General features: G+C 47.3%; 2 protein-coding genes across 4 annotated transcripts in view; one reads left to right on the forward strand and one right to left on the reverse strand.

The window, feature by feature from the left end:
- The first annotated feature begins 54840 nt into the window (after positions 1 to 54840).
- Positions 54841 to 121472, forward strand: SMAD3 (SMAD family member 3). Of its 2 annotated transcripts, none has more exons than XM_041418645.1 (9): positions 54841 to 55282; positions 104333 to 104526; positions 105834 to 105968; positions 106628 to 106702; positions 107460 to 107510; positions 112820 to 113032; positions 115422 to 115559; positions 117816 to 117960; positions 120577 to 121472. In XM_041418645.1, the coding sequence occupies exons 1-9, from the start codon at positions 55077 to 55079 to the stop codon at positions 120698 to 120700; spliced, it is 1281 nt and encodes a 426-aa protein (XP_041274579.1). In that variant the 5' UTR covers positions 54841 to 55076; the 3' UTR covers positions 120701 to 121472. The 2 variants fall into 2 exon arrangements, with proteins under 2 accessions (XP_041274579.1, XP_041274578.1); XM_041418644.1 differs by having other exon boundaries at positions 55011 to 55282; positions 105834 to 105938.
- Positions 121473 to 126564: 5092 nt separating this feature from the next.
- The window catches only part of AAGAB (alpha and gamma adaptin binding protein), an 18627-nt gene continuing 3484 nt past the window's right edge, over positions 126565 to 141707 (reverse strand). Inside the window, exons 2-10 of one of the 2 annotated variants that reach the window (XM_041418932.1) lie at positions 139425 to 139519; positions 138845 to 138941; positions 138093 to 138182; positions 135640 to 135723; positions 130833 to 130915; positions 130336 to 130429; positions 129548 to 129652; positions 129234 to 129283; positions 126565 to 128645 (exon numbers count right to left, since the gene is read on the reverse strand). In XM_041418932.1, the coding sequence (XP_041274866.1) occupies positions 128568 to 128645; positions 129234 to 129283; positions 129548 to 129652; positions 130336 to 130429; positions 130833 to 130915; positions 135640 to 135723; positions 138093 to 138182; positions 138845 to 138878 (618 nt within the window). In that variant the 5' untranslated portion in view covers positions 138879 to 138941; positions 139425 to 139519 and the 3' untranslated portion in view covers positions 126565 to 128567. Of the gene's footprint in view, positions 128646 to 129233; positions 129284 to 129547; positions 129653 to 130335; positions 130430 to 130832; positions 130916 to 135639; positions 135724 to 138092; positions 138183 to 138844; positions 138942 to 139424; positions 139616 to 141707 lie in introns of both variants that reach the window. The other variant, XM_041418931.1, reaches the window with a different exon arrangement.

Below are 141707 nucleotides of genomic sequence, written 5' to 3' on the forward strand. Positions count from 1 at the left end.
GCAGTTTGGGCAGGGCAGGACTTCACACCTGTGGTGGGGAGCTGCTGGGACCATCCCATCCCATGATTTGTATCTCAACAGGGATGAGAGGCTCAGCTCTGGCTGCTGCCAACAGCTTTGGATGTGCTGGGAAGGGGTTGGGTGCCTCTTGTTCCCAGGAAAATCCATTTGCACCTTCTCCTTCAGCCTGGAAATGCAAAGAGAGGCAGTGCTGGGCCAGAAGGGGTTGTTGGGTATTTCTCCATGTCAGGTGGACATTTCTGAGTTGGGCTTGATGATATTAGAGGTTTTCTCCAACCTCAAGGGTTCTCTGAGTCTGTGGGAAGTGCAAAGACTTCTGCCCAAGGGGCTCTGACAGCTTCTCCTGCCTCCTCCTGAGGCAAGGAACCCTTCCCAACCCTCCACGCTGGTACTTTCCAGCTCCAGTCAGCCACAATGTCCTTTGGATCACAAGAAAAGCCTCTTGAAAAGGAAAAATGAGCCACAGGACCAAGGGGGAGATGCCCAGAACCACTTTGAGCAGCCTCAGGGAACTCATTTCATCCCCAAGCAAAGGGGAGCTGGGGATTAGCTTTGTGTCACAGATTGTTCTGAGGGGGGGAAATGGACTAATTAATTGGATTTTCTTTTGGAGAAGGGGTGGTGGTTTGAGAGCCTGATTCCTGCCAGCACATTAATTTCTCCTGGAAATGTGGCTGCAGTTTATCCTGATCATATTCAACTCGAGGCAATGAAAATTCTTCTTGCTATTTGTCTTGGCTTCCCTTGCTGGTACAGCGTCTGCAGAAATCTGTCATGCATGAAATGCTCCCCTCTCCTTCTGACAAGTTATTCCTTCTGCTGGCTAATTTTTCATTAAGAAAAATGCCAGGAACACCAGATACCCCGTCAGGCCTCCGTGAGGGCTGTGCACCCAGATTAAAGGCTGAGGAGTGTGGCTCTGCTGGCATTGCTTTGGATCCATTCTTTTCATGGACTTGTTATTTAAAAATTAAAAAAAAAATTAAAAAGCCTCCCGACCCCTTCCTGCACTCCTCAGCCCCGACAGCTGGAATTCTGCCTCAGTCAAACACAGAGATGGGGTGAAATGTGTGCTTTGTACGAGGCAAAGCTGCTGGCCAGGCCGAGCTGTCACACCCTGTGCTCAGCCAAAATCTGCCTCTGGCTGCTGCTGGTATTTGTGGGTGGGAAATCAGTGGGATTGGGGCACAAAACTGAGGTTCCAGCCAAAACAAAGGGGTTGTGGATAAGGCAGCCTAGAAAAAGTGCATTGATTGCAAATAATTCCCCGCCGAGGAATGTCCTGGGAGCACAAGGGGTGTGGAGCAGGGCACTGCTGCCTTCAGCAGGAGCAGGAGATGCTCAGGAGGTTCAGATGGCTCTGAAGCTTCCATGGGGACATCCCCCAAATCCCTGCAAGAGCTGGTGAGGTCTGAGGACCCACTGAGACGATGGGAATGATTTAGGGATGAGAGGCCTGCAGGATCTGAGGCTGGAAAAACCGCAGTGAGAAAGGTCCGAGGTTTGGGTGGATAAATGGGGATTTTTACAGTGGCCAGCCTGCTGGGGAAATGGCACTGGGTGGGCCTGGAGCAGCAGGGCAGGTCCAGCCCTGGGATGAGCTGGAAAACACTCTCAGGCACAGGATGGGATCCCCGGGGTGGCCTGTGCACAGCCAGCAGCTGGATTAGATGATCCTTGTGGGTTTCTTCATGAAATTCTATGATTCTATGACATTTTATGGTTCTAAGGGTGGTGTTTAGGGTATTTTCATCGTCCTCCTTACCCCTGCCACCCTCTGCTGTGCGTTGTCAGCTTCCTGAGGCACAGGGGAAGCTTTTATAAAGGCATTAAATGGGATTTTAGAACAGAAGTGGGCAGTTAAACAGAGCAGTGTCTGCCAGACAGATCGAGGCTCCTCCAACAAAGCAGCAGTGGGTGAGAAAATCGGTGTCTTGGTACCCAAAATAACAATTTCTGCACGTGCTTTCCAGCACGGAGCAAACTCGGGGGTGCAGCTGCAGAGAGGCTCCCGAAGCAGGGCTGGGATTGGCACAGAGTCATTTCCATGGTAATTAATGGTGGCTGTGCACGAGGAGGAGCCAGGGCTCCCCGGGGACCTCCCTGTCCCAGCACATTCCTGGGGAGCCCTCGGAGAGCAGGGAAGGAAGCGGAGCCCCCAAATAACTTCATTTCCTCAAGGACCTTCCCTGACAGATGGGAGAAAATTGCCATAAAAAACCCGAATCCCAAGACAGGAAAATATAATGAGCTATGGGCAAGGGGAAAAATAAATGCTGAGGGATATTTATGCGGCATGGGGAGCAGGCAGATCAAATCAGAAATTCCAATTAAGCCCATAATTTATTTCAACGGAAATAATAAAATTAGAGATGGGCCCAAGCGGTGAATTTCCGACTGGGATCCCGATCCGAGCGGCCTTTTTGGGATGTTCCACGTCGAGCAATCTCCATCCTGTGGTGATGGGCAGCATGGACCTGCAGGGCCTCCAAAAATCCTGCTAGAACCCATCTGGGGGAAGTAGCAGCAGTCAAAGGGCATCATAAATGGGAGATAGTGGGAGAAAGGAAAATTTAACAAAAAAAATCCCAAGAAGGAAGCCACAAGAGGGAAGGATTCATTGAGAAATAGCATTTAAATCCTGCCCACGTGGGAATTAAAAGCAGGAATTAGCCCTGGGGAATGCCCAGGAGGAAGAAGGGGCAGCTCCCTTTGGCTTGGTTTGGCTCTTGATGTGAGGAATTAAAAGCCTGGCAAAAGCTGCTGGGGATTTATGGGTGGACGAGAGCACAGCGTTTTTAACCCCACTTCAGCAGGATTCCATATTGCAATCCCTTTTTATTAAAAAGCTCTCAGTAGCTGCCCTGAGGTTGCTCCAGGTCTGTGTCACAGTGTGAGCAGTGTCCTGGAGGGTCTGGTGTCACCCAGCCTGCCCTGCCCGTGGCTGGATGTGATGGCACCCGCAGCCCCATCCGTGCTGCTGCTGGCATGGCCATCTCAGGGAATACAGGGGAAAAAAAACCTCATTTTTTCCCTGTGAATAACCCAAAAGAGCTTTGTGTTGGTGGCTGCCTGCAGCTCATCATCATCATCATCACCACCAAGGAGGGTGCCTGTGGTTTCTCTCTGCCTGGCTCGGTGTTACGATGCTCTCTGGGATCCTCATCCCATGGCCATGAACTCCATGCGTGGAGCACTTGGGATGGAAGGATCCACCCAGGGGTCCCTGAAGCACCTCCAGCAGCACCCACAGCTTTTGTGCAGGTCACCCCAGCCCCCTGGGGCTGTCCCAGCTGCTCACAGCTCCTCAGGACACCTCTGTTAGCATTTCAGCCATCCTTCCAGCACCAGTGAGTCACCTTTTCCACCCCCTCTTATTTCACCCCCTCTTTCAGCCAGGACATTTTGCAGCCTAGGGTTGTCGTGATTAGAAATGTGAGTTTTCAGTGTTCCTCCCTCCCTCTGCCCCCTTCAAACCCTCCATTTACAAAAAGTATTTTAAACACAAAGATCAAAATTACACACTGGCTTAAATGTGTCACTTTTTGGCACGGCCACCTCCTTTCTCAGCCAAGACTTGCAACTGACTTTTGCTCCTCTATTTTATTGATTTCTTTCTTTTTTCTTTTTCTTTTCTTTTTTTTTTTTCTTTTTTCTTTCCACAAGCCCAAATAGCCACTTAGCAAAAATAGATTTAACCCCCTAAGCAGCTGCTCCATCTTCTTCCTCGGGGTTTGTGATAACCCAGAGGATTTCCCAGACCATGGTGGAGCCCACTGAAGCTTCTCAGCTTCTCCAAGTTGTCTCAGATCCCTCAGTCTGGGGTGAAAGCAGCTCCACATGAGGTGTCCTGGCTTTTCCCAGTTGCAAATATTGGTTTCTTAAGTAGAAAGGTCTGAATCTTCATGAAATAGGGGCTAATTTATAATCCTGCATCTCATTTCCAAGGAGCTCTGAGTTGTAGCCTTTAGTGCATTGTGTAATTAAAAGGGGGATTGTGACAAATGCAAATAGCAGCTGGAAAAAAAAATAAACAACCAAAAAAAGAGCATGAAACAGTATTTTGTATATCTTTGTTCAAGGCTCTTGGAACAGGCAGATCCCACCAGACAGATGGGATTGAGGTGCTGAGGTTGGGGATGGAGTGGGCTCAGTGATATCCTGCACACAGAATATTTTGTCTCCTGGCACATGGAGTGTAAAACACAGCCCTGGTGTGTAGCTCAGGGGTTTTCCAGGCTGAATTTAGAACTCTCAGGTAATCAAGACACAGCCACATTCACTGAGAATTAACTAAAATGGGGAAGTGCATCCTTGGTGGAGCTCAGGCAGCAGAGGCTGGAGCAGCAGAACAGAGGGGACAGCCCGGGGCTCCTGCCTTGCTCTCTGGGAGGCTGCAGGGCACAGTTTGGGAATGCCACACACCTGGAGGAGTCCTTGCCCTGCAAACCAGGGAGCAAAGCCCCTCTTCCCCATCCCTGCTGTTCCTGCTTCCCAGGAGCACAACAGGCCTGATCCAGCCTGGATTTCCACTGAGCAACAGATGGAACCATAAGATCAATATATAGTCCAAATAATTAAGAATCATGTTTTTAATTGAGCCTTTTCAACAAGCATTTCCAATGCTCCCTAAATCAGCTGCGTGGCTGTTGATGTGGGGAACAGTTGGGATAGATTTTGGGTTGTGGCTGCAAAGAGACTGACCCAAACAATTCCAAAGAGTGCCTTGAGCTTGGGAAAGGTTTTTGGCAGCTCCAGGGGGTCCCCACAAACCATCACTGTCTGATATCCAAGAGATGAACCTGGGAAGGAAAGTAAAGCCCAGCTGATTCTATCCTTCTGAAGGTTTTGGGCTTTTTCCTTCCAAGTTCTGTGGTTCTGGAGGAATCAAGTGGTTTTAAACTCTTGTAACTGTTGTGTGAGTCCAGCATTGTGGTATTTGGGGAAACTGAGGCACAGGGCTCCTGTGGGACAGGCTGAGGGAGGGGAGCAGGAACACTGAGCTCTCCTTGCCCCTTTTTCCCTTTGCTCAGTAGGACTAAAACCCTTCCCAAAAGCAGCATTGTCCCCCAAGGGCTCCAGCAGAGAACGAGCCCAGCAGCCTGGTGGGATCACCTGGATGTTCCTTTGCATCCAGTGTGAAAATCATCCTATTTGGCTGTTCTTTTAGGGATTCAACCACAGCAACTGGCTGAAGATCAAACCTGAAAAAGAGGTGCCTTGGAAGCTGTCCTGTCTCCTGCTGCCCATCCCCAGGCACACAGAGGGATGCTCAGATGGGCAGAATCCTCGTGTGCCTCTGGGAAGGGGCACAGTGGGTGGAAAAGATGCTTTTTTTGGGAAAAGTGGGGAAAGTGTGCGCTCCTGGGCAGGGAGTGTTGCACCTCAGCAGCCTTTGGCACGGTGCTGTGCCAGCGTGGAGCTCCTGTGTGTTAAAGGAATTTGGGAGAACATCCCAGAATCAGGGAATGCTTTGGGTGGAAGGGACCTTTCCAGGTGATCCAGTCCCAGTGCAGTGGGCTGGGACACCCCAGCTTCCCCCAGCCCTGGGTGGACCTTGAGACCAGGCAGAGCTGCTCAGCAGTGCTGCAGGAAATGCCTTTGGAATTGCAGGGGAGATGGAGTCACACCCCCCCTGTATTCCAAGTTTTTGGCCATTTGGTGTCATCTCTTGTTCCATGGGGTTTCACCACCTTAGCGAGGTGATTTGGGGTTGTTTCCATTTGTTAGTGCCATTTTGGGAGGTTATTTGTTCATCCTCTGCTTGCAGCAGGACTTGAAGGCACATCCAGGTGTGTCCAAGAGCCAGAGGAGCCTGGTCTGACGCCACAGGAACCTCCAGGTCCCTCAAGGAGCACACCCAAAGGGTCTCAGCCCCGGATGCAAGCCCTGCCCCTCAGCAGCAGCTCCTGGCTGGGGGATGGAGCTGTGCCCTGGATCCAGGGGAACAGCCCCACTCCTCCATGCCCAGCCCCTCCCAGACCAGGGCAGCGCTTCCTCCCCGCCTTCATTTCCACCAAACTCAGCCACATCATTCAAACAACCTCGTGTTTGTGCAGGTAATGATGATCTAGGCTCATTTATGCAAGATTATCCTTTTATCACATTTCCAGACTCATTTATGAGGCTCATGTTTTCCCCCCAAGGGCATCATCAAGTGAGTTAAGTTGTACTATTTGCCTCCCGCAGTGAACTGGCAGGAGCCTACTTCATTGACTGATGAGGGCTGCTGCCTTTGCCAAATAGGGGCTGTGTGATGGATATTTTACTTGTGAATATTAGAGCTGGAAATTAGCATGTTTATTGAGGTAGAATGTGTTTGTTTACATTCTGCTACCCATGGTATTACCTTTTATGACCTGAGTTATTTAGCTGAGGAGAAGCAGAAGCGCTCCCTATCTGGGGGGGAGGGGAGAGGGGGGATAAAAAAAATAGATTAATGAGCTACTAGATATCAAATTATGCTTTAAGTGAGTGACAGAGAGGCCTTGCTGGGAGCTGCCCCGTTCCTGTCACCTGGGCTGGAGAACAGAGGGGTGAGAGGGAGAGCCTTGGCTCAGTTTTACTTGGTTTTGCCTACGGAGAAAGGAGCTTTGCAGGGAGGAAACCACCCAGGGCCTCTTGGAGAGCCCTTGGTGGGGATGTGGGTGGCAAGAGCTCAGGGTCTCAATCCTCACCCTGCAGCACCTCCCTTTCCAGGCTCCTTCCCCATCCCATTGCCCTGATTCCATGGGCAGAGCCTGGTCAGCCCATTTCAGAGCAGAGATGCTGTCTCCAGCCAGGGAAACGCAGTGGATCTTACAGAAAGTGACCCTTTGTGTCAAATCTCCCCAAAATGTCATTCCCTCCCTACTTTAGGTGGCAGTGGCACATTCATTGTGTGAATTGCAGAGCTGGTGTCCCAGCCCACAGTCGGCAGGGTCTGGAAAGTGACACATTCCCAGCTGTACAGAATGGAAGCTGTGAAGTGCTCACACACCAAGTGCTCGGGAATGCAGAAATATTCACATATTCAGAAATGCCTGCCTGGTCAGGGAATCTGCCTGGGCTGGCTGTGGGACTGGGCACCCTGCTCCTGGGTTTGTGGAGTTCCAGCCTGTCCTGAGCCTGTGTCAGGATTTAATTTGGTTTGCAAAGGTTCCTGCCAAGCTCTCTGACTTGGAGCAGCCTGCAGACAAAACGTGGTTTATATCAAGTCAAAGAAATGCTCTCTTGTGTCTTTCAGCAAAATTCAGCTCTAATTTGTGTGGCCTTTAAAGATCCTTTGTCACATGTGAGCAGAAGAGAAAGGAATTAATGTTGTGTCAGACAGAGAGCAAGGAGAAGGTGTCAGTGAAGGGCAAAGCTCCTCCTGTGCCCCTCATCAGCTGTGAGGGACAATCAGGGACTGGAAATCCTCCCAAGTCCCACCAGCCCTTCCCTGCTCTGTGGGATGGGAGCTCCCACCCATCCCTGCTCCCCTGCACAGCGTGCTGCTGGCCCTGGAGGGCTGGCAGGTGACACTGGCAGTGCCACCACTGCTGTGCCAGAGGATCAGCCCTGAGAGCAGTGGCAGCACCCCCAGCCCCTCTGCCCACCCTGCTGTGCCCCCCACGCTTCCTCAGTGCCACGTGGCTCTCCAGGGTGACACAGAGACAAACACAACTTCACTCTCACAATAACTGGCAATAAAAATTATGATTGCCAATATCTGGGAGGCACTTGTGAGTCGTGAGATGAAGAGAATTAACAGCTTGAAAAATTGGTGGCCCTGGCAGAAAGCAGAGCTGTAAACGTTGGGATTATTTCCCCCGTGCCATGGTTGTCAGCAGGGGATGGTGCAAGTGGGATGTGCTGTGGCTCCCACAAGGAATCATTTCCCCTCTCCCTCTTCCTCATGGGTGCTGGAGTTGTTGGAGTGTTTCACATGTGGCAAATGCAGCTGTGCACAGATCTGAGGGTGTGTAAATCAGCTGTCCCTGGTCAGGTCCAGGGGCATCCCCAGGGCACTGGTGTGTGACACCAGCCACAAAGGCATTTTTACACTTGGTTTATCCTGAGTCTGTGCCTCTTCCTGCTCCCCTAAAGAGCTCTCAGTGTTCCTTTGTCCATGTTCTTCCTCTCCTCATCCTGCTCTTGGCCTTCAAACTCCCATGATGTCATAAATTCTTGGGGCTAATTGTGCGTTCTGCAGGAAATATTCAAAGGCAACACTTTGCCCAATGGGCTAAAATACATTTGCATGAAGTGCTCATTGAGCAATTATGAATAACCTACAAGTTTTAAAAACAGCCTCTTTGTGGCTAATTTGAATGTTTGCTGCAAAGTGCAGCATTTGCTGAATTAATGAGTCATTACAGATATTTCACTGAGCTCTGGTGGCACTGCCTGCTGCTGCAGGAAGGGCTTTTTATTCTTTCACTGCACCTGTACCATTCCAGCGACATGCAATGCTTAATTTCTGCAAATTACTCCTACTAGAGCAATATGAAATACAACTAACTTGGGGGAAGGAGAGGTATACTTTAATTAAATCATCTTGCAATTAGTCCTTGAGTGATGAGGTGAAGGTGCTTTATCTGTGCAGTGGCACCAAACCACTGAGGAGATGCACACAGAGGGAATTCCAGAATTTACAGTGGCCTTCCAGTGCCTCAGGAGAGCTGGAGAGGGATTTGGGACAAGGGATGTAGGGACAGGACACAGGGAATGGCTTCCACTGCCAGAGGGCAGGGATGGATGGGATACTGGGAAGGAATTCCTCCTTGTGAGGGGGCTGAGGGGTGGGCTGGAATTCCCAGAGCAGCTGGGGCTGCCCCTGGATCCCTGGCAGTGCCCAAGGCCAGGCTGGATGGTCTTGGAGCACCCTGGGACAGTGAAAGGTGTCCCTGCCTGTGGAAGGAGTGGGGCTGGATGAACTTTAAGGTCCCTTCCAACTCCAACATTCCATGATTTTATGATTTCATAATCAGATGAGTTGTTCAACAATTGGACATTTCCTAAAAACCTCCGAACAGCTCTTTGCTGCTGGCTTGGGACCACCCCTATTTACAGCATTCAGACTGACCCCATGAAAATTTCTATTTCCTGGAAGTGCATTGGGCCCTGATTCTGTAGAGTAACACACTGAGAAATTAAAATATGCCACCAGACAGATGTTTTGTGATGAGGAGGATGCACAATATTGAGTGTAGATACTGGATTTGGTCCTTTGGGGTCTTCCCAGCTGTGGGACTCTGGCTCTGCTCCTCTTTTGCACTTTTGGGGATTTTTTTTGTACTCAGGGAAACGTCAGCCCCTCACACCAGTGTGGGTGTGATGGTCCCCCTTGTCCCTTGCATGGTGACACACAGAAGTCAGAGATCCACCCCAAACCCCTCCTAGGTAGGAGAGAGATTTCCCCACTCATTTCCCTTGGGATTTTCTGCTGGAGGAGGAGATGAATGGCTGAGTGCTTCTGAAGGCACAACTCCCCCAGCAGCATTTAACAGGATGTAAAATTTTCCTTGTGATTTATTATCCCCGGTGTTTTAGACAGACAAAATATGCTGGCAGTCTGTCCTGGCTGACACTGCAAACCTTGTCTGGAGCACAGAGCCCTCCACAAGAGAGGAACATCTCGTGTTTGGAGACATCCAGGAGTCCCTTGGGAAGTCTCTGGGAACTCCTCTGTTGACAGATTCTGTCCCAAATTGAAGAGCAAATGTTAAACAAAGACATGTGCAGGACAAATCTGTCCTTCAATCACTGCTGTCTAGGTATAAAAAAGAAACTTATTTTTTAAAAAGCCCCAAGTGCAGTTTAGCAGCAGAATTTGGGATGAAATCGTCAAAGGCAAGGAAATTCAGCAGCAATTCCTCCCTTTCCTCTCAGCCACCTGAGCAGTGCAAGAAGCAGTGGGATGGAACACAGGGATGTGCACAGGGGTAGTTTCATGCCAAGTGCCATTTCTTGAAGTTTAGAAAACTGTGTTTATAATAATAGAACTTCAGGTTCTGATAAGCAGCAGGTTCACAAACACCCAGGATGCAGACAGCACAAAGCCTGAATTTAGATTTTGGGCTTGTCTTAGGTTGCTTAACAGCCTCAGTGTTACTTAAATGTAGGTGTTTAGTGTGTGGGTGCACGCTCCTGTGTGTGTGTGTGTGTGTGTGTGTGTGTGTGCATTAATAGCAATTTGTGATAGATGCCTCTGGGGCCCACACATTCAATAAGGAAAAAAGGAGTTTTTATGGGAGATAACATAACTGTTTGCAATTTGGCTATTCATTGTATCTTTGGCATTTTATGTACTGCATTAGCTGAGGCAATTTCATGCATATGGATATAATGCATTAAGTAGGAGCATTTAAATATAGTGAAACTAATTTTATGATGATTAGTTGAAGGAAAACATTGCATTGGTATCATCTATACAGGAGCCAATTTGCATGAAAATGCCCAAAGTTGCTATGCCAACATTTTCTGTGTTGCCGGTCGGGGTCGTCTCTGTGTCAAGACTTTGTATTAAAAATCGGTCTCCAGTGCCCGTGTCTTTTAATTCATTGCAAGCTGTAGGCCATTTGCTCACAAAGCGCTTGCAGTAAAACAAATGAATAGCTAAAATACTCATTTGCATGATTCCCATTTGAAAACGATTCCCCTGAAATTAAGGAAGCGTGTGACTCGGTTGCGAAGATGGATGGGCAGATGAGCCGTGCAATTAATATTTTTCGGCGTTCTCTTTTAAAGCCCTCCTAAGACTGCGAGCAGCACATGCTGCCTCCCAGACAAATTGGGTCCCGCAACAGTTCCAGGGCTGCCATGGCAGCAGCTTGTTCCCACTCTCTCCCCTTTATTGTCTCACTTACATTATGCAGTAATTAAAACTATTTACCATTCCTACTTATCTGCCATCTGCTGCCATCCAAGTTTCCTCTCCTTTATAAAGCCATCTTCCAGGAGAGGAGCGGAGTCAAGGGCAGCGAGGGGGAGGGAGGAGATGCTCCTGCTTTTATTAATAGGTAGCAGAGCAGGACGAGGTGGAGTGCTGTAAACAACTGGGTACTTCCACGGAGAGTGTCATTTTGTGGCATTTACATCTGGCCACCGTGACGGGAGGAGTTTTTCCCTGGTGCAGACGCAGGGGGACGGATGCTGCTCTGCTTTCACACCAGGACGGTGCTGAGGGCTCACTGAGCCCTCAGCCACAGCGGGAGGAGCGAATGAAGGGTCTGCTGTGGGTTGGAATGGACGCTGCTCTCGCAGCAGAACCACTAATCTTGGCACACAAGCCGTATGAAGAACGACTGAGGGAGCTGGGGTTGTTTAGCCTTCCACGAATCTTGGAACACAAGCCATATGAAGAACGACTGAGGGAGCTGGGGTTGTTTAGCCTGGAGAAAAGGAGACTCAGAGGTGACCTTGTCACTCCCTTCAGCTTCCTGAAGGGTGGCTGTGCTGAGCTGGGGGTCAGACTCTTTCTCCGGGCAGCAACAGACAGAACAAGAGGACACAGCCTCAAGCTGCACCAAGGGAGATAGAGGCTAGACTTAAGGAGGAAGTTTTTCACAGAAAGAGTGGTCAAATACTGGAATCATCTGCCCGGGGAGGTGGTGGAGTCACCATCCCTGGATGTGTTTAAAAAGAGACTGGATGTGGCACTTGGTGCCATGATCTAGTTGAGGTGTTAGAACATGGGTTGGACTCGATGATCTTAAAGGTCTCTTCCAACCTAGAAATCCTGTGATTCTGAATGGGAGGGAGCTGGCATTGCTGGATGCAATCCTGCAGCCAGGCTGGATCCGCAGCAGGAGCAGCACTCAAGGTATCGGAGATGGAAACGTCCAGAGACCTCCAGGGCTCAGGGAAAATACAGATCTCAGGGCCTGAAGTGCTTAAATCACCGCTGGGGTGGGGACAGGAGTGATGACAGCCAGGTAAACGGAGAGCCGGCAGATTTAGGGAGGGCAGGAGTGGCCAGCAGGGCTCTTTCCCAGCCGAATGGGCCAATAAAACAGCTCCCGGGGTGCCGCCGGTAATAAAAAGTGAAGAAGCCGGCAATTACTGCCGCCCTCGTTGCGTAATTCATGCTCCAGATTATTTACCATGACTCTAAAATTTAAAAAAATCCAGTAGGCTTAATTGCCTTTTTCTGCCGTGGGGATGCCAGCGAGGGAGGGTGACACAAAAGCCAGGGACCAGCACGTCTGGAGCTCTGGGTCTGGTCGGGGCAGTCGGGAACAGCTCTCAAAACCACCGAACTTTGCTAAAAAATGCTAAAAAGCACTTTTCAGTTGTATATTCTCCTCTCTTCCAGCTCTGGCAGGCTGAGTTAGAGCTCACAAAGCCAGCCATGGCACACAGGACTCTGGCTGAGTTGGGTTTTTTCTTAGAAAGCCGTGGCAGTTCCATGAGTTTTCCATCGTTCGACTGCAATTGATTTTCTCAGTGCTCTTTTTTTTTTATATATATATATAAACATTCAGGTCTGGATTTCAACTCTTTTTCGTGGCAGTCTCTGTTTTTGTCACCATCTCCTGGTCTGAGGAAAACATCAAGGGAAAGAAGGAGGAGAAAATGTATTGTTCTGGGTTTGGGTTCTTCACCATCGGGGCTGTTGGTGTGAAGCATTATCCAAGAGACTCTGCCAGAAATAGTCCCAAATCTACAAAAATATGCATCAGGGAGAAAATGCTGCACTGGTGTTCCAAACAATGCTGGCAAATACTGCTGGGGTGGCTCGTTCAGTGCTCCAGAGATTCCCTCCTGCCCACAAATCTGGAAGGATTTAGGGGTTAGGTGAGAACCAGCACCCAGTTTTTCAGCACTTGCTGGGGATTTCTCAAAAGCTGGATGCTCAGTCGTTTCCCAAGCCATTAAATTCCTTTGTTACCGGGCAAATACTTTTCATTCCTTGCCGAGTACAGTAGAGGGGGCATTGTTGCAGCGGATTATTTACAGACACCCGGCTGAAACCTAAAAACACGGGGCTCTTTCTGGTCCTTTTTTGGTGGCCACACTGGGGTGTCCCCTTGGAACCCCGGGAGATTGGAGCACCTCAGGCACATCCCAGTTCATCCCAGCAGGACGGGACCACCCTGCTCTCCCCATTGCTCCTGAACCTCATCCAGATATGGCTGAGATCCACAGGAGGATGGAATTTGGCCCCACAACAGTGTAATTTGCTTTTTGTTTGGTTTTGGGCTCCTCCTCACAGCCGTGGTGAGGTTGGGCTGCTAAAGGTTGAGTGAAACCTCTGGAAATCTTAAATATCCCCTTCATCAAAAGTCAAAAAACTGGCTGAGTTTTCTTTATGCCATCCAGCATCCCCATCCCTTTCAGTAAATGATTTTGCATCACAACCCCACAAAAAAGAAAAAAAATTACCATAGAGATCCCATTTAAGGCAAGGGGGAAAAAATAATGTAAAAGGAAATATTTTAGGTAGGAGTCGAACAGCAAATGCTTTTTGGTCTCTGTGGGGAGTAATGATCCACAACAAGGACACAATTCTATATGCATGTAATATTATCACATGCTTCAAAAAGCTTTTAAATCACATAAATGCAGTTATGGACCATTGTACAAAATAAACATTCCACTTGTGTTTAGGCTGTTTTTAGTTCTTTGATCTAAAGTGATGCTTGCAGATTTTATTGCTTTGTAAATTAAAGCAGCTTTGATTTGATTGAACTAAATTAATAAGGCTTCTGCCTTGTTGCAAGATAACAACTACAGTATATTTTGGCTGCACTGCACGTAAGGAAACTGCAGTCTGTAACAATTCCACTGAAGCTTTGTGGAGGATTTCAATACCTATTTTAATTAAAACAAAAGCCACTAATGTGTTCCTTAAAGAGGGAAAAAAAAAAAACTTAGAAGTCCTTTTAAATCTATTTTAATATGTCTTAAGGACTAGAAGATAAATGGCAGGAGAGCTGGGCTCTGACAAGGGACTTTTTCTCTGCCTTTTGAATTTGCTTCTTACACATCTGAGGCATGGCTCCTTTAGGATGATAAATCATGGAATCCTGGAGTGGATTGGGTTGGGAGGGACCTTAAAGCCCATCCCATTCCACCCCTGCCATGGCAGGGACACCTCCCACTATCCCAGGCTGCTCCAAGCCCCAATGTCCAGCCTGGCCTGGGACACTCCAGCAGGACTCTGTGGGCTCTGACCATGTAGGGATGGTCCCCAGCCCACTTTAACCAATGTGCTGTGACATTTTCCAGCTAATTTCTCCTCTGTGGGGCTTTCCAGCACAGTTACCATCTTTAAGTTATGCTGGAGAGGCTCCTGTAACTCACAGGAAGGTTTGGGACATGGACATTCCTGCTTCAAACCATTGGATCATTTTAAGGAAGCTCTTCACTGCCTATAGTTCTCCTTGGGATTTTCCCCCCCTTGGGAAGTTTGAAACCAGAACTGCTTCTTGCTCAATTTCATTTCCAAAAAAAAAAAAAAAAAGGCCTTCAACAAAAGCTGCTCTTTGAAATCTCTAACAATAAAAAAAAAAAAAAAGGCAGTGCCAAAAAGACAGAGCTGCCACATCCTGACCACAGGGGCACCGTGGGAGGAGTGGAGAACAATTTCCAGCTGGGAAAAACTGAGAGCAAAGGGACTGTGCCACTCCATTGGTGGGCATCCCTACATGCCCCATCCCTGGAAGTGTCCAAAGCCAGGTTGGACACTTGGGCTTGGAGCAACTTGGGATAGTGGAAGGTGTTCCTTTAATATCCTTTCCAACTAAACCTTTCTGGGATTCTGAGATTCTGGGATCTGGTGGGGTTCCCAGACACAACTGCAGCTGGGAGGGCTCAATCCTCAGCTCTCCCTGCACATCTCCAGCGATCTGGGGTGGAAACAGCCAAAGAAAGTGTAAAAGCTCCCTCAAAATCTGTGTGGCCCCATTCCTGCAGCCCCTGGTTCAATACTGCCACATAAGGCACAGTGTTTCCTCGTGGGCTCCATCAATTTTATCCCAAAAACTCAGACCCAATCTCCCCTCCTTCACCATGTGGGTGGATCTGCCCCACAAAGCAGTGCTGGGATGCTTCCCAGTGTTTTTCTAACTACTTTGGAGGGAGAGATTTGCTGGCCCAACCTTTGCATGGGCAGGTGACCCCTGGTCCTGATGCTGAGCCCCTGCTCAGCATCTCCTGACATACCTCTGTCTCTGCTGTGAGCTCAGTAATGGGATGAAAAAAATCCCCCCAGGCTCATCTCCCCCAGCAGCAGCCCCAGCTCCCCATCCTTCCCCTCCTTCTTACTCTTTTCATAAATAATTTTAATATAGTCCAGAGTGGCTCAAAACAGGAAACTCTGCTGTTTTAGTTTGGTCTGGAGTCAATTTTCCTAATCCCTGCGGTGGAGTTGCTAAGTTACCCTATCCCAGGGCCCTCGCTGCTGTTTTCATGTGGAAAAAAAAAAATAATAATCATAAAAAAAAATAAATCTGTTCTTCACTAAAGCTGCAGAGTTTGGGAAAGCTGCGGCTCGTTACCGCGCCAAGGGCCGGGCACAAGGAGCCTTTGCAGAGCTGCCCTGCAGAAATCCCCTTTGAAACCCGGCCCTGGAAAAGCAAAGTCCTCGGCGGCTTGGTGAGGTCAGGAGGGTCAGACACGAGATGAAATGAAAGACAAACAGTGGCCGTGGAAAGCTTTCCCTGCCATCTCCTCGGGCGTAATGAGCCCTGGCTGCGCGCTTGGACAGAGGCCAAACATTCATTTACCACAAATCTTCTGTAAATGATTACATTACCTTACATTAGTTTCTGTAGTACCCCCAACTGTTCCTTCCAAAGCAAGTTAAGCAGAAGGAAAGCTGCCACTTCCCTGTAATTATTCTCCCTTGGCCACTGGGCCACGCTCCTCTCGTGCCTCCTGCCCGGAGGTGTGGGACAGAGGGGGACAAATCTGCCTTCCTGCAGTGGCCTCTTGGACACTGCTGCCTCGGATGAGGGAACAGTGATTCCCAGCGTGGGATGGAGAGGGTGCAGAGCAGGGATGCTGCTGGAGGTGCAGAACCTCCCCAGAATTGCAGCTGGGAACAGGAGCAGGTCATAATCATGGAATGGTTTGGGTGGGAAGGGACCTTAAAGCTCATCTCGTTCCGAGCCCTGCCAAGGGCAGGGACACCTTGCCCTAGAGCAGGATGCTCAGAGTTGCTTCAGACCAGCAGTGATGGGTTTTCCTTTTGCTCCCAGGGTCTCCTTGGTGGCTGGAGGTCCCTGGGGTTGAAGTTTAGACCTCAGCAGCACGACCAGGCTCACAGTGAGGGAGGCCATGGCATCCCTACTGCACTCCAGGCAGGGAAAAAGGCTCAGAGAACTCTTTGGCTTGTGAGCTCCAAGTGTGGTGTCATCCCAAATCTGGAAGTTTTAGAGAAACCTCATCTCTCCCTAAGCAATTCCTCTTTTCTCCCACTCCACCTCCTCCTTTCCCTACAGCAAAACCACTTGGCACATCCCCTCCTCTCTCCACAGTGACTCCCCCAGCTCCCTCCTCTGCTGGACCCGTTTGTCCAGGCTGTGTTTGCCTTCTGGGGCTCCTCTCTCCAGTCCAGCCATGTGCCTGTGAGTGATGAAAGAGCAACTGGGCCTTCAGCCGGGTGCAAACTCACGCTCTGCTGGTGTGAACTACTTTTCCTTGATGGGATTGACAACCACACGGTGATTTCTCCCCTCTCCACTCCTCCTCACATGACAGATTCCTGTGGCTTGCAGTACAGGGCCAGTTTATTTATTTTCTCCCAGCCCTACATGTGCAGCCCATGTTGCAGAGAGGCAGAGTGATCCCTATCCTGACAGTTTTCCATCTCTCCAAGGCACAGGAAATAGCATTGCTTCGCCTGCCAGGGCTGGAGTTACACTGGAGGCTGGGGCTGGGGGTGGTTTGGTGCTCAAAAAACCCTTGGGAAGATGCTTTGAGATGAGCAGCAAACTAAAAATAATCCCTGGGAGTCAATTCTTTCTTAAATTAAGCCAGGGAGCACCGGAGCTTTGTGTCATTCCCAGGTGTGCTCCCCTCCCTGTGTCCTCCCTCCCTTCTTCCAGCCTTTTCCCCAGGCCTTCTGCTAATCTGCCATTTGTTATTGATTTTATTTAAGCTGCAGCAGTTTGTTATTATTATTAATTCCAGGCACATTTTTAACAGCACTAATAGGCTGGAAGAGAGAAGAGCTCTGGTTTGCACACCCCTTCTCTCTGGAGGTGATTTAAGCCCATCCATCTCCCCAGCACAGAAAAAAAAAAATGGGAAAGGGAGCTAAGGGCTGTTAATGGTGGGTTTAAAGTGCTGAAGTGTGAGTGTGAGGGGGTGGGAGGTGACACCAGGAGGTGTTTAATTATCATCCTGCAGCATCACAGGTGATACGGGAATCGAGCTTCTGCTGCCTTATGGGAACCCAGGAGAGCAGTGCTGATCCTGCAGTTCCTCCCCATTAGACAGACAGCCCAAACAGCCAGATATGGGCTCAAAATGTTGTAATTTGGCCACACATTGTCAGCTTGCTCTGGAGCTTGTCCTTGTGCTGAAATCCAGAGGTTCATCCGGGGGAGGAGGGCTGGAGGGAGCTGCTGCTGCTCCTCCTCACATCCGTGATCTTGCAGCTGATGTTTGCTGCTCACACCGTGGGAGGACTTTCCCAGGAAGGGAAAATGCCTTCATTAAGGTGAATTTTGGAGTAAATAACTCCTGGATTATGCTTGGCAAGCACCGCCTTGCTTGGAGACACCGAGCACCCCCAGAGCTCGAGGCTGCCCTTGGAATCCTGCAGGGAAGACCTGTGGGATTTTTTGTCGGCATCTCCCCCTTCACCTCCTGGAGTGGAGGAGCCTTTTCCAGGGGTGAGGGAAGGTCACTGCTGTCCTGAGAGGCCTGGTGTGGGCAGGAGCTGCTCCCGGTGCCATCACTGCCATCGGTGCCATCACCCCATCGGTCATCACTGCATTGATGCCATCATTGCCATTGATGCCATCACTGCCATGGTTGCCATCACTGCCATTGATGTCATCACTCCATCAATGCCATCACTCCATCACTGCCATCAGTGCCATCACTTGCCATCACTGCCATCAGTGCCATCACTGCCATCGATGGCATCACTCCATCAGTGCCATCACTCCATCACTGCCATCGGTGCCATCACTGCCATCAGTGCCATCACTCCAGCAGTGCCATCACTGCCATTGGTGCCATCATTCCATCAATGCCATCACTCCATCAATGCCATGACTCCATTGATGCCATCACTGCCATTGATGCCAACACTCCATCTATGCCATCACTCCACTGATGCCACCACTCCATCGATGCCATCGTTCTGTCACCTCTGGGCACACGGCTCTGCTGTCGCTCTGGGCCTGCAGGAGATGAAAGCAATCAGAATAACAGTGGGACACAAGCCATGTGCAGGAAAAATCCCAATTCTGAGGCATCACAAAGGGGCCCTGGCTTGATCTGAAGTTGCTGCTTGCAGGAAGTTTGCCTTTTGTTTGATCTATTTTGCGCATCCCTATTAAATAACTAATTATTTAACATCTTTTAGAGCTTTGCTATATATTACAGCAGGCAGGACACAAATGGCTGCTTTTAATAATATAAAAGCCCATTAGCTTCATTTACTGTTAATGTTAAAATAAACATGAGGCAATTTAGATATACTATTCCAATTTCACGGAAACTTTGATGTTTTTCTTCTCCACTCACATAATTAAGGGAAAAAACTACTAATGATATTAAGTTTGTACAGTGTTAATGACAGAAACAAGCTGCAGTAGAAATTGCAGCCATTAATATGGAAAAATAAAATATTTAACACAGGAGATAAATGAAAGCAATTTTAATAAAGTAAAATGAAGAAAATTAATTTTAGAAACTTTCAGCATTCTTAAAACGCTCTCAGTTTGTGACACGTTTGTGTGGTTTTCTGCTGGGATTATTTATGATTATTTTTAACACCTACCTGTTTTCTTTTTTTCTCTTCCTATTGTTTTCTCTGAAGGTGGAATTCTGCCCTGATTTACACCCCATAGCCTGGCAGCAGCTAAAGGTGAGCTCATCCCTCGGAGATGCTTTATCACAACCTATTTTTTGGGGGGAATCAGGAGCCCTTCAGGCATTTCAAACCCCCAAATGCCATCTGGGGATGCAGGGTGGCGCTGCCTCATGGGGATGGGGCTCATCCAGGTGGCACCAGCATGGATATACAGCATTCCAAGGGAATGTGTGGCAGGGTTGGTGGCTCTGGAGGGTTGGGGTTGGGAACAAGGTGCTGTGGGGGTTGAAGGCTGAGCCTCAGGGGCACAGAGAGCAGCTACAGGGGCTCTGCTGCAGAAGGATCTGGGCTGAGACCACCACAGTGTGGAAATCTGAGTCCTGGGAGCAACCTGGAGCTTGGCCAGAAACCAAAGGGGTTCTGTGGTCAGGCAGGAATAACCTGTGGGGTGCAGCAGCCAGCACCAGCCTGTGCTCCCACTCCCATGGGCTCTGCTGCCACGGAGACCAGAGCAGTGAGGAGCATCCCTCTGTTCCCCATCAGACCTGCTTCCCACTGAGGGAAGGCTCAGCCCCAAGCAGAGAAGCTCTTGCTGCATGGCTCAGCCACTCAGGCCTCATCATCCCACTCATTTTGGAGCCCCTAAAGTGACTCCATTCCCAAGAACAGTCCATTCCCACATTTCCAAACTTTGGAGGGAGGACAATTGGCACCCACATACATTTCAGCCTCTCTGCTGCCTCTTCCACACCATCAGCTCCATCACTAACATGTGGCAGCCTTTGCCAGCAACCCGTTTTTAGCAACAGCTCGGTGATTTTTTCTTTTTATTCTGATGCATTTATTTACAGGAAATGATTAATTAAAGGAATTCTTTTCATTGCCATTAATAGTTTTGCAGACAACCCGACGAGATAATCATCACATGCTGGTAATCTCTTGCCATCAATTATCCCCACGCTGCTGCTGTCAGTGGATCACAGCCCCTACCTGGTGGGAGTCACTGCTGGTGCCACCGAGGCATTTTCCAGAAATGCAGGACTGGGGAGGATGGGAAACAGCTTCCAGACAGGCTCTGAGATTGATATGCAAGCCAAAGGGAAATGCATTAAACTATTTAACTGCCTGGAAATCCAGCCTAATGAACATCCAAAGGTATCTTATTACTAGTTCACTGTAGCTTGCCTTTATTTATTTGTTAGCATTTAAATTTTGTTCCAATTAGTTCTTGTGTTGGGAACTCTCTTGCTGCAGGGGTGGGACCTGCTGAAGACCCTCAAATCTGTGTTTTTGCTCAAGTGGGAGTGGGAAGGGACGGGGATGAGGGATGGCAGACAGGGAACACGCAGGTCGAGGATGGTGGCAGCACTGACAGGGACCTGGCCTTGTGGCATTTGGGTGGCCCTGGATGAGCTCTCCTGTCCTGCTTCCCCAGGCCACCACTTCCCCACCCAGGGCCCATCACTGGCTGAGCCCGGGCTCATCACCACCTCCACTCCCCGTTCCCAAACCATGGAATCCTGAAATGGTTTGGGTTGGAAAGGACCTTAAAAATCATCACATCTCACCCCCTGCCGTGGGCAGAGCCACTTTCCACTGTCCCAGGGTGCTCCAAGCTCTGTCCAGCCTGGCCTTGGACACTTCCAGGGATCCAGGGGCAGCCACAGCTTCTCTGGGCACCCTGTGCCAGGGCCTGCCCCTGTCACAGGGAAGGATTTCTTCCCAAAATCTAATCAAAACCTACCCTCTGGCAATGTTAACCCACTGCCCCTTGTCCTGTCACTCGAGTTCCTAATGAATTTTCCCTCTCCAGCTTCCCTGTAGCCCCTTCAGATTCTGGAAGGAGCTGTGGGGTCTCCACAAAACCTTCCTTTCTCCAGGTTGAGCAGCCCTCAGTGTCCCAGCCTGTCTCCATAAGGAGGTGCTCCAGTGCCCTCATCCACCCCATGGCCTCCTCTGGAAGTGCTCCAACTTTTCCACATCCATCATTTTTTGGCAGCACCAGAAGTCAGCACTGTTTTGCTGGTGCTTCCCAGCCTGCCTGTTGGATTTTAGGAAAAACTCCAAAACCTTCCTCCCAGTGTGTGTCCCCAGTGAGGTGTGGGGGACACTGGGGAGCTGTGGTGGCCTCCTGCTATCCCTGGGAAGAGCCAGGCACCCAGTGAGCAGAGATTTTGGGAAACTGGACCAATGTGCTCAGCAACGCCTGAGCTTCTCAAACATGCCAGAAGGACATTAAATGGAATGTATTCAGTGCTAAGAATTATGGTATCTTTAGAACCTAAACTGTATAATTAAATTATAACATCTGAGATTGGAATTGCTTTCTCACTTGTAGGGGAAAAAATAAGACATTTTAATAACATGTCATAAGTTTTACAGTTATTGGATTTTCAAATTGTTTACAAAAGCAATATTGTTCAATTGCATTGTTGTTTTGTTGGGGTTTTTTTCTTAAGTCTTTTGATAAAAAGAATAAACTAACAATAATGTTCCCAGGAGGTAGAACAAAATTGCATTTCACTTTTGTTATTTGTTTAATTATCCATTTAGCCAGTCAGTATATAAAACTCATTTTCAGCAGATTCCTCCTCAAAGTCTCTGGCTCCAGCTGTAACTGCAAAGAGCTTTCAACTTTTATTTAACATTAATAACCCAAGGAAATCCCGGTGTTCAGGTACTGCAGCACCTTGCCTGCCATTCCAGGGACATGGCTAGGAGAGAACATCAGGCTGGTAATTCCCAGTTTTTAGGATTGAAGGGGAACACTGGCTCACAATGTCCTGTTTATTTTCAATAGGAAACCACAGGGGACTCCTAAAAACCAACAGTCCCTGGTGATTTTGCAAATCTTGAGCAGTTTCAGGGGGTTGTGACCTCTCATTCTAAGCCTGCTGGGATTCTTTTCCTGGCTGTTTCTCCCTGTTTATAGGAGGAGACCTTGCTCCAGAAGAGGCATTCTCCAGGCCATGACCTGGCTGAGGTTCACATTTGAAAGATGATTTGTGTTGGGACAGGACCTGCTCCCATGGCAGGTATCCCATGGTTGTGTCTTGGTTTCAAAGAAATTTAATTAATTAATATAATCAGTAGCTTTCTGCCTCTATCAAAATGTCTGTATTTCTATAAAACCATCAGTTTTAGCAGCCTTTAAACCCATTATTTGCTTGGCAAGGAGAAGCTGGGCATAGCTGGAATCCCACCAAGGCTCTCAGTGGTTCATCTGTGTAGATGCTCAGGTTGAAGCTGTTCCTGTTCATGGCAGGGGGTTGTGATCTGTGATCAACAGATCACCTTGAAAGGTCCCTTCCAAACCAAACCACCCTGTGATTCTGTGATTTATAATTCTGTGATTTATGATTCTGTGATTTTATGATTCTATGATTTTCATTACACTGTTTCTATGATTAGCAAGCACTGCACAATATTTCCATCAGTGTTTTCTCTCTTCTTTCAGTATCTCCTTCCAGAGGCTGATTCCTGCCGTGTTTGAAGCACAATTGCTGATATTCAGGATCATCTTCCAGCCTCTCCCGACAGCAGGGAGCTATTTTCAGGCAGCAGCAGGATCCCACCCATTCCTGGGAGCTTCACAGGACACCCCAGTGATAATACCTTGTTTTTTGGGATTTATGGCCACATAACTCCCTCCAGAGCAGCACCTGAGCTGGAGACTGTGGGAAAGCAAAAACAAAGAGGTGTAAAATGGAGCCACCTTCTTTCCCAGCCTGCATCCATGGGATGAGGCAAAAGAAGGATCTATTCCATCCCTCTGGATGAGCAGCCTGCTCCTCCTGCCAGCACATATTGGCTGTTAAATGCTTACCCAGCACCGGGAGGGGGGTTATTAGGAGCACTGAATTCCTTTGATAAGTTCCCAGGTCATAAAGATGTTTGACTCCTCATTTGCACGTTCCTCTTGGAATGGATCAAAGCGGAAAAGCCAGAGGGTAAAAATCGATAGGGGAGAAGGGTATGTGGGAAGACGTATGGATAGAGCTGGGCAGGGGCAGGGCAATCAGTTACTGTGCTAATTGATGGCAGGATGATAACTCAGAATTGATCAGAGGCTGCCTGAGCTGATACAACTCAGTGGCACCAGAATCCTGCTCTGGAGATCTCTCAGAGGGATGCTGGGATCAGCTGCACCGTTCTCAGCTGCAGGGGTTTATTGACAGGGAAAAGCAAAATGAGCCTGGTTTGGCTCTGGGTTTGATTCCTCAAAAAGCAGGATTCTGCCAATCGCTGCTCCTGCTATTCCAGCAGATTTCCACTGCTATGTTGCACAGCTTGGATCCAGGGGCTGTTGGTGTATCCATGTATCAGCCACCTTCTCCTCCACTGAGGGTTTAGAGCAACCTCTGTCTCCCACCAGAGCAGCACAGGACATCAGGGATAAATAATTCACCCTCCTGACACCCTTGTGGGCTGGGATCTGTCCAAAAGAGAGAGGAGACTGAGGCACAGGAACAGTGAAATACCCGAGTCTCATCCAGAGGACAGAGGAGAGCTGGTTGCTCCTGAACCTCACTCCGAGAGGAGATCAGGAGATCAGCTGTGCACCAAAGCTGTTCCCATTTTTTGCAAAGTGTTCCCAGCACTGCTGCTGTGGGATGAGTCAGGAATCCTCCCGCCCCAGGGTGCCCTGGATAGCACAGGTTTGAGCTTCCCAGTGAGTATTTCTGGATGAAACAGAGCTTGAACACCAGAGGGAAGCCTACAGACCCCTTTTCTTGGAAGGTATGCAATCAGATAAACCAGATCCAGTCCTCCTGCTTGTGCCCTCCAGGCAGGAATTCCTGTTTTCCATGGGACAAACTGTGCTCCAATTCCCCTCCCGTGCATTTCCTTGAAACAAATCATACTTTGGGGATAATTTCTGGAAGATCTGCCCTGAAGCTGGATGGGAGGAAGGTCAAAGCCACCTCCATTGCAAAGCTCCAGCAGCGACCCCACAACAGGAACATCAGTCCCAGATGACTTCCAGCACTGGGAATTCTGAAGACCAGGTAAGAAAAAAAAGAGTTTAAACAAGGATCAGCCCTGGGGCAATGGGGTGGCAGGTGACCAGGCAAGTTCCTTCCAGTCCTGTGCCCTTTTCTTGGCCACAGGGAGCTGCCCAGAAAGGGGTTCTGCTGGTGCCAGGTACTTTGGGCTTTTCACTGCCCTGCAGCCAAGAAAAGGAAAGGAAAACCAAATTTCTTTGTAACAGCTGTGTTTCCTTAACAAACAACTGTTCCCTTAAAACATCCAGGATGACAAGTTGACAGTAATGAAGTAACATCTGTCCAATCAGTGCACTTTTTGGCAGCTCTGGAGCCTCTGAGTGAACGTTCCCTAATGTTCACCAGACACTCGCAGCACCTGCTCTGCACCCCCAGCCTCTTAGGCTGCCTCCAAATGCAGAACAGATGTGAGGGCTGAGATAAAAAGCTTCCCCAAACAATCTATCAGCCTAATAGCATTGATCACATAAAACTATCCTGGAACATCACTTGTTTTGCTGCAGGCACCTTCCACCTTTCCTGGGCATCAGCCCTGCTGTTAATCCTTGCAGGGGAGCCAGGAGGGAGGGTTGGGGCTCTCAGGACCTGGCAGGGTCCACAGTACTGTTGTGGACTATTATTATTGTTGTTGTTGTTATTGTTGTTTTGGGGTGTCCTCTGCAGAGCCACGAGTTTGTCTCAATGATTCTTGTGGGTCTCTTCCAACTCAGGATAATCCATGATGCTGTTGATAGTGCTGGGAATGCAGCACTTAGGGGGGGATATGAATTCCCACAAGGCTCTGCTGGGAGCAATAGTGGGACAGAAAGACCATCCATGGATGCATCAGCTGCAGGGCAGCTCTGGCCCTGCCCATGGCTGGGAAAACACAAAGCAAGGGCACATCAAGAGAGGTGTTTTCCATGGGGGCACAGGGATGCTGTTGGCATTGCATATGGCACTGGGGACACCTGGCATATCCAGTGCAGCTCGTTCGTGGCAAACGAGCAGGGAAGGGCAGCTTGGGCAGCTGTGAAATTCATCTTCTAAGGGGCAGCTTGTGCTGGCTGTGAAATCCACCTTCTGAGGGGCCATTTGTTCTGTCTGACCCAGTGCAGGGAAGAGCGGGGCTGGAAGGATGTGATCTGTGGATCTGGAAGGATACCAGGAGATGTTGATGTCTCTGCATCACCCCCTGCTCCCTGCTGCTATAGACAATTATAAAATCACAGACTTGTTTGAGTTTAAGGCTCCTTAGAGCTCATCTCATCCCAAGCCTGGGCAAGTGGGCAAGGGCATTGAAGGGCACTTCAGGGCTGTTTATTTTCTCTCAAATTAGCTCAGGCCCAGCTGCAGCTCGGGGGTCAGCAGCTCCCGGCCCTGGAAGGTGCTGCCATCGCTGGTTTTTGCTGTTCATTTCTCAGCAGCCTCTTTCATCCCCTTGGCTCGGTGTGCTGAGAGGGTCCCTGGGCTGCCCTCCCTCATGGAGACAAATTTCTGGGCCTGTGCAGTGACAACAGGAGCAGCCACTCTCCTTCCTCTGGCTTTGGCTTGGCAGGCCTTGTCACGCAGCCGGGAGGAGTTGGGAGCGCCTGGGAAAGCGGGGAGCAGCAGATCTGCCTTTTGTGTTTGGGGGGAAAGCAGGAAAAGGAGGAAAAATAAGCGCTGGCAGGGCCGGGAGCGGGGCCGAGCCGAGCCCGGCTGCGCTGCGGGCCCGCGGCCACGGGAGGGCGCGCGGAGCCCGGGAACGGCGCGGGCGGGCCGGGCCGTGAGGGAGCCTCGAGAGAGAGGGCTCGGGCCGTGAGGGAGCGGCCGAAGGAGGGCTCGGGCCGTGAGGGAGCCTCGAGAGAGGGCTCGGGCCGTGAGGGAGCGGCCGAAGGAGGGCTCGGGCCCTGAGGGAGCGGCTGAGGGAGGCCCCTTCACAGGGTCCTGGGGGTTTTGACATTGCCCTGTCTGCTGCACGAGCTGCGTTTGGAGCAGTTAAACCATCAAATGTTACTTTGGAAGGAGGCTGAAGCCCATCCAGTGCCACCCCCTGCCATGGCCGGGGACACCTTCCACCATCCCAGGCTGCTCCGAAGCCCCAGTGTCCAGCCTGGCCTTGGACACTTCCAGGGATCCACAGGCAGCCACAGCTGCTCTGGGAATTCCAGCCCAGGCCCTCCCTGCTCTCCCAGCCAGGAAATCCTTCCCAATATACATCTAAATCTCTCCTTTCCCAGTGGGAACCTATTCCCTGTGTGCTGGGGAGGAATCCCTTTTGGACAAGGGATTCCCTTGGTCTCTTGGCCCAAATCCCTTTCCAGCTCTCCTGGAAGGCACTGGAAGAGGCTCTAAAGGTTCCCTTGATACTTCTCTGCTGGCTCCTGTCTTCCTGCTCACAGTTTCTTGTACCAAAGGTAAGTTATTTAAACCTGGGCCACTTGTAAAATGAAGTAAATTAATTGATAAGCTAGAGCATTAATGGGTACACCTGTCTTTTAAAACTCATGGGAGTTCACTGATCTATTCCAGCTCAGAGCACACATGTGGACATACTGTGGTATCTTTTGAGCTGGAAGGAAATTTGATCTCAAAGTTAAATATCCTGCCTGAGCTTCTGGGACGGGGATTGCCCTCACAAGCTGGCAGCAGAGCATGGCAGGCCCTGCCATGATTCCAGCTACTATGGGGACAAAGCCCTGGATTTGCTGTCCCATTAACACAAATGAATTAGCAGAGGTGGAAGGTGAAAGGTCTGTCTGCAGGCTTGCCTGGAGTCAAATAGAGGGGTCTCAGCTCATTTTGCATGAAGTGCAGCCAACTATAGCCTCAGCATCAAGGCTCAGGGCCATTGAGTTTATGTACATTGATTTCACACCTTCACTCATTTGCCTTCCCTCTCTCCAGCCCTTTCCTGCAGATAAATTTAAGGCCCAGCAGAGAAGGAACATCCTTAGCTGTAAAAATCAACTGTGGCAAATTCGCGATAAAAGTCAATCTTCCGTGCACCTTGGTTTTACTGGGTGTTGTAAGAGATTAGACATCTATTTTATCCAGCTGGATTTTCACCCTGGGCACGCTGAGTTTTCCACAGGATGGATCAAACAGGGGGAGGTTGCTGTGCTTCGCTCTCCTGAAGCCCAGTCCCACCAGCAGCACTCCAGATCCCTGGAAATACAGACCCTTAGAAAAGGATGCTGGGCAGGGATTTCTGTGTTTCTTTTTTAGGCTGCAATTAGAAAACAGTTGTAATTGGAATAATTTTATTTTTAGGAAAACCAATTGGCTGTGCAGGCACATTTAGCTGAAGTGGATGTTGCAGCAGTGAGGGGAGCACCTCACCCCCCATTTCTGGTGCTGTTTCTGGAGCTGTGGCCCTTTTTCTTTCGGGGGTTCTCCACAGCAAACATCATCTTGCAGCTCCTTTACGCTTTCTTCCTGCCTTATGCTGCAACCTGAAACAAGTCATTGCCTTCAACCCAGGAAAAAATCAAATCTGTATTGTTTCCTGCATCCTCTCCAGTCCCCATTCTCTTTTCCCACTCTAGTACAGTTACCCAGTTTATAAATTTGACAAATGCGTGTCAGGGCACTTCAGACATCAACCCTGAGCTGGTTTTATCAGCAGCAGTGAGATCCTGGGCACGTTTGCAAGAAGCATCTCTGAGCTGTGGGTCCAGAAGTGGGAACTGTGGACATGAGCTGGGCTCATCCTTAGGGAAAATCCTTCCCTGTCCCTCGAGGGACCCAGTTCTCCTGCTTGGCTTTGCCAAGTATTTATCCCACTGGAGGAGTGCAGCCCCAGCTGTGAGGCGTGAGCTGGATGAGGCATCTCCTTCCAGGCTTTGTTTGGACGAAGCAGCGCTGCTCCCAGCTGCAGTGTTTGATCTTTTCCAGCACTGAGGAGATAAGAGCAGGGTCCTCACGGAGCTGGGAAATCCTCCCTGCTCTGCAGAGTGAGGCAAATGCTCTGTGCTGCACTGGGACCCTCAAGGGAGGGGGTGCTTTTCTTACAGTCCCATAAATCACAGCTCCAAGACTGCTCTGTCAGATGGGAAAAGCAGGGAAGGGTTGGTGGAGCAGTTTTTAACCCTGGATCACCTGGAGAGCTGGGAGTGTGCCCTGGAGTGGCAGAGGTGGGGCTGTGTGTGTCGGTGTGGGAGCTGCACTGCTCTGCCCTGCTCCTTCATTTGTAGTTGGCAGTTAAGAACACAGCAGGTCAAGGAAAATGTCTACAGTCATCACACCTTCCCCTAGAATAAGTCTTCTCCCTTTCTAAGTAGAACAGGAGAAGAAAGAGGGGGAAGAGGTGACTTAGGGGAGGAGGGATATTCTGGAGTAAGGAATGCCCAGGTTGGCACCACTGTGAGCCCCACAGAGAATTGTGGTGGAGCATCATCCTCATTCATGACCATCAGCACTGGGGGTGACCATAGGAAAACAGTGACCAAAATTCCTGCAGACATCATGGCCTTTGCTATGTGTATCCCACAAAAATGTGCTTTCATCCCAGAATAATGGGGGAGAAAGTCTGTGGTTTCATCCCTGGCGTCTACAAAAGGGATAAAAAGCCCCTTATCTCTCATAGCCATAAATGGCTGCTTTTCTTAGGCAGGGCTTTGGGAGCAGGGTGACCTGGTTAGGGGTGATTCATGCAGCCAGGGCAGCAGGAATTCCTCCTGAAAGGTGTTCTTCCCTCAATCTGCTTTTTGCCGTGTGAGTAACAGGGAACCTCAGCTCTCTGTTATTAATATGCCATCAGACCATATGTTCTCAGCCTCAGCCCATATGTATTTTTGAAAAGAACCACCTGTGAGTAATTCTGCCTCCTCAGAGGAGTGAGTAAAATCTGCTTCGGTGTGTGTGTGCTGTGTAGGGAAGGAGGACTCTAGGTTTTTAGGGAATTTGTAGGAATTTTGCTGTTTTGGGCCCGCCCTGCTGCGGCTCGGGGGTTACCTGGTCCCTGTGCCATCAGCTGTGCCACCTCACCGCTGCACAAAGCAGCCCTGAGGAAGAGCTGTCGTTGTTTTCAGGGAATGGACAGTTCTGCTCGTCTCAGGTTATTTGAACAGCTGCCCCGCGCGGTGCAGGCGGAGCTGGGATTTCAGCGCTGCCGGTGACTCACCTCCGCTGCCAAGGACAAAGCACAGAGCCAGCGGGGATGCCAAGGGTGAGAGGAGAGGCTGCCCTGCTCAGGGGTGCTGCCAGTGCTCAGTTGCCCCAGACAGGCAGAGCTGTGTGCCTGACCCTGGCCACAGGCTCCTTTTTATTTACCTCTGTTTTTAAAGGATTTCTGATGGACCGAGGCTCTTTGCAGAGCTCTTAGAACCTCTCACCCACTGCAGCCCTAAAGAATACCCCAAACACAGCTGTGACTCTCCCATTTTCTGAGGGTTAAATCCCTGTCTGGGCTGCTGGGGATGGCTGCACTCCCAGCTGAGGCAGAAGGACAGACCCATGGAGAGGGGCAGCTGCCCTTTGGAAAGAGACTTCACCTCTTTGGTTTCAGGGAAGCCAAGGCATTATTGCAGCAGTGACCACGGGCCAGTGAAAGTCTGGAAGTAGCTATTGTTTGCAGATGCAGGAGAAAATGTTTGCTAAACACGTAATGAATCAGTGTTTTAAGGGATTGAAACCACATGCCTGTGTGGCTGATGTGTGGATTTCTTCATGGTAAAATGTTAATGAAAAACTTTTGAGCAAGCCAGTTCCAGTAAGCCATATAGCCTGAGACTGTGTGATGCTGGGAATGTAGGAGAGAGGAGCAGATTTTTTTAAAAAATGCTGTGAATACAACAGAGGAGTTGTTTCCCATCCCTTTCATGCCCTGCCCGTGCTCTCCTCACTCCCCTGGCACACGCGTGGCAAAGCACAGGATAATTCCCGTCCCTTGCATGGCACTGCAAGAGGGAAAAGAGGGAAGAGTGCGCCTGGTGGAAACCCGGCACCTTGGATCACTCCCCTCCGTCTGAGCAGGCTGGCTGGAACTCACAGCGGCTTTTTTCCCTTGCAGACGGAAAATATTCCTCAGTGGAGCCCCAGTATTTGAGTGACACAACAATAATATTCCCTCTGAGCGTGTGGGGCAGCCAGGTGAGAGAGGCTTTGCTGGCACCGCTGGAGATGCGCTGACGCCGGCTCCTGGCCCCGGCTGGAGGCTTCGAAGCACACGATGCTTTCCAAGTGGGATTGCACCTGGAGATTTGCACCTTCTCCAGCCTGGAAGGAGCAGCCAGAATGACAGTGCCTTGCTGAGGCTGTGCTGCAGCCAGTGCCCAGGTATTTTCCACCACAGTTTGGTTTTGAAGGGTTAAAATTGCCCAAGAGTTACACCCCAGCTTTTATCAGGGCTGCAAATTTGGGTTTAGGAGGGAAACCAAGCTTTTGGGCAAGTTGTTGGATTTTGATGCTCACTGCATCCAGTCAGTGGAGCCATTCAGAAACATCAGCTCCCCATGGCTTGGCAGAGAGCAGCCCCAGATCTGCTCCCAGCACACAGTCCCAGCTCAAAGGGACAGGGAGGTCACTGGTCCTGCAGGGACAGCAGCATCGCCAGCAGGCACTGAGCTCCCAGCAACGCACCAAGTGCCAGTTTGGGCAGGAATAATGCAAATTGCTGCTTCCCTGTGTCATCCAGTGCACTCAGCAAAATCATAGAATGGTTAAAGTTTGGAAAAGACCTCCAAGATCAAAAAGTTCAACCAAGTCCTTCAGCATATGTTTAACACTAAGTTCTACTCAAGATTCAGTTAAGCACAATTGCTCGTTTTAGTGCATCAGTGTGGCTCAGGCACTAAATGCAGTTGCTGTATGTGCCATTCCCTTTTAGCCTGCTTTCCTCTCTATCATTTGGGCAGCTAATGCTTGCTCAACCCCACTCTGCTCCAGCTGCAAAGTTTCACTCCTGCATTTTAGAGAAATTAGGAAGTTGTATGTTGTGCAAAGTGTGCCATGTGTGGCGTGAGAGTTTCATTCATTCATTTGTTTAGGAGAAAGAAAGGGAAAAGCAAAAGGGCCCAGTGCAACTAAGAAAACAGAAATTGGGAAATAAAATTTGAGTGAGGATCATTTCAGGCCCACTGGGGTTATGCATCATGTGTCAGGGTCTGGAAGGGAAATGGGTTTATCAGATCCTTTGCCTTTTGTACAGATAAAGAAAATATTTCCTTACAGAAGAACACCATAAAGTCTGGCACCAAAAGTCTGTCTTGGCTTGGTGGCAAGAGTACAGTGTGGGGGTTTGGTCCATAAATGTGGTGAAAATCCATATTCCCAAGCAGAGAAGCTGTGCAAGGCAAAGTTTCCAGAGCAGACCTGACCTTTGTTTATGAATCACTTAAATCATACATTTAATGTAATGCAGAAGGATTAACCCACCACAGATTTTTTGAAAGGAAGCTTTAGAAAGATCACTCTCATACATTGTGGGTTTTTTTAGAGCAATGCTTCAATTTAATCTATGTGGAAGCTATTGTTTAAGCTGTTAAATTCCATAGGATTTCTCACGGGATTGAGGATGAGTGAGAGGTAGACAGACAGCTGATGACCAACACTGACTATTCCAGCTGCTGTTTTCTCTTTTAGGCCTCTCTTTAGTAGGGGCAATCTTAAATGTCACGCCTCGACCAAGGAACAGAGATACTTCCAGGTGCCCTTTCCTGGTGATCTCATGTCTGCACCAGGGAGACCTTAATTACAAATCCTAGGAACAGCAAGGGGGGTGCATCCCACCACCCCTGCAGCAGGGCTCTGCTCTGCTCCCTCTCTGCTCCCTCCCCAGCCTGTTTACTGCAGCCTCCCAGCACCAGCGGTCGGAGCAAAGGGAGGAGCGGGGTTTTGGCTTTAGGGCTCAGCACCAAAAATAAAACTCTCTGCTGAAAGCCAGGCAGAGCTGGGAACCTTGAGAAAGGCTCCCGCCCAAGCAGCCAGACGGGCTTCCTCGGGTGGAAAATTAGAGATGGGCACTGAGCAGGCGTGGGCGGAGGGGCGCTGGTGAGGGACTCACAGAAACCAAGGCTGCCCTGACACAGACACGGCCGGGGCTCCAATAGCCTGTGCCCTGCTCTGGGGTAAGCACCAGCAGGCTGGGGGGCTGGCCAAGCCCAGGGGGGAGCCCTGGAGGCAGCGTGTGGGTGCTTACGGGGCTGTGTGCTGCTGGGCAGGCCCTGGCACAGGGTGCCCAGAGAAGCTGTGGCTGCCCCTGGATCCCTGGCAGTGTGCAAGGTTGGATGGGGCTTGGAGCACCCTGGGATAGTGGAAGGTGTCCCTGCCCGTGGCAGGGAGTGGAAAAGGATGGGCTTTAAGGTCCTTCCAGCCCAAACTGTTCTGGGATCCAATGATCTCCCACAGCCTCAGGCAGTGCAGTGTGTAGCCCATCTAGGGCCAACTTCTTTCCTTCAAATACGCTACTGATATTCACCCATATTGTTTTGATTTTGGCAGCTGGCCTTTGCCACCTCTGCTTGGAAGTGGTGCCACAAGACCATTTTGTGTCAGCAGCTTCCCAGGTGACACCAGGTGTGTGTCTCTGCTCAGATGTGCCCCCAGGACTCTGCCCCTCCATCTGTCTCTTCTGATGGACCAAGAAATACACACAGCTTTTGTAAGCCCACAGAGTGACTCTCCAAATTCATATTTGCAGAAAGACATTAATGTTCACGTGTGGTGTCAGAACAAGATAAGTGTCTGTGCAATTAAGAAACAGCTGTTGCTGGCAGCTTGCCCCAACCAGTCTCAACAAGGAGCAAGACAGGTAGCCTGGTTTTATCAGACTCTGGAATCCCTTTCCAACCACCCCGGTGTGTTCCCAGCAAGACAATATATTAGCCTGTAGGAATGGCCCCTTGGTTTGGGGCCAAAACACGAGACGAAGTTGTTCTGAGGCAGAATGCGCTGTGGCGAGGACAGCGTGTTTCCCCAAACAACACCTGGCAGCAGGGATTCAAAACAATGCTGAAATCAGGCCAATCTAAAGATTTGCTGGAGCTGGTAGTGATGCAAAACGAGGACAGGTGTGGCCATATTTCCAAAATTGCCCACGGCCAGTGTTTCAGGAACTTGGCAGCACCTGGCTGGGACAGATTTTCTAAGGAGGTCAGCATCCAAGATGTGGAGCCAGTGTGAAAACCCATCCCAGAATATCCAGCAGAGAAGTGTATACCTTGAGGGTGGCACAAATCTTTCCCCATTGCACCAGGAGCAAGGAGACCTCAGACCCTTCTCCAGCCCCTGGACACAGCCTGGCAGTGCTAACAACCTCTCCTACTCCCAGCCAGAGGTGAGTGAGGAATCTCTTTGGGTTATCCTTGACCCAGCTTGTTGTTTGACAGCAATTCCTGTCATTTCTTGAAAAACACCTGTGCAATTCCTTTTCTTTTTCTCTCCTTACCTTTTCTCTTTTCTTTCACTCTTGATTTTTTCTGCAGTTTGCTTTAATTTCCAAAAAGCTATTTGTGTTGCGGTGTGGAGCATCCCCAGATGATGCTGGGAGCTGCACAGACACCTCTGTCTGTCCTGCTGTCCCTACCCAGGGCTCGGGCAGGGTGGCAGCTCCTCTGAGCCAGAGCAGGATGCCCTGAATGAAGAGATGCCTCCAAACCACCTCTGTCCAGCCTTGGGAGAGGTGGGAGTTGGATCTCAGCTCTTGCCATGGTTCAAATTGGACTCAACCAAACCCAGACACCCATAAATTCTGGGAAAGTCTGGTTCTGAACTCTGTGGCTTGGACTCTTCTTTAATTACAGGTCACTGCTAAAGCTGGTTGGAAAATGTTAAATATGTTCTCTGCAAAAATGGTTGTGTCGTTAAAATTTTTTCACAGATTTTTGTTCCTTGATTCTTGTAACTTTTTATTGAGGGCTCACATACATTTAGCTGTCAGTTTTTCCACTGAGCTTCCGTTTTTCCAACAGAGGAACAGATTAAGTGACAGAAAATCAAAACCCTCCTCATATGCATTTTTGTCCAAAAACTTGGAAAATTCCAACCAAAACAAAGAAGAACTTTAGCCAAGAGCCATTTTTGTCAACGGAGTGCTCTGTGAGAAGCCAAATTGAAACCAGCCCTGGACACAAAGCTAAACTGGCTGCATCCACAAAGTGCTGTGGGAAGGAGTTATCCCCAGTGCTTGCTGCTCCCTAGTCCTGTGCCCAGGGTGTTGTCCTTGCTGAGAAACCCCACTGTGCAGCTGGAGGGGCTGCAGGAATCCCAGGAGGGATTTAACCATGTGGCTGTGGCACTTGGGGACATGGCTCAGTGTCCGTTGGGGGAACAGTTGGACTTGATGGGCTTGGAGGGCTTTTCCAAGCTCAGTGATCCCATGATTCTGCTGTGTTCCCTGCCAGCTCCTCCTGGCCTGTGCCCCTGGCTGGTATCTCCACCTCTTCCCTGTCTTTAGGGCTGGAGAAAGTGCAAGTGGTGCCGTGGGCAGGACAATGATCCAAAGGGACAGGTATGGATGTTCCTGGGAAGTGAAGGGTGTGGAAGGAGAATTTCTGCAGTGCCTCAGTGGAAAAAAAAAAAATTAAAAAAGAAAGCCAAGTGTCTTAAGCAATGGTGCTTCCTGCAGAGCCAAACAACAGTGAGGACAACCACCTTTGGGAATTGGTGATGTAGAAGAGCTCTTCTACCAGAGGAGGAAGCGAGGAAGTGGGAGGAAGCAAGTCAGCAAGACAGGCCAATGCTGCTGAGCAGCCTGGCCCATTGAAGTCTGCATTTTATTATTAGAATCCTTATTATTTGTATTGTGGCAGCATCAAGTGGCCCCAACTGCAAGAGAGGCTCATTGTACGAGGCACTAAACAAACATGGAATAACAGACACTCCCTTCCCCGTGGGATTTGCTGGCAGAGAAGACACAGAGGACCACAGCGGACAGGAAATTGTCATTTTATGGCATTTATTGTGAGTGTAACGGCACCTCTGTGCTAAGGACAGGCTCCCACTACCCTTATTCCCATGGAGAGCCTGATCCAAAACCTGGTGGAGTCAGTGGAAGCGTGGACACAACTCAAACCAACATTTATTTGTGCTCCCTTCCTGCCTGTCTGTCCCCCCAGCTCCTTGCAACAGTTCTGGTTTCCAGTCAGCCCTGGCTGGATACACTGCAGCCTTGAGACGGGAGGGACATGTTCACACTCCTCCTGGAGCTGGCAAATCTAATTTTAGGTTTGTCAGCCTTGGTTAAGTCCTTTTAAAGGCTGACCCAGGAGGGAAAAGCCAACTTGCAGCTGTGCAGAGGCCACGCACAAGGACCACGAGTCTCTGATTTCCCTGGCCTTCAGCTTTGTGAACTGGGGATTACTGCAGCAGCCTTGGAGGGGAAACTTGAGATACATCCAAGGTTGACAGATCTCCCTGGATTAAGGTCACTTGCTTTAAAAATCAATTTTTTTTTCCACATATGTAAGTGTCTGGGACTCACTGTGTGCCTCTCCAAGGAAAGTGGCACAGGGAAGCATATTCTCCAGGGACTCCAATTCTGAAAGACAGTCCTTGTGCTGCCAGATGTGTGATGAAGAATAGTTCCAATTAACTCAATTTTTCATGCTTTTATTTTAGTCAGCTGACTGGGACCAGAAGTCCAGGCCTGGCAGATGATGAGCACTTTGAGATCCATTTGAAACAATGGGAGCTGCAGAAGCAACAGCTCCACACCAGTGGATGGTGCTTAAGGGAGGCATCATTCTCTGCTTCCAAAATCTTACAGTGGGTCACAGCAGCAGATTCCTTACCTTCCCATAATCTGGCTGCTCTTGGACTCACACAGATGAGTGGATATTCCCAATGCTCCTGCTGAGCCTGACAAAAAGTCTCTGCACAACCCAGCTGAAAAATGTAAAATCTAGTGCTCCAACACTGCTCTCTGCACAACAAGTGGGAGTTCTGCCATTTGCCACAGGCAGGATCAGGGCTGTTGTTGATGGAGGTGGAACAGAGCTACCCAGATCTCAAGGAGGAGAAATGAAATGTGCTGTATGAACTCCCACCTGTGTCACTGCTGAGTGAGGACACGTGGGCCTTCAGTCTCATCCGTGTGTGGAACATGTCCAGGGGTCCATTGCCCACTGGTGTCCCCAGAGGGGTGACATGAGAGCAGGCAAACACAGCAGCTTGTGCCCAGGTTTGTGGCAGCTCTGAGAACAGGAAACTCTCCAGACAATTGTTCAGAGAGGTGTAGGCAGGGCACCATTTGCAGGCAGAGACTGACAAGCAAGAAATCTTTTCCAGCCTAAAGTGACCCCAACCTTTTTGTTGTCTGCAAGGTATCTTACCTTGTCTCTGATCTCAACAATGCTTGTTTTTCAGAGAAAAGCTTATTTTGGCACTTAAGCATCAAAATCAAGCACTCAGCAGTCAAGTTCTCAAAAGTGGAAGTGCTACTGAGAAGGAAGGATGCTCCCTGAGCCTGAATGTTCCCATGCCCCTGTGTTACAGTGTTTTTCTCTGCTCTGGCTCTGCAGAGTTTTCCTCCTAGTCTTCTGTCTCTTTCCATGTACCAGCTTGCTCAGTGAACCATTATTCACCCTCTTGCTCTTCCTGGTTGTGCAATGTGAGCCCCTGTGCCTCACTCACTGCTCACCATTCAAATCCTGCTCCAAACACAGAATTATTCATTTCCTTGGGAGTGCTCTTCAGGCACTGATGACAGGCAGTAGCAAATTTTACTCTTCATATTCCCCTGTGAGGTGTGGGGGGTGGCATTTGCTTGGGTTCTGGATGACATTTGAGGCAGAGAGAAATCCTGTTTAAGGGTACTCACCAGCTCTGGGTTTGGACACGATGTGTGAGCAGTGCTGCAGTGCTGCAGCTTCTTAAGTGCCAACTGTCTTCAGATCCCCTCAGAAGCTTGGTGAATGCAGAATGTGTATTTACTGATCATCTGGGAATCTTTTATCCGAGTGACTTGCCTAATTCTGTGCAAAAATTCTGTGGCAGAGGCAAGGATTTTACAGACATTTTTCCAGGTTGGTTTTCAGCTGCATTAACTGGTTCTCTTTCTGATTTCCTGCTTAATTCCCTACATGCTTCCCCTCTCCTGCAGCAAGTGGAACAGGAGCTATCAGGTTATAGCTTCCATCAACTTGTAGCCTTTATTCACCCCTTAATAAGGTCTTTCCTGCATGCTGATAGAAAGTGAGAAGACAAGGACGTGGCAATAAAATTGGTGATAAATGTTTTCGTGGGGGCCACAGTAAACTGACAGATAGGTCATCAGGTCTATGTCTTCTCTGGTTCCTTCCAGAATGGTTTCACTTGAATTAATCTAAATCAAAAGAGTAAATAAAACCTCAAGGCAAACCAGACTATGGCAGGCCTTTGACATGAAAATTTCAGCTCAAGTGATGAAAGTTTGGCAAAGATTTCAGCAAGTCTTGGCATCAGGGCAGAGCTGCAGCACCAACCCTGAGAGCCACGTTTCACTGCTGGAGTGAGTGACCTCATAGCGTTTTGCAACCAAAGAAAGTGAGATGAGACAGTGATATTAAAGGTATTAAATCATTAAATATTGCAGAGGTGGCAATCTTTGGTTCAAAGGCTGGTGGAGATGCTGGAGATAGGGCTGAGCACTACATCCATCAGCTGGAACACTGCTGTGCCTGGGGCTCTTGGCCTCCACAGCGCCGAGATTCCCCAAGAGAAAGCTGGGCTGAGGCTCTGCAGCTCTCCTTTCATTTCTTATGATGGATTTCTGGGTGTGGAAGTAGTTTAGAACTTGAATGGAATCCCTCCCATGTAGCTTTTAGAAATAAACAGGCCTTAAAGGGAAAGCTCTGCTTGGGCAGAAGTGGGGCTGAGTCAGGGACTCGTGGTGTGATCACTGAAGTGAGGGGTAGGAAAGGAAACGTGGAACAAGTTCTGCCTTGGAAAAGGCAATGGGAGTCAGGGAAGAGGGTGTTTTTGGCATGGGGGATGGAGTCATGGCAAGGGGAGCATTCCAGTAAAGAAGGAAACACTGCTCAAGAGATGCTGGTGATGTGCCTTGGCTGTGTGCACCTGCATAAACCAGAGATAAGTTGGGATATAAAACTGGGATGTGATCAGCAGCCAAGGGTTCTCTAGCTTCAGGATTTAAACTCATCACCAAGCCTAAAGCAATGGCTCTCTTTCTAGTGAAAAGTACTAATCACAGAAATCCTTCATCCTGCAGATCCCAAAAAAATGGAATAACCCCTTCAAGGCTCTTCTGTGCTCCCCTCTGGATGGGAAAACACTGCTTGGTTCAGTTGGCATCAGCACAACTCTTCCCTCAGCACATCCATTGGGACAGGTAGGAATAAAATCTATCAGTTCCTTTTAATTGTTGGGAAATAGGGAAATTTTCACCACTGGATATATATTGCTCTTAAACTTTTCCTCTAAAAAGTCTCCTGTTTAGGGAACAGAATAACAGCCATCCCTTATATAATACATTTAAACATCATGGTAAAAGTCCTCCCTGGGGAATTTGACAAAACACTATTCCACCAATGTTATAATGGATGGTTTTCTTCTTTTAAATGCCTCGCCATTAAAGTTTAACAAGCAATACTTACTTTCATTCTAAACTTATTTTTCTCCTTGACAGATTGGATATTTACTTTGGATTTGTTAACATTGCTGGTCATAAAAATGTCTGCTTCAAATAAACTGATAGATACTGTCCTTAGGAAATTGGGCTTTGATGCCTTATTTGATTTCCATGGCAAAGTAAGTTCATATTTCTTTTTTGTAAAAAATGTGGTACTGTACAGAGAAAGTTGAGAACCTCATGCCCCTTTTTATTTGCCTGAAATTTCAGTTTATATAAATTTCAGATTTTATCAATTTTTTTCAGTTTACATCAAATTTCAGTTTATATTATTTTTGTGTAGCTCAGAAAAGTCCTAACTCAGGGCTGGACAAGGGAGCATTTGTGGAATTTCTAATGGAGCTTTGACTTTCTCTCTTCTAATCCTTTAAGAATATGTACCAAGAATAACCAGAAATGAAATTGCAACAAAAGCTCATGTCTTTACATCAGGGTTATTTATGGCATCACACATCTTTACCAGCAGTCCAGTTAATGTCCTTCACAGTCCTCCTGGTTTTACTTTCAATCTCACAATATTAGTGATTTTATATATATTTTAAAAAATATTATTTCTCTTTATTCTGCTGTTTCCTTCCAAAAATTAATTCTTACCATAGATTTGGAAAGGGAAGGCTCACCTTATGAATTCTCATGCTTCAAGACAAGTACACATTTATTTTGAACCTCAAACCAAAAGAAGCTGCAAAGAAGGAGAGATGAGCCTGACACGATTTTTCTTACATTCCATTTGTCCTTCCTCTGACATATTCAGACTCTCTTAGAAAAGTCTCTGTGATCTTGACAAGTCTTGTGCTTCAGGAACAAACATGGGAGGAAAATCTCCTTGACCCCCTTAGTGCCTGATGGCTGAGAGTGTTAAGAGTTACAGCAGAGAAACAAAGCCAGTGATTCAAAGGCTTGCAAGAAAAATTCACGGGGTGGGGGGCAAAAATGCTGAGCAAGGACATTCAGAATTTCTTTAACATCTTTTCCTTCCAGCAGCTGCTGTCATTACCCTCTGCTGCAGAGCTGAGCTGCAGCACCTACCAAGGAGCCTTTTCCCAGCTCAGACAAGGGCAACAGGCAATTGGGATTTGAAGACACTGGCAGAGAAAAAAGCAGCCCACAAATAGCCGGTAGAAAGCCCTACAACAGTGCAGCAAACATTTCCTAATTTACTGCAATGCCAGAAGATGAGTCACCTCAGTGTTCCTGTTGCATAATCTTCCCCAAAGCTCAGGAGAGTGAAACCAGAGAAGCAAAGGTCTCGCTGGGCTTTCAGTGACATTTATGTTTAGACTGAACTTTCAGTTAGGAAAGTGTGAGTTTTTCTCTGATGACAAAGGAGGGGGAACCGATAGAGTAAGGTGTTCTTTCGGAAATGATAAACTCGTGAGTGTACAGATTGTCATCTCCCTAAGCCCCCAGCCAGACCACGGGCTCCTCTGCCCTTCCTGACTTCCAGACAGGTCTCCCCATGACCTGTTCAGCCTTGCCTGGTCCTGGGGAGCACAGCTGGGCCCTGAGAGCTGTAAAACCCCTCCAGACAAAGCACGGCCATCCCTCAAGGCTGGCTTAGCACAGCGAAGGATCGTGGGGCTCCCCAGACCTTTTGGTGGCTGCAGGAGGGCTGGAAACTCCTGACACGTGTTTGCTCTGCCTCAGCATCGTGCCCGTGGTAGATCCAACCCTTCCAAAGCAGCAGGATCTCCCTGGCATGCAGGGAGCCCCGGGCACAAGCACAGCTGTGCTGCCTGTGCAGTCACCAGGGAAATTCCACCTGGGAGAAGGGAGTCAGACAGGAGAAGGCAGCAAGGGTCACTGCTTCACGGCCCCTGAGAGGCATAACTTATATACTACTGTGTATTTTAGGGTCTAATCTACTTTTTATTCCCTAAAATCAAGTGAGGTGAATTAGGGAATGCTGCACATCTTCAGAGGAATGTCAGGCTGAGGGCTGCATTCCTGCTGGGCTGTGTTATCCTGGGTTAGTGCCTGGTGCCAGGCATTTTTCTGTGCTGATTTGGTAAATGTTGTTTCAGAGGAGCCAGTGTGAGCAGCACAGGAGTCCTCCACACCTCAGCAACTTTCTGCTCTGTTCCACCAGAGTGAACCAGGTTAGTTCCTCCTTCTGGGCACCATTACTACAGGCAATGTAATTTCTTCCCCTCTCTGATGAGAGCAGAAAAATTTCCTTTATTCAGTGAGACAAAAAAAAAAAAGTGCCAAGTATTCTGAGGGTAGTTTTGTTTTTCTCAGCATTTCTGTGGGATTTCCAGTGCTATGTTTCATGTCCCCCTCCCTCCAGCTGATGACCTAAATGAGCTGCCGATGGCCAAAAGCATTTCTTGAGTACTTGTGTGGAAGAAATGCCCCTTTGGGAAGGGATGGGAGCTCCTGAGCACAGCCTGGGCTCTGCAGGTGCTGGCCCTGGTTCAGGGCAGAGCCATCTCCTCCCTGCAGCAGGGAATTTCTCCTGCTGGCTCCTGCCCCGTGCTCTGCCCTCTCACCAGGTCTGGATGCGCCCTCTGCATCCAAGCATGGATCAAATGGATCAAACAATCCATGGGCTCGGCCTCGAGGAGGAGAGAGGGAGATCCCCAGGTGCCCAACAACAGCTGGTGGAGAGAGCCACGGGTAATCCTGAAACTAAAGAGGCTTTAGGGTTTGAGAACAAAAGGACAGAGCGAGGGCAAGCTCAGTGCCACGGGAGCACTGAGAGCCTTGGGTTAAGCTCAGTGAAGCGAAGGTTCCTCACGTTTTTCAGTGGAGACCACAAAGCCAAGAGGCAGCTGCCTGTGGCTGAGAGAGGCTGCCTGACTCACCAGCGTGCCACCATGGCATGGGAGAGTGGAGGGAAGCACAGCTTCATCCCTCGGAGCCAGGAGCAGGAGCACTGCCAGAAAGGGGAACAAAAACTCATCGACTCAACCACAGCTGTGGTAGAGAAAGGAAGATGGGGTTTCACAGCCTCTCTGCTCGCACATGAGGGCTGCACAGCACAGGGAGGGAGGGGTAACCCCACACTGCTCCCAGCCTGGGCTGGGACACAGCCTCACACCATTCCCCCACGGAGCTGAAGGCTTGTGGTTTTTGGATAAGGATGGGGATGGAGGGCTCTGCCAGCAGGCATGGCTGCCTCCTACATCCCTAAAGCCATTACATTAAATGGAAAGTCATCCATGAGCAGGAAAAGAACAAACTGGGGGAATCGTGGAGGTATGGGTTTAGCTGAACAGAGAGAAAGGGCCTGTGGTGGTGAAGATGATGCTGAGATCACTCTGATCTGTTCTGTCAGCTGCATGATAGAGCAAAAGGGAAATCATGAGTATACATGGATTTAGAATCTACCTGAGAGGCCATAATTCCTACCATAAATGATTCCTGTGCACTGGAGGTTCCATCTAAGGAGAGCAGCTCTCCAAAAGCAGGATTGTGGCACAGCTCCCTCAGAAGTACAAAGTGGTTTGGAAATGATGGGGGTACCAACCCAAAAGGAAACTTTATCAATCCTAGATATGCTGCATGAAAATACTTGTGGAATTTTGGGAGGGGAGGAGGGAAATTACTTCAGAGTTGCTGAAGGACTGATCATTTTCAGTGCTAAGCTTGAAGCAGGTTCTTGTGGCCAAGTTATTAAATGGTTTCTGATGGAAAGGCTGCACCACCTTAACTGCAGCAACAATGGCAGGGGCTGCTGAGGCTCTGGTGCTCAAAGCAGCTGGGGCTGCAGAAATGGGAAACAGCCTCTTGTTTGTTCCTCATTCTGAAGCAGGGAGGGCATATGTGCCTCCCCTGGCACAGCCCCTTCCTCTTGTATCCTCTAATCTGTATCTTCAATATCCTGTTTTAACTGGAAGTTAAGGTTTTAGCTTCATAAGGCTGCCTACAAACTGAGAGGATGAAACTGAAGCAGGGCATGGATGCACATCAACTTCTAAGTCCTGCAAAACAAATACATGTTCAAGTATTCACTCAAATTCATTCTGTATTAAGAAAAAAGTATAAAGATGATTCAGTGTTTTGATCAGCAAAGGCAGATTTAAGCATACACTTAATTAATTCAAAAATTTTGTGCCCAAGGGCTGTTCCAAAAGTGTTACAAGATGTTCCTTTTTACAGAAAATCTTTTAGAGAATTCTCTTTGCAGAGTCTCACGTTATTCTATCTTAATTCATTACAGGCTAGACTTTGCCACTTCCATAAATGCAAAACCATCCCTTCATGTTGAACTGAAAATAGCTAAAAGCAAAAACCTAATTTAACCCTTAGAACAAGCAGAGTGCTGAAGGTACTGTTACCAGAGAGGGGGCTGTGCCTGTGCTCTGTTTGATCTGTGCTAACTGGGGGTGTTCAGGCCTGGGACACGCCTTGTTCACTGGAAATCAAATTGCACCCTGTCATAACAGTCTATTAACAGCCCTGAATTTCTGCAGAACTTCACCTCTTTGCTAGAAGATAACATTTCTCTTTCCTCCCAAGGATAAAACAGCTTCCTTTCTTGCAGCCCTGCATATAATGGTGCTATTGCTTGACAGGGATGTCAACTTCCCTTGACTATTAAGGAGAGGGGAAATGTCTTTGTTACACATTTCTGTTCTCCTTTCATCCTCTTCAGAGAGGCCCCCAGCTCAATCTAAACAAAATAAAGCCAGGGTATCAGTTAAAAACAAAACCATTTTGAAAACTCTTTGATCTCCCTGGCTTCCTGTTAAATATACAATCGACTGTTTCTCCACATCCTTGACCACTACAGATCTGATTTTCTCTGCAGTTTATATTGACTTTGGCAACACACAAAATTAACCTATCATTGGCTATAAAATCTCTTAAAGGCAAAGAAATCCAACCCCTCCTCAGCTTCACCTTTGCCTCTCTGTGTTCTCTGTTTTTCAATCGTGCCACCCACCTTTCTGTTTGTGTACAGGGACCCTGAGGTTGGAGCCTGGCTGTTGTCAGACTCCTGTGTGTGACTCCTGTCTGTCCATCACCCCTGTCCCCAGGCCAGCATAGACTGTTAGCTCTGGAAAACCCCAGCATCTCTTTTCTCTAAATCTGCACATCTTTTTTCCCCCCTCAGAAGTTCCTCCTGCCCTGCTCCACCAGCAGTGCTACCAGGGACTCTGTTGGCTTTGACACCACCACGGTGTCTTTTTCCACTCCTGCCCTTGCCTTGCTCCATCCTCTGGATGGGGAAGAGCACTGGGTACCCTCCCCACATCCCACCACCATGGACCCATCCTTCCCTTCCTCCTCACCCCTGCCTGTTCCTGTGGTGCTGGGTCAACACTCACACTCTATGATCTTGGAGGTCTTTTCTTAATGGTTCTGTGATTCTGTGGAGCTCAGCTGCATCTCAGCCCTGCCCTTCTCCCTCTGTAGAATTTCAGCTTTTCCACTCTATTCATAAGAAATTTCTTCTCTCTCAAAAGGCTTTATGCCTTCATCCTCCCCCATTGTCATTTGAACAATCCATTGCCTTTTTTTTCCTTTTTTTTTCCCCTCCTTTGGGAGGGTGACAGTGGGTGGATGGGAATGGGACAGTTTGCTGTCAGTTTTCTGCTCCTTGAATTTATCTCAGCTGTCCAGTGTTCATCAGTTTTGGTGCATTAATGACTCAGAAAACATTTATTAATGATTTAGGCTGAGGAGGGAGTTCTATCTGATAGAGATGAATAGATTATAAGGTATTTAGGTCTCACTGTACTTGTGCAAAGCACTGCACATAATCTATGGAGTTCTACAAGTAGCAACAGGAAGTTTAATCCTCTGTACTGGCAAACTGGTGACTTGGTCTCTTCCAGCATTAATTACACTGAAGAAATACAAACGTTGTAGCTATCAGGACTAACTCCTCCATTAAGGGTAGGATTTTAAGCAAGAGAAATGTTTGCACACAATGGAAAGACACATAATGTTGCTCCATGCACAGATCAGATAAATTGTTCTGTAGCTTTAGTGACAGCAGAGACAAAAGGCTCTGTCTCCCTCATTGTAGCAGCAACATCTGGGTGGCTGCCTCCACATTTCTGCCCTGACTCGAGGCCTCTCCACATCCCAAAAGCAGGAAAGGAACATTGTTTCTCATACCTCAGGTAGCCCCAAAACGGGCCAGGGCCTGAAGGGGCTGCGAGGGTGTGAGGGATCTGAGTTTTGCCATGACAGCACAGAAGTGGGGATTGAGTGTGCACACACTGCAGGGAGATTTGCTGTCACAATAATGGATCTCATGGGGCTTTGGGTGGCTGATCAGAGAATTATTTCACAGCTTGCCCCATTTCCCTTCTTGCTTCAGAGGTATTTTATAAAATGAAACCAATACTTTATAAAATGAAGCCAATAATTCATAAAATAAAGGGCCCAGATTATTCAAATTGCTCTGTAGATGAGTCCCTCAGTACCAACCCAAAGCAGAGCAAAGACTGAACTCTCAGTTTCCATAAATCCACTCAAATCCTGCCCTGCACTGCAGCAGTTTTGGGATCACCCTGCCTGGCAGAGCTCTCCACACCTCAGTAGCAATGGTCCTTTTCAGGATTCTCCTTCCATCAAAGCCCCAGTTGATGATGAAGAAATGACACTGATTTTGGGTGTTCTTCCCTAATTACAGCCCCCTCCTCCCCAGCCCCCTTTCTACAGCCACCATGGAGATCTGCATGCTTCAGACCCAGGAGATCCTCAGGTCACAGCTCAGGAGTCTTTGAGGAAAACTCACAATTCTCAGAAGTGGCAGAAGACCTAAAAACAAGCTGACTCATTTCAGACATGCCTCAATCTCCACCTCAGCAAGCCTGGTTAAGTTCTTAGGAAACAACCCAAAAAGCAATGCAAACCCCAAACCAGAAACCAGAGTTGCAGACAACCATCTTTGCAAATTTAGTTTCTAACCTGGCTTCCTTTCTTTTAGGAAGGGAGCAGCTCTTTGGGAAGTTCTGTGAACCCTTTGGTTTGTCATGGCTGCTTCTGGGCAGTGATGGCACAGGAGGTGAAGGAATCTCTTCTGAGGCAGCTCCCTAAAAGAAAGGTCAGCCACGAGGTCACTCCCTATGGACCAGAGCTGAGGTATGGGCTGTTCATTAGCCTTTATTCCACAGCAGCACATTCCACATCCTGTAAGTGGGTAGCACAATGAAATTTCTGCCTAAAGTAATAATTATTAATGTTTTCTGTACTCTCTTGTTATAAAAATATCCTTACTTTCAGGAGTTTGCCTACAAAGGTTCTGGCCTTACACCACAACAATGATGCAATATTGCAAGGGATACTGAAATATACATGTATTTTGAAATATGAATGTGTATGAGAAAGCAAGGAATTAATTTAATAACTGAGATACAGCATTCTGGTTTTTTCAACCCAAGGACCTTCAAACTCTCCACCAGCCAGAGAAGCTGTGGCTGCCCCACCCCTGGAAGTATCCAAGGCTGGGTTGGAAACAGCTTGGAGCAACGTGGGATAGTGGAATAGGATGAGCTTTAAGGTCCCATTCTGGGATTCTTTACAAACCCTGATTTCCTGCCTGTGATGGATTTTGTATCAGGCCCCCCAAAATAAAGAAGCCAGATCTCTTTTCCCAGCTCCCTCATTGCACTGGAGGCACAAATTACATTTTACTTTCTGCAAGTTGGGGAGCTGCAAACAGCTCTGGTGCCTTTGGGGTAGGCGGGGAAAAGAAGTGTGGCTGATTCTAAATAAAAGTTACTGTCAGATCAACCTTGATAGCAGATAATGGCAGTGATCACATGGGAATAAAGACTCAGGCTCTGGTTTAATCATCCTTCCCTATCAGCTGCACTGAAGCAGTTCTGCATGACTAAGTCAAATGAATGTTAGGTAACTGAAATTATCTCCTTGCTTTGCACTCCCCCCTCCAGTACCCACAGCTTGTTTCAGGGACTTTGAAATAGGGAAATCTGTAAAGGACATCTGTGAGTGCTGATAACAAACAGGACACGGTTTTTGTGAAGAGGTAGCTGAAGTTAAGCTATGAAAGAGATTTCCAAAGGCAAGAAATAGTCCTAAGGTCATAAAAATCACATGTGCCTTTGAAAATTTCTATCAAGGCTGTACCCAGCTGCCTAAATTGGCTTCCATTCACTTCACAGGGTCTCTCTAAGTGCTGGAGCACGTGATTTTCAATTCTATTCCCAACAACTTGGGAGGGGAAAGACCACCAATATTGAAAAAAATGACTTTGACACATTACAGAAAGCCCTGTAATTAGTGGTGTGACATCTTCATTTTAAAAGATCCCCAAAATCTCATATCAAAACCAACAGGAAGCCTTGTGCAGGCAGCCCTGAGGTTTGGTTTGAAATCTTCATCCAGATCCAAGTTATGCTGGTTAGTTTATCCTAAAAGAAAGAATAAATGTGGAGGATCCTAATGTGTTCCAATAAAGCAGCATCCTTAATTTGTTCAGTATCTCAGGTAAATTAAAAATTAATAATTAATTGGACTTTCTCCACAGCTCTGGTTGCTTTTGCACTGTCACTACCCCTCAGGAGCTGACTGCAAGCTCACACAGGTGATGTTCCTTAAATCCTTAATCCCAGAAGGACAGAATTGCATCAGAACCTCCACTTTCAGCTCACCTCACCTCACCTCACCTCATCTCTTACCTGGGCCAAGACAAGGTAGGAAACATGACCCCTTTGACACCCAGCAAAAGCTGAATGAAGGAAACAACATTATTATTATTTTAATTAATTTGCTAAATTTCAGACCCACTTGAACAGGTTTCACTCAGGAGTTTTCAGTGTTTGAGCTGGTAATTCTGCCTTTAGCTCCCACAGCAAGCACTACTCTGTGTATTTAAACTGAATTTGATTTAAGTTTAGTTTTAATTTAGGGCAGCCTGCCCAGATTTCTTTCCCTTCTGCTGACAAACTTGGCAATGCTTTTACAGGGCCCAGAGAGAGTTTCTGCCTCTCTTGCAAAGAGCCTTCACACAAAGCACTTTATTTCCCCCCAGAACAAATAAACAAGGAGTAAACATCCCTCCTCTCACACACACGGAACATTTCCTTGTCATTCTCTTCCCATTTCTGCCATTTCTACTGCCCAAGTGGGACTTGAGCTTTATGAAAATGTTATGAAAAGGCAAAGCTGCATTTTTGCAATAGTAAGGACTCAAAAGAAAAAAATAAACCCAAGGTTTTTTGTATGTTTGCATGCACAGCTTGTGGACTCTCTCCAGTTCAGCTGTGTTTGAGGATCCCAACAGTAAAGGGACTGTGCTCTGTTCAAAATGCAGTGAAACCCCTGGAAGGGAAGAGCAGGCAGATTGTGGTGATTTGATTTCCCCCTTTTTTATCTTGAAGAATGCACTTTCTTGGGTTACACATTAAACTGTCAGGAGTAAAATCAACACTTGGGATTCTACATGGAGCTGGAAATGTTGCTCTACATGGAGCATGGCCATGCAGAGCTTCTACCACAGATCTTCAAGGTGTTTCCCTTATCTAACCAAGCTATGTATAAATATTAACATATTATTCATGGGCAAATAATTCCATGCCACTCCTTGCTGCTGCTGCTGCCTTAAAGAGGATTCTTGGTTTAAATGAGAATGACAGTCCCTTTGTGAGGCCTTCAATGCATTTTAGGTTAAAAGAATTTAAGAGAGAAAGGGTAACTTAATTAAGTAAACCTCAAAAATGAAGAAGTGGCCTTTAACTGTTGGTTTTAATGTAGGGGAGCCACCACCACATAAAAACTACTGACTAAACTCTATAGTAATAGCAATTAGTCAACTCCCACTTGACTTGGGTGAGGTAGGGCTGGGATCCAAAGGATTGTTCTGTGCTGTGTGCGTGGATGGATGTTGTGCAGAACCTTGAGCTCTGCCCTGGTTCTGCACAAGTCTTGGCCCAAACAAAGTCAGGCAAAGAGTTTGAAGCTGATCAGGATCTCCCTGCAGTGCTGGGGGTCACTTTAGCCAGGCTGGTTTCTGTTTTCCAAGACTGGTGGGATTGACCCCTTCAGTACAGGTGAATTATTTCATTAAGATGTTCCTTGAGAATATCCCTGGTGCACAAGGAGAAGTGTGTTCCTCCAGAAGAAGATTCTTCTTGCAGAGGGCCAGACATTCCAGCAGTTGTGGACAAGAAGCCATTGCAAGTGGAACATGTGAAAACTGGAGCCTATTCATAAAAATAATGTATTTATATTTACTCCTGCAAAGCCTTTGCTCAGGAGCTTTTTTAAAGTTCAGCTGGGTAGAAAATGCTTACTTCAAAACCAAACCAAAGACTTTAACAGATGTGCCCTGGTGAAGAAAAAGGGTGCAGACACAGCAAGGAATTCAGAAAGGACAGACAGTCATATATGGACACGGGAAAGGAATCTCAAATAAATGTTTGTGGCTGGGAGCTGGAGTTTTTTTGTTACCTGTAATGAACCTCTGGTTTTGAGGCCTGGCCTATTCCTCTCTTTTTTCCTGACTGCAGATTTTGGTGCTTTTTGTACTACAGGAGCCAGCACCTCACTCACTCCAGCAATCAGGGGAGGGACACATCTCACAAGGAGGACTATCCCTAAAACTGAGGATTTGGATTTTATTTCTTAGTTATGCTTAAACCCCATGAAATTCCAGGTTGCCAGACTAGGACAGGGCCATGTTTGTGTGTGTGTGCAGTCACACCGAGAGCAGCCTGACAGCAGCTCCTTGTATGCAAAGTCTGGGCAGGGCTGAGCTTGCAGGTGCTGCCTCCTCACACCCGGGTGCTGAAAATCCTCCACTCCATCCCTCAGGATATCAGCACATCCCACTGGGTGGCCACCCTAGTGACAGTTTTATCTCCAGCCTAATTAAAAGCATATTAATTTCAGGCTGTTAGCACATTTGGAAAGATTAGATCAGGCCTTATCCCACTGATTGTGGTTCAGGAGAGGGCTCAGCCTCAGGAGGCTTTTGTGTCCCTATGTGTCCCTTTCCTGTGCTCTGACAGCCATGCAGGAAAGAAGCTGGAGTGTCCTGATCAAGATGTTTTATTTTCTCTCATGAAACTCCAAAACCAAACAAATAACTGTCCTCCAGGCTATTGCCTTCTGTCTCCCTTTACACATTGGACACTTGTAAATTGTGCCAGGAGTTCTCGTGTAAGGGCCTATTAAGATTTCAAAGCCAAGCCTCTGAAAAAAGGAAGGAAAAGCAGAGCTGGGATTCCCTGTGAAGGTGTTTGTGAGGAGGGCTGAGGGGCCCTGCCCAGCAGGGTGAACCAAAGCTGGGATTCCCTCTGTACCCTCTGAAGGTGTTTGTGAGGGGGCTGAGTCCCTGCAGGATGTCCCTTAAGGTGCTTGTGAGGGGGCTGAGGCCCTGCCCAGCAGGATGAAGCAGAGCTGGGATTCCCTCTGAAGGTGTTTGTTTGTTTGTGAGGGGGCTGAGGCCCTGCCCAGCAGGATGTGCCATGCCAGTAAAGCAGAGCTGGGATTCCCTCTGAAGGTGTTTGTTTGTGAGGGGGCTGAGGCCCTGCCCAGCAGGATGAAGCAGAGCTGGGATTCCCTCTGAAGGGGTTTGTTTGTTTGTGAGGGGGCTGAGGCCCTGCCCAGCAGGACGTGCCATGCCAGTGAAGCAGAGCTCGGCCGCTTCCCGTGCAGCTGTGAGTGCCCCGAGCAGCCCCGACCCCAGGGGAGCAGCCAGGGCCCCCCAGCTCCCTGCACACCACAAACACCCCCCGAGGCCCAGGCTGCCTCACATCTCACTGTGACACACAGGGGAAAACTCACATTTCCTGGGAGATCACTCACCTGCCCCAGCCTCAACACCGCCCTTTCTCTCTGCCAAGACCCGTACAGTTCATAAAGGAAATAACAAGGGAATCATTATTTGCAGTGGATAATTTCGGTTCTTCTTTAGAGTAGCTCTGTCCTGTGCCCCAGATGGGCCATGGGGGCCTGGGGAAGGCTACTCAGAGGTGTAAATCAGAAGCAGAGAGGTTTTGGAGTGCAGGAATAGCCTGTCCGTGGCTCTCCAGGGAGGTCAGCTCCAGTTCAGGAGCGCCTACACAAATAACTGCCAGGAACTGGGAGAGTGTTTTAGAAGGATCACTCTGGACGTGCTGCTGCCTTGTATTTTTTCCTTAGGCAAGAGGTGCTGCCGTGGTAACAGAAAGGATTCTGGCTTAACTAGAAGTGGTTGTGTGATTTTTGCACCACTGAGCCTCTTGGAACATGCAGGTGAATTGGCTTGTGTGTATGAAGCATTAGGAATTTCCAACAAAACAACTTTTTATTGTGTGTGCATGTTTTCTCATCTGCAGAGAAGAATAGCTGTGGTACCCTGCAAGGATTTGACTGAGCTGTGTATTTCACAGAGCTGACATTACTGCTGAAGACATTAACTTAGAAAGGCCTCGCTTTTTTCATGACTCACACCAGAAATTATTTTCCTGTAGGTTTGTTCTGAGTGATTAAGATAGGTTTGCTTGCATGTAAATGCTGTTCTACACATATATATATTACCTTCACCAGGGAAAGCTCCCACACTTTCCCTTGTTTATGCACATTATAAATGACACAGATTCCAAGTTAAATGTCACAGCCCTTATTTACAAGGTAAGCAATGAAGATAACCCAGTTTAAAACTCCTCATTTTCAGTGCTGTCCATCTCACCCTTCATGGAGAACGCTGCACAAGAGGAGTCGAGGACACCACCCTCTCTGCTGTGAGCTTCCCAGCTTGTCCACCTGGGAATTGTAAAATTCCATGTACAGGTAGGAAATTACATTTAATATTTCAGCCAGTGAGGTAGAAATGGGGGCAACACCTCAGAAGCTGCTTCTCAACCACTCCCTGATTTTCAAGCCAGCCACAGTAGCACGTTGGGAGCTGTTGGAGCAGGCACCAGGCTCCCTCAGAGCCCGAGCCCAGGCAGGGAACAGCGTGCTCTGGCCACGCTGCCTCCCTCCTGCCTGTCCCAGCTCGCCCTGAACACCTTCCTGTCTGCCCCAAAAATCCCTTCTTGCCTCTCAGAGGATGTAAAGGGAACCTGGAGCAAAGCACAGAAAAATTCTTCAGTCTCTGAAGCCGTTAAAAATATTTTTGATAAAGGTACATATGTGCACAGCTGAACTCCAGTGAACACCTTCTTGTTTCTCATGCTAATTTTATATTGTTCCTAAAGCAGAGCCTGATTTTTCTCTTTGTGAAAGGAGAATTTTAATCCTGGTCCTATTCATTAATCATATCAAAACCCAAGGTATGCAGATATTATTCTTCAGTAATTTTAAGGTGCTAGTGTATTAGTAAAAGGTTAAGAAATGCAAATTGGTTGTAAAGGGTTTGGGTTTTTTACTTGAAGTGTTTGGTTTCCTCACGTTATTGCAGACTACATATATCTTTATTTCTCAGTAAGAGCAGACTGTGGCCCTGAACCTCTACAATTCCAAACACAAGCAAAGATAATGACTTTATAAAAGTAAAGAACAAATTGTTCCACAAAAAACGAGCACAATCACAAAAAGAAGCATAAACTTCTCCTGCCTAGTGGTGCCTTCCAAGACGTCAGACATTTTGTAAACCAGCACTCGGATCCAGACCACGCAGAATTGGGACGGTCCTGCTTTTCCTGTTAATTTTTCCACTATGAGAGTGTCCAAAACTCTCTGAAATAAAGGATTACTGTCTAGGGGTTCAGAAAGTCATATTTTCATAGAACAGTTCATTCTGACAGGTAACCCCAGCAAGCACACAAGCTGTTCCATTAAATGTCATGGCCTTAAGTTTAAAAATGTATCCCACATCCCAAGCCCAATAGTTTGTTTGTTTTCAGGAGTGTTTTCAGTGCTGCTCTGGCCCAGAGTTTAGATCAGTGGTTTAGCTGCCTACACCTCATTTAGAGGTTGTAAGCAAGAGAGACCCAGTTTGGTTTAGTGTTTAGCAAATTATCTTCACCCTTTTGCCACTAAATCACTGTACAAGCACGAGCAAACCACTCAGCTCTTCCTCTCCTTCCCCTTATTCAAATGTACCCAGACCATGACTTGTGATATGACTGTGAGGAGTCATATCAGCCCATGAACGTGGACAGAAAATTCTAGAAGCTCTGCTGAACCAAGGTCACAGCAAGAATTGTGATTGTAGAGATGAGATTTGAGTATTATCAAAATCTTTCCGGATGAAAAAAGCATGGAATGGTGCCTGTGGTTTTCTATCCAAAACTGCCAGAAAGAAATGTTGTTCCCCAGAACAGAAATCTGCTCTGAGATCACCCTGATGTAATATGGACTTACTAGGTCTGAGGCAGGTCCTTCAGCCTCTGGGCTTGCAAAATGTGCTGGGCCAAGAATTGAGAAAATAGAAAAAGATTATTTAACTTCATCCCATTTCAAAATGTAGTAAGAATGTATTTCTGTATTAAAAAAAAAAGGTATTTAACTTCCCCATCTCTGTTTCACTTGGTTCACATATTCAAGCCATTTTCTAGAGTTGTGTTCTAGAGCTGTGATCAACAACTTTTAAATCAGAGTTCAGACCCTTAAATAATCACAAACTATCAGAAGCTTGGCCTTTCCAGAAAAATACAGCAAGTCAACAGCACTAGCAAGTCAGTAATTGAGACATCCCACTTTTAGTGTAAATAGCATCAATATTTTTTTTGCAGTGCTTTAGAGGACTTGGCCTTTTCAGAAATATACACCAAGTCAACAGCACTAGCAAGCACTAATTGAGACATCCTGCTTTTAGTGTAAATAGCATCAATATTTTTTTTGCAGTGCTTTAGAGGTATTGAGGAGATATTTCCTCAAACAATGTTGGGATCATCTACAGGGGTTCCACATCTTTGTGGAACTGCAGGCATCTCAACTGAAGCAGCCAAAAACTGGGTCAGGGCAACAGTTCAAAATTTTAGTGGTGAGCCTCCAAAATTCAAGACACTCAGGGAATGCATGTTGGGGAATAATATGAGAATGCTGAAAGGGGGGGAAAAAAAAAAAGAGAGAAGGCCATATTTAATTTGTATCCAGTATTCATATTCCAAAAATTGGTACTGTCAATTTGGAATAAAAGCCTGTGTCTGAAGTGCCTGTGAAAGCCAAGGCAGTTGCCTCAGAGCCTCAGACGCTGTCTGATGCCATCGGTTCCCGAGTTGCCACGAGGCAATGTGGATGGCTGGCTGCTCCAAATCCACAGGCACGGGAGGTTTGGGATGCCGGCTTTCGAGGAGTCTCCCCACTGGGATACTCTGGATCCTGGAATATGAGAATGTGGGCTGGCAAGAGCCGCGTGTCTGGAGCTGCCGAGCAGCCCCGCAGGCTTCCCAAATTCGGGCTCACCGCCGTCCCTTCTGATAGGATGGAGAAAACTGGGAAGCGTATCTCAGCTTGAAAACTCAGAATTCGGGAGCCAAGTCCCACAAAAGTTTCACCCTGTTGCTCCTGGGCAGCTGCTGCAGGGAGATGAGATGCAGCTGGAGCTGATAAAAGGAACCAGCCTGCTTGGAGGCACCTGCAGAGTCACCAGGTGCCTCTGAGACTCCTTGCTCAGCACGGTTTTGGGGTAGTTTAACAGAGAAATGTTGCTTTGAGAAGCTAAAGTTTATAATTATATGTTTTCTTAGGACCTGGGCTGCCTTTCAGCATGCTCGAGACTAGGGAGTGTGTGACAAGCCAGTCTGCCCAGTGATGGAAAGTTAGAAACTGGAAATGTACCTGGATGCCACCCTGAGTCAGCCCAAACCGAAGCATCTCTACAAAACACCTAGATGTGAACAAACTGCCGTCCTCTGACAAAAATATTCCGTCTGAGAATTTCTGACCAGCTCCGGCGGTAAACACCTCCAGGGTGTCCTTTTTGTCTGATACAGGGCAAAAATTATTCGGGTACCTGTTGCTAGGGGTGGAAAGATGAGGGAATGGAATAGTAAATTAAAGGGGTTGGAACAAAAAGCAGCTGATTGTCTGAGCACGGCTGGCCAAGCTGTGTTCAGGGATCTGTGTGGGAACGCACCTTTCCATGGACGAATGCCCGTGGCAGGGGCTGCGGCCACGCTGTGGACCCTCTTGTCCCCTTCCCCTCACTGAGCGGGCTTTACACTTGTGTTTATTTTCCTGCCTGCCCTCGGTGGGGTTTGTTCGGGCACCTCTCCTTGTCCTGCTCTGGGCTTTTCTGCCCTCCCCGTGGGCCCCGCGCAGCGCGATCCCCCTCGGGGAGCCGGGGCCTCCGCGGGCGGCGATGGAGGCGCGGAGTTCCCGGCGGGCCGGCCGCCTCCCCGCCCTCCTTCCATCCTCCCTCCCTCCCTCCCTCGGCGGCGTGTTTGGGAGGGAAGGAGGGGGTGGAAGCCGGGCCGGGGCGGCCAGCAGGCAATTTGCATGAGAGACAGACTGGGAATGAGCTGGAGTGGGCGCCTCTCCGCGCACACAGAGCGGGGCAGGAGGGGGAGGAGGAGGGAGCTGCCGCCGCCGCCGCCGGGGAGAGGCGGCGAACTCCGGGCAAAGTTTGGAGCCGCGGGCCCGCGGCGCTGAGGCAGCGGCGGGCGGGGAGCGGCCGGGCCGGGCAGGGCCNGGCGGCGGGCAGAGCGCGGGGGGCGGCGGGCAGAGCGCGGAGCCGGCGGCGGGCGCTGCCGGCACAGCCAGCATGTCCTCCATCCTGCCCTTCACTCCTCCCATCGTCAAACGGCTCCTGGGCTGGAAGAAAGGCGAGCAGAACGGGCAGGAGGAGAAATGGTGCGAGAAGGCGGTGAAGAGCCTGGTGAAGAAGCTGAAGAAGACGGGGCAGCTGGACGAGCTGGAGAAGGCGATCACCACGCAGAACATCAACACCAAGTGCATCACCATCCCCAGGTACCGGGGCGCGGAGGGCGCGGCTCCCGGGGAGCGGCGGGACCCCGAGGGACCCGCAGGGACCCCCGAGCTCCGGCACGGCCGGGACAGGGCTCGGTTTGCGTCCCGGCCCTGCCGCGCTCGGTGCGGTGCAGGTCCTCTCTGCCTGCTCCTTATCTAGTGAAGAAAAACCCCGTAACTGGCTACAGAATTGAATTACTCTCTAGTAACCAGAGAGAAAACGTAGTGGAGAAAATATGCCTCGAGCCGAGATTATAAAAAAAGGGAAAAAAACAAGTTGGAAGCGCTGCGGATCAGTTCCACTCACTGAGGGTGCTCTCATTGTCAGAAGTTTCAGCGTGTTCTCAAGTGCTGTTGCATTAAGATTTTCTTGTGATTAGTGCGTCAGGAAAACGGTTTTGTTTGGGTTGTTTGGCTTGTTCCTTATTACTCTGTAGGGGTGATTTAGAGCCCTGCTCTGCTGATGTTTTCGAGTTACTTTTTAAATCGGGAATGCAAATGGCAGAGCTGAAGGAGGTCGTTTGGAGTGCAAAAACACCCCACACATGTGAGGGTGAATAGAACTGATTTTTTCCTCCATTTTTTGAATGAACATAGATTTTATTTTTAGTCTCCATTCCGAACTCGATCCATAGGGCCATCATAAATCATAAAATACGTGTATAGAACTATCCCATCTAAGAATCATTTTCCAAGTAACTTTCAAATGGCTGCCCACAAGTGGTGTTTTATTGCTGCAGATTGTTGATTTCTGTGAGCTCAGCCAGATGACTGCTGGGTCTGTTCCTGATTGTTGTTTGAGAGTACTTTTTTTTTTTTTTTTTTTTTTTTAAGCAAAGGCCAAAGTTCATCCCAAATATTTGAATGCTGCATAATTGTGTGCTTCTGCGTGAGAAGATATCTGTGTGTGTGTGTGTATTCATGCTTCTCTCTGGCACAAACAAATGTATGCTTTCTTGGTTGTCAGAATGATTTAATATGCAGGAGCTGATACAAAGCAGCATCTGTTGCATGAAAAAGTGAAGCAAGTAGCTTAGAAATGTGGATGTTTGGAGCTCCTAAGATTTTCTTCCAACAACTGCAATGTTTTTTTAAAAGGAAAAATAAAGCCTCCTTATCTTTTTTGGTGCTGAATGACTGTGGCTAAGATTTTGGCCAGTAATGCAAATGAGAGCTCTCAGCCTTTGTTAGAGTTGCTCCGGCTTCTACTTGAAGCAGAAATCAAAACCTGTAGAGCTACCACGCAATACAAATGCATTAAAAACCTATATTTTTAAAGTTCTTGGTAAGCAGCGTGCTTTCCACGTAGATAATTCCCTGTTTAAAGCACTTCCCTGAAATATTTACCATTTCAAAAGAAGAAAATTGGTGGAGCAGCCCTGCTGCTGTGACCTGGGTATTGTGTCTGGCTGATGCTGACCCGTTAGGGAGCAGAGCATGAAGGCCCCTGGAACTTCTGTGACTCCTAACAAGGTGGTTTAGATAAGGAAGGATTTGTTATTTTATGTTTTAAAGGAAGAAAAAGAGTTGGGTCAAACACAATTCTTTACTTAAAAAAAAAAAAAGAAAACAAGCAAAGGTTGAAATTAAATAACAACACGAACATATATCACAAATCATGAATACTCATCTTCAGAGAATGTCCTGGCTCTTCCTCCTCTGTTAAAGAAAATTGTGCAGAAATTAAAACATTTCATGTTAATTTATGTCACTGAGCCTGGATCCAGCAGACCTTAAACCTCAGTATGGGGGAGGCATCAGCCTGGTTTGGTGGGAGCCCCTTATACCCTGGCATTCGTTTCTAAACACAACTTCATATCTGCTTCTTTATGGTTTAGAAATGATCGTGGTTAGGTTTTCTGTGCTGAAAAGTTAACATCTGTGTGCCAGGGTTTGGGGAATGGTGTGGGAACATGGACTGATCTCTCTCTCTCTGAAGTCAGTGCAGAGCTGCAGCTCTGACCAGGCCTTGTGACTTTAAGAGCTGTGCCTTTTCCTCTGGGCTGCACTGCTTGTCCTAATGTATCTGTGAATCTGATTACTGTGTCATCTGAAATTAGTGTTTGCAAGACGATTTTAGCGTGGTTTTAGTTTGCTGTTTGTGTTTTTTTCATTTAATAATTTTTACGTATGTCATTTTACTACTTACTGAAATAATATCTTGGGGAGGGGGGAAAGGGGGAAAAGCATCATTAAGGATTAGCTCATGTTGTGCATTGTCTGTAATGCATCAGTAGACTGAATTACAGTGGAGCCATGCCAGTGATGACTCTGGCCCAGCAGGAGCAGGGTAAGTCCAAAATTAGCTATTGTATCCATGAGACAGAGCAAGTTTCACATGGAACAGGGCTCGAGCTTAGCAGAAACATTGCTTGTGGGAATGAGGGCTACGCAGCAAATTCCTGGACTGATCAGGTGGGACTCTTTGAAGAAAGGACAGAAAAAAATATTTGTTTTGTTGTAGGGCTAAGGAATTAGAATAACAAACGTATTCCTGCTGTCATGTTTATCTGCTGGGATCTGGAAACATGTACTACGTGCTATCTCCTGACAGATTAGTAAACAGGGATTCGTTTATTTGCTTGTGTATTTGCTCAGCATGTATTACTTCTCCAAGTGTTCCATTTCTGAGTGGTGTGACAGACACCCCAGGTTTTCTTTTGGGAGAACAGCAAAAGGCTGGAGTGGCCTTCAGGGATTTCAGTGTGACTCTCCTGGCAAGAAGGATTTTTCCTTCTTTTTTTTTACTGTTGGAGGAGGAAGTAATTTCTACCTGAAAAACTCTGGTCTCAGACCGTCTGATGGTTTCTGGTGGTGCTGCTGCTGCACAGGACGGCTCCTTTAGAGGCTCTTCCTTCCCTCCTCCTCTGGGCACAGCTGCCAAAGCCCATCCTGCCCGGCAGGACCTTTCTTTAAACCTCTGTGCCCTGAGCTGGTGGCCTTTGGTGTCAGAGCTGACCTAGTGAGTCGTGGGTCTCCCTGGCAGAAAGGTTTTTGCATTCTGTATTGGGTGCTAAAAGTTGAGAACACACATTCTTCTGCCCATTAAAATGCATCCTTTGTCACAGTTGCATTATCTTGAAAGCCCAGCTTTCAGGATGAGCATTTTTATCACTTTTCAGACCAACCTGAGGACAAGTGTGCCATTAACACCTACCCAGCAGAGGCAGCTGGGTGTTTGTGGCTTCTCTGCTTTGCTCTGTGAGCAGGCAATGATCTGCTCCAGCTGCTCGCACGATTTTTGGTGCCTCTGTTCTCTTCTGGGACCCAAAAATGTGGCAAGAATGGCATCTACATCTGACATTCATACAAACCTGCAAAAACCTGAGTTTCTGACACTGTTCTGAGCAGAAGAGAGGCCGTTTTGTGCACCTAAGAAACCAGCAGCATGTGCCCTGGAAATGAAGTGTGATGAGTGTTTAACTCAACATTTTTAGGGTCTGATCTGCAGAAACCAGACCATGTGACGGGCACTCAGTAATTCCTACAAGCTGTGCAGTATGTATAGTCTTGCTTTATGAGATAGTAAATGCTTTATTTCAAGAGCTTTAGTGGTGCTACACACACAAAGACATAAATCTCCTGGCATTTTGTAATATATTTTCATATGCACATTTTTCTTTTGAACTTATTACTGTATTTATTTGTTTTGGTATCACCAGTGGTTTTAGGGGAGCCAGGATTCCTGTATGTAAGGAACACCTTCTTTTAAGTGGTGAGGTTTTTTATTTTAATTTAGAAAAGTTTTGAGGAGAGGTGGGTGTTATTTCTTGCGGAGCTCATCTGATAAGGGTAGAATGTACCAATTGAAATGGAAACATGGCACATTTGCTTCTTAAAAGCCACTGAACAAGGTGTTCCTTAAATAATTTACATTTTGGTGGGGAAAAGCAGGAATAATACACAAGGAACATAATGCATAAGGATAATAAATAAGGAACATAAATATTTCAGAAGCATCTTGGGTGTGAGCACAGTGTTGGGAGTCGACCACACAATATTTACAGGATGTGTTCGTGTTCTTAGGTTTGAGGTGATACCAGGAAAGCTGTGAGGATGTGAAGTGGTAGAGGCTGTCTGCAAGACCCTGAAGGATGTTGTGGTTTCACACCATGGTGTGATTTTGGGGTCGTTGGACTTGCTCCTTGAGGGTCCCTTCCAGCTCGGGGTATTCTCTGATTCCACACTTCTTTTGAGGCTGCTGCCCATCTGACTGCAGTAACCAGCAAAGGACCGGTCACAGCTTTGTGTGTCCATGTGCATATTTATTTATTTTTCAATGCCAGTTTCAAGCTACCTTGTTTTCAGTTTTCTGTCTCTGAGTGAGGAGCTTTAATATTTCATGGCTTTGTCTGGGAGTGCCTGCAGGGCCTTAGCCCTGGTGTGCAGGGGTGGTTTCAGCCCAGTCCCTGTGCAAACACCTCTGGCTGCCGGCACCCTGCTCGGCTCCATCCCGCTGGGGATTTTCCTGCTGCAAACCCGTGTCAGTGACCTCTGTCCTGCTTTGTGGGCAGGTTTTAGAGCCCTGCCCAGCCTTTGTGCCGCTGCAGTGCCCTCAGCTGTGGCACCAGCTGAGGTGGCTCTGTGGACTCCGCAGGTCGGGTCTGGAGGTGAAGGTACACTGAGTGCACACGAGCCTGAGCCTGACACAGCTCCGGGAGCGTTTGGGCCGCGCTCTTGGGCACAGGGTGTGACTCTTGGCACGGTCCTGTGCGGGGCCAGGAGTTGGACTCGGTGATCCTTGTGGGTCCCTTCCAGCTCAGCTTTTTCTGATTCCATGACTTTGTGTCTGCAGTCCTGCTTGTCCATCAGTGCTTTTCTCATCTCCCCACACACGCTCCTGTGCGGGGCCAGGAGTTGGACTCGGTGATCCTTGTGGGTCCCTTCCAGCTCAGCTTTTTCTGATTCCATGACTTTGTGTCTGCAGTCCTGCTTGTCCATCAGTGCTTTTCTCATCTCCCCACAGGTCAATCCCCCTCTCTGGGCACAGGTTTCTGCTCCCTGCAGCCCCTTCAAGTTTTTCTCCCCACTCTTGCACTTGTTCCTGCCTCTTACATCAGCCTGGGTGATGTGTGTGGAGTTGTTGTGTTCCACACGATGCCATTCCCAAAAACAAAGCACTGCTGTCGGACTGGAGCAGTAATGTTGGTACAACCAGTTAGGAAGCAGCTGCACACTCCGTTATTGTGGCAGAGACAAGGAGCTGGGAGAGCAGGGAGGCTGGGTGGGAGTTGTGCTCCCTCCCCTCAAAAGAGTTGCTGCTGGAATAGCACAGCAGCCCTTTATTAAGGTGTCTCCTCAGTTTTGTAATTTCTCATGCAGTCACTACAATTCAAACCCTTTTGCCAATATATGTGTTTATTTTTTTACCTGAGTTGTGCAGGGCAGCTCACATTTGCATTAAAACCAATGATAAAACTCCTGTCTTGAAAAGCAATGGGAATGTTTATCCAGGACACTGAGAGGCTAAGAGGAAAAAATGGATTTTATCATTGGTTAAGATGCTTTCAGGTATTCATATCTCTGCTTTTCATTTTTGTGCCCTTTCTCAAGAGACTAAAAGAGTTAAAATAGCTTCTATTTAGAAGGGACTCATGATGTTCTCATTATATTGTGTAGTAAGTGTTGAATCTGTGGGAAATAAAATGTTTAAAATGGTTGCTTAACTTTCATAGTATTAGGAAAAGACCCTGAATATCACAGTCATTTAAATATAATGAGAAATAAATGCAAAAAATTGATGAAATACAGAAATACACACTGTACGGGATTATCACATCAGGGATCCAATTAAAACGAGTTCTTCTAATAAATATTGGTTTAATAATGTAAACTGGTGATTGCGATATTATTACAACAAAAATAAAATTAACGAGATTTAATGGACTGAGCAGCCATTAATTTTCACTTGTTAATTTATTAGGAACTTCTAATGCTGTTAGATGCACAGTAAAGCCATTATCCTGCATGAACTACTTGATGAAATAAATAGGGCCAACAAGTGCTCGAATTAAATTGAAATCAGTTTTTATTCCCAAATTATCTCTTTCTGTTGTTTGGGTTATTTTTTTATGATTACTATGTTTTAGCTTTCCTCTACTGAGTGCAATTAAATTTTCAGGGCTGGGATGCAGCACTCCTCCAGCCAGGCTTATGAATAGTCCTAATTAACTTTTGTCCTTGTCTGCCTTGACGTGTTTGTAAAAAATCCTTTTCCAGTCCCGAGCTGCCTGTGCTGATGGGGAGCGAGGGCAGTGCAGCCAGGGCAGAGGTTCTGTCCAGACCCTGCATTTCCTCGGGGTGACCCCGCCACGTCCAGCAGGCTTTGCTGATTCCTTTTGGAATTGGTGGTAATTGCACAGCTCTGTGTAGCTCAGGAGCCGATAATGTGTGGATTGTTGCACTAATGCTGCTTTTAAAGGTGTTGTGAAGCCTTTCAGACCTGATCCTCATTTGCTGGCATCTCTTTGCCCTTAGGGAAGGTTGACAGCTCCAGGTACTGTGTCTCTGTACAAACAATACAAAGCCAGGACTCTTTTTTTCTGTCTTAAAGACTCAGCTCCTCAGAGGACACAATTCCCACAGAGTGGGAATGAACTATTCCTGCATAGTAATAGCAGCCCTATTAAAACCTCCACTAAATAAAACCTTAACTTCACAAGAGCCCAGCCAGGTAAGAAATAACACCCTGCTTTTTAAAGTGTCACCCGGGGATCATCTGAGCTCCAGTAGGAAATCTTTGTTAGCTGAGGAAACCTAAGATGTTGTTGCTACACTGTTCCAGATACCCAGATTTGTCCCTTCAGCAGCAAGGGAGGTTTTTGTGTGTGCTGCAGAGACTTCTGACAGCTGCTGCTGTGGAAAACATGGATCATACCTCTCACTTGTGAGCCTCATGAAAAAACGTGAAACTTACCTGTGAGAAACCTACCTGTGAGAAATGGAGCCTGTGTGAGTCTAGGAAAGGTGAAGAGGTCACCCTGATCCGTTTTGTCTGTCACAAGAAACCCTTCGCAGCTCACCTGCTGTTCAGCACTGGGTTACGAGGGCAGGGAGGGGACGCATGGCAGGCGGTGCAGCCGTGCTCTCTGTGTGCCCAGCTTGTCCTGGAGCGCCTGCACAGGTGTGACAGCACCATGGACCAGCTTGTGGAAAACGAGGGGTGTGAATCCTGGAGAGAGGGACTGCCGTGGGTGATGTGGCAGGATCCTCTCCCAGGGTTCTCAGGGTGGAAATAGTGGGTGAGCCCTTCTTAGCTCACTTAATTTGCAGTTGAGAATTTCAGTAAATTTTCCTTACAGATTGCGTCAGAGAAAAGGTTGGAGTTTCTCTGCAGTGGTGACGTTCATTAACCATAACTCAGTCTTTTTTTAAAAAGGAAGTCAAAACAGAAATTTCCTCCTTTGTGGTGAAGCCAGCAGTGGTTGAATGATGGATGCTGACACTGACTCTCCTTTTTCACAACAAAAGAGGAGAAACTTTGTCCTTCCTGTTTTAGTTGCTTGAACATGAAAAGAGAAATTCACTTACTCTTGACACACATAGAACAGTTGAGGTTTACAAAAATACTGGGCTGAGAGGAGGACATCTGTGGCTGGTGAGAATGCCTCTGTTTCTGTGTTGAATGTGTGACTGTTGTTGCTTTATCTACTTAACAGCTGGAGAATTCTTTTTTCACCAAATTTCCTTTCCCTCCATGAACTGGAATTTTAGTGTTGCTGTGTGGGAAGTCAAAGACCCAACTACAAGAACCTTTAATTTTGTTATTCTGAGCAAGACCAGATGTAGGTTTTTTCATAGGGATACGAAGTCTATGGTTTCCACACATATGGAACTGTACAGAAAGGTCCTTATTGTTTGTTGAACAAATTGTTTTTGCCCTGGACTCAAGATGCAGAGCCAGTTTGTAGCACATGTGTAACAAACAGTATCTGAAAAATTCTATCAGTGTTTAAAAAGCACTCAGGCTAAATGAAAGGCTAATAAGCAGCTGGAGGCTTTTCCCACTCTTTTTGTGTTTGTGTAGTTACCTGGATTTCAGTAAATTTACTTCCAATTTACAGGAAAGTGAGGGAGAGTCAGGCCAGCACAGGAAAGCAGTGAACTGAAAACAGGGGAGAGATGTTTGTAGGTTGAATATTGTCCACTTTTCTCTTTTAAATTCAGAGATTTGGTGGCTTCTGTGGGTTCTTGGCAGGATTTGAAGCCTGCCCAGCGGAGCCTGTGAGACCTGGGGGCTCCAGCCCCAGGAAGACTGGACTTGTCAGGCCTGGGCTGGAAATCTGGCAGGAAGCCAGGCAGGGTTTAGCTGGAAGTTTGATGAAAAGGATACTTCTCTGCAAAACATTTAGTTTTCAGAGGAGTTCACTCATATTTCAGTGAGGGTTTGCTGATGGGCACTGGTGGGGCTGGGCAGAGCCCCTCCACATTTGTGGCTGAGGTACCTCTGGAGTGGGTGTTCCTGTGCCTGGGCAGAAGGCAGCATTGGGCTCTTCTTTGTTTTTTTTTTTTCCTTTTTAAAACCATTTTAACCAGCTTTCAAACCAGTGGTGAAGCCCTTGTTCCAATGTGCCCCTGCCCTGCTCCACAGCTCCACAAGCTCAGGAAGCAGAAATGTTTTCTAGATAAAGCCCCCCACAATTACAGGCCTTGAACTCAGGAGAGCACAAGGTCTGCTAATGGCATCTGTCCCTGCTTTCCCAACAATCAGCAGCCTGTGGGATGAAAAGTCTGGAATAGTTGTTGATGCTGGCCTGGAACCTTCAAGCAAAACTCCAGTGGGCACTGGAGAAGCTGCATTAATGACCTTGTAAGAGTTTCACAGGCTTGGCACGGGCAGACTTAGAGATGACTTGGCTAAGCTTCCTCCATATCTGCTTCTTGGGCCTAAGTTTACCTGACTTACTCAGGATAAGCTTCACCATCAGCCACATCTGTCCTATTGGCCTGTTTCATGTCATTGTTTTCTGATCAAAATTACGTATATTTTTTAATAACCAGTTTTTGCACAAGAATGGTAGAAAGTGCAAACCAGATGTGAAACCACTGTGGTAGAATGAAGCTTTACACAGCAAAATGGCAAATTTTAAAGAGCAGATAATTACTCTCTGCTTTTTGGAGCTGATACAACTTTTTAGCTGGTTTCTGTTGCCAGTAAAAGTCTGCTGGCACTCTGCAAACTGAGTTGAGCTTTGCTCTGAATTAGATGCCATAAATAACTCGTGTGTAGGTAGACAGCTGATCATTGAAGCTTTTCCCCAAGCCTGGTTCTGCTTGTTTGGGAGAACTACAGGCTGAAAGTTCAGGTATAGAATTGCAATTCCATCTTTGTTTTTCCCAATCATAACTGAATAAAGATGGGTTTTCACTTGTGGATTGCTGCATAATGAATGCACTTTGTGGTTAGGGAAGGCTGAAAATATCAGGGTTTGTTCCACACCACTGTGTAACTGTGAGCAAAACATTGCACCCTGCTTGTACCTTAACTACCTCCCAGATGCAGTCCTTGCCTGTCAGGGAATGTAATTACAGTTGGGAAAGCTCTTAAAATCCCAGGATTTTAAAAACCTGTTGCAAACCCCATTACCTCGCTGCTTTAAAAAGCTTTCTGCTGCTGCCCAGCAGCAGAAAATGAGTACACCATCTCATTTGTACTAAGAAAGCAATTTTAATTTTTGTTGGAAGCTCTCTTTGAAAATATGTAGCTGCTACGTCAGTGAGAATATTAGAATTCCACAGATGTTTAGTGGTAAACCTTGGCTGGGTTTGCCTAATATTTATCTATTCATCTCTGTAGCAGTGCCTCCTGTACACATGGAATATTTTGACTGGTTGATACACATCATACCACAGAGTTCTGCTCCTGAGCTCCAGTCTGAGGTCTGTTAGCACAAGTCCAGGGGAAACTCTATACATGTAGCCTCATGTTTTCAGTTAAGTAATATTCTATAGCCATATGTGAATTTAATGCCATCCAAATACAGGATGGTAAATGAAAGAAATGTGTGTCTGTTGCTGGTGGACTTTTACAACCATGACCTGCAGCAAACCCACTTGGAAAAATCTAATTTCTGTACCTATAGCTGTGTCTTTTACTGAATGTTTTGGCAGCCTCTGAGTGTTGAGCACTCGCATCTATTTGCTTCAAAGCTCTTTTGCATCTGAAGACTTTGTGGGGAATTGTTCTGAAAGAGATGACTGAAAACTAATAGCTGGCCATCTGGCTGGAAACAACATTATTAATTAAACGTTCTCTTTTAAATCATTTACAAGTTTGAAATAAATGCTCTTTTCAAAGCTATTGAAGCAAGATGAATTTGAAGCCTTGCTGTGGGAAACAGAGTATTTAATGTATCTCCTCACTAAAATTAAGGATGGAGAAGTAACATCTGAGATCAAGGTTACTTAGATAAGCTGAGAGCAAAACAGCCTCTGGTTTTTTCCCTGTGTTATACATGGTTACTTTCCTGGAAGAACAATTAAGCTCCAAAGCTGGCAGCTACTCCCATTTAAAAATAATAATAATAATAAATCTTTACTATACAATATTCATTGAGTCTTCTTAAAGACCTTTTCATTATGTGCTTTTGAAGGGAGAGCATTTGTGGCCTTTCATTTTAAACCAGAGTTCTGATCTTAAATCCTTTATAGCAGAAGGATTTTTACCCTCTTTTGCTGGTGGGGGAAAGTGGAATCCTGAGAATGGGTTTGATTTACCTGAGGCTAATGGTGGCAAAGGGCACTTGGGTGCAGACATCCTCAGGCCTGCTGCAGTTTTCCATAGCCAGGACTGAAGTGGCATTTTCCTGTGCTCTGGATGGAAAACAGGAATCATTTCAAAAGCTGCTCTCTCTGTTACACCAGTAATTTGTAACATGGGGACTTTATATTCATAAAGCTAATTTTCAGCTAAATAGAGGAAGAAGCCTCTAGCATTTTGGAATCCTGGACTCAGAACAGTGTGGACTGGAAGGGACCTTCCAAGCTCATCTTGTCCAGCTCCCTGGATGTGCTGGGACATTTTTTACTGGGGTTACTCAAAACACCCTCCAGCCTCCCTTGGAACACTTCCAGTGGTGGGGCATTCATTCACATCTTCTCCACACAAAAGAAAGAAAGTGCTGAGGATACACCTCAGGAGATGCTAATTCATTTTATGTCCATGTTTTCCAGACTTAGGATGAGCATGGAGCCTTTCTGCTGTGATTTTTCAGTACCTTAAGGGTCCCAACAATTCTTTTTGAAGTGTCTGTGTGACCCAAGAACCAGCTTTAATTCAAACCTATCCATATTTCAGTTCCTGGTGACTGCATGTGGAAAATATGTGTATTAGGACATTGGAACAGAGATATTCTCGTCGTTTGGATGGATAGAAATTCATGAAGGGAGCACCCTTAAATAGGGTTGAAAGAATAGTTCCATGTAAACATGCCCTCTGTTTCCTCCTTCTCCATTTGTTCTCTGATGGGGTTTGTGGTGTAAAACAAAGTTGGTGCCAGACACAAATGAACCCATGGAGCCAGTGGAGGTCTTGGAAATGCTGCCTGAAGTGGGGTCCTGTGAGTCCCTGCTTTGCCTGCCAGCCTCTGCTGGTTTGAAGGCTCTGCTGGGGGAGCTGCTTCTAAACAGGAATAAAAATAGCCATTGGAGTGTTCTGATTTTAGAAAGGAAAAATAGCATTTATTGGATTATGATTGGCTGATGGCTTTGAAGCTGGAGACAGTTTTATATTACAGAGCTTCTCACTCTGCTTATTCTCTCAGTTCCTGTTCTCCCGCCTCCCCTATTCTTTTTCCTCTTTTCTTGCTTTCTATTTTTAGGATGGCATTTCAGAGTTTCTGCTCTACTGCCAGACCAGCTATTCCAGAAGAAAGAGGAAAGGTGGGAGGTAGAGCTAATGAGCACTGTTATTAATTTGGCTTTTGAGTTGGTGTTCAAAGTTTATATGTTTCCAATTTGTCTGATAGTCAATGAAAGATCTGTTTGTGCTTGAAGCCATTGGTCATGCACATTTGACAGTCTCTTCAGGAAAAGAGAGAAGAGCAGGAAGTTTAGGACTGGAGAGAGGCCAGTAAAAGTTTAAGGTCAATGTTATATTTCTTTGTTGTATGTGAATGTATATACTTAGTTTTTTTAATACATATGTAAAAATTTGGATCCCATAGAATTAGCTTCGAGTGGAACATGGTATTCAATTAATCATTCTGTGGAGAAAAAAAGTATTGTAACTTCATTAAAAGATGGTAATGGTCTGTTACCATTGGAACAAAACACTTGTTTAGTGTTACATATGCCCACACAAACAAAATAACGGGATAAAGGTTTTCCAGTCAGCTCTAATGCTGATCATAGTTGCTTTAAGGGCATAAAAGCAGGGAGAGGGAATTTTCAGGAGTACCCTGGTGGCTGTGGATGTGACATTGCTGCACCCTCCTGGGAAGGGCTCTGCTGCTGGGTGGCCTTGCTGCTCAGAGTTGTTCCTGAGCTGCAGCTGCCCCGGGGCTCTTGGCTCCTTTGTGACTTGCATTCTCCTGTGTGTGCTTTTCTTTATTTAGGGGTTGGGGTGTTTTTGTTTTTGTTTCAATATTATTTTTCTCCCTTGTTCCGTGGCTGAAAACCTTAAACAACAGAGCAAGATGGTTATTGGGAGGGCAAGGAAGGGGACAGCGATGTTCTTTGTTGTGAAAGCAAAGGCGTTGCTCAGTGTGAATGTGTAAAACAACCCAGCCACAGGTTCTTGGGTTGGAAGCTGAGTGGGGGGTGATTTTTGTTATCAGTTCAATAAGTCACGTTTTTCACCTGTGTGAGTTTGGGGCCATCATTTTTGCACGTGTAGAGCAGCTCTGAGTTTACATCACTGTGAGAGGAGGTGGGGAAGCACAGAAGACTTGATCGTACTTTTACTTTAGGATGACCTCTTGATTTTAGAAATCCTGTCACATTTCATTCTTAATTTTGCTTTGCAGTCCCTGTGCTACTTGGAGCTCTGAAGGATATTTTTCTAGGCCTATTTGAGGGTTGAATGTTGTCAAAAGGTGGCCAAAAGTTGGTCCAGTGTAACTGCCCATGTAATGTATTGCTGCAAATTAAACAACCCGGGAATTATTTTTGGAAGACAAGGATTATTTCAAGACACAGCTCATAACTTTTCTACCAGTGATTCAATAACTTATTCCTGTTGGTTAAAAATTGCACCTCATGCCGAGTTGGAGGCAGTGCCAGCTTGCAGGATATTTTTTCATTTAATTTTTTTTTTTTCAGCAGTGAGGTTGTTACTCCAAGGTACTTATCCCCTTTTAAATAAACACGTTTTAGAATCAACAGGAGAGAAACTAGTCTTGTGCTTCACAAAGCTGATCCAGTTGGGTTTGTGGCTGTCAGGGACACTGAGGAGTGCTGCCTAATCTGAAGCTGGCAGTCCTTTGGGAATTCAGTGTCCAGCCTTGCCCACAGGATAACCTTTCTCCAGTTTAGCTGTTATCTCCTGGCACAAAAGAGTGGAGGAGAGAGCCAGTCAAGTGTTGAAAATTTGTCTATATTTATATCTCCTGCGGTGGTTTTCAGGCCTGAAGAAGGTGACTGAGGAAACCCTGAGTGTGTGTGCTGTGCAGCAGCTCACGGGGGTGGATCTGCTCCTGGGGGTCTTTTTTGGGAAGTTTTAAATGAAGTTTTTCCCAGGCTGGAGAAGCCAAAAGCCACTGTGAATGTGTGCAGTGGGCTGGCAGATGCAGCTTGGTGTAGCAAGGGACATTATGTTGGTGGAATGAGATAACAATAACCCCTGCTTTTATTTGTCAATAATTTTTTATCTTTTACTTTAAACCCAAATATTTTCTTCATATGCCAATAAATGGCAGAGTGGATTTGGACCGAGCAGCCATCTCTGGCTGTGCTGCTGAGCTGTTTGGAAGCCAAATTAATTGTAACAGAAATTACTCTGATTGTCTGATTTCCATGTACTTTTATACTGTCATATCTCTCCACATTACGATAATGATAGATCGGTAACACAATTTCATTTCTGGTTTCCACTTCAGTGGGTGTAGCTCCTGTTGCCTACAAACCACTGCAGGAATGGCACCCACTGGGGAACCACTTGTGTTTGAAGAGCGTGGCTGTGCTGAAGGGCTTTGTTTTCTCACATCCCACACCGGGCACTGGCACTTTGCTGTCACCATCGCTACCAGGGACTGTTCCATACAAGTTTGTGGCTTGGCAGCAGATCGGTTTGTCACGATTTCATGGTGAATAGGCACCTAACCAACCACATGCAAAAGGCACTGCGGTTGGCCATTTGGGGACTGTGCTGAAGGTGACAAGCACTGAAGGTGCAAATCTTTTTGATGTCCCCTTCAAAGAAAACGCTAAATGTTGTTTATTGTGTGAGGTGAGTGGCCCGTTAGTGGCCATGTCCTTTAATGAAGAACTTGAGCTCTTACATGATCCTTAGTCTGGCACTTTTCCAGAGTGTTGAAAGCGTTTCTGTGCTGGAGCAAGGTGTTACAACAAAGTCAAACGTGGGTGCAAAACTGCCTGGGTGTAGCAGGGATTTGGCATCTTCGTGTGGAACGTGAGGAGCTGAGTGACCCTTGTGCAACGAATCAATGAAATCCTGCTCCATCTTCTGAACGAGTCTGGCTCTGCAATTCGGGCATTCCTTGCACACAGATAATTAATTGAACAAGAGGCAACATTACCTGCCAGTTGCCTAATCTTCCTCCCCATGTGCAATAATCTGCGACCCTGATGTGTTGGACAATGCAGATGTGAAACGCTATAACTTTATGGCACTTTTTAATTTACTGAAAATCAGCTGCAGCACCCAGGTTTTGTCAGAGATGAGATTATTTCAGAATGTGGACGTGCAAATGTCAATGACAGGAATTGAGCCTGGAGTGTACTGAAAATACACTCCTTAAAATGTTTTTCCTTTAATTTACATCAAAAGAATCTTGTCTAATTTTAACATATTGTTGCCATCGGGTGGTGGTGTCCATATGCAGCTCCCATCAATCCAGCACTACTTTCCCTGTCTTTTTGCCTTCACTGAAGCCACTCATGAAATTATTTCAGCTAAAATCTCTCATTCCCTGGAATTTGGGCTCTTCCTCTGCAGTACATAAAGTGATAGATCAGCACCTAATAAAAGTGGGATTATATCCGAGCTGGAAATAAGTAGAAAGAGCCTGCTGTGGAAATGACAGGGCTTACTTGTCGTTACAGATTTAATAATAATACTTGTAGTAACTCCAGCAAGGTGAGGGTCTTCAGAGGGCTTTGTCACAAACTGCTTTTTACTCCTTGCAAACTCTTTAGACTTTGGCTGTTCAAACTGTTCCAGTGCTCTCATTGCAGTCATGCAAATATCACAAGCTGTTCAACTTGTTCATTTATTCTCTTGGAAAGGCAGAGAGGAAAAACAGCCTGGACTTGCACCCTGGAGGGAGCTGTGCAAAGCCAGGCTAAGGATTCTGGGGGGGAGCTGTGGGGTTTTCTTTTGTGGATGATACTTTGCTTTCTGTCATCTCTTAGCAAATAATGAATAACAGTGATGGAGACGTGAAATCTGGAAGTGTTTATTCCAATTGTGTGTGAAGCAGAGTCATCACCAGAGCCAAGTTTCTCACGGGCTGGTCTGGTTTGTGCCTGGGGCAGGAGTTTACAGCTGTCTTGGTAATAAAGGCTCAGGGCCTCTGCTCTTTCTGCTTCCCAGGTTCCCTGTGCATGGCAGTTTCTGTCCCTTCTGGGATCAACACCTGTCTCTAATTTCCAGCAGTAACAAAGGACCCTGCTCTATAAAACCCTCTGCTGTTTGTGTGTGGAGCACTTTGCTTTTACAGTCCAGGCTGGAGGACACCACAAAAGCAGATAAAAGCCAAGTGAAGCCGTTGCTGCAGTAGGCCTAAAACAAACTTTAAAAATGGTGAGGTTTTTCCTTCCTTCCCTTCGTGGTTTATTTTTGACTTTCTTTATTTTTTCTGTGGGGGAGGGTGAAGATTTATCTCTAAACACAAACACTGAAATTTCGGTGGGGATTTTGACTCTGTTGTTCAGGGATTTTTTATCACCTTCCCCACTTTAAGAACTGCTTTTTAAAAATCAAGATTTCCACCAACTCAGTCCTGCAAACCTTCCCATGGCCACCCCTGTGTCCATGGAGAGCTGGAGGAAGCTCCTGTGCCCTGTGCAGCCTTAGGATGAGTAACAATGGTCCCAGCACATTCACACTGCTCCAAGTCCTGCATGTTCTGAAGAATTTTGCCAGACTGAGCCTCCTGTAAGTCAGTGGAACTGATCACAGGCCTGAGTTTAACCCTGTCATTCCCTTCCTGAGATCTGCAGCTGCTTGTGGCACTGCCTGAGCTGTTGTCACATCCGTGTGTTTCTGAGAGGTGCTTTCCCTGCAGTAGCATTGCTTCAATTTTATTTTTCACTCTCCACAGCAGATCTGTTTAACAGCAGGATTGCTGCTTCTTTGGACTCTAAAAGCATTTTGGACAGGATTGCTCATAAAGTGATTTTTTTCAGCTAGCAGTGACTGCAGTCTGCTTGCTAAATACCTATTTACTACTTTTCTTCGGGTTTTAAAGAAAGTAGAACATCAGATAATCAGTTTAACTCCTTGTTTCCAGTAATCACATCTCTCTGTGCCAGCAAATATAAAACAAAAGGAGGCATTCGGGGGCTGAGGATGTGGCTTCATCTTACAGCACTGATTTAGCCCGGTGGTAGAGCACCATTAAAAGGCATAATCCCATTTCTGGCTGTCTCTGGGTTTGCTGCAGTTCTCAGTCTCTTTTTATCTTTATGGCAACAGGACCACCCACTCTAAGACCTTGTAAATGGTGCACTCTTAAATCAGAGCTTGTGGGTAGAGTTTTGACCCACTAATTTCTAGTGAAATTAGTAACGTGGACAAGTGTGTCTTTCAGAAATGCATCCTGTCTTTATTCAAAGATATGAAGACATTCCACTATGTTGTTTTTTGGTTGGTTTGTTGGTTTTTTTTTTTGTTTGTTTGTTTTGGTCTGGGTTTTTTTGGGGTTTTTTGTTGTTGTTGTTTTTCTTGTTTATTAGTTGTTAAAAAAAAAAAACTACAATATTTCAGCTGCAATTGGCCCAGAGTCATCTTACAGCACTGCTTCATTTTACCTCTCTTGGCCAGACTGACAAATCCTGCAGTATTCCCTTTTTCCCCTTCAATAAGCATACTTCTTACCCTGCTGGGATTCAGACCTCACTCATCATTGTTTTATTAGAAGCAATGGATTGAAACTCTCATATCTTTTGTTTTAAGATGTTTTCTTTTGCCCTAAACTGTTTTTGTTGGTTTATTTTTACCAAGCTGATTGCTTTACTGAAGTCTAAAAGCATTATATTTATAAAATTACCTTTTATCAACCAACTTTCTCCTCTAACAAGGGAATTAAACGAAATTTGAGAAGACTTAAAGCTAGATTGCACCTTAATTCTCTGAGAGTCTTACCTTTTTCACTGGAGAGAAAATGTAACCCTGTGCCTGCCTGTAGAAGTCTCCCACAAATGGTGTTAAATCAGGTGATGGTAAATTTTGTCTGGGTTTTTTTTTTAGTGTTTGTATTGTGAGCCCTTGTAGCTTGTGCTCCTTCAAAGGACTTTGCAGAACCCAGCCCCAGGAGGGTAAAGGCACTTGTGAAGTCAGATCCTGTTAGCTGATCTAGTCTAAATTAAACCTGGGATCTGCCTCGTGTTGGAGAGGGGTGGGTTTGGAACGTGGGTGTCCCCATGGCCTGACACTTCTGTGGAGCCAAACTTCCCAAATTGCTCTGCAGGGCCAGCCCAGACACGACTCCAGAGGTTTCCTTTCCCCACCTGGAGAGGCCCTGTGATTATTTGTGGCGCTTGTGATTCTGCCTAGAAATAGTTTTGGGGAGTAAGAGCTGTTGAAGGAAGGTGGGCAAATCACCCAGGGAAGTCTCTGATGAAAGTATTTTAAAGAAACTGAAAGACTAAAGTCTTCTAATGAAACTAAAGTTTCATTAAAAAACCCCTCACCCCTGAGGAGCTGAGCAGAGCTGGGTGATGAACCAGCTCACCTGTGCTGTGGGTAGGAGCAGCAGTGAAGCAAGTCAGAGTTGGGATTTCAGTGTGATTTCCACAATTTTAGGAAAAATAGAAATATAACATCATCTACCTTCTTTCTTATTTGTCTTTGTTTTTATTTAAGATCCAGTAGGATTTTACAGTTTCAGGAGGGGTGTGGGAAAGACAGATATTACCAATCCTTCAAATATTTCTTTTGTGGGTAAATTCAGGACAAAACCCTGTCTTGTTTCAAGCTGCACTTAGCATTTCTGCCCTGGGGGAAGAGCAGGGCTGCAGATCATCGAGGGCTTGCTTGGACAAGCTGCAATGAATGTTAAATAACTGTTTGGGAGCAGCGCGTGCTTTTAACTTCATAAATATACATTGTGGTAATGTTAGAGGAGACCTCAGGATTATAATTATTTGAAATGTGCTTTACAAGTGCTTAGCAAAGCAAAGCAGTTTGGAGTCTCAGTGAGGAGCACACGCTCTGAGGAGATGCAAGGAATTTTCCTTCATCCCATGTGGCTTAAAGCAGCAGAAGACATCTGCCTGTCCTTTGGCATCCAGCAAGGGCTGGGAGGTGTTGCAGTGGCACTGGAAGATGTGTTTAAATACATCTCACGATGGCACAAGCAAATTCTGCTGAACTGAGATTGGTGCCTTGAGCTTCTTGTGCTTAGAATGCTGCAGTTCCAGGGAATAATCAGAAATACTCCTTTTGACTGATTGGTAAACTGATGCCCTTGGAAAGCTTAAAGGTCTCTGAGCAGAAGGATGAGTTATTTAGTATTTATCTGAGTGGTTCTGAGGTCCACAAGAAGCTCCCTGTGCCTGTTATTTCAGGGTTCCACTGTTGTGAGCTTGGTTAGATAAAAAGGGCTCCTACTCTGGGGTGGTTGCCATTCTGTGGAATCTTTTATTTACTTTAATCTTGCATTTAATCTAGTGCAGAATGAACTCTGACACTCTGGAGGCATTAAAGTAGGTAAGATTATAAACTGTTGTGGTGTAAATTGTCAGAAGGTGATTAATGCTGCAAGCTGTTTATTTATTGTGATTGTGTGGACAGTGGCCAACACAGAGCTGCATTGTTCATTGTGGAGCAAACCCTGGAGCAGAGCTTGGGGCACTCCTGTTTCTGTTCAGGGTTTCTGGGACAGAAACTGTGTGCAGCTGTAGTGTTGCACACAGAGAAAGTTGGCAGGTTTGGAAAACTCAGCCCCAGATTTTGGGGCTGCCTGGATGGTCTCAGAGTGGGAATTGACTCCACAAAAATAATGGGAGCTGAGCTGCCTCTCCAGGGTCAGACTTGTTCCCTGTGTGCAGTGACAGAATTGGACTTTCTGGACTTAGCACAACCTGTAGCTTTGACCAGGCACAAAGAAATGTAGAAAACCTTCAAGCTCTGCCCAAACACTTTCTAAAAATAAATCTGGGGAAACCTGGAAGCTGTTTAAAATGGCAGAGTGATTAATTTCCACTTCATTTCTTCAGCTAGAGTCAATACTTTGGACAAGAGCTGCACCCTGGGAACCAAGCATTTAAATGCAGGCTGAGAAGAAAGGAGATTGCTCACATACCTTTTGGCTTGTTTCTGCTCAAAATAGCTCATACAAATGGAAATTGGTGCCCAACTTGCCCTAACTGGACCTAAAGTGAGCCCTGTTCTTCCTCTCAGCGTGGGGGAACTGTCACAGCCTGTCCCTAAATAAACCTGATGTGCATTTAATGATGTTTCATTCCTCTGGGGAAATTTTAGGGTTGGCTTGTTCCTCTTCGGGGTTCCTCAGTCAGAACTCACATCCAGGGTGTAACACATGGACGAGGATGGGCTGCAGCGTTTTCTGCACCCCTGGATTTGCTGGGTGCTCACACGCAGCAGTTGGTGGTGTCTCCAGCTTTCTGTGGGAGCACATTCCCAGTTTCCTCGCTGTCACTCCTCTGTGCAGCACATGAGCCGTTTCCTGCTGGCAGCAGGAGGGACGATGTGGTTTAAACTCAGCTCTGCCGTCACATTCCAGGGTGAGACTCAGCCAGCTCCCAGCTGCCCTTTTTTCCCAGGCACTCTTAGATCTAAGCAGGGGATGGGATGCTGTGGGACAAACAGCCCGTTCCCAGCCACCGTCTTTCCCAGGGAAAGTGTGCCCGAGGCCGCATGAAAGGGAAGGATGGGATGAGGCCACTTGGCTCTGGGGGAGCAGCCTGGGGTGAGCAGGACAATGTGGAGTTCACTTCCTCCTCCAGAGAATGGCCAGGCTCATCATGTGCTCCAGCAAAATTTATGGGACACTCGGATGTACAGGTTTTTTTTTTGGGGTTTTGAAAAGAAGGATCAGCTTGCAGAATTGTTAGATGTTGACGCCAGATGTATTTGGATGTGGTTTGCTTTGTTCTTAAACAATAGACAGTTTTAAAGAAAGAGGAATATTCCTTGTGCCCATATGTCCCATTGTTTCCACCATGGGTATAATCCTGGCTACAGGGCTCAGCATTATCATGCTGATTCTGCTGGGAGTGACTCATACAGTTGGATATTTGTCATCCAGTCTGCGGAATCTTTGATCTCTGCCCTTCTCTTCTGATCAAATCTGGGATCTGCATCTTGTGCTGGAGCTGGGAAGCAGTTCTGAAGGAGGAAATTCCAGCACAGCACACCTACGAGCTGCTGGGACTGTTAGGTGTAAGCAGTTACATCTGTTGATCTGTTGCAGTTTTTACTGGTGCTGTGTTTTACCAGCAGGGATTTCAAAGGGAAATAATATACATATTAAAAAAATTTCTAATGGCAGACCAGCAGCATGAATTTGAAAAATCATTTTCAGAATACTCTGAAAGGAACAATTAAATCCTCCTGGTGGCACTTGCTTTTAATGTAAGCTAAGCATCTCCTTCTTCCATGAGGGTACATAAAATGCACTTTGAGAATGATAGGAAGCTGTCAGGATCTCATGCACCCGAGGGTCATTTTAGCTTTTTTTTCTTACTTGAAATTCTCAGGTCTTAATTAGTTTACCTAAGATATCTGAGTATCTTTGATTTCTCCCTGAAATTCAGGGCTGATGGCTGAAGATACTGCAACACCATTTCCTGGCTGTGTGACCCAAAGTAGGAGTGATGAAACCATAATTGGATTAAATGTTTTCCTTTACCTTTGGGGACATAGATAAAATTTGTGTCTTTGAGTAGTTTTGTTTTGCCCGTGCTGGTTAGAGGTCCTGGGCTGGTGGCTGTGTCACAAAGGGCTGAATAGCAGATGGCAACTATGGAAGTGTAAATTAGCAGCAGCTGACAGTTCTGGAGAGCCACTGATTGTGCTGGGCCCACTCTGGGGTGAAGTGCTAGATACTCCATCAATACAGAATAGAACTTCTGGGAATCTTTCACTCACTTAACCCATCAGGAGTTCTTTCTTTTGTCCATTTACACTTCCTCTGGGTGTTCCTTTATTCACCAAAATAACTTGTTGTGTGAGACCTGGATTCTAATTTATGGGCAAAAATTCCTAGGCTTTACAGTAGCTACAATTTGTATTTTTGAATTTTTTGTCCTTCTTTCCTGGCCTATTCACATTCATGCACACAGAAGTGAGGGGAGGAAGGAGAGTGGGCCCAGTTCCCATCGGAAGTGCCTGGGGGAATTTTGGTTCTCTCCAGTAATTTTTTGCTGACTTGGGAGTGGTGGTGACAGGTTTTGCAAAAAGTAACATCCTGTGTCCTTGGCCAAGTGAGTCCTGAATGTGATTCAAGGTTTTTCGGGGAAATAGTGGATTTAGCAATACAGGATTGTCATATTGGCTCAGCACCTTGGGTACCTGCTGGCGTGTGAGGCAACACAGGAGCTTCCAGGCCTTCCCAAAAAGATCTTGGCAAAGGTGGCAGCAAAAGAAGATCAAGCCTCTGGGCCTTGATATAGCAAAAAGAAATACAAATGTTTACCTAGTTTAAGTCAGTTACTCAAAATGGCAATCCCATTTTCAAACGTCCTTAGTATTGAATTTATTTGCCTTTTTTTTTCCCCTCAAAGAATTATAAAAGTCCAATCAAGTTAAGGCATAACATGAATGGAGTAGAGCAGCAACCTCAAAGCATTTGGTGCTTTCCCCAGCCTAATAAATAATTAAATGGATATGCAGACTGTTGTACAACAGTGTTTGCATGGTGCTGCTTTACTCCATGACTGCTCCCTGGCATGGAAATGTTGCATTAACACTGGATGAAAGGAAAATAGAGGACTTAAAGTCAAGAGAGATATCAGGTTTGCTGGTAAAGATCTTCAAATCCAGCTGCTGCTGCCAATCTGGAAATGACTTTTGTGTGCAGCAAAACTTCTCAGGTGTTCCCTTGTCAGCCCTGGAAGTGTGGAGGGAAGGTGTTGTGTGGAAAATCAGCATTTCCAGGTCCCTTTTCAGCCCTGGAAGTGTGGAGGGAAGGTGTTGTGTGGAAAATCAGCATTTCCAGGTCCCTTTTCAGCCCTGGAAGTGTGGAGGGAAGGTGTTGTGTGGAAAATCAGCATTTCCCGGTCCCTTTTCAGCCCTGGAAGTGTGGAGGGAAGGTGTTGTGTGGAAAATCAGCATGTCAGGGCTCTGAGGTGAGGCTTTGGTTCCCACCCCACAGGCTGGAGCAGGTGAAAATTGAGAACTGACTGAACCTCATGGTAGGTAAAGAAGTGATTTCAAACACGAGCAATTCATCTGCACGTTGTTGAGGATTTATTTGTGGCTGGATTTCATTGTTTGGAAATATTTGTGGTTTTACTCTGAGGGGAGTTCTGGAGGGGAGCTGCCCCAAATTGCTTCTGCAGCTGCTGGAGGCTCCGTGAGCCTTCCCTGCTCCCCAGGCAGAGCTGCTGCTCCTTTTCCAGGATTTTTGTCCCATTTTAGCCCCCAGCAGCTGCTTGTGCTGCCCCTGGAGCCGTGTTCTGTCCTGCCTGCAAGGGGGCGGTGGGCAGGGCAGGGATGGGAGCTGCTGGGACAGATCCCAGCTCCAAACCTCCCTTTTTGGGCTTCCCATTCCCTCTCTGGGAATGTCCCTCCAGGACATGGTGCCTGTGCCTGTGAGTGAAGCCATCGGGTCTGGGTGGGTCTGGCCCTTCTGGTGGCAGGGTTGGCTTTGCTGCCCGGGTGGGTGACCATGGGTGGCATCATCTTTGGCACCAGTTTGGAGCTGGATCACCCAGCAGCTGCAGCTGGGAGCAATTTTTATTTTCAGTCTTTCAGGGATGCAGATCAGGGTCTCTCATCCCTTCACACTTTCTTGCTTAGAGACATACGCATACACATATATGTTTACTTCTTTTAAAAATATTATTTTTCCCCCCTTTTTACTTACTTTTTGATTGAGAAAAAGACATCAGGAGTATCTTTAAGCAATTAAGGTAAATGCTGAGGCGTGGCCCTACAGCATCCATTCTGCACTAAGGGAAGGTCCCTCCCAAGCTTAGGAGCAGCAAGAAAACCTCGATTCCAAGAGGGTCCTGTTAATCAGCACTCAAGAATGTAATTTTCCCCCTTTTTACTTACTTTATCAATAAGAAAAAGACATCAGGAGCATCTTTAAGCCACACTTAGCAAGCAGCTGAGGTGAAGGCTGAGAGGTGTGACCTGCAGCATCATTCTGCACCAAGGGAAGGTCTCTCCCAGGCTCAGGAGCAGCAAGAAAGGCCGGACTCAAAGAGGCTGCTGTTATTCAGCGCTCAGGAATGCAGAGCCTTGCTCCAGCCGGGGTGTGGGCGGCTGTTTGGTTTGCGGTTCTTGCTGGGGGGTGGGTGATTTTTAAAAGCACTTGCTGAATTCGCATTTGGGTGAATAATGGCTACTTTATACACAAATGATAAATGTTAGTCACAGCCCAGCAAAAGAAGTTTCTTGTGTTGGTCATGGATTTGGCGTATCAAAAAAGGGAGAGGGGAAAGGGAAAATAGAGAGCAAGCCCAGGGTTTCAGTGCTTCAGAAACTGCAAATTAAACAGAGCTGCATTTATGTTATGTGACATCTCTAAGCCTTTGGCTCTCTCGACTTAATGCCAGATATCTAATTTGAAAATATTTATTGTAACTGGCATATCTGTTAGAAGCCTGTCATCACGGAAAAACTGTCATCAAACTGTCCTTGCTAACTTGGTTCTGTTAAGTGACTTTTTTTTCAGTGCTTCAGAGTCAGATGAATTTCTGTTTTCCTGTGGCACATAGTGGCTGCTACAGAAAAGCATCTAGGATCTAAACTGGATTTATGTGCTGGGTTATTTTTGATTTGCTTTAGTTTTCAATCTAGAATCAAAGATTCTACAAAATCAGTTGCTTGAAGCTGCATTCCTGGAGTATTAAAAGCAACTCTGACAGAACATATTGACATTTATGTTTTCCCCCAAGTGCTGAGGGCTCACCAGCTCCTCTCAGACTCACACTCTGCTGACCTGATTTTTTCAGGTTATTTTAGTGCATGAGGATAGAGTTCTACACGAAAAACAAAGAGCAGGTTAGGCATATAACTTGATTGAGGATGGAATTTTATTTTCCAGCTGACTTTGGTTTTTAAACACTTTATTTTTATTTCATTATTTATTTACTGTTATTGCTCCTTTATAAAAGCAAAGCTGAGTGCTCCGTGCCTGGCTGAGGTTGATCCCAGTGCCTGGGTCACTGAGATACTTCCTCTGGATCCAATGTTTTTTGCTCTCCTGCTGTTCTCAGCCAGGTGCCCAGAATTCCCAGCTGCAATACCTGCCTTAACTTGGTGTTAGATCCCAAATGTAGCATCCCAGGATGCAGAATCCAATAACAGCCATTGCCTTTGGGAAAAAAAAATACAAAATCCCAGCTACATCAGTGCAGCAGCTCCCAGGAGGGCACAAAGAGGTTTAGGGGGGTAGAGATGATGTTGATTTGAAACAGATCCTTGCAAATCTTTGCTGGTCTGGCTGGTTCCTCTCTGCCCCAACAGTGAGACTTGTTTAAAACTGGGCTTGGCTTTGCTTATTTTAAATTATGTGTCAAATACCGAGGCTCAGACCCAAAGGGAACCAGTTCAGGACACTCTGGTTGAAGCTGAACACTGGCTCCTTGCTTTGCTAAACATCCTGGCAAAAGTGGATTAGAGAAATCCCAGCTCCACTGAAGGGAAAAGGATTCCTCCTCCTGACTTCTGTGCAGCAGCTACAGAGGGTCGCTGAGGCAAGTTTTTAATTAATTTTTGTGGGGGGGAGGAATCCTCAAATATTTCCCTGTTTTTTTGAGAGATGAAAAGGGGCCTGCCTATCGCTTTTAACGTCAATGATGTTAATAATGCAAAGCCACAAAAAGGAAATTAAACTTTAAAAACCATGTTAAAATAACACTGAGAATTTGACTATAGCCCACAGAGGCAAGAAAGTTCAAAGGGAAGGGTGAACTTTATCTGACCCTGACGTGCCTAGGAATTGCAACACAGTTTCTATGTAATATTATCCAATTTTTAGAGAGGCTTTAGCAGGACAGGAAGAGGAAGGTTACTGGCATCCTATTTAAAATTGAAGTTGCTCCCTGTATAGTTTGTACAATGCTGGGAAAAAAAAAAGACTTTAAAATCATCATTTTATGCATCCGAGCTCTGAAATTATTTTATATGTGCCTGTTTAGATGATGCCTATCAGGAAAGTAAAAATATCCTTAAACTTACAGGTTTTCTGTTTGCTTTTATCCCTAGAGAACGTATATGAGCAAAATATCTTCTCTCTGGAGGTCAATACCCTGTTGTTCCTCTAAACTTTTAGACCTCTAAGCTTCTAAGTAAATCACTTCACTTGATATATATTTCTTATTAATCACCTTTAAACCTTTCTGCTCTGTCTTCGTGGCTGATGGTTTGATGGTTTTTTCCCTATTCCTGTTGTGCCATCTTGTTGTGCCAGTTTTTGTGTGCATATATGTGTGGGGAGGTTTTTCAGTGGTTTTTTTGCTAGTTTGGAGTTTCGCTACAGATGTTGGTGTGGTTTGGCCTTGCACTTGAAACACTGTCAAGAAATGTAGCCCTTAACAAGCTGGGAAATTCTTGAGTTAACGAGGGTTGCCTTTCTTGCAGGTGCTACAACTCCTTGCAGTTTTGGCTTCAGGAGGAGTTTTTAATCAGAGCTTTTGAGTGTTTGCTTGTGTCCTGGCAGCCTGGGGGAGATGTGTGCCAGCTGCCTTCTTCCCAGCACGCTGGTGGAGGCTGTGGGAGGGGGGATGAGCTCCATGCCATCCCTGCAGTTTGACCCTGATGAGATGAGGCTGTTTGCACCCCCTCTGTTCTTTGTTGTGCTCACTCTTGGGGCTGCAGCTCCATGCTGGGAACCTCCCTATTTCCTCTGTTCTGGCAAAAACCTCACCTTCCCTGTCACTCGTGCAGGTTACAGAGCTTTTTTAAGCCATGAGATCCCTTCTGCTTTTGATGTCTGCTGTCACTTCCAGTGGTGATTTGGTTTCCCCAGAATTGATGGGGGGGGTTCCTCACTAACACTCTTAAAATTATTAAAAGTCTTCAGCCAAATGCTTCTCAGAGGAAGCTGTGCCTGCAGCCTGGTGTGCTCGGCTGACCAGAAAACCCCAAATTCCAGGGCAGCCCAGAAGGGGCAGAGGTGTTTGTGGGCTGCAGTTTGCACATGAGTGACACAGGGTGCAGAAGTGAAGCTGCTCCAGCCCCCTGAGCTCGGGGCTGGGTAGTTTGGAGTCACTGACTCAGAGAGAAGGGAAGTCCCCACGAGATCCTCACGTGGAGAGAACTTGGACAGCCTCAGCTTTTGCCAGCCAGGTGCCTTTGGAGGCGTTGGGGGGGTGGGAAGGGTGGTGAGGGGGAGATTTTCTTTGGTCGTTCTGCTCTGACCTTGGCTCTGCAGATCCATGAGCTCCTGGGTTTCAGTGGTGCCACTCAGAGGTTGTCCAGGCCCTGTGGTTTCACTCTGGCTGTCAGTTTTCCTGACCCCTTGCAGGGCAAATTGTGCTATTTGTCAGCAGAAGGGGAAGGTTTTTCTGGTGAAGTGTGAAGCTGCAACGTGGGCACTTCAGTTTGGATTTGTGTTTGCTTTCTTGGAGAAGCTCCAGTGGAGCTCTTCTCTGAGTAACCCTGGAGGCCTCCTGCACAGCCTGAGCACCAGGAATTCCCACAAGAGACACTCCAAAAGAATTTTTTTTTTTTTTAATAGCAGCCAATTAATAAGAGACTGCTGCTGTAAAGACTCACTCCGTACTCATTCAAAATGTATTTGATTCTGCCAAACCACATAGAATAGATGGGACAGAGACATGAACATTTGCAAGGGAGGAGTCAATGTTTCATTTTCCCAGTGACCTGTGAGAGACCCAGAGAGGGTGACTGGTCAAGTGCAATCTACAGAATTCACTGCTGGAGCAATGTGGGAATGATGTGGAAGCCCTGGACTGTGGGAAGACTTTTTTAATTTTTTTTTTTTTTTAAAGTTATAGTAAGCAAATCTATACACAGACATGACTGGCTGGATCCAAAGTCTGAGTGCATTTCCCAAACTCCTCCTGAGCTTTGGATCAACTCCTAAGTCTGCAGAGAGGAACAAGGGAGTTGTTTTTTGGGATTGTGTCTGCCCTGGGCTCTGGCTGATGCAGCAGGGGTGGCTGTCCTGTGAGAAGGAGGATGTCAGGATTGCACATGGGATCTACACACACACTTCTCCAGGGTTTAGGCAGAAGGGCTGTAACAACCAGAGGAAGTATTAGAAATGTCTGTTTTACAATGTAAAGAAATGTTAATCTTCACTGCTGTAAGTTACAATGAAGAATTTCCTGTCTTGTCACTGCAAGATGTAAGATAAAGTTTATTATTTCTTGTTGCAGTTCGTTTCTCAAAGAACACACGTGTGATAGCATTGCACATGTGGCACAAGAGAGCTGGGAGAGTTGCACCTCTGTTCTTGTCACCCTCCAGGTCTCTGAGTGTCCCTGTGCCTCAGTTTCCTTGCTTTGAAATGGAGCAAACCATTCCTTGGGGCACTGAGACAAGTGAGTGAAAGTGTATCAGAAATGGAAGCGTCTGATGAAATGGGGGCCAGAGAATTGCATAATTACATTTAAGACAAAATTTTCAGGTTATTATGGGCATTAGGTTGTGTAATGGTGTAAGAAGGGAAAATTTAGTGCTCCTGAAAGCATTGTGTAGAAATTCAGTGTGGTGAGCAATGTTTCTTTCTGGGGATAGAGCAGGGTGCAGAGGCTGCACTGCATCCCTGTGGCATGGCAGGGAGCAAACTGCAGAGAAAGCTGACCTAAAACCCAAACTGCTTCATGGAGTGGCTCAAGTAGGAGTGATCTGGTGGCAAATCCCTGCTAATAATGGGTCAGGATGTGCCAGCAGGGCTGTTAGCACTTGGAAAAACATTGGATACCTTGCAGGTTGCTTGAGGATGATCAAGCAGGATTACTTAGGACTCCACTTTTTTTTTTCCCCCAAAAGAAACTAAACCAAATTTTTAGGAGTAAAGTAATCAAAGCTTGTCTTGCCAATGGTCATGGGCAGATGAGGAGGAAAAGAGCAGTGAGTAAAAATGTTTATTGGTAAGGGATTTTTAAGGCAAAGAAGTAAAGCCAGTGAGTTAAATTTTGGAGTCACAAGTATTTTTTTAAATTTTATTGGTGAAGTGTTTGGTCTCTCAGTGACTTCACTCAGATCATTTTGGTCAATTATTTTGTATAACTCTGCCTCATGGGAGGGTGCCCTCTCAGGACAGAGGATCTTTCATCAGTCTGTGTCCTGATTTGCCACTAGATCAGGAGGAATCTGGGAGTTTCCCCAGAGGCATGTGCTGTGTTGGCTGCACCTCTGCTGGTGCAGATCTGGCACTTCAGATGGGATGTTGTCCTGCACAGATGGGCAGGGCCATGCTGGGACAGCAGCAGAGAGGGGAAGGGCTGTAAAAGGAGGATTCTGTTGATTGTGAGCATTTTGCAGCTCCTCCTGGAGCTTCCTCAGGCTGCCAGTGCCTGTGATGGGGACTCAGAGTGGTTCTGCCAGCTGGGTGCTCATTGCTGAGCTGGGACAGTGATCATTCCTTGCCAAGCTCCACATCCAGCAGAACCCTTTTCCCTCTCAGCAGGTGAAGGAGAGGAGAAGGATCCTTAGGGAGCAGGCTGTGGCTCAGCAGCCTGGGAGAGAGCAGTGGGGACCTGCTCTGGAGCTCTAGGACTCAGTCCCCATGGAAAAGGAGACTCCAGGATGCCACAGGGCTGGAAGGGGTCTCTGGAGATGCTTCAGCCCAGCTCCCCTGCTAAGGGAGCAAGGCTCTTCCCTGCAAAGCTGCTTCTGTGTTGCTCTGGCTTCTGGGCAACTGCATCCTGCTTTAAGAATTTAACCAAGCTTGGAAATGTTCCCCAAAAAGCTGAGCTTTACTGTGGAGTGTTGTGCTTTAGTGATGTTCTCTAAGGTAACTAAACAGTCTGCCAGTGTAACTTTATATCAGTTATAAATGTTAATTAATTTACATGGTATAAAAGCCATCCTTAGTGATACTGCTGCAGCAACAGTAGGGCTTCTGACAAAAAAAGGATCACAAGAAACACATTTTAATTCAATTTAATGAGGGGAGAGGAGAGTCCCAAAGCTCTGTGTGGGATTTCTGCCAGTTTGAAACCCAACCCTCTGCTCCCCTGCCCACCAGCAAGTAACACAGAGCCCAAATGTTCAATGGAGCTGGAGTTGGGTCGTGGTTAAGAGTGAAAGGCCTTGATTGCATAAACAGAGCCAAAACACAAGGAACAATTGGTGGGAGAAAGAACAAGGAGGAAAAAAAAAAAAAAAGTCTTCCTAAATCATTTTAATCAGTAACACCCCACATGAAGGAGAGCTTGTTCTTTGGGAATGTGGTCCCACAAGGAGTGGTGAGTACATGCAGCCCACAATTTTGACAAGGTCAAACCATCAATTTTTCACAAGGTTCTGTATTTGTTGTTCTGGGGGCTTGGGTTTGGTTTTTTGGCAAAGCAAGTCGTTTTTACTTTGAGACTTTTGGGCGTTGTGACTGGAAATGTACATTTTTTCATCAATGGAGAACATACACTTTGATATTTTTGCTATTGTGCCACCCATAAGGGCCATTTAATTAAGAGTTGAACTCAGTGGTCCTTGTGGGTTCCTTCCAGCTCAGAATATTCTGTAACTGCTGCCTGCTGAGCCATTAGTACCAGTTAAGCTCATGGTGACACTGACCTTCATTTATCACCCTTCATACACAGTCATGGAGATTTCATTGTTTGTAATCTATCACAAAATGCCTTTAAAAAGCAGTTCCTGCTGTGAACAAAACAAAGCAAGCCCAGCAATGGTTCTTTGGAAGTGTGCTCTGTTCCTGCATCCTGCATGGAGGCTTTTCCTGTGGAGGAATGTTTAACATCAGTGGAGGAGTGAAGAGAAGCAGGGAGTGGAGTGGCAGTGCAGTGAGTGGGATCCTTGCACACCCTCTCAGTGCCAGGGAAGCTGAGCCCTCCTTCCCAACATGCAGCTCTCAAGGTACCTCAGATTTCTCATCTCCAAAACTCCTTGCCCAGAAGCTGCAGCCCCAGCACTGAGATTTGTCCTTTAAAAAAAGCCTGCTTTAGAAAGAGCCCATTGTGCCTCTTCCCTTCCTGTCTCGGCTCCTTTGTGCCTTTTTCCTGTTCCAGATGTTGTACCACAGAGCTCCTCTGGAGCTCTGTGCTCCCTCGGGCTTTAGTTGCTATTTGGGGACAGATTGTGACAAGTGGCACAGGAAAGCTGAGCCTCCCTGGTGCCTCAGTTTTCCTCAGGTTTGAGCTTTTATGTTTTTCAGGTTCTGTGCTGCTTTAGTGTGTGCACTGCTTTAGTCTGAGCTTCACATCAGGGGATGGTGAGCTCTGTGCACAGAGCAGGGAGACAAAACAATTCCTGCTCCAGCTGGGCACCAAGGACAAATGATCCAAATCTCAGCCCAGGAGCACAAACCCCGTGGAATGAAGAGAGGAAAACAAGGATGGGAGTGCAGGGGCTGCAGCTGGAACTGGACACTGAACTGCAATGTGCACATGGAGCAGAGCTGATCCCAGGGACAGACCCCGTGACCATCGTGCATTTTGGGACCATTTGGGTTCATCTTGGGTGCAGCCCTGGCTGGGCTCTTGTGCTGCCCAAGGTGGATCCATGGACTCGACCCTTGTAATAAATCCCTGCTTTATTCTGGAACTCTGCCCAGCCTCTGCTCCAGCTCAGCCTTCCCAAGGCACCATTCTGTTTAATTTTCATTTTATTTTGGTTGCCCACACAGTCCCTCAGCTTCTGCTCTGTACTGAAAAACCTGATTATTCTCCCCAAATTACCATTATCAGCTTCTTGAGTGACATTTCACTCTGTGAGTGGAGACTTCCAGAGCCTGTTGCCTTTTGTGCTGTTGGCAGAAGCCAGACCAGTGACTCCATGGGAATTTTTTCCAGTGTGGCAGTGAACGTTCTGTTTTATGGAACCTGGTTAGTGCTGGGTTCTGGAAGGTGGATCCTGGACAGCCATGCTGCTAAAATAAACACAGTGCTGAAGGAAATCAGCTTGTGGTTAATTAGCAGCACAGAGAATGAATGTGGATCAGTGTTCAGATGTTTGAATTGGAAGTTCTTTATGTAACTTTACAGCCTTGGATGCGCTACCATTTTTTTAAATCCTAAAGAACTGTCAAAAAACAAGTATTTTAAAAGCTCTTTTGAAGGCAGCTTTCTGTATTAAACTGATTGAACTGAGGGCTGGTGATGTCATTTCCCACAAACTTGCTGCAAAACTCTCCTATAAAAGCCTAATGTTAGGAAAACCACAGCAAAATGAGTGTGCCCAAGGAATAGTAATGCCATCAGAGGTGGAGTAACAGCAGTCTTGCACCAGCCTGGAAGCAGCCCAGGTGGCCTTTCCCTGAGGAGGTGTTTGAAAGCCTCCTGTCCTCCTGGAAGCCTCTTTGTGCAGTGCTGACACTTCTCAGCACGGGTGCCGTGAGGATTCCTGTGATCCTGACAGGAGAAAACAGCCTCGCTGTAAAACAGCCTTTTAAAACAAAATGTTCCATGGAGAGCGAGCTGGCAGCACCATTGTGTGCTTTCTTTGAGATGTCTGCTGATTTAAACTTCTGATCTGCTGAGTTTTGGGCTGCTTTGGTGTATTTTTGTGGCTTCCCTTGGTGAGTTTTTTTAAGGTTCTCCTTGAAGCAGTGCAGGGGCTCAATGTGCATTAACACCAGCCAGCAATGCCATTCTGGAGCTTTGTGCATGTGGGATTTTTACTGTTGGAAAAGGAATATCTTAAAGGAATCTCTGTGTGCAAGTAATCAAATTTGACAAATACGTATCACTAAATTTGCCCACACGTGTTGTACACATTCTGTGTAAAGTGTAAGTCAAACAGGTTTAATGTTGTGACAAAGCAGAGCAAAATAATCTTAGAAAAGAAATGTAACGAATCCTTCTGTGCGCCAGGCTCCACTCTGTTCCCTCCCCAAAATATCCACCAGACTGGTTTTGGACTGCTGTGATAGGATGAACCTGGTGCCTCTTCTGCTGTGCTGCATTTTGGGCTGGATACTCTGGGATTTCACTGGTGAAGTACAAACCCAGCTGGGCTTGGGCACTTTGGGCCAGGATTGCTTCAGGAGGTGCAAGTCAAATTAAATGTGTTGAAACGAGAGGGTAAATGCCCTGCTGTGGGTCTGGGCAGTGCCCAGAGGCTCCCACAGAGCTCAAAAAGTCTCTTTTCCCCTTTCCATGGACCTTGTGCAATGATTTCCACCAGCAGGGCAGAAATCTCTGGATCCTCAGGCAAGGGGGAAACATCAGGAGCCTTTTTGAATAAGGAAAAAACAGGAGGCTGCTGGCTGGGAAATCCCTTCTAGAGCAGAGCAGGCTGGAGTGGTGTTAACTCTGTGTCACTGGGTCCTTCACACAGGCTGGTGCAAATTCATCCTCTACTTTTAGGGAAAAGACATTTGGAATTACCTTTTCCATCCAGTGAAAACTTGGGCTTTAAGTTTTTTCAACTGTTCCAAGAAAGAAAATGGAATGTTGACTTTAAGCACCTCAGTTAAATACTCCCAAGCTGTGAAAGTGCACATTTAATAGAGGAAGGTTCTGTTTTTAATGCAGTAGTTTGCATTTATAGGAAAGATAAACCCAGTCTGAAGTAACATTTCTCTGAGCCTTTTTTGGTAGAATTTGATCAGTGGTTTAAGTTCCAGGAACACTTCAAAGCAGGCACTTCTCATTGGCCATTTGCAAAATCACCTTCTGAGACTGAGGCTCTGGAAATGCATTTATTCATAGAATATGTCTTGCATTAGTCCTCAGTTGGCCAACAAAATTATCTAAGGCATGTCTGAGGCAGCTACTAAAAAGAAACTTAAAAGACATTACTGTTCTAGTGAAGATGATGCAATCCACTCGAGCTATTATCAGTCTCCAAGTAAAATTAAATACATTCAAATGAACTTGTTCTGAAGGGATTTGATGAACGCAGAGCTTTAAAGAAAAGTTGCTTTGAGTGGAGGCCCACCCTTGTTAATTGATTGTGCCTGAAAGCTGAGGTGAAGGGAGGGTGCCTGTCCCCACCCCTGAGCTGAGCCCAGGTTTGCATGGGATGAAAAGGAAGTGACACTTGATATTCCATGTTGTTTTTCCTCATCTTGCAGGCCAGGCCTACAACAGTGGAATCTTTGCATCAGGAAGCAAAATGCTAAATAAGTTGGCTTTTATTCAGATAGACTTAGAGCAGAATGGGGTGAATGTTCCCTTTAAATCAGAATTCATAGCTGTTGCCTTGAGGTACCTCAGACAGCACTGCCTGCTGGGGCTGAAATAAAATGTTATTTTTATTTGTTAAAACAGTTCATTATCTAAGAGAACTGCAGTGTTTCAAGATTTCAAAGGCTCTTTCATCCTTACTGAGCACAGCAAAGCTCTGCCTCCATCCAGGAATTCTGCAGGGCCCTCTGTGGCCAGGCTCAGATTGAAGAGTTGAATCAATGGAGCTGATGCACAAAGTCCAGCAATGCCCACACCTTCCAAGGCTTCTGCTGATGCCTTGGGAAGGCTGAGCAGGATGCCAGGGTGGGTAAGGAGGGGTCGTTCCCTGGCACCTCACTCGGAGCCCATCAGCAGGTGGGGCTGGCAGGGCTGGGAGCAGGTGCTGCTGCTCCACACCCCTGTGACAAATGGCACCGAGCATTCCCAATTCCTGCCTCCACAGCCCTCCGGGGAATGTCTCCCGGCTGTCAGAAAACAATTAAGAGGCCATTAGCAGGAAATGCTTTTGCCAAGCCGGCACCTGACACAGCCACTGGATGCACCTTCACTTGTGAGTCAGAAATGCAGCTGCCTTGGTCAGGGGAGGATTCCCCCAATGGGCACCCTGGCCCTGCTCCAGATTTGATTTATTTTATTTTATTTTATTTTATTTTATTTTATTTTATTTTATTTTATTTTATTTATTTTTATTTTATTTATTTTTATTTATTTTTATTTATTTTTATTTTTTATTATTTGTTTTTTATTTTATTTTTCATTTCATTTTGTTTAATTTTCATTTTATTTTATTCTTACCATCAAGTGCTCCAAAAAGCCCCAATGTCACCTTTTTACATGGTTTCCATATCTGTGCCTCTTGTAGCCATCCATGTTGCTTTTTTTGTTACTAAGTAGTAGCTGGCTGAGCAGCCAGAGCTTTAGTAGCAGTGAAATCCTTCTGTGTGGGAGGGTGTGGCCCTTGTGGAAGTTTCAAAGGCAGAGACAATCTTATCTTCCTAAAAAATACGAGTGAATAATTAAAAGCACATTTTAAAAGAATCCCTGAAGAGTCATGACAATTTATCCAGGGCAATCAGCAGAGGAGGGCAGAAAGGATTGGTGCTCTTTGCTTTACTCATATACACAATTCACCGCAGCCTTCCCTTCCTGATGCCACTCTGATTTTCAGTTAAAAAATGCATCTATTTACTTCTTAGCATGTATTTCCCACTCTTTCCTTCCCTGGCTGTAAAAAGAAACCGTGTGTTTCCCAGGATTCGCTCACCTGGACTTTAGCTGCCGTGTTTTGAAAGTGAAATCTGATTAATTGCTGCAGGAAGAATGGGATGGGGATGCTTTGGATTTCTTTTCCCCACGAAGCCATTCACACCCCGGTACCCAGGAGCTGCTCCTGGGATAACTGCTCCTTCCTGTTTGTCTGTCTCATGGGCCTGCTCATCCTGCTGGAAATGCAAATCCCTGGGTCAGGGACTTTCTCTTCCCTGCTGGCTGTGTATTGGCCCTGATATTTGGTGGGGTTTAGCGGGATTAGTGGGTGCTGCCATAAAACAATCAGGATCCTCAAGAGCCGGGGTGTGAAGGGCTGGAATGGAATTTGCTGAATTCATTCCGTGTGCAAATGAGCACACACAGGTTCAGCTGGAGGGCTCTCCTGCCAGGAAACAAACCTTTCAGGTTTGGGGAGGCTGCTTTTGTTTGCCTTGCTGGACACCCTCTTCCACCTGAGAGCTTTCCATAGCTCTGGGCACAGGAGAGGTTCTGAGCACAGATTAAAGTGTCTCAATGCTCCTGGGTTCTACTCCAGGCTCCTTCAGGGCTTTTTGGTTTGGGAACTGTTATGCATAACTGCATTGATGATTTCGAGTTTTGACATCTGTTTTTGTGGTGTTGGAACTCCTGGAGTGTTTCTGGAGTCCTTGCACACTTGCACAGCAGGGAGCTGCCACTTGTGTTTACAGTAAGGCATTGAGAGCAATGGGGACAATTTTGATAAGGATAAAACACTTAAAAAGCACCTGAAGATTTTGAGAACTTGGGTTTAATTACCAAATCCAGCTAAGCTTTATGTGCTAGAACAAGAAATTCATCTCACTTTGCTCTGTTGGAGAACTGCGTCCCCAGAGCCTCACTTTTTTCTTTCTGGTGTGGTTTTTGCCATTCTCTCATTTATGCTAAACAAAATATTTTCCCCTTCAAGCCCAAATATTGCAAATGGGAGCAAGAATGCAGAATGTGATGTATTCCAGTTACCCGGGGCACTGGTGTTTTATCTTTGATTTGTGCTGAGAGAAAGGAGATACCAACAGCGCTTCCCTGGCAGGGAGGAGGAGGAGCAGGAGAAGTATTTTCAGCATTACAGCCCCGTGGTGAATCAGCACATCCCCAGGCTGGGTTTCCTGCTGTGGGCAGGACGTGGTGCAGCTCTGGGTGCAGAGATGGGACCCCAAAGTTCCACTTCCTCACCTCTCCCAATTTCTGAGACAACCCAGCCACATTCCCACCAGAGCTTCCCACCACTGCTCCCAAACAGAGCTGGATTTATGGGGTGAGGAGCAGGGGGCTCTGGGATGGAGGCTGCAGGAGGAGCAGGGGGCTCTGGGATGGAGGCTGCAGGAGGAGCAGGGGGCTCTGGGATGGAGGCTGCAGGAGCAGGGGGCTCTGGGATGGAGGCTGCAGGAGCAGGGGGCTCTGGATGGAGGCTGCAGTTGGTCACAAACCCCTGTCCTACTTTCTGGTCTGGGTGGCCTGATTTGCACAATGGTGCCAGTTCACATGGGGCTGTTTGCAGAGCGCAGGCAGGATGTGCGCCGCGCTGTCTCACTGCATTATCTGCTCCTGGTATATTTTTAGGCTCTTGCTTCCATGACAAAATATTCAGTGACAGTATATTTGCCCACAAGCCTTTGAAGGTCTGTTTTTGCCTCATGGAAGAGCTCCCGTTGTTTGGGATTCAGCCAGCCTTTCAGCAGCAGTGCTGTGTGTTTTGCATGTCATCTCCATAATGTTTCTAGAAACAAACTTTGGGTTGCTTTCAGTAAAGCCACGGGTCTGCCTCAGAAAGGTTGAGTTTGTGGCTGCTGCTGCTCAGTCCCGGGTGCCAAACAAGTTGTGGGGAATGCTGTGAAAGCAGGGGAGGGTGTGTGTAATTACAATAAACAGAGCAGCCCGAGGAGGAGCTGCTCTCCTCCCTCCTGCCTCTCCCGGATCCCTGCAGGGGGAAGACCTTCCCGGAGATCCCCAGGTCAGGCAGCAGGACGGGAGTGCAGGCTGCTGGTGCAAGTGCTGCAGCTGGAATGTGAAAAAGTCGTGCTCCGAGGAGCAGGATGGAGACTTCTGGTGTGAAGTCCTGGGCCAGAACTGTGGAACTTTCCACCGGCACTGAGAGCTAATTCCCCAAGCTCAGCATATTCAAAGCCTGAATTCAAAACTCATCTTTTCCATGAGTATTTTTTTTTTCTCACAAGCTCACAATGGATAAAAATAAAATCTTAAGAACTAATCCAGTTAAGCTTTTCCTTGCTGGCTGAGAAGAGAAGGAGACAGGAGGAACAATGAGCACTTTGTTTCTGTTTTGCAATATCTGGTCAGTGGTCAGATACAACAGAGGTGAAGGGGTCACATAACCACAGATCATTTGGAGCTGGATGTGCTGCATTACAGGTCTGGGTGGAACATTTTGGAGGGGATAGAACCAGCACAAAGCCATGTGGGCATGGTGACTTAAAAGACTGAAGAAGATAAATCCTCTTTTTCAGGCTCATCTATAAATCAATTACCATTTGTTCCTTATTAATAATTTAGCTGCCAAGAACGTGCTTATTGCTTTAGAAGAGGGGGAAAAATACAGACTGTCCCTGTACTGAGGAGCTGGCAGGCTCAGAGATGCAAGGCAGCACTCCTGGGAATATCCAGGGAAAACTGTAACCACGGGCTGTATTAATTACTTCAATAATTTTGCACTTTCTGCTCCCTGCAAACCTTTTTGTCTGCTTGCATCGTGTTGATCCTGGTTGGTGCTCTCAGTTTAATCAGCCTTCCCAAGGAAACGAGATGGTGAAGGATCATCCTCGCATCTCTTCAGGGCTGGAAGGAATTTCTACACCACTGTAATGCTGAAAGGTGCCAAAAGCAGGGAGAGGGGCCCAGGTGGGAGGGGAGGAGAAGCCAAAGGGAAGCATGTGGAGGTTGTCCAGTCTGGACATGGAGTTTGGGACCAACTGCTGTTGGTATGAGCTCTCAAGTGTGTTATAAAAGAGGGATGGAGTGCCTTGAGGACAAGGGTTTGAACTTCATCCCTCTCAGAAGATATGGGACAATGTGAGAGAGGAGGGTGATTGATGGGTCAGGGTGATAATTTTAGCAGCTGTGTTTTCTGATGGGTTGGAGGAACAAGATCTTTATCTGATGTGCCAGAGAGGAGGAAGAGATTAGTTGGGATGACATAAGGACAGACAAGTTGTTCTGATTGCTAAAAGGAAAAAGAAGGGGTAGGTCTTCACTTGCTTCAGAGGTTTGGATTTTTGTTTTGTTTTTTTTTTTTTTTTTTTTTTCTTTAACTTTTGTATAAGAAAATGCATCAAACAGAAAATGGCTGGGAAGGCTACTAGGGGTGGTCTGTAGCAGGGGGTCTGGATGGTGAGTAGTTTCAGAGTAAGGTTTGATGCAGCAGGTCTGTGCCAGGATGGGGCTGACCCTGGGGGTTCTGGCTGCAGGTGCAGGCAGTGCCTTTGCCATTCCCCAGCACTGCTGGGGCAGCACAGAGAGACACAACACAGGTGAGGTGCAGAATCAGAGAACAACAGAAAGGTTTGAGTGGGAAGGGACCCTAAATCCCACCCCTTTCCACCCCTGCCATGGCAGGGACACCTTCTCCTATCACAGTCTGCTCCAACCCTGTCCATGCTGGGCTTGGCCAGGGGTCCAGGGACAGCCACAGCTTCTCTGGGCACCCTGTGCCAGGGCCTGCCCACCCTGACAGGCAGGAATTCCTTCCTTATGTCAAATCCAAATCTCCCCTCTGCCAGTTTAACTCGTTAAGGCAGGGCATGCAGAGCATGGAGCTGCCAGTGCTGTCCTCTGGGGGAGAGCCCCTGGCACAGCCCTTGGCATGGATTTGGGTGCTGGTTTGGGATCAGCTGGCATGCTGGACACTGCAGTGTCCTTCCCCTGGCAGCAGCTAGGAGTGATTGCAGCAAGTTCATCTGGGAGAAGGATGCCTGCAGGGTTGGAGGTTTGGGAATGGGATAAGGAGTTGGACTTGCTGGTGTTTAATGTCTCATTGAGAGGGGGAGTTGGATCCTGTTACAAACAGAGCAGACTCTTAGTAAATAGGCTGAGTGCTGTGAGGGGGAGGGTGGTTGGTCACTGCCTCTGTGTATTTTAGAGCAATCACATTTGTTTCACGGAGTTGTTTTTTTGAGGATGGAGTGGGTGTGTGGACCAAAGGCTTAGTCACGAGGGGAGGGGAAAGAAAACTGTCTTGACTTGTGAAGTCAAATATTTGTGACTTATCCCATTGTTTCCCTATCTTTGTGTAGTTTCTGTCCATGCTCACATGCTGTGGGAGTGAGCAGTGCTGCTTCATCTGTGTTTGCCATTATTCCTCTTCGTAGCATCCAGCTATTCCCAGAGCATTCCTGCTCTTTTCACCCTTGGTCTGTGCTGTGTCCTCACCCTCCTGCCCTGGACAGCCCGGGCAGTGTTTAGGGAAGGTGTAGGTAGTGAGACATCTCCCATCAACAGAACCTGGAGGGTGCTTGAAACCATGTGGATGATTCAATGGAAAGCCCTCTGTCCTCTGAGTCACTGCTGACCCAGGCACCCAGCAAGTGCATTTTGCTGCTCCAGAGGAGACAGAAAAAGGCCATAATTGAGCCTTACCCCTCTGTGCCTCATCGTGTTGGTTTGGAGGAGCTGGGTGGTGTTCCTGGGGCTCCTGTCTGCATTTCATCTGCACAGTGATTATGGCTTGCTCAGAAGTTCCCCCAGGGCTTTGATTTGGAGCGAGCAGTGGTGGTCTCATGGTGCCATCAAAGTGCTGGGATGTTGGTGTTGGCTGCCACACAGGGTTTTGGTGTCCCTCTCATCCTGGCTGCAGCACAGAGATGGACAGATCTATTTGTGCACTTGTAGGACACTGAAGGGTTTGAAAGGACTGGGAATTGTTTTGTCTTCTCTGGATTCCCATTCAGAGCACAGCAGAGGGTGTTGGGCTGCTGCAGGACAGGAGGGATCTCTCCAAAGGGCTTCCAGACTTTATCTCTGGCATTATTGCTCAGGAAGGTGTGAGGGCTGTGTGGGGCAGAGAGGAGGACAGCATTCCCACACAGCATTCCCTGCCCCTTTGGGCAGTGCCAGAAGCCCCTGCCCAGCCCAGCCCAGCCCACCTCTGTGTGCCTGGCACCAGCCAAGAGGGGCCAGAAAGGAAATGAGGAAGAAAAACATCCCTTCTTTCTGGAATTCTGCTGGCTGTTTTCCATCATCTGCCTGGCTGTGTCACTGTCCCCCCGGAGCAGCTGCCAGGTGCTTGTCCCCCCGTGTCCCCTTGGCCTTCCAGTGGTTGACAGGGGTTGGCATGAAAATCAAAAGCAGCTTTAAAATGTGCTCTGGCTTTTTCAAGTACAAACTAATATTTACCTGTGAGTCTGCTTCCCTCCTCATTCCTTCTCCTTGGCAAGCTCCAGATCTGGTTTAAGCTCAATGTTTAAGCATTTATCCAGTGAGGTTCCCAGGACGTGAATATCAAATATTCTTTGGAGTTTGGAAGGGGGGGAGAAGGGGGAGCTGGCTACAGGAAAGGTACCTGAAATGGCTCTCTGTTCCTTAAATGTGAGTTTGGATGCAGTTGATATTTTCAGCTGTTCGTAATGGACACCTCATGGAAAACTTTTGAAAAACATCTCATTTGGGAACAGTTCTGCGTCCTGTGGTGGTTGAAAGGTGACCTGTTTTCATGCTGGGTTTTTTTCTGGACTGTTCTTTAATCACTTCTTGCCTCAAGCTTTTATTACTACTGACATTTACATGAAAATAAGGTATTTGTTTATGTTGATTTTAGCCACTTGCTTTTTCCTAGTGCATTTTGTGTCACCCCAGCTGGATTTCCACGGAGCAGTAGCAATGCTGAAACCCTGGCAGGAAGGGCCCTGTGCTCACACAGGCTGGAGATCCTGTTTGGGTGATAAGAGTGACTTAGTGTGATCCTGGTGCTGTGGAGAGCTCTTATTCATGGAGCTGCTCCCACACATCCTGCATTAGTCAGAGCTCAGCTTTGGAGTTGGACATCCTCACTCCAGGAGCACCAGGGCAGGGAAGAGTGAAGGACAGAGGGAAATGGTGCATCCAGACAGCAGCACCGTGCAAAAATCACTTTTCTGGTGAGCAGAGAATTCCTTGTGTCCTGCAGCGTGGGGAAGATAAGATACTCTTCCCCCTCCTTTTCTTGAAGTTTTTCAGTTTTTTTAAAACATAATCTGTAATTTAGGGAGGCAGAATTTGGCTTCATGAATAAGATAATTATCTTGGCTGGAGGAGGTGGCTGAGGGAGTGACTTCTGCAAGTGAAAACAACCCTTGCTCTGGAGAGTCACAGGAAGAAAGGAACTTTTCAGGTAGGCCCCATACACAGCTTCCTTTTTGCTGCTGAGAGTTTGAGGTGGGAGAAAAAGTATTTCAGCTGAAGCTTCTTCCACCTCTCTGGTCCAAAGAACCCTTTTTTCTTATCGTAAGAATAGATCAGAGTAATAACCCCAAAAGCAGCAGCACCTCCTGCCTGCCCTCAGCCTCCTCTGAGGTGCTGTAAAAGCTGATTATGAGACAGAGGAGTTTCCAAAGTGCTTCCTCCAAACAGAGCCAACACTGATTTCCCTGGTAATTACAGACAGAAGGGACTGTTCGATATTAACTCGTGTGAGCTTTTCATGAGCAGCTCCATCTGAAATCTGCAGCACTCCCCAAAGACATCCCATTCTTTTGGGCTGGCTTTTGGGGCTGGATTGCTCCTGCACCGCTGGTGACTCACAACAGAGCAACTCAGAGTTGTAAAATTAACAGAGCCTGCTTGCAGTACCCTTTTCACCTCAGCACACACCTTGAGTTAACTCCTGGTGGAAACTCCTGGTGGAAACTCCGGGGTTTGTTTGGGTCGCTCTGTGTCATCGGGATTAGGGGGAAGCCTGTGGGAATTGCTCTGGGATGAAGCACATGGGAAGTGATTCACCCACAACTGATTCACTGGAGCTGGGAAAGCTCCTTTGGAATACAGAGGTGGGTAAATAATTCCTTGGGAAAAGGGGAGAGGCTGTAAGGAACCCAAAAAGATTTTTGTAAGCAAGCTGGGTTTTATTTAAAGGAGACCAGATCCCCTCACGTGTGGGATGGATCCCAAAGGACATCCCTGGGGAGGAGGCTGGAGGAAGTCTGTGGGACCAGGTCCCCTTGTTTGTGGTGTGCTGTTAATTGCTACTGGTTGTGCAAATAATTACATATGTGAGTGGCTGCTAACCCAGCTTGAAAAGCAATAGAACACAGAGCCAGTGGGATTAAGGGAAGACTTGAAAGGCCTCTGTAATTCCAGCAGGGCATTGATCTCTGCCTTAAGTTGCTTTTGAAAATGGGAGATGGGCACTCTGGAAAATTTCACCCTGGATCTCGTTATCCGTGCGGGGGAGGTCCAAACACAGATGGGCAAACCTGCAAATAGCTGCTTTTCAAATTACAGGAAAAGCAACAACATTTTCACTGTATAATAAAGAAAATAACAGCAACGAACCTCGAGTAGCCTCAAACTATTCCAAACAAGATAATTGGAGGCTGGAGCACAATGTATTTTTAGCTATATCTGCTGTAAAGTAAACATGTTCTTTGTCCAGGACCACCAGAAATGTTTCCATAAGAAATGTTGGCTTTGTCCCAACTTGATAGAATGCACAAACATTTGTCTGAGGAGCCAGTTCTGACTCTGGTATTTATATGAAGGTTCTGTTGAAGGCACTGGGAATTGTATATATTGTGAAGGGGAGGCCAAGGTCTTAAAACTGTCATTTTTCCACCCTCCCTCAGATAATCCATTTTGCTTTTGTTAGCACACACATATTTGGGGCAGCAGTTCTTGGTGTGAGGCTTCTGTCCAAGCACTGTGCAGCACAAGTTTCTTTCTCCTTTCTTCCCTGGGTTTTCTTGCTCTGGTGTATCTGGGTTATATCAACAGCTGATGCTGATTTGCAGAACTCCTGATTTCAGTGAAAATAGGAGCGTTTTTTCCCCTGCAGCATCAAGAAGATGCACATAGAAACTGGATATTAAATGTAAATCAGTGTAAGTACCATGGAGGCTGACAGAATAACTGAGTTTTACAGCAGCTTTTTTTGCCTTTCTTCTTTTTCATTGCCATGTGCTCCAGTAATTCAGTTTCCCTTGAAATGCTTTTGTTCTGGATGCACTCTGGGTTATAGAAGATGATCTGAATTTCCTTGGCATTTCCATCCATCCCTTTTCTCCTCCTGAAAGTGCCCTGCCCATCCAAGCCCACGGCCCCATCAGGATGCCTGGAGTCTCCTGGGAGAGGGGAAGTTGCTGCTTTGCTTGGATGAAAGTGTGCTGGGTTTTGGATTTCAGCTCTGGAGTTAAATACGGGATTCTGGGAAGGAATGACGAGCTCTGATAAATGACTTTTCAAAAAGGCACGTTCAGAAACCTCTCCTGGGCCCACTCCCTGCACCCTTTAGGCTCAAGCACAAATAAATTTCGGTGAGTCTGACACAGATTCGGGCCAATAAACTTCGCTGAAATCAATAAAAGGACCAGGACTGCTTAGAAAAACTGGGTTTCACATTTAGAGGTAGCAGGGATGCAATACCTTCAGAAATTCAGCCTCAAATTCCACTTCCACCCCTGATTTTCTATGGGGAAAAGGCAGAAGTATTGCAATGTGTATTAGGAAGTTTGGAAGTGGGTTTGATTAAGCCTTAATTAAGCATTAAGATATATTCTGTCCTTTCTGAGGTAGGAGGGTATGTGCTTGGGTCTCTGGGGTATCTTATTTGCTGTGCTCCTGGCTATCAGGAAAAGGAGGAGCTGAAAGAAATAGAGGGGCATAAAATTACAAAATGGCTAAAAATAGAGGAGAGAGAGCTAGGTTTGGTAGCCACCAACCAATATCCTGTATCTGGGGCAGAAACAGACAGGGTGTCAATAACAGAGATCAGTGAAAAGTACAGGAGAAGAAAATAGTTGGTGATATATGAGAAAATGAGATCTCTCCATAGCTTCAAAAAAATCTGAATTAAACTGAGAGTGGAAGGGGGACAAGGCTCTGTGGAGCAGCAACAATGGGCAGAGAGTTTATGGTAAACCAATAAAATGTACTTATGTCTGAATGTGAAATTAGACTCTGAAAAATATGGTCTCAAGGCACCTGCTAAAGAGCTTACTGGAATCTTAATAAATGACTCATGCTGTCATAATCTGATCCTGACATCAACTCCCAGGGCTGGAGTTCTTCAGCTCTGGAGAGGGGGAAGGGGAGGCTGCAAAGACTGGGGTGGAAATGGGCAGGTAAAAAACCATTTACACAAGAGATATTGGTAATTTTTGCTATCACCAGCTCCTTTGCAAACCCAGAACAAACAAGACTTGAGCAGAGGAATTCAGCAGCACCAGAAGAAAACATGAATTTTTCTTTAGCTGATGCTGTGGGTTGTTTTGTAGAGGATGTGTGGTTTCCTTCCAAATCCAAAAGAGGATTTTAGTGGGAAGAAAGAACCAGATGGGAGAGTTAGCAGCACAAAATAGGGGTGATCACTGAGAGTACTGAGGGAGAGATTAATTCTTCTCTCCTGGTCCTGGCTTTGCCACAAACTTTTCTTTTGCTTTGGGAAATCCTTTAATTCCATTCATTTAGAGGTTATAAAAACTTCCCCTCTCCATAGACATATGTTGAAAATTACATTTATTAATTATTTTAATCTTCTATAAATTTTAAACAGGAGTGTTAATTATTAGTTTCCTCTCTGGCAGCACATTGCAAACCTCAGCTTGACACAGGGAACTTCTTTTTTCCAGACCTTGAATGACAGCACTGTTAAAAGTGCCCCAGAAATTGGAAAATTCAGAGCAAATTGAGGGGAAAGAGATGGCCAAGGATCAGCTTTGGAGTTACAAATGTGCTGCGTGGGTCATTTTTTTATTCCCTCTTGTTGATTTGGCCGCTGTTGAGGGAAAGTTGAGATTTTCTCCAAGTGCTCAGTGAAACCCTGTGGATATTACAGAGCTCTGCACACAACAGCCAGATTCTGCTACAAGAATAAATGCTCATTTCCCTGCTGCAGCCCAGGTGCAGGGCCAGTAAGGAACTACTTATCATGTTCTGTGTTCAGGAGAAAATCACAGCCTGTGGCCACAGTTCTTGGTGAGTTTTAGAGCAACTGGCAACTTATTAGTCATGGGATTAAAAACCAGCTCCTGCTCGTGGTTTTTAAAGTGAATAATTTCACTTTTTCCTCCTGGTGGTTTTTCTTTTTTTCCTTCTTTCCTTTTGTGGTGTTCCTGGATACTTGAATTTTTCAGGCATTTTGCTCTCTTGTAAGATTAATGACATGGATATAAAACTGATGGGGAAGGGAAGGGATTGGATCTCTAATGGAGTAAATCTGAATTTTTCCAACCTGGGCAAAACAATTTGGTTGCTTAGATCACTTTCCTTAATTTGCAGTCCTAGTTTTAGCACCCCTGATTTCAGCTTTGCCTTTTAAGCAGGAGAATGGGTGCAAGGAAGAGTTTCAGTATCCATCTAAAGACAGCTGCAAAATGCTCAAAGAGGAACAAATAAAATAACCAAAATCTTTCAGAGCGTGGGGTGGGTTTTTTTGTCTTTCGCAATCCAGGATCTTACAAATTAAATACATTTTAAAAAAGCAACCACAAAACAAACCCAACAGAAAAACCCCAACAACAAGAAACCCCAAACAAGCAGAAAAAGAACCCCAGTCAGGTCTGGAAATCAAATCCAGGTTGTGCAATGTTCTCCTGTTTGATTCAGATTGTTTAAAAATAAAGCTTCAATGTTGCTGTGATTTTTTTTCCCTCCCCTCCCTGGTTTTGCCATTAAAGCCTCACTGTTGCCCTTTGCTCTTTGAGCAGCTTTTGGCCTTGGAGAGGCAGCTTGGTGTGGTAAATTTCCCTAGGAAATGGCTTTTAAGGATGGATCCATCCTAAAGGTGCTCAGCTCAGCCTGAGGGATTCTTGGTTCTCAAGGACTCCATGCAGTGTAAGAATACTTGAATGACAAAGCATAAACGGTGCTGGATTTTAGAGAAAAATCCAGTACTAATATCAGTAATTTCCAAAGCAATCCTGTTAAATAGCATGGAATAATAAATGTACCAGGGCAGTTGTACAGGGAGAGCTGCTCAGCCCAGTCTGGTTCAAGGAAATGTAAGAGGGAGGAACAATTCCGCGTCCCGAGGGAAATTTGGGTGAGATTCTGCTGATTGTTATGAACTCTGCATGTGCTGAGCTCTGGGATGCTTTGGGATCAGCCTGTGCTTCAGAACAGGACCAAGGAGTTGTGTGTGCCCTGGAGATCATTATGGGATGGCTCTGCACATGGGACACTGCTGGGGTCACCCCTGGGGCTGCCCTGGGCAGGGCAGTGTTGGCTCCTCTCGTCTCCTGCCCCATCTCAGCCACACCAGGAGTTGCTCCTTGGGAGAAAATGCTCCTTGAGGGCTGAGGAAAATGCTCCTGGAGGGCAGGGGCAGGACAGCAGGAGGAAGTGGAGCTGCCCTGTTCCCCAGCCATGTCCCAAGGATGTTCAGACGATGCTGTTTTGTCCCAAGTGCCTCCGTGGGGAGCCTGAGGAGAGATTTCCCAACCAGAAAAACCCAAGGAACCCCCAGGGCTTTGGGGAAATAGCATTCCATTTACCTTATCTCTTATGGGGGGGAGAGGGGGAGGTTGCTGGATTGGAAAATAAACCAGATGGCTCTGTCATTGTAAAAAGTCTCTTCAGATAAGAGTGCAGGGAATTCCATCTCTCTGTGCTGTGGGCAGAGCCTGGCATGGGGGCAGGGAGAGCCCTTTCCCCTCCAGCTGACTGGGCAGTTTGTTGTTGGGGAATGCAGGGAGAGCCCCATCCTTGGAAATAACCCCAAAGTCAAACGCATTTTGTGTTAATGCCCCACCTCAGCTCCTCAACCCAATTCCACAATATCCACATGCTGCTGGAGACTGGGAGCAGGAATAACACTTCTCACTGCTGGGATGCTTGGAATATTCTCTCTGAGTCTTCTTTTTTCTCCTTTTTCCTCACCCGGATGCAAGAAATGCTGCCAAGCAGGCAAAGGTGAGGGGGATGGAGAAGCACTCCTGGTTTCTTGCTTGTCTCATCTCCTTTTGCTAAATTCAGTGAATATTTTCGCATGTATTTTTACAAAGTTTTTCCAACCTGATTAGTTTTGAGGTCACATCACTGCAGTCTTGGCTCCAGTGAGATCAACACCAGAATTCCCAGCTTCCCCAGAAGCTCAGGTGTAGCCACTCTCCTTGGGAATATTCCCCAGTTTTGGCTGGAATCAGTTGTGTTTTGCCTTCCCTGTTGTTGTAGCAGTGTTTGCAAAGGTGTGTGTGGTACCAAGCTCTGCCAGAGGAGCTTTTGGGAAAAGTCTCTTAGGGCAGCCAAGATGAGCCCAGCCTGTTTGGGATAATTGTTTGTGTGTTTTGCTTTGGGTTCACTTTGTTTTTCTAACTCGGCTGCCAACACAAAGAACCAGGGGAAATAATTCCGAGTAAAATTTCAATTTTCTTTATTTTTCTCTCTCCTTGACAAATTAAAAAAGAGAAATATTTCATTTCACCGAAGCCCTGAAGTGCTTCATTTGGGTCATTAGGAAAAGCAAGGGAAATGAAAGGTTAGACTTCAAAGGAAGTGCCTGGGGGCAGCTCCCATTCATCCAGGATGGAGGAGACCCTGCTCCAGCTTTTTCCTATGCTGGAGAGGAGTTGGAAACTCTTGTCCTGCTTCCTGGGAAGGTTTGCTAGGAAAAGGCTGTTCTGGGGTGAGGGTGGGATTAGGAAAATGAGCTGGAGGAGACACAGTGTACATGAAAAAATAAAAACAAGCAATGTTGTAAAAACTCTATATTTGATTTCAAGCTGCAACTTGAAAAATGAAACTGGAAGTCTTGGTTGTTTGTAAGGTTCCTGAATTTTATATAGACATAGTAGATAAATTTACATAAATGCTATCTATATTGATTTTTGTCACAATGAAAATTAATCTATCTGTATATTAAAAGTCCAGGTTTAGTAACACACATTTTAAGATGTAACACCTTTCCAAGCACAGCAGAGATGGCTGAGAGCTGTGCAAACCCTGCTTGTTTAGGACACATGGTACCACTCAATTGTCCTGTTCTTACTGGCTGTAGCTTTTGTCTCTGCCTCCTAATCGACCATAAAATAGTAAAAAAAAAAAATTTCAAAAATCCAGATATCCAAGAGTAAATCCAGAGCAGAGCTGTTGCATAAAACAAATGTTATTTGTTGAGGATGTTTCATCCAGGGCCTAGGCTCCAGGAGAGCTGAAGAGGGACTTGGGACAAGGGATGGAGGGACAGGACACAGGGAATGGCCTCAGACTGAAAGAGGGTGGGGTTCAGATGAGATACTGGGGAGGAATTGTTCCCTGTGAGAGTGGGGAGGGGCTGGGCTGGAATTCCCAGAGCAGCTGTGGCTGCCCCTGGATCCCTGGAAGTGCTCAAGGCCGGGCTGGACAGGGCCAGACTGGAGCAGCCTGGGACAGTGGGAGGTGTCCCTGCCATGGCAGGGCTGGCACTGGATGACCTTTGAGATCCCCTCCAACCCAAACCAGGCTGAGATTCCAGGATTTTACTGCTTTTGGAGGGAAATCCTTGCCCTGAGGATGGGCACCAGCAGCGTGCAGCGCTGGGTGTTGGTGACCGTGCAGGGTGTTTGTTGGTGACCGTGGCAGGCTGGGGCCAGCCCTGTGTGAGCTGTGGGCTCAGCAGCCCTGTGTGCTCCCGTGCAGGTCCCTGGATGGGCGGTTTTTACTGCTTTTGCAGGGAAATCCTTGCCCTGAGGGTAGGCACCAGCAGCGGCCTGGCAGCGCCGGGTGTTGGTGACCGTGCCGGGTGTTTGTTGGTGACCGTGGCAGGCTGGGGCCAGCCCTGTGTGAGCTGTGGGCTCAGCAGCCCTGTGTGCTCCCGTGCAGGTCCCTGGATGGGCGGTTGCAGGTGTCCCACAGGAAGGGCCTCCCCCACGTCATCTACTGCCGCCTGTGGCGCTGGCCCGACCTGCACAGCCACCACGAGCTGCGCGCCATGGAGATGTGCGAGTTCGCCTTCAACATGAAGAAGGACGAGGTCTGCGTCAACCCCTACCACTACCAGAGAGTGGAGACCCCAGGTACGCCACAGCCCTGCCCCCTCTGCCTCTCCTGCAGCAGGAGCCATCTCTGACGGCATTCCCAGGAGATCCTACCCCCTCTGCCTCTCCTGCAGCAGGAGCCATCTCTGACGGCATTCCCAGGAGATCCTACCCCCTCTGCCTCTCCTGCAGCAGGAGCCATCTCTGACGGCATTCCCAGGAGATCCTACCCCCTCTGCCTCTCCTGCAGCAGGAGCCATCTCTGACGGCATTCCCAGGAGATCCTACCCCCTCTGCCTCTCCTGCAGCAGGAGCCATCTCTGACGGCATTCCCAGGAGATCCTACCCCCTCTGCCTCTCCTGCAGCAGGAGCCATCTCTGAGGGCATTCCCAGGAGATCCCTGCCCCCTCTGCCTCTCCTGCAGCAGGAGCCATCTCTGAGGGCATTCTCAGGAGATCCCTGCCTTCCCCAGCCTCTCCTGCAGCAGGAGGCAGCTTTGAGGGCATTGCCAGGAGATCCCTGCCCTCCCCAGCCTCTCCTGCAGCAGGAGCCATCTCTGATGGCATTCCCAGGAGATCCTGCCCCCTCTGTCTCTCCTGCAGCAGGAGGCAGCTCTGAGGGCATTGCCAGGAGATCCCTGCCCTCCCCAGCTTCCCTGCAGCAGGAGGCAGCTCTGAGGGCATTCTCAGGCACAGTGGGTCTATTATTGGTGATAATCCCTTACTCTATGGAGTAGGATAATTTATGAACCTGCACTCAGGGGGAAATTATCATCAATTGATGAAATCCAAGTGAGCAGGTTCCATGTTCCCAGTGTGGCACTGTGTGCACATAACTCACAGCAGGAACCATAGCAGTGTTCTGTGCAGCCCTCACTGCTGGGGTTAAATTAAGGATAAACTGTTGAGCTGGGTCTAAGAACAGCTCCCAGCTTCCTGTTCTGGAGTCTCCTGCTGCCTCTGGAAGAGACTTTGATCTGGAGCTGCAGGAGCTTCTGCTGCGTGTCAGCACAGATCTGCAGAGCCAGGCAGGATGTTTATGCTAATCCCACCTGCCTGCTCTATCCTATGGGAAACTCATTCCTTGGGAATCATGGGGTGCACCATCTCTTAAATGGTGTTTCAAGCAGAGCTAGAAGGGAGCAGAGAGACCAGATGTGCTCAGATAAGCTCTATCCCATTCCCAGCTGGGAATAAACAGCATCCTCACCTGCTGCTGCTATTCCAGAGGCAAACTTCAAATCCTGTCCCTTAACGAGCCCCTGTCTTTAAAGCTGTCACTCCAGCCTGGTTTCTCCTGGTTTCCTGCTGTTTCACTCCCTTGATTTCGTGTTTTCCCTCCGCAGTGCTGCCTCCGGTGCTGGTGCCTCGGCACACGGAGATTCCGGCCGAGTTCCCGCCCCTGGATGACTACAGCCACTCCATCCCAGAGAACACTAACTTCCCTGCAGGTATCGAGCCCCAGAGCAACTACATTCCAGGTACCTTGTGTCTTCCATACAGGGAGCAGAGGGAAGGGTCAGAGAGCACAGGGAATCCTGCCTGGGCATCCCAGACTGGGAATCTTCCTTTCCAGCGTTCCTCTGGAGCTGCAGAGTGCAGAAATAGCTGGGAATTGTAAATGGGGGCACTCAACATGTTCGTGGCTTTGTTTTGTTGGGGTTTAAACTCATCTCTTCATTCAGTGGTACAACCTCAGTTTATTGTGAAATCTAAACTGGATGTTCCCTTACCGGGTTGAGATTTGAATGAAATTCAGCCATTTTGAGTAAAACTCTCCAAATTTCTGATGGAATTGAGCTCTTCTATTTATGTATCTATTTTACAAGCAATTTACACCTTATTTGCATGGACAAGTTATGCAGCTGCACTCCAGGAGAGGAGAAATATGTGGACAGAAAACTGCCTCCATGGCTTAAAGTTTCATGGGACTGAAAATCCGGATTTTTTTGTTTTCCCCCTCCTGTTATTCACAAATATGGATATCACCCTGGCTGTGCTGGCTCCTCCTTCCAGCAGCTTGAGAAAGAAGTAATAAAAAAGAATTTGAGCTCCTTGTAAATGACAAAGTGAATGTTTTTGATGCCTAAAAACTAGACTTTTCTGTTGCACTGACAGTGTGATGGTTTTGTGCCTCCAGAGACCCCTCCTCCAGGCTATCTGAGTGAGGATGGAGAAACCAGTGACCACCAGATGAACCCCAGCATGGATGCAGGTGAGTCACCTTTGGGGTTTTAATTTAGTGGCTGTATCCCAAAGGAAGTTGAATGTCCAGCTTTTCTCTCATTGCCACAAAAAGCCAGATTTGGAATGAGGGTACCTAATTGAGGTTCAAGCAATCCATATATTATGTTCAAATAGCCCATATTAATGTTCAGATGTCATGGACTTCCCTGATTATAGAAAAAAATAATAAAGCAACCAGCTCAGAACAGTGTGAAAGGAAATGTAAAAATGGGCTGCAACATCTGTCTGCATCCATGGGACATCCAGGTGCAGATACTGAAAATATAGGCCCAGAATTGGTGGCAAATTTACATGATTGAGGATAAAATTCTGACAACTTTTTGGTCAGATCTGTGTAACCTGATCCAATACTCCATTGTCCCAAATCCAGCAGGATTTGGGATATAAAGTGTTATGGTTTTAATTTTATTTTGTCTGGCAATCTACACCCAAGCTCTTTAATGCCCAGCTAACTGGGTTTGTCAGGATGATACCTGAATGCAAAAGAGCCAAGTGTGCTGCTCAGTCTGGAAAATAAATGGGTTAAACTCCAGTGAATTCCCTGTGAAGGGGCAGCAAGTTGATATTTAAGGAGTAGTGAACATCAGAGAAGCTGCAGTGTCAGAAATGAGCCTGCAGTGAGCACTGGGCTGTCCCTCCAACAAGCCTGGGCAGCCCTGCAGATCCTGTGAATGTTTTTCCTGGTGCAGATTCCATAGCAATAATTACCCCATCTTGATTTTCAGGTTCTCCAAACTTATCACCAAACCCCATGTCTCCAGCACACAACAACCTGGGTAAGCACATGATCTTGGGAGCTGTAATTACAGTCAAGAGGGTGACATTTGAATGATGCTGTTGAAGTTGTGCACTTTTTGCAATATTCCAATGGTTTTGAACTGCCAGAGGGCAGCTTTGGATTGGATGTGAGCAGGGAATTGTTCCTGGGAGGGTGGGGAGGGCTGGGATGGAATTCCCAAGGGAGCTGGGGCTGCTCCTGGGTTCCTGGCAGTGTCCAAGGCCAGGCTGGAGCACCTGGGACACGGGAAGGTGTCCCTGGCCAAGGCAGGGATGGAACTGGATGGGATTTAAGGTCCCTTTTAATCCAGCCCATCCTGGAATTCTGTGGTTTTGTGAGACTGAGCATCTTCTGAGCAGAGAGAAGTGGAGCAGATTGGTTGGTGTGGGGTTGGAGAGCCCAAAAAAGCAGGGAATGTGCAGGAGTGCCAGGGAATGGAGAGGTCATGGACAGCATTCCTGCAGCACCAGAGGTGGTGGTGGGGGAGATGCACAAAGCACAGATGCTGATCTGGCTCACACCAGCTGCTTTTCCTCACCAAAACCCAAACTCTGCAATCTGGAGTTGTTTTCCCCTCAGCTCCATCTGGGCACAGGGAGCACATTCCAGCCCAAGGGCTCTGTCAGACCATGGCTGGCACTGACTCATCCCACACCTGTGACAGAAACAGGGAACCCTGAGGAGAAGGGAGAGCAGCTGAACCTCTGACACACCACGAGAGCTTTTGTGGCTCTCTCTGCTCCTCTGTTACCTCAAAAGTTCCACCCTTTATTTTCATTCTGATCTCCATCACTCTGAGCTCCTGCCCTGTTTGGAATTGCTGTGCCATAAAAATCCCTCCCAGCTCTGCCTGGCTGCAGGATCAGCTCCCCAACTGTTCATTAAGGCAGCAGACAGAGCCCACTTGAGACTGCTCTGGAATAACCATGGCCATAAAGTTTACATATGCTTTTAATCCTGGCACGCAGGACTTTGACACTGTTCCAAAATTTGTCAGTCATTGGCTGACTTTTGGATATCTTGGGGCTGTTGAACAGAGGATTTCTTTTTTTCTCCCCCCAACCTTTTTTTTTAATATTGCTATGGTGACACAAAACTTTTATTTCTTTAACTGCTACAGCCCAAGAAGAAAATGCATGACTGAGACATTTTTATTTCATTTTTCCCAGTGTGCTGCCTGGGAGCTGATGAGATTTTCTTGCAGTTTTTCCTGCAATTTTTCCTTTTTTTTTGTCCAACCTAAAAATAAAAAGCCAATTCCATGTAACAAACTCAACCTGGCAAGTGGTATCTGCCTTCCACAAGGCAGAAAGGAGTTCTAGGAAACACACCCCCAGATCCTTCCTGACAGGGACACTGGTTAGTAACACATCAGATGTCTCAGGTGCTGTCTGGGGACAAAAAAAGGAGCAGGTGAAGCTGGTAAAGCATGAGGAGTCTCTTTGTAGTCTGAGGAGCAGACAGCAGAGAAGCAGCTTAATTTACCAGCATTAAAAAATGCCTTTGAATTCTTGCAAACCATATTTATTGCTCTCAGGCAGGAGCTTCCACAAATGAAGAACTTCTTGTTGCTTTTAATTTTACTGTAAAGTTTTTGCCTTTGTGAGGAAGCTATGAAATAATAAATGAAAGAGCAGCTGAGCCACACTTAAAAGTGTCCAAGGGCAAGACTGTCATCACATGAGTGTTGTAAATGGTTTATCTGCAGCAAGGAGCTGCTCTCAGGGAAATCAGACCTTCAGCCTGATGGTCACAGCCCAGGAAGGAGCTGCTGGTGGCTGGTGACCTGCTGCAGCACTCCTGTAATTCCTGGATAAGCAAACTCCACTGTCTAGGGCTGGACCTTGCTCTGCAGGAGTCTAATGAGGCTTTCTGTGTGTATCTGTGGAGAAAATGGAACAGAAATCCAAACCCCGCAGCAGTGTGTGCAAGGAGGGAGTTTCTCAGCTCTGGAGCACAGGGGGGGCTTTGCCATGAAGAAAACAATGTCCCAGGATTGCTTTGTTTATTTGAGCAGAACTACCTGAAGCTTTTAAGACAGTTCACTTTGTGTAAACTGAACTTTGGACCTAAATCCCATGGCCATATTCCAGGAGTTGCAGAGGCAATAAAGCAGCACAAGGCAAACCAAGTGTGACACCAGGGGCAGGGCAGGTTTTCCATGTCAGGCTGAAACGTGGGATGGAAGGAGCTCAGGGAATTTCATCTTTCCATTCCCAGGCACAAAAGCGTTGCAAGGTAACATATTGGGAGTTTTTTTTTTAAATTCTCCTTTCAGTTTGTGTTGGAAGTGTTGGATGTTGCAAGGTAACATATTGGGATTTTTTTTTTTTTAAATTCTCCTTTCAGTTTGTGTTGGAAGTGTTGGAGTTTTGGTTCCAAATTACAGTTGTCAAGTTTTCAGTTGTCAAACAGAAGCTTTAAGTGGAAGTCACAGATATCCAAGGATCTCTTCCCTATTGCTGAAACACAAACTGAGGGAAATGCTAAAAACAAAATGACAGGAGAGTTGCCAGCATTCTGTGGGCACTGGGAATGAAGTCAGGGAGTGGGGGCTGGCTGAGGAGCAGCCCTGTGGTCACACACACATTGTTATTCCGAGGGGGCCATCCCTGGAGCACAGGAAATCCATTGTCAGGGATTGCTCCGCTGAAGGGCTTGGCGCAGGAGCTGTCAGAGCAGAGAGCACATGGCCCTTGGTCACATCCACGTCCCTCTGTCCCCTGTCCCAGGGCACAGCCAGCCTTCCCTGGCTGCACAGGGAAGGGAACATCTCATTTCCAAGGAGGGGGCTGGGATTGGCACAGTGGGAAGCATCTCTCAGTGAGCTGTGAGCCGCGTTGTGATCAGACACATCTCTGAAACGAGGGTAACAACTTCCCTGTGCTCACAGCAGGGGCAGAGCAGGCAGCAGATTTTCCCCAGGACTTTGATCTGGCAGGGAGGATGCAGGACTGCGACCATCCCAGGACCCAGAGGACACTTCTGACAGCAAAGCTGTTTCTGAGTCAAGGCTGAAATTGTGCAGAGATGATTCAGGCAGGATTTTCCTGGGTTTCATGTATCCTGTTTTATTGATTGTGTTACCCCCACAGGGTTCTTTGGCTTTAGCAGAGCTGCATTCTCTTACTTTTCCCCAAACACTGAAGCCATAAATTGAAAATGAATATTTAGGACAGCTCTAATATAAGAGAGAAATTGCCCATCCCACAGCAGCTTAAGCTGAAGTTTAAAACTACAAATCACAGGAGAAAGCAGCATCATTAAAAACTTGGTTTTGTTTTTAGACAAGCTTTTCCTCAAACCAGGATTTGTTGGTTTATGTCTTTCCTCAGGCTGTGGATAAGCCAGAAATAAAATTTCTGTACATCCTTCAGTGAGGAATCCACAGTTCCCTTGAGCCTCAACGAGGTGGAGGTGGTTTCTGAAGGAAAGGACCACAAAACCATGGAGAGGTTTCAGTGTTTTTATAACTTGAATTACACCAACCTGAGGACATTACTTAAGGACCAACACAAGTTGATTTTTCTGGAGCTGAGCAGCCTTTTGATTAGAAAAGCACTTTCTGTGGAGCAAGAGCCCAGTCGTGTGGAACTGATCTGTTTTCTTTGGTGGGTGCACTCACCTTGGGAGGCTCTGGGCAGAGCTGGTGTTTGCTGGGCCTCTCTCCAAACTGTGCTGGGGCCACAGAGCCCAGAGCTGTCCTGAGGTGGCCACAGCTGCTGCTGGAAAAACTTGCCTGGTGTGGCAATTTCCAGTGGGAACACCAAATGGGCCATGCAGGAGAAAAGGGCAGGGACAGTAAACTTGTGTCACTGCTGGATGTGTGAAATAATCTGTTTCTATCAGGAGAGGGGCTTGCTTTGAGCTAGAAAATTCAAATGTGAGGAAGTGGCAGGTAAAAGAAGCTGGGAATGGGTACAAGCTCCACATTTCATTAGGATTACAGAGTTCCCCAGATGTACTTCTATTCAATTCCTTATTTGCTGTCAGCAAAGCTTGTAACAAAGCAGAAACCAAAGGGATTTTCCTGAGTAATGGCTACTTTGGGAACTCTTCCAGCAGTGGAGAGGAAGCCAACGTGCCTTTTGGCTGCTCCAGCCTGTGCCTGAAGGTTATGGAGTAACAGGTACAGGTGAGAAAAGACTCCCAGTCCTCTGCAGAGACCCTGGTCAGTGTGAGAGAAGGCTGGGGTGGTGAAAACCTGTCTTGGAATTCTTTTGGAGTTGATCTCTTAAGCCCCACATTCTCCTAAGCCCTGAATGAGCAGCAGATGGGAAAGAAAGATGTGGCAAAAGCTGGGTTTTGCTGCTTGATGTTAACTCCTTGGCCAGATGGGAGCTCTTCTGTTCTGTCTTTAAGCACCTTCCGAATGGGGATGAAGTGATAAATTGGGGGGAGGGCTGGAGGGGATTCTTCTCCTGCACTGGATGTGGGGAACAGCACTCAGGAATTGGCTGGGTCTGCTTTGCAGTCCCCTGCTCAGCTTGGCTCTCAGCAGGGCTGGGCACCTCCCTGGGCTGCATTTCCAGGAAATTTTCCTTGAGCCTGGCTCTGCTGGAGTCTCCTGGGCTTCAGTGGGAGCAGTGAAATAACTCAGTGCTGTCTGAGTGCCCACCCTGCCTTCCTGAGGCTGCCTCAGCTCCCTCTGCCCCTCAGCTTCAGTCCACGAGGCAAACCAGAACTCCAGGGGAAGAGCTGAGCCTTCACCTGCTGGGAAAATGGATTTTCCTGGGATGGTTTGAGATCCAGTGCACTGGGAGAAGGTTTTCAAATCACTTTGATGCCAGTGTTAAAGGCAGTTTGGGGCATATTTCAGACTCTACTGGTTTCACCAGTGCCAGAGAGGTCACAGCAGGGTCAGTGAGAAGGAAAGTTGGATTTACTGGTTGGAAGTGCACAGAGTTAGGGTGCAGTACACGTGTGCTATGGACAGCAGGTTTGTGCTTTATGCTTTCCAAGATTTTCTGCTCCTTCCTTTTCTTTATCTCCTTAAGGAACTGAATACCTAAAAGGGATCCCACTTTTCATAGTAAAGCTGAGTTTATTTATTTAATTTCCCCAAGTGTGAGGCTGCTCAGTGACACCCCACCTGCTAAGTGAGTAATGCCTTTGACCATTTGTGATTGCTCCACGTGCCAGAAGCTCCAGGGCTGATGTCACCTCCTTGCTGTGGTCCATTAAAATGAAACCTGGGTTGAAGTGAGCCTGAGGAATGAAGCAGAACAATATTCCAAACCAGCTGTTTGGGTTTTTTTTCATCCCCCTTTCCCCTGCTGCGGCTGATTTGGCTTTTGTTTGGTGCAGACCTGCAGCCCGTGACCTACTGCGAGCCGGCCTTCTGGTGCTCCATATCCTACTACGAGCTCAACCAGAGGGTGGGGGAGACCTTCCACGCCTCGCAGCCCTCCATGACCGTGGATGGCTTCACCGACCCCTCCAACTCGGAGCGCTTCTGCCTGGGACTGCTGTCCAACGTCAACCGCAACGCGGCCGTGGAGCTCACCCGGCGGCACATCGGTAACTCGCTGTCCCTGGCCGGGCAGGGGACACCCTGCAAAAACCCCTCCTCAAAAACCCCTCCTCAAAACCCATCCTCAAAAACCCATCCTCAAAAATCCCTCCTCAAAACCCATCCTCAAAACCCATCCTCAAAAACGCTCCACAGAAACCCGTCCTCAAAAACCCATCCTCAAAAACCCCTCCTCAAAACCCATCCTCAAAAACCCATCCTCAAAAACCCCTCCTCAAAAACCCCTCCTCAAAACCCATCCTCAAAAATCCCTCCTCAAAACCCATCCTCAAAAACCCCTCCTCAAAACCCATCCTCAAAACCCATCCTCAAAAACGCTCCACAGAAACCCGTCCTCAAAAACCCATCCTCAAAAACCCCTCCTCAAATTCCCTCCTCAAAAACCCCTCCTCAAAACCCCCTCCACAAAACCCATCCTCAAAAATCCCTCCTCAAACCCCATCCTCGAAACCCCTCCTCAAAACCCCCTCCTCAAAAACGCTCCACGGAAGCCCATCCTCAAAAACCCCTCCTCAAATTCCCTCCTCAAAAACCCCTCCTCAAAACCCCCTCCACAAAACCCATCCTCAAAAATCCCTCCTCAAACCCCATCCTCGAAACCCCTCCTCAAAACCCCCTCCTCAAAAACGCTCCACAGAAACCCATCCTCAAAAACCCCTCCTCAAATTCCCTCCTCAAAAACCCCTCCTCAAAACCCCTCCACAGAGGTTTAGAGCCGTGGGTGGGAATATCTGTGGATTGCAGCAGGCTGATCCCCCATACAACAACACTAATTGTGTTTTTTCACATAATCGTAATATAAAAATGCACCAAGGAATGCTAAAATTGCAGCACGTCACAGAATTTAAAGCATTTCACACACTCTGTATCTGGAGGGATGTCAGGGATAATTTTGTGTCTTCTTTTCCCTTCCTGCACTGTTTTATTTTCTGACTGACCTTTTATAAATGGAAACTGAGCTCCTTGATTGTCATCTCAATTTCCACTTTTCCTGCAAGGTCCCAGCCAATTTGTTTTCAGTGAAACTTGTGCTAAGTGGAACATCCCAAATTTCTGCAATTTTGCTAAAAGTCAATTGCTTGTTCTTTACTGTTTTCTGCTGACTCCTATCAAAAATGAACTTGATTTTTGTCCTAATTTTGCTCCCCTTTCCTGAGCAATAGGAAAATCCTCCCTCTTGCACAGGAGGATCTTTCCTCACTTGTTTTAAAGATTATTATACTCCAATCCCTAAAACCCACCAAGATTCAGAAATCTGATTTTAAATGCAGCAGACTCCTTGTGCTCTGTGGAAGGATGAAAGCAACACATTCAGACAGGAATGTGAGACCACATCAAATGTTTATTTGAGCAACAAAATGTATTCTTCAACTTTGTTCCTTTATTAACTGAGATTTTAATGATTTGTGTAAACACCTGTGGGCGATGTGCATGTCCTTGTACACAAAGTGATCTCCAGGAAAAGGCAAGGATTGGGAAGTGCTGTGGAATTTTATTCTAGAACATTGAATAAATCCCAAACAGTTGTGTCCAGCTGGGATGACTTTCAGAAGAAATTATTATTTTAATGTGTTAACTGATAGAAATGATGACTTTCATGTGTTAACTGATAGAACATTCATATGGAAAATATCAGTGTGCGTGTGTTTGGAGGGACCTGGCTGGGGCTGGAGGAACAATTCCAGCTGGAGCTGGTGCTCCTGCCTCCCTCAGCTCACCTGGCCATGGAGCAGTTTATTGGAATGTCCAGTGGGACAGGGTTTCCATCACTGGTAGCCGAGCTGCTGGTTTAGAGCTGGCTCAGGGAGCCGTCCCAGCCCCTGGGGCACTTTTCCAGGTGCTCCCATCACTGATCCCCCCTGAGGAGCTAGCCCAGCCCCTGGGGCAGGTTTTTCCTCCTCAGGGAGCTAGCCCAGCCCCGGGGTCAGTTTTTCCCAGAGTTTTTTCCCCTTTAGGGAGCCATCCCAGCCCCTGGGGCAGTTCATCTCCCCTGAGGGAGCCATCCCAGCCCCGGGGTCAATTTTTATGGGTATTTTTCTCCCCTCAGGGAGCCGTCCCAACCTCTGGGGCAAATTTCCCGGATGTTTTCCCCACTGAGGGAGCCGTCCAAGCCCCGGGGTCAGTTCCTCACCCTGAGGGGGCCATCCCAGGCCCTGGGCCAGTTCCTCTCTCCTGAGGGAGCCATCCCAGCCCCTGGGCCAGTTCCTCTCCCCTGAGGGAGCCATTCCAGCCCCTGGGCCCAGTTCCTCTCCCTGAGGGAGCCATCCCAGGCCCTGGGCCAGTTCCTCTCCCCTGAGGAAGCCATCCCAGCCCCGGGGTCAGTTTTTCCCGGTGTTTTTCCCGGTGTTGTCCCCGCTGACCCTCGCTGTGTCGCAGGCCGCGGCGTGAGGCTGTACTACATCGGCGGGGAGGTGTTTGCCGAGTGCCTCAGCGACAGCGCCATCTTCGTGCAGTCGCCGAACTGCAACCAGCGCTACGGCTGGCACCCGGCCACGGTCTGCAAGATCCCCCCAGGTAAGGGCACAGCCCGGCCCGGCTCCTCGGCACTCCGTAAAATCATGGAATGGGCTGGGCTGCCTGGCTTGCCTTGGGTTGGGTTGGGTTGGTTGGCTTGGCTTGGGTTGGGTTGGCTTGGGTTGGGTTGGTTGGGTTGGGTTGGTTGGGTTGGGACGGGACACCCCCTTCCACACTGCCGCTACCCCGTGCTGCTCCCAGCCCCGTCCAGCCTGGCCTGGAGCACTTCCAGGGAAGGGAGTCCACAAATTCTTTGGAAAATCTATTTTACTCTTTTAGAATCCACTTGACAATTCCAGCAGGGCATTTTTATAGCTTAAGGGATGGTACTGCTGAAGGAAGCTTCTGTGGGGGTTTAAAAGTTGCACTGTGTTCATCCAACAGAACAGAATCTAAGCACAACTTGGAGCAGAATCTCCCACTTGTTCCTTCAGTGTTTTATCAGTCCATTATTGTATCAGAATTATCTCACAGACACGTTGATAATTTTGTTTGTGCCTCTAAATATTGGTAAGACATTTCTCTTAATTTAGATTCACCCGTAATAGATTTAAATTGTTCTTTTTTTTCTGGTCTCTAGAAAAATCTCTTCCTCTGTGTGAATTGGTTTGTTCTAAAGAAATCACATTTGCAGACACCTCGTTCTCATTAAAGTCTGAAGTTTTTGCTGAAATATTACAAGATAATTTATTTCATCTATTTGGGAAGAAAAGGCTTTTTTGTTAGATAAATGCAAAAAGCTGTTGAGAGAGGAGATGCTGTTTGAAATGGAATTTAGTTGTTTAGCTAAGCTTACACAAGCTGACTTTTTTACAGTTAAAAGCCTGTATATATTTAAAAACTGAACTTCTTTGTTTAGAAATATTTGAATTCTTTTCTTTTGAGAGGAGATCCATACGCTCCAAGCTCTGGCCCATCCTAATAGGTTTCCTTTCTCAGATGCAGCTGCCAGTGCTGCAAATTATGACTTAATTCTCCACCACATCACAGGAGTCCACCCTGGCTGCAGTCAACATCTGCAGACATGAAAAGCCCACATTTCCGCTCAGACCCAGCTCAGGCGCAGTTTTTGGATCCAGCTCTCCCCACTTTTGCCACAGTCTTTGGCCGCCTGTTCTTCAAATCTTTGCTGGGTTTGAAGCAGTTTCTTCCTTGCCTTGTTGACAGGATCGAGTCATTGCCACTCTCCCCCATGGAGAGACCTGATCCCAAGTGCTCCCAAGGGCTGGGATCCAGCACTGGGATCCTCCTGGAGTTTGTTCCTCCTCCCCTGAGCTCAGCCTGGCCCTGACACTTCCACCCTTCAAACTTCCCTTCAGGCTCCCTGAGGCTGCAGCCCCTGGGCTCTTCCCTGCTTCCAGCAGTGGGCAGTGCTTCCTGCAGCTGCTGTGGTCACCCTTTGCTCCACACCAGATGAGTCCAGCTCAGGAGTGGAGGCTCACAAAGTGATTTTTAGCAAAACACAATTCATCCCACTCCAAATGTTGTTTTTCAGCCTTGGCCCACGTGTAATCCCAAATGAGCCTTAGCTGAGTGCCTGGTTTCAGAGTTTAACTTGTTTATGGTTATCTGGGAGAAGGAAAACATAGCAACACTTTTTAAAAGAGTGGGGCATTTATTTATTTATGTAAACTACGAAGGATGTTATTATATTTCACCTTTCCCCCCTAAGAACAGTTGAATAAGTTGTTCTCAGTTGTTTAGCTGAGGCTAAACATCAGGGGAAAAATCTTGTGTTTTGAAAGGAAAGTGTTTGGCACGTGATAGTGAAACTGGAGAGAGGGTTTTAGCAGGAGCAGCTCTGCCACCAGCCCTGGCAGCCTCTTTACCCCTCAGAGCTGCTTCCTGGTGTGTCAGAGTGGTTTCACTTCAGAGCTTCCCCGTTCTGTGACTGACTCGGTGTCAATCCAGCACAGGGAGCTCCTGTTCTCAGCCTGTGCATTCCTCCCCTCCAGGCCCTGCAGGGATCTCTGCTGGTGAGTGCTCACTCACAGTCAGGCTTTAAATTACAATAGGAAGGAAACAGTGTCCAGGAGAGAGAAGGAGGATCCACAGGAGGATCCCAAGCCTGGTCTGCTGGGGAGCTCCAGCATTCAGAATTCTCCCCTTTTCCTTCTTCCTGTGAAAATGTGCCAGCCTCCATTCGTGCCTCTGGGATCTGAGGACATGGGAAGGCAGCCTGGAATTCTCTGAAGAAGCCAGAATTCTCAGTGCCATCAAACCAATGCCGTGTCCCTGCCGTGTCCTTTCCCCCAGGCTGTAACCTGAAGATCTTCAACAACCAGGAGTTCGCGGCGCTGCTGGCGCAGTCGGTGAACCAGGGCTTCGAGGCCGTGTACCAGCTGACGCGCATGTGCACCATCCGCATGAGCTTCGTCAAGGGCTGGGGCGCCGAGTACAGGTGGGGCCGCGCCCCGGGGAGAGCCCTGCGGGGCTGTCACTGCCCTTGGGAACGGGACTCAGCCTGTGCAGGAGCATGGAGGGGTTGTGGCTCTTGGGAATGGGTTGGGGATCACCCCGGGCTCTGCTCCTGCCAGCCCTCAGCTGGGAGAGCCCTGCGGGGCTGTCACTGCCCTTGGGAACGGGACTCAGCCTGTGCAGGAGCATGGAGGGGTTGGGGATCACCCCGAGCCTGCTCCTGCCAGCCCTCAGCTGGGAGAGCCCTGCGGGGCTGTCACTGCTGTTTGGAAAAGGGGAATCGGCCCAGGGTCTGTTCAGGAACACGGATGGTTCTCTTGGGAATGGGTTGGTCTGGTCTCTTTGTGGGATACACCTGGAAAGCCACGTGTGGTAGGAAGCAAGAGCTTTACCTGGAGCACACAGGTAAATCTACATGGTCCATGTAGGAAATATGACATTTTTTTCTTAAGATTAGATATGTTTTGGGTAGGTTGAGTGTCTTAAGACTGCACTTCTATCAAGACAGGATTATAGAATCCTGGAATGGTTTGCTTTGGAAAGGACCTTAAAGCCCATGCAGTGCCACCCCTGCCTTGGGCAGGGACACTTTTCACTGACTCAGGTTGCTCCAGCGTGGCCATGGACACTTCCAGGGATCCAGGGGCAGCTCCAGCTGCTCTGGGCACCCTGTGCCAGGGCCTCCCCAGCCTCACAGGAATTCCTTCCTAATATCCCATCTAACCCTGCCCTCTGCCAGTGGAATCCATTCCCTGTGTCTTGTCCCTCCATGCCCTTGTGGAAGTACATGTGAGTGCTTCCCATGGGCTGGATTTAATGCTTCTTTTATTAGGGACTAATGGGATTAAAATAAAAGCAGATTGGCTTGAAGAAATTATATTTGAAAAAAATTATAATTATATATTATATATAGTTAAATCTCCTGATCCTTTCCTTTGGGCTTGCCATGGGGCAAGTGGGAGAATGTGGGAGCAGCAGGATCAGGTTTTTCCCAGTGAATACTGAGGCTGAAATGGAGATGCAGGAGGTCTGGTGTGTGGGATGGATGTTGTGGTCACTCTGACCCCACAAGGACACTGGAGATGCTGTGGGAACAGAGTATTCCATAGTTTTGCTCTGTCACCCCACTGGTGAGCAAACATCCGAGGGAGAGCAATCAGGGATGGATGGTACAAGCAGGGGAAATGAAATTTGGTGGACAATGGGTGTTGCTTTCTGAGAGGGAAAGCTGATGAGGATTTAAGGCCAGGGTGATGTGGAAATATTTGACCCTTTAAAGCCTTCCTCGAAGCTCCGTGGGGTCGCTGCCATTCCAGGGCTGCTCTGCTGCAGAAGGGGGAGAGGCCTCAGGACCAGCTGGAGCCCGGGCCCTGCACGTTGCTCTGCCACTTTCTTCATTTCTCCAGATGTTTGGAGTCCATTTTGTTTTGAAATCGTCCTGAGCTGGGGCCAGAGCAGCCCAGGGCTGGCTCCCAGCCAGGCCCTGATGAGCTCCAGACGAGCGTGACTTACGGAAAGCCAGGGATCCCCGCGGGGCTGCTCTCCCCATCCTGCCTCTCCTTCCAGAGTTCTCCCTCTGATGCAGAGATGGAGATGTTCCTGTGGGAGCATCCAGAGGGCCATTCCCTGATTCCTGGTTCACCCTTGGGCAGTCTGGATGGGGGTGTTTAGTGCTCCTCTGTGCCAGGGATTTGGTGCAGGGAAGGGGGAGAAGCCAATTCCTTGAGCAGTCTGTGACGGACAGGGACAGGGATGGTGGTGGGAGCTCAGGGCAGCCCTCCATGCACAGGGTTCCTGTTTCACCCCTGGTTGTCCCTGGCTCCCACAGATTTCAGGTTCTCCCTCCCATCACCAAATTCCAAGGACAGCTTCTGTGGGAAGTGGGGGTGTAAAGCCAGGCTGTTCTCAGGCTGTTTCTCCTGCTTTGTAATCTCCCTCCTCCACAGCAGCTGTCCCTGCCTGGAACAAGACCTTGGCCATGCAGAGGAGTTAGAGCCCCTGGCTCCATGTCTTGGTCTCCCTTTCCTTCTTTTCCTCCCCATCTCTCTGTGCTTTTCCACCTGGAGATACCCATGGGGTCTGGGTTCAGGGAGAGTGACAGAGGAGGGGAACAGGGATTTGTGCAGGGAAGGTCAGAGCAGCTGAGCTCTGGCCCAGCAGGGCCCATGGATGCAGGAAGGATCTGCAGGGTTTGGGGTGAGCTCTTCCCAGCACTTCCACATTCTACTAAAACCCAAGGGTACAGTAAAAGGTGAATACCCTTGTGCACAGGGAAATATTTGGTGAACATGGACCTTGCTGTCTAACTTAGGAAAGGCCTGCAAAGGAAAAATGGGTTTGCTTAGATCAGCACCTTCCTTTCCCTTCAGGGAATCAGCTGCTTGTTCCCAGGAATCTGAGCAGTAAATAGCAAGCTGCTCCTGTGGGACCATAGCAAATGTGAAGGGACAAGGTGGGTTTTTGAAAGAAATCAGCTGCACAGGCCAGAGGCTGTTCCAGAGCAGAGCCATTCCTTTGGCCAGGGTGGTTGTGGAGGCAGCTCAGGAGCTGGAATCCTTTTCTGTGGGTCACGTTGGTGTTGTGTCTCTTCCCCTGGCAGGAGGCAGACGGTGACCAGCACTCCCTGCTGGATCGAGCTGCACCTCAACGGGCCCTTGCAGTGGCTGGACAAGGTCCTCACACAGATGGGCTCCCCCAGCATCCGCTGCTCCAGCGTCTCCTAAGGAAACCCCTCCTGGGGCCGTGGGGAACACAGACTGCAACACCCTTAGCAAAGGCATAGTAAGCAACTCCCCAGTTACTCGAGCGATGAGAAAAAAATCTGCTTCAAAAACACAAGAGAAGTGGGTTTTCTTTGTTTTGTTGTTGTTTTTAAGTACCCATTTAAGCCACTTCCACTGAAACCGTCGGCACTTTGGTTGGGATGCTCTGGGGCCGCTGCAGTTGGAATTTGGAGCTGGAGTTGGTGAGGATAAAGAGCTGGATGTTGTTTCAGTGGAGAGCAGGCACTGCTCACCTGCTCCAGGCTGTGTGTGGCACAGGAGCCATCCCAGCTCCCAGGAAACTTTCCCTTCCCTCACACAACTCCAGGCTCGGCAGCATCCCAGGAACACCAGAGCCCGTGGGACTCTGGGATGGCTCCTGCTCGTGCATTCCTTCACCTCCCACCTGATCCACACCGGTACTGCAGCAGCAGGGGGAAGGAGGCATTTCAAGCACCCTAAAGAACGAATTCCCCCAGGAATGTTCTGAAAAGGAAGGAATTCCCCACACTGGACTTGCAGCAAGGAGGCAGAGCCTTGCCTGGTGGCCGAGGGATGATGCCCTCACGGATCAGCCTGGATTCACATGGAGCAAAAGCCCAGTCTGAGGCTCTTTGTGGTGTTGCTGCAGCGATTTTTGACTGGAGCTGCTCCCAGAGGGAGAATTGTCCCGTGGGGAGCCCTGCCTGGAGCAGCTCAAGCTCAGTTCTCTGCAGTCTGTGTGCATTAAGTGCAGCAGTGTCCCGTGGGGAGCCCTGCCTGGAGCTCAAGCTCAGTTCTCTGCAGTCTGTGTGCATTAAGTGCAGCAGCTCTGGGCTGTGTTTTCCCAGTCTCTGCCTCTCCAAAGCCCGAGGGGCTCCGTGTCCAGGTGGAGCAGGGATGGGATGTCCAGGCCTGGCTGGGGGATCCCGTGCTGTCACATGCAGCAGCCAGGACATCTCAGACAAACCAGCCCTCTGTGTGAAACTGTTCCAGCTGATGAAAATGCTCTAAGATGTGTTTTTGCCTGGAGAAATCGGGAGAGTGTGTATTTACTTGTATTATAAAATGTTCCTTTTAAACATACATGCTCCAGACTGTTGAATATTTTTTATCCCTGCAGCAATTGTCATGGCAAACAATTTCCACAACTGGAAAAAAACCCTTAGCACTTGTTTTTATGATTCACATTTGCCAATAAGTCTCATAACTTTGTCAGTGCTGTCCAATTATCTGTTTCTTTATATCTGCAGTGAATATCTTATGCATTTGTGCCAAAATATTAGAGGGGGAGGGGAGAAAGCGATAATCAGTTTCCTATGGAAATCTTTTTTCTTGTTTTTTTATCTATGAAAGACAAACAAGCTGGATGTGGCTGTGGGAAGGACTCACTGGGATGGACTTGAGGATGGTTTTGATAAAGCTTTAGTCCTGCAAACTTCTGTGGGAGTGCCCTGATCCACTGGGGGAACTGATTGGATCAAACACCCACCAGAATTTCCATGCTCCTCCTTTGCCAACGGCTCCTTCCTCAGAGACCCCTGCCAGCCTCTCCTGCTTTGCAAAGCCACCACTCCTGGAGCTGAGGGGACCCAGTGCCACCAGAACAGATCCCAGAGGCCACTGCTGCTGCTGCTGGAATGCAGATGAAGGGATGGTTTGGGACGTTCCCTTCCAGAAACAAGGAATTACCTTCTTTAAGCATCTGAAATGTGAGGAGGACTCTGATGGGGGATGTGCTCCTGGTGACACAGGACTTTGGGATATCCTCTGGCCGAGTCTGGACTGGAGCTGCTCTGTGCAGCACAGCACAAGCAGCACTGGAGCCTTTCAGGGTGTTTGATTTGATAAATTTGACGTTGTGTCTGATCTGAGCTACATCTCTGCCTGCACAGACTGGGGCAAGAAGAGATCTGTATAAAATAGGATTTTTTGGGGCCTTTTACAAAGCAGGTCTGTTGTCACCATGGATTGGTTCAGCATTGGTTCAGATACAGGTTTCTAACATAGCTGTAAAGAAAAGTTTATCCTGAATTTTGTAGAAATATTTGACTTTTGGCTGTTTAAATTAGAGGGGAAAAAATGTGCTCTGTAAAATGGCCCTGGGTTTCCTCCATGAGTGTCTTATTTGCTTATTCTGGTGACAAATGTTGTGTTGCTGTTGTCCTCATCATCACAGAGGAAATTGGACTCTGTGCCTCCTGCATTAACCACAAAAATGCCATCTGAAATCCCAGAGGCAGGGATTGCAGGTGATGCTGTGAGCAGGAGCCCAGCCTGATCCAGAGGCCACGAGTGGGAATAAATCCCAATTTTAATATGAAATTTGCACACGGAGTCATCTCCTCAGCCAACCTGGATTTCTGCTGGAACCCGAGCTACAGCCCCTTGCTAAAGGATAATTAATTGCTGACCATTATTAATTGAGGCCTTTTGAAACCCGGGATTCAGATGATGCATAAAAACTTTGGTTAATCTCCCCTCATCATCCCTTAAGTGAAATGACTTCCAATGGAAAATGTGAGCTGGCCCAGCAGTGCAGTGAGATAAAGGGGAGATTATCTCCACTCCAGCATTAATTTCCTGTGTCCCCGTTGTTTGCTGCTCCCTGATTCATGAGAGCTCCGTGGGTTCTGGAGTCACCTTGGGGAGCCCAGCAGAGCCCCAGGGGCTGAGGCTGAGCCCAGGGATGTTCTGCCCATGCTGCCCTGGATGCTCACAGCTGCAGTGGCTGCAGATGAGGTGAATTCCAGTTCCTGTGGCCAGCAGGGCCAGGGAGCAGGGATTGGGCTGGGATTGCTGGAGGCAGCAGGGCCCTGAGGGCACGGGAGGCTTGGTTTGATTTCTCCTAGAACTTGATGAAAGCAGCTTTGGTGTGGAGCTCAAAGGGATGGGAGCAGCCTGCCCTGGCTCAGACTGTGGCTCCAGGCTGGAATATCCTCTCATTTCATGGCAGGCTGGGCTCTTTTCTCCAGGATTTCACCCGGTTTTGTTCCTCCAGGATCAGTAGCAGGACCTTTGACTCTCTCTTGGTGTGGCTGCACAGCAGGGCCACCCTGTGCTTTCCCAGGCTGTGGTGATCTGTTTATTGTTAATGTACTGAATTGCAGGTTGTATTTTGTGTTAAGCTTGTCTTAGGAGTAATCCAGCGCTGTCCATTTGACTTAATCTGCAGCAGTCAGTGTGCATATGCACAAAGATGGAGAAATCCCGTCGTAAGGCATTTCCCTGGAGCTCTGGCTGCCCCTGTGTGCCAGGAAAGGCTGAGGGAGCCCCTGAGTTGCTCACAGTTTCCTCCCCCTTGCCAGCGTGGTTGAACCGTGCAGGATCCTCTGCAGGGTGAAGGATGTTCAGGACTCATCCCGAGCAGCCAGTGGTGGCACCTGTGCCTTGAGCTGCTTCCAGACTGGAAAAGCAGGAAGAACCCAGCCCAGGGAAGGACTTGAGCCACATCCACAGCATCCAGAGCTCTCCTGCTTCTCTGAGGGGCAGGAGGATGGAATTCCGTGGCTGTGCTGAGCTGGGATGAGAACCAGGCCCTCTCTAGTGGCGGCCTGAGCAGTGTGCTTGACAAGTTCAATGTTTTTTACTATGTACCTGCTTTTGTATTTATGTGTCTTTCTCGAATATTCAGATGAATCCAATATTTAATTTTAGCAGAAGGGGCAGTTAAGGACTCAGAGTATTAAATCTTCCATCTGCTCCTTGCTGATGATTGCTGGAAACGAGGAGCTTGTGATGTGAGAACAGAGCTGAGCATGAAGTCCCTGAGCCCTCGGGAGCCACGGTGCTGCTGCTGCACCAAGTCAGGGCCCCAGACGGGCCCTTGGTGCTCCTCGGGGCTTGATGGGGCTTTAAAAACCAAAACCTGCTCCTCCAGAGCTGCTGGGGTCATCCTCTGCTCCTCCTGGAGCTGCTGGGGTCATCCTCTGCTCCTCCAGAGCTGCTGGGGTCTCCTCTGCTCCTCCTGGAGCTGCTGGGGTCATCCTCTGCTCCTCCTGGAGCTGCTGGGGTCATCCTCTGCTCCTCCAGAGCTGCTGGGGACATCCTCTGCTCCTCCAGAGCTGCTGGGGTCTCCTCTGCTCCTCCAGAGCTGCTGGGGTCTCCTCTGCCCCTCCAGAGCTGCTGGGGTCTCCTCTGCTCCTCCTGGAGCTGCTGGGGTCTCCTCTGCCCCTCCAGAGCTGCTGGGGTCTCCTCTGCCCCTCCAGAGCTGCTGGGGTCTCCTCTGCTCCTCCTGGAGCTGCTGGGGTCTCCTCTGCCCCTCCAGAGCTGGCAGGTTCCTCCTCTGCTCCCCCGGGGCAGCCCCAGTGCTGCTGGGACACCCAGCCCTGTCCCTGGATGGCTCCAGGGGAGCTCTGAGTTCCTGCCCTCCCCTGCAGCATTACTGCCTGTCCCATGTACGCCCTCCCTTTCCATGTGGAACTGTAAGGTCTGTTTTTGACATTTTAATAAACTTTGATTTGAAAACTGAGGCTCGTGAGCAAATCAGGCTGTCGGAGGGATGTGTTTAAGGACACAGATGGACACTTCGGGGTGTTGCCGTGACAGTAACTGGGACACAGCAGCATCCTTAGGTTTGTGCAGTCCCAGTAAAGCGCACAGGAGCTCAGGCACAGGTAAGAGCCTCGTTCTTTTTACAGCCGGGACAGTTTTGTTCAAGAATTTAAAGCCAAATATATAAAAAATAATTTTTAAATTGCATTTAATTCTTTTAACTAATGGGATTCAGGGGTGAGTATAAGTGGAGTTCTGTGCTCCAAGGATTTATTGTTCTCCAGTTGCTGGAGAAGGCAGGCACAGCTGAGTATTCACAGGCTCCAAGTGCCACTGGAATTCCACTGCAGGGAACTGGGGAGCTGTTACCAGCTCAGGAGCCTTCACTGCCCAGCCTGGTGTCCTGTCAGGAGCTGACCCCGAGTTCCTTAAGGAGCAGAGATTCCACCCTCCCTCCCTGATGAGCCGTCCATGGCTGCCCTGTGCTCCTGGTGGGAAAGCTTTCCTGATTAACCCCCGGGCAGAATTCCACCAGCCCGTGGCCGAGGGCGGGCAGGGCAGGGCAGGGCAGGTGCCACCCGGGGACAGTGACAGATCCCTGCACTCTGAAGAGCCCCGGGAAGGCGCCAAGGCGCACCGCGATCCGATCGTGCTGTGAACTCCTCACAGCCCCCCGAGGTCTCTGGAATTCTCTGCTTTTGGGCTGGTTTTCCTGACAGGATTTACGAGAACACTTTTTCCACTCGGCTTTCCAGCCATGTGGTAATGAAGGGTCTCGTCCAGGCTCCGTGCTGGGCCTGCCAGAGTGAGTGCTGGGGGCTCTGCTGGCTGTCACCTGGCTTCCAGTTCCCAATCCCCGCCGGACACGGGCAGGGGAGGAATTAAAACCTCAAAGCCTCAGCCAAAATAAAGAGACAGCTGCCATGGCCTGGAACGTGCGCTCCGGGCCAAAGCGGTGCCAGGGCTGGCTCAGTGGCAGGGAAGGCTCAGCCTGGGCCAAAGCGGTGCCAGGGCTGGCTCAGTGGCAGGGAAGGCTCACCTGGCCTGGCCAGGAGCAGCGCAGTGCCTGAGCCGGGAATGCCAGCCCGGCAGCGGGAATGCTGCAGCAGCAAGCTGCGATGGATGTCAGAGCTGGGCTGGCCCTGCCCGGGCACGGTGGCACTGGGGCCTTTAAGGGCGCTCCCAACCCAAACCACTCTGGGATTCCGTCCAGAGCTGGGGCTGGCCCTGCCCGGGCCGGGCACTGGGGCCTTTAAGGGCGCTCCCAACCCAAACCACTCTGCGATTCCCTGCCACCAACTGGGAATTCTGCTGTTGCTACACAAAGGGAAACTGAGTGACAGACACCACTCTGCTTTTCCACTAATGCCCCTTTTATTCATTTCTGTAACTTCTGATTTTGTAAAGGAATTCTGTAGCCAAAACCAAAGGGTCTCTTCAGAAAAACCCCAAACAACCCACAAAAAAAAAAAAAAAAACAAAAAACCAAAAAAACCACCAGCAAAGTAAACCTTGATTTTAAACCACAACACAACAACCTCAGAGGATCATTAAATTATTTCCCAGTGTCTCCAGCCACACTTCCTGCCTCCATGATTTGTGCCCCTACACACAAGACCCACATTTACAATAAATCATGTTTAAAAGAGTTCTCAGTATGGGAATGAGCTGCTGCTGCCTCATGAAAAGGCAGCAAAGCACTGGGTATTAACTGATATGATCTCATTAAATTTAAAAAGTCACATCTCTGTCACATGTCTAAAGAATGGGTTTATAAAGTGTCCAAGTCCATTTTTTCTCCACTCTATTCCCTTGGGCATTTCTCACCATTGCACAACAAAGATTTAGAAAGGGCAGCAAGAATCTTCAGCTACCGAGGAGCCAACATGGAAACCATTCCCTGCTTGGAATGAGCCACCTGCAGGTCTGTGCTGGGGGAAAGATTGGAGAAGGGAGAAGGTGCAGTCACAGCAAGGCCCTGCAGCTGCCTGGGAAGGTGTCCCTCTCAGTATTCCAGAATTCTTCCCAGGTGTTTCACCATGGGGGAGCTCCTGCTCAGGCTCCAGCTGAGAAACACCTCCCAAACTGCCAGTGAGGCTGCAGTTCTTGTCCTTGAACGCTGCAGTTTCCACCCAGGAAGTGATTCCCAGCATTCCAAGACACTTATGATTTACATTCACCTTTGCTTTGTCATTAAAAAGGGAATTCAAGGAGCACTGTGACAGTGCCAGCAGAATGTAAAGCCATCAATAATCGATGGCAAACCCGTGTCCTGGGACTCGGCAATTTTGGGGACATTGGAAAAGTTAATTCTGAAATTCCTAACTGAGGGTGCTGAACAGGATGGATTTTCAGGTGGATAAGGAAAAGTTCTTGGGGCCAGACTCTTTTACATGGGAGTCTGTTGGATCCTCTCCCCACGGACCCACTGCCTGTGCCTGCAGAGCCAGGGTGGCACCTCCCCTTTGTCCTCTCGCTCTTCACCAGGCTCCACCTTCCTTCCCTGCCCGTCGTTCCGGAGGCTCTGTGCCCTGTGCTGCTGGAAGTGATGGGGACTCCATCCAGGACAAGGGAATTCCTGCTGAGCCCTGTCCCTGACGGGCACACAGGAGGGTGGGCACTGAGCCCATGCAGGGGCACGAGGGGTTTGGGATCCCCGCGCTGGGCACTGAGGGCAGAGCCCCCCAGAGCAGCTCTGTGCGTTCTGCCAGGCCTTGCACAAGGTTTGGGCAGGGAATTCCAGCCCTGGAGCAGCAGCAGCAATCTGGCATTTCACTGGGAATCCAGGGAGTGTGGACAACACCTGGCATTCCAGGGAAGCCCCCATCCTTACACAGGCAAAATCCAAACAGAATCCGAGCCTGGGGCCACGTGTAACGGCTTTGGCACTTGGCAGGACGGAGCTCAGCAGCCTCCTCCTCAGGGCTCATCCAAATCTGGCCAGTCTGAGCTGGGAAAAGCTCCATAAAACCATCCAAGAGCCCTACAGCTGAGAAATGGAGTTTGGAATTCAGGAGTCACTTCCCAAGCCCCAGCCCTGTGTGCAGAGATAACTGGGAGCACATTTGTTTATTTAAACCCCAGAGAGGAAATCATAAAAATGTTCATTTGAAAAATGTAAACTCATCACTGTTTCCTTGAGCCACACACGTGTCACCTTCCAACGTCCTCTGGGAGAGGAGACAGGAGGTCAGACAAAGCCTCTGGAGCAGGAGATGTTGTGGAATGTGGAATATGGGGAATGCTGTCACCAAGGGAAGCAGCTACAGCTAAATGGGGTTTTTGGCAATGAACACTAATTCAGGGAAGGATCGTTCCCTCAGGGTTGCTCTGGCACTTCCAGCTACAGAGGAATTCAGTTTTCTTCATCTGAGGAGAGACCTTCAATCTCATCCCTGTCTCCTCCAATCGCCATCCAGAAGGCTTTGGCCACCTACAATGGCAAAAGAGATGGGAAAGGGAGAGAATTCCCATCACATGACTGAGGATTTTGTATTTCCCATGCAAAGAGAGGATCTGAGCAGCAGCTAAATCTGGCAAGCAGCTCTGTAAGTGCAACACATCCTCTCTGAGGTGCAGGAACTTCAGCAACACAGAGGCAATGGCTCAGGCCATGGGAGGCACCTGTGATACAAAACCTGGGCTATTTAAGGCATCATTAAGTTTTCCAGGAGATCCACACTTTTCCATTGGCTTGTGGAAGCTGGCTAGCACCCCCAGTGACTGCAGGGCTTTCAGCTCAGAATTCAGAAAGGGGAAAAGTCTTTTTTTTATGGCAGTGGGGTGGAATGAGATGATCTTTATAGAGTCCCTTCCAACCCAAACCATTCCAGGATTTTATGCTTTTCTGGTATTTCAAACTTCCAGGTTATTCAGTTTTTGGGAGATACCTGACAAGTCTTCCCTAGGACTGTTTGGTTTGTTCTCACTACTTAATCCAGGAACTCTGCAGGAGCAGGAACTGTGGCTTGGAAAGAAAACAGCCATTTTACTGACTCCCACCCCAGCTCCCAAGGCTCACCTTCTCTGCGTGCAGCTTCCTCTGCTCGTGAGGCAGCGTGGCAGCTTTGTCTGCGGGGAAGGAGAGGATGGGGCTGTGAAGCTCAGGAGTGAGCAGTGAGCACCTCCTGCCCTGCTTTGGGAACTCCCAGAGCAACATCTGCTGCTTTCCAGAGCTTCATCAAGATGAAGAGCAAGTGAATGGAAAGAGCAGCTACCTCTAAAGGACTTGAGGCAGGAGAACAGGAATTTCACAGCTTCCCAACTCACTCCTGGCTCTCTCTGAGCCCCTGCAGGAGGTGCCAGAGCTCAGGTCCATCTCTCCTGGTGCGTTACCTTTCATTTCTTTCAGCTTTGAGAAGAGCCTTTCAAAGTTCTCCAGGTCCCCATCCCTCGTGGTCAGGCTGGCCAGCTCCTGGATGTCCATATCCAGCATGGGATCTGAAATACAGCTTGGTTGAAGAGAAATTATTCTGCTTTCTCAGCAGAAAACCAGGATTTTAACAGCTGCAAATCCCATTTGCAAATTCCGATGTCACAGGAGAAAGAAAAAATTTACTGATTGCTCATACAGACAAATCATGGCACTGTTACATTGGGGATTAATTTTATGGAAAAAGTCCTTCCCTGTGAGGGTGGGCAGGCCCTGGCACAGGTGCCCAGAGCAGCTGGGGGAAGAAATCCTTCCCTGTGAGGCTGGGCAGGCCCTGGCACAGGTGCCCAGAGCAGCTGGGGCTGCCCCTGGATCCCTGGCAGTGCCCCAGGCCAGGCTGGACACTGGGGCTGGGAGCACCCTGGGACAGTGGAAGGTGTCCCTGCCATGGCAGGGGATGGAATGGGATGAGCTTTAACATCCCTTCTAACCCAAAACATTCCAGATTCCATGATTCTGTGATACATTACATGTGAGCTCATCCAGTAGTTCAATTTCTTGCTGATTCCAGAATGATCTGTCCACAAAGAGCCACAGAGTGAATCAGAGAGTGATGAGCTGGTGAGACCACATCAATCAGCCAGGTCTCACACACAGTCCCACCTCCTGCAATGCTGCAGTGATTGGAGGCCTCTCCTGGCTCTGGCAGTGCCTTTGTGCCCCACGTTCCCCTGGGCCCAGCTGAGCTCACCTGCAGCACTGTCAGGCTCCAGGCTGTGTGTGCCAGCCCCATCCTCTCCAGCATCTGACTGGGATCCTTCCCTGTCTCCTGGAGATGGGTCGGACTGTCAGGAAACACAGATATTTCAGTATCCATTAATGCATGGAAAAACATCAGCAGCAAATCAGGTGCTCCCTGCTTTTCCTTCAAAACCCTGCACTTTATCTCAAAGTGTTACTGCAAAACCTGTGCCATGAAATGCCCCTTCTGCAGCACTGGGAACTGGTGCTGCATGAAGGGATTTCAGGATGGATTTGTTGGAGTTTTTCCAGTAACACCATGAAATGACAGGTTTTGTTCTGCCCCAAAGGGGATAATTTGGATATAATCAAACCCATTGTGAATGGAGCTTTTAGTGCTCCTTCCTTTGGCTCTGTGGCACAAGGGGAGGTCCCAGCCACCCCCCAGTGGATGAAGGCAGGGCCTGAGCAGAGCAGGAACCAGGAATTACTGGAATTTCTGTTTACTTCTGTCTCCGGGGTCTCTTCACAGCCACGGCTCCTGCGTGCTCCTGCCAAGGTGCTGAGGAGACCAAAGCCCTGGGTCCTGTCTGCAAACAAAGCACAAAGTGCAAAATTACTGCAAATACTGGGGCTGGCCAGCTGGGAGAGGGAGTATTTCACAGCACCACGAGAAACTCTGCCAGTGCACTTGAAAACAGATTTTAAGCAGAAATTTCACATCATCTCTAAGCTTTAAACTGTGTCTGCACTGTTTGCTGCTAAATATTCCCCCTAGGGAAGAGAATGTGAGCCACAGGAGATGTGGGGTCTTCCTAGAGCTTGGAAGCTTTAGAGTTGGGAGCCTCTGCTCCATTGGGATCTGAGCTGGTAAATTCCAAATGGGGCAGCTGGAAAATCCAGAAGCAGAATTAGCTTTTCCTGGTGCCCAGGTTTAACCCCCATGGGAAGCAGCCCTGGGTCTGAAGTTGGATTCAGGAAAGGCAACGGGAGCCTCTGCTCACACATGGTCTGAACAGGCTGAGCACAACAATGATGGCAAAGAAAATTGTTAAATATCTAATTCAGAATTCCTGGGTGGATTCAGCCATCAAACCCAGGGTTTCTGCTCACTGCAAGGTGCTCTGGGCTCTCCTCACTGCTGGCCTAGGGTGCACCTCAATGCTGCTTTAAAACTCAACCTAAAAAGTGATTTCAAACCTGAAGAGTCATCTAAGATAATAAATGTGGTGCAGTAATTTTAATTTAACCTGGCTGTATTTTTAAACCTGTTTTATATAAAAATATGTGCATAATGGGTGATATGATGAGGTGTTTTTTACTAAGTCAGGTTTTTCTAAGTCAGTTTATTACTCCATACAAACTGGCCTTGCACTGAGTAGTAAATATTTACAGTTACACAAGGCACTCAGGAGATTTTTCTGCAAACCTTTGTATTTTAGTCAACTAAAACTGAAAAAATGTGAAGTTATTGTACCAGAAATAGCCAGGAAACAATGACTTCTGCCAGAAGAAAGATTTAGTGTTACTTTTTAAAAGAAGTATGTTCTAAATTATTATACTCATGACTAAGCTCTAGACTCAACTGTTGAGGTGATGTCATTTGGATGCTCTGTCCAAATTTCCTTGCCATTTCTCCAGACTCTCATTCTGAGGGGTTGGATGTGTAACTGGGCCCATCCAGCACTCACACAAACACATCTCCATGAGAGAATTCCTGAGCCCCATTCCCTGTTCCCTGATCTGTTCTGCCCATCCCTGGCAGGTATTTGGGGCCACTGGCTCCACCTTATCCCCTTTTGCTGCTTTAGCAGACCCCTGGCCAAAGGGGTGGGAAGAAGTGAATCAGTGGAGCTGAATGAATTCCCTGCAAAACTTTCAGCTGCCTGTGAAGTCCAGCAGGTCAGTGAACAGGAATTGGAGGATAAAAGTTTGGGATTTGCATCCCAAAGCAGCTTCCCCAAGTTTCATGGGCTGAGCAGAGAGCTGGCTTTGGGGAAGCTGTGAAGGTGGACATGGAGCCAGTTTCTGAGTCACCTCAGGCAAGGTTGGACACTGCAGTGCAGAACGTCCTGGAGAGAGAACATTCCCACTCTGGCAGAGGGCTGGATGCATGATCTAATCATGGCCCTCGTTCATAGTTTGTCCCAGAGTTTGTCCTGCACAGAAAAACGGCAGTGGCTCCACATTCCCTCCTCCAACAGTGCAGAACCTCAGCCAGAATTATTACAAATGTCATCCCTTTCTGAAAAACCTGGAGTGTGCAGCAGGGATCTCTGAACAGCAGCTATTTGTCCCTGGATCCATGTTTAGGGAGGAGGCAGACACAACACTTGGTTGCAGGCACACCCTTGGAAAACCCTTCCTATAAACTCCTTTTATTGGATGTAAAAGTTATTTCAACTTCTGGGTGCAATTCAGGAAGTGGGTGATGCCTTACACAGTGTTCTTAAGGCAGGAAAGCCAAAAATTAGCTCATCCCACTTACTGGAGGAGTCAGTGGCTACGGTGGAGCCCAGAGCAGCTGGGGCTGCCCCTGGATCCCTGGAAGTGTCCCAGGCCAGGCTGGACAGGCCTTGGAGCAGCCTGGGCCAGTGGGAGGTGTCCCTGCAGGGGTGCAATGGGATGGGATTTAGGGTCCCTTCCCACCCAAACCATTCCATGATTCCATGCTCTGTGTAGTTTCACAGGAATCACTCACGATGCTCTGAACATGGATTCAGCATTCCCAAATTCCTGTTTCATAGCCAAGTGTTTTCCACTGCCTTTACCTATTATTATTCCTCCAGTCTGTCTCCAGCTGACACAGTGATCCTTACACATAAAATTGGAATTAACACATCAAAAGTCACAATTTGTTTAAATGGCCTCCCTAAATCAGGTTAATTGGCTGTGATTAGAGCCAGGCTCATTCCTGGCCCCACCTGAGGTAAGCAGCTTTACCTGGGATCACTCAAGCTGGGATTTAAGCAGGAAAGAAGCCAAGCAGCCTCTTCCAGAGGGCTGCAAATGGTTTCTCTTCTTGCCACAGAGGCTCTTGCAGGGGCAGAGAAGGTAACAGCAGTTTAATACCTCTGTGGAGAGGGAAATGTGTTACCTGGAGAATCCCTCAGGTTCTCCTGCTCAAGGAAACTTCCAGAGACTGAAGGGAGCTCTGAGGCATGGAGAACCAACCTTACACCAGCTCCAGAAAGGATTTGTTCCAGGCAGACTCCCAGGTAAGACTGCTTGTTTGGCTTGGAGTAGAGCTAATGCTGCTGGATTTACTCACAAAGCACGTGGGATTGGTTACCTGGTATAAACTTGTTTCTAATTCAACTGTGTTACAGTTAATAATTATTTTTATGGATCTGTGTGAGAATGATGCTTTAAATGGTAAAAGAAAAAATGTGAAGTTTAATATTTTAATGAATAGGTGTGTAAAAAAACCTGCAGTTTGATAAGAATTGTGTTGGGGCTTAATGCAATAAAATGGATTTGGTGTTTGTGCTTGAAAAAAGTTATTCCTGCTCTGTCTGTAAATTTAAATTCTCATGGAAACAGGTTTTTGAATTAAGGCTACACCTAGCTGTGCTGTAAGTATTTGCTACTAGACATTTACTACTGGAAGTCTCTTAGGGTCTCTGATTACTCTTCCCTGCATGGTTCTCAACCAGCCAGGAATTGCAGGTCATTCAGTGGAAAAGCTTTAGTTAGATTTACATGGCAGCCAGTTTCTAGGACCTGGAGGAAGCTGAAAACAAAAGCTATGTTACAGGTTGTAAAAAGTTTTATTTTAAGCAAAATGAGCTCAACAATTTCCCTTTGAAAGCACAGTCAGGCTGCAACACCTTCCAAATATAGCTCACTTCCTGAGGGGTTTGTGGTGGTACAGCAGTGCTGTGTGGGGCTGGTGCTGTGCAGACAGAAAACCAGGATTTTTCAAGGAGCCTGACCTTTACAGAACACACCAGTGATGTGCAGGAATTTCCCCCCTGTGAGGAACCGAGCATGTGACTGAATTCTGCTGTTCTGTAAGGTGGCATCTGCCAAATACAGGAAATGTGTTGTTAAAAAAAAACAGTGAGATAACCTGACACCATCTGCCAAGGTTACCTGCAATGGCTACACTGAATCAGACCCCACCTTCACCTCAGGTCTGATGGGGAATGAGAAATCCTCAAAAAGCTGCATTAAAAAGTGGAGGTTAATAATTCTCATCCTGGTTTTACTCAGTCCCAGCAAGCATTGCAGACACAGAGATTAACAGCAGCCTCTCTGCCTTAAATCATTCCACAGTTAATTGTGGTAGGAAGGGAGAAGCCACAGCAGTGGGAATGGGAGCAGAGAGGTGTTGGGGGGTTGGTGGTGGGATGAGGCTTTGTGAACAAGAAATTCCAGGCCAAGCACTCCTGGAGAGTTTCATCTTCCTACATTTTCTGCAGCAGTTTGTGTGATTAGAAAGGTAATCACAGGCTTTCAAGTAAATGGCAGGATCTACCCTTGTAACCACAGCATTTCCTTTTCTGATGAGTCTAAGGCTAAAGTGACTTTTCCAAAATTCTATCTCTACCTGATAATCAGCTACCTCAGGAAATTATCTGAGGTTGCCCACTTTTTGCACTGTTGTAAAAAAAAAATATCTGTAGTTTCCAGGTACTCAAGTGGGTTTTCTGTAGCAAAAACAGCCCCTAAATGTTTGACATGCCTCCTTTGCCAAATCTCATCTCTGCACTTGCTATTCTCAAAAAACTCAAAAATGTAACAAACAAACCAAAAAACCCCTACAACAAATGTGCAATTTAACCTTTACTTCTACACTGAATCATGTATCAGTCTGATAAAGATGACAATTACAACCTATTTCCTACTAGAGTTTGGTGGAACAAACTTTGAGTTTTCATTGCAACCTGCAGGATTAATGGAATATTTAACTCAAATTATTGCTAGAGTGCAAGTTAAAGTAGAGAGGGAACAGGAGCAGGTGCTGGAACAGGAGAAGTTTTACACAGAAATCCTTTCCTGTGAGGGTGCTGAGGCCCTGGCACAGAGCAGCTGTGAGTGGAAGTGTCCAAGGCCAGGTTGGGTGAGCTTGGAGCAGCCTGGGGTAGAGGATAAGCCGAGCTTTAAGGTCCCTCCCAACCCAAACCATGCCAGGATTCTGTGATAAATCTCACCCGCTGCCTGTGAGCTCACAGGACAAGGGAGGGTGGAAGCAATGGCTGGACCCTCCTGTTCCCTGGGGAAGTCCCAGAGTGCTCCAGCTGTGCCTGTGCTGGCCCAGCTGCTCCACTGTAACCCCCCAGCCCGCGGAGCTCAGGGCCAGGGCACCCACCTCCCTTCATGACCACGTTGGACCAGACGTTGGCGTTGAGGGCCTGCACGATGCGCTTCGCTCCGGTGGACTCGGGGAAATCATCTGCACCAAAACAGAGAGTGACTCTGAAACCTCCCAAAAACAACTCCAAAAACCAGCACGTGCCTCCAGGCCTGTCCTAGAGTCTCACAACCACTGTCAATTCTGCTCCAGTACAAAACACAGATTTTCACCTTTGATTGATGAGAGACCAAGTAAATGTAAATTAATGGCTGACTTCTTGGGCTGAGCTTCCAGGGATAATGAACTGTGAGCTCAGCATTTTGCAGATCTCCAAATGCTTTTTGTTAAATATTTAGCAGGAGGCCTACATGAAGTAACATCTTTATAGCATATTATAAAAGTATAATATACTTTAATATAAATATAATTCTATTATAAATAAAATTAAAATAGCAAATAATAAATATAATAATATAATATAAAAGTATATTATACTTTATAGTGGATATATATAAATTTTATAGTATCAGACAAGAAACTTGAATCTTTCACCCCAAGATCTTTTACAATGCTGTATAACATAGAAATATATTAGAAAATAGATACCAGAATTACTTTTCTTTCTTTTAGAAAGCAAAGAACTTGAGACAACCATTTAAAAAGGGTGTGATGCCTGTAGAAAATGGAAAAGGATACCATAAAGCTGTCCCCACAATATCTAACTCCCAAAGTTCCAGTAATCCTGGGAATTACAGGAACTTGAAAGCCCAGGGAAGGCATTATTCAGATTTTAATTTATTTACTGAATAGATCTGACACCACTTTAGATCAAGTCAGTTTTCCCATTTCCTCAGTTTAGTCAGCTTCCCATGTTTGTGCAGGTTGACAAAGGGGAAAAAAAACACCAAAAAACAAAAAACCAAACAACCCTTTGGATACAAAACTGTTTTTGTTTAGAAATCAAACTCAAGTGACTCAGGTGCAGTAATTGAAACTGCCTTTAGAAATGCATTTAAGGTTGAAATCAGATGTTTTGCCCTCTGTGATGCTGCTGTTTGGTTTGATATCAGAGTCATTATCAAGAGTGTCAGTTCAGAGCTCTTGTCCTGACTGTGCAAACAACTGACAATGAGTCAAAACAAAACTTCCAGTTTATTTGAGATGAGCTGCCTGAAATGTCAGAATTTTGAGCAGAGATTGGCCCAGTGTGTTTACAGCATCTGTTGTGCCTTTTGTAACTCACCCAGAACGTTTGGGGGGTAAATAAGTTACTCACAGGAACACAGTTCCTCCTCTGCATGAGTCACAGTGAATCAACTACCAGATTAAACAGCTAGGAAAGAACATGTATCCCAATATTCCAAAAATTAACATCCTGAGTTATTACTGCCGTTAAGTAAATTGTAAAGAGTTTGTTCCCATAAATGGTAAAGAGCTTGTTCTTTACAACAATTATTCAAGAGAAAAATAACTTGATTAAAGGTTACTATTTTTAAAGCAATTAGTATTTGTTTAGTCTAAGGAGTCTTCGCTTCCGATTTTCCCAGTTTCTGTGAATCAAATCTGTGCATCTCCCTCCTTGACTAAAAAAAAAGGGAAACATTTTAAAGGCATGCTGGGGAGAGAGGGAGACTTCTCAGCTCCTCAAGATGCAATTTTAGTAGGCCTTTAAAGGGGGGAAAGGGGTGGGATGTGTTCCAGTGAGGATTTTATAGTGAATTATTTTTGGTGACTGCCACGTGCTTGCAGAACCTGAAATAGAGCGAATGTTAGTGACTAATTCCTCTCCAGCCTGCAGTTATCTCACTTTACTCCAGAGAGGTAAGGTGTAAATGTTTTTGTGTCACTGAAGTGAGGAGATAAGGCTGATGCTGATAAGCTGTCAGGAAATGCATAGTCACTTTTCAAGAGTGGAACACCACACTTCTGACTCTTCTTGCTGGTTTTTTTTCAAGCTATAAATGTTGGGCAGCCAGTGATTCTGAAACTGGTTTATTTCCTGTGTAACAGCTCGTGTTGCTCTGAAATGTTTTTAACAACCTGCCATTTACAGCCTATCATGTCACTGTTTGTACCAAGATAGCATAAAATAGTTTTCAAGTGTTTTTAAAATCAGAATTTTTCTGCCCTCATGCATCAAAATGTTTCTTTAGATTGATTCTCCAAGTGGAATATGAACTTCTGATGTATCAATACAGTCCTGGGGCTGAAAAAGGAGCAGATACTACTTTTACGTAGGTGCTGCATAAACAGCAGCTGGATTTGGGAGGGGACAAATGGAATTTCTCAGAGGAAATAACCTCCTCCCCCTCGTGACCTTTTACAGCTGAGACTCAGCCCCACCAACGGGAGCATTCCATGCTGCAATCATGTGGCAGATCAACAATTGCAAGGGGCATAACTTTGTTTAGAAGGTATTTTTGGGGTACTTTTCATTCTCAAAATGGCAAGAGAAGCAGCAGACCTACCATCTTCATCGGGCAGCTCCTCAGGGCTGAGCTCTACCAGCTCAAAGCCATGCTTGATGCACCATTCTTGAGCTTTCTGTCTGTTTACACCTAAATTGGGAGACAAAAATGGGTATTACAGGTGCAGATTTGAGACCAGTACCAGCATATTTATCAGAATATTTAGCTGTGTTTTATTCCCTCAAAGTTGTTTGCTTGCTCTGGAGTGTATGGGAAGTGTGTAGCAGCTGGCATGGATCCTCCATTCACTGTGGATTCCAAAAATAGAGAGTTAAACTCCTCCTTGGAACTGAGGAACAGAATCAAATGGCTTTGCAGAGGGTACAATGTAGGTGTGAATGAAGACTTTTGTTAACTCTGGGCTTGACACTGGACTGAGCTGCAGGGACACACCTGCATCCCCCAGCTTGCTGCTGTCTACAATCACAGCAAATGTGTGTGCTCAATGCCCAAATGTAAAAAAAAAGGAATTAAGCAAACGAGTCCTCCCCATTTTGTCAGCAGGATCATGCACATCCAGCAGCAGGAATGCCTTTTAATCCCCTGCAGTGACAGGACAGAGCTGACTGAGCAATCTGGTAAAATTCTGAGTTCTAACCACATCCCACTGAAGGTTTCAGCTCCTGCTCCCCAGAGCTCTCCAGGCCAGTCTCACCCAGACTCTGAGAGGCAATTGTTGATGTAATTAGCAAGTCAATTATTATGCAGGCTAATGGCTCTAAGTGAGGACGGGAGTTCTTTGGGTCTCCTACCGTTCTCAGATACTCTGTCACAAACCAGGATCATCACTTCTGGCAGCCACTCTTCTGTCAGGGGCAGCCATTCGGAGACACTCTCCAGTCCAGTCTTCTACAGGGGAAAAGAAAAGTGTTCTTTGCAATACATCCTGCAATACTTTAGTTTTTAACAGTATTAGAATTGAATTATATAAAGAAATAGGCTCTTTTTGTCTCAACCTCTCTGGTTTCTGCTAAACCAGTTTTCATTGCTGCTGGTTTAGTAGAAACAATTTTGGGTGAAATGCCCTGAATTTTATGTTTAGCTCCCTAAATTTTGTCTGTCCTAAGGGAGCCTTTAAGAAGCAGCACCAGCTAGGAATAAAGCAGGAGATGGTGAGCTGGATTTCCATGGTGGCATAATGTCTCCTGAAAACCCCTCTTCCAGCTGGAGGAGAGCAGTAAGACAGAAGGAAACTGCTGCTATTGTTAGCAGGGAAATTTAATATTTAATATTGATCTTCTGCCAGTGAATAGAACTTAAAGGGGATGGATGAGATTCTGATGTATGGTTCTCACTGTGATAAGGCAGGAGAATAAAGCAGAAGAGCCTTACTGTTGTGCTGTCAAAGTACACAACAAATGCCTGCACAGCCTCAGCGATCTCTCCAGTCACGTGGAATGTGTTTGGGACCACACACAGGTGGATATCTGCAGAATAATATTTGTTATCTATCGTCCAGGGGTAGAAATTCACTCTTCCACTTGTTACTGCACCCACAGTAAGGTCATCTTTTCCTGTGATACCTGCAGGAGAGAAAAGTGGTGAGGAGGAGGGTAAAGCCAGCAGCAAGAAAATAATTTGTCAAGAAAAGTACGGTGCCAATGCACATCCATCTTTACTATAATAAACCAGTGCATAATCAAGATCTTTAAAAATTCAACTCAATTTGTTACTCTGTCCCAGATTTTACTGCTTAGCTTTCAAAAGAGTTTATTTTCTAGTTTTCAATATAAAATATGGCCCAGAAGCTGCAGAAAGCCTTTTGTTTTCCTGGAAATGTCCTTTCAAGTGTTAACCCCAAACTTAGTACCTGTAAACAGGACGCATGGAGAAAAAACCTAAACTTTATTGCAAGCCTTGCATGCTCTTTGAGATGTAAAAATCTGTTTAACTGTGACCAAAACCTGAAGGTAACTAATGAGAAAATCAACCCAGTTCCTACAATTCAGCTGTAATTCCCATTAAATTCCATGCAGGAGCTCAACCATTAAAATCCAGTGCTTTGCTCAGGTGCTGTCAAGCTCTGCCCTCCCTCCAAGGCAGGAACATTCCCAGGAATACTGGAGCTGAATCAGAGCTGGAAGCAGAGCATCCCATTATTCCTTGAGGGAAAGGCCAGGAAATCTTGCTCAGGCTGGATGAACTCCTGGACACTTTGGAATACAGGTCAATTATTTAGAAAATGGACTGAATCATCCAGAACTGCCTGGGGCAGGAGAAGAGTTAAAGAATAAAGCACATGGCTTTTCAAGGATTTGTATTTTAAGGTACTGAGAGTTCCTGGAGCTGCTGGAACAGGCTGTTCCCCAAATAGTCTGGAGATGAATTTGAATTTATCTGTGTCTTATTAGTAAAGAGACAGGAAAACCTCCTTGCCAAGGCTGCAGTGATTTTTACAACTAAACTGCAAAGCTGAGAAATGGATCTGGTGAATGAGCACGGGGCACAAGGCAGGGAGAGCTGTAAAGCAGGATTGTTTGCAGCCCTGAGGAGGAGATGGAATCTGAGGGAGAAATGTGACCTTGGAAACAGAAACCTGTAGCCATTTCCTCCTTAGGAGGATGAAACAGGAGTCTCCTCTCCGGGCTTCTTAAAATAAGAAGTGCCACATCGAAATGATTTTTCCAGGTTCAAGTTTGATTTTATTTTGGATGGCAATTATTTTTCAGATTATTTCAGATGATCATCTTAAATCAGATGATATTCCATGCTAAGATTACCCACCTCACCTTGGAGCTGGGGGACAAAGATCCTGAGTCACCACCAAACAAACCTGGATTCTGAGCTTTGTTATTCTCAGAGGTTTTGTTTGGAATATGATATTAATTTCCCCTTACTAGTGTTTTGCCAGTTAAAAATAAGAAAGTAAATTAAAATCAGTCTGAGCTAACAGAATTACAAGTCAATGCCACAAGAGGCTAAGAATAAAAGGGTCCACAGAAATTACTGAAACCCAGAAAATCAGCAGGAAGACTTAGGGAGGAAAATGGGGTGAGGAGGAAAATCAGCTCTGAAGTCACTTGAGTCAGTCACCCTAACAAGGATACAAAGGGAAAGAACCTTTATAAAAGGTTTTCAAAAGCTGGTATGAATTTCACACTCGCTTTGTAAGGGACATTTTTTAGAAGAGTTCATGGACAAATTTAGGTCTGAAAGCACTGCCAGAATGAGGCCATGTCCCATTTCCTATTACCTGCTACTTGTTCCTGTACTTTAAGGGGTTTTCTTTCATCCCATTGTGCTGCTGATTACCCATCCTTCATGCTGAGATTTTGCCAATTCCCTGTGAAATTTCTCTCCCAGTAAAAATGGATGTTGCACACTAAACTCCAAGGGCTTCAGGAACCTGGTGAAAGGATTGAGACCTGCTGTGTCCCAGGCTGCTTGTGGGGCTCTAAGAAATCACTGCACAACAGCCTGATCGCTCCTGGCAGGAAACTGAGCAGCTTGCCAGGAGTTCTCTCCCAAAAAAGTCACTTGGAACAATTAGATTTTGGACTTTAGAGCAAACAAGCAGAGACTACAAAAGAAATATACACTGTAACTCAAACTGAGCTCTCATTTGATGCAGGAATTAGCTTTAAGGGCTGTATTTATCACCCCAGCATTCCAGAA

The sequence above is a fragment of the Onychostruthus taczanowskii genome, unplaced genomic scaffold (assembly GCF_017590055.1).
Source record: "Onychostruthus taczanowskii isolate IOZ18803 unplaced genomic scaffold, ASM1759005v1 scaffold6, whole genome shotgun sequence".
NCBI classification, from domain to species: domain Eukaryota; kingdom Metazoa; phylum Chordata; class Aves; order Passeriformes; family Passeridae; genus Onychostruthus; species Onychostruthus taczanowskii.

Excerpts from the sequence above, each read along its gene's own strand:
- SMAD3 (XM_041418645.1), top strand. The coding sequence starts at position 55,077 with ATGTCCTCCATCCTGCCCTTCACTCCTCCCATCGTCAAACGGCTCCTG. Across the intron at positions 106,703-107,459 it reads GAACCCCAGCATGGATGCAG|GTTCTCCAAACTTATCACCA; the intron begins GTGAGTCACCTT and ends CTTGATTTTCAG. Across the intron at positions 107,511-112,819 it reads TCCAGCACACAACAACCTGG|ACCTGCAGCCCGTGACCTAC; the intron begins GTAAGCACATGA and ends TGTTTGGTGCAG.